The 144,179-nt window shown below is 38.7% G+C and overlaps 1 protein-coding gene and 1 pseudogene across 4 annotated transcripts; both read left to right on the top strand.

Moving 5' to 3' along the window:
• Positions 1-20,434: 20,434 nt before the first annotated feature.
• On the top strand, positions 20,435-21,057 carry LOC308612594 (thioredoxin-like; annotated as a pseudogene). Its single transcript has 2 exons — positions 20,435-20,464; positions 20,710-21,057. The product of its transcript is annotated as a thioredoxin-like (transcript).
• A 45,995-nt stretch (positions 21,058-67,052) lies between these two features.
• RAP1A (RAP1A, member of RAS oncogene family) lies at positions 67,053-143,609 on the top strand. 3 transcript variants are annotated; one of them, XM_081225944.1, is made up of 8 exons: positions 67,053-67,160; positions 121,407-121,490; positions 124,727-124,795; positions 126,852-126,908; positions 129,839-129,979; positions 131,444-131,587; positions 136,628-136,743; positions 142,763-143,609. In XM_081225944.1, the coding sequence occupies exons 2-7, from the start codon at positions 121,434-121,436 to the stop codon at positions 136,712-136,714; spliced, it is 555 nt and encodes a 184-aa protein (XP_081082070.1). In that variant the 5' UTR covers positions 67,053-67,160; positions 121,407-121,433; the 3' UTR covers positions 136,715-136,743; positions 142,763-143,609. The 3 variants fall into 3 exon arrangements, with proteins under 3 accessions (XP_081082070.1, XP_081082072.1, XP_081082071.1); XM_081225946.1 differs by lacking the exon at positions 67,053-67,160 and adding an exon at positions 75,293-75,382; XM_081225945.1 differs by lacking the exon at positions 67,053-67,160 and adding an exon at positions 75,293-75,386.
• The last annotated feature ends 570 nt before the right edge of the window (positions 143,610-144,179 follow it).

Genomic DNA, 144,179 nt, shown 5'->3' with positions numbered 1-144,179 from the left:
TAAATACTGTAGAGGATTTCATATCTGAAAAGACTTCTTGCTATGAATCTCTCAAAACCACCAGATAAAATATAACAAAAATCTTCTGTTTGGCAAGAAAATAAAGGAAATATTTAAAGGTCAAAGATGAAACCATTGCACAAATCTAGAGAAGAGGGTGAATGCTGAAGCTGGGGACTGTTCTAGAGCATTTGCTGATCCAAGATAATCTAGAGCATTTGTTTTAATGGCCACTTGGAGGCAGCACAATAAGTCTCAAGTCCACATACGTTCAAGAGTAACAGGAGAGACCCAGACATTTATCCAAGAGTTGCAAAGGACTATACACAAAGTAAATAATTAAAAGAGACACACACATACCCCTCAAAGGAATATAGTAAAAAAAAAAAACACACACAATTAATATATCAGTCATGGCATTTGGTACAGGGTCAAAGGCAGCTTTGTGAATTTTTAAGCACATGTGAGATCTCAAATAAGTTTGGGGCCTGAATTCAGATTTCCTTCATGTTCCAAAAAAGCCCAAATCAAAAATTTAGTTCAAAGTGGTCCTAGATTGGTAGTACCCTAGCCTCTGGTAAAAGCAAACACAAAATCTCTCCACTCAGGTCTCTAAAAGTTCCCACAAAGCTCCAAAGAATGTTAGCTCACAATCAAAAATCACAAAATACATGAGTACACAGAATTCCCTGCATAAGAGATAGCAGAAACATGCAGGGAAAAAGTCACCAGCCAAGATTTTAAATATAAGTGTTAATGGTTACAGAATATTAAATAAGTATGTAGAGTATGTTTATAAGGTATGAGTATTAATTGAAAATATGAGCAAAGAATAAGAGACTATCAAAAATGGCAAGACATATTTGGAAAAGAACTAAATAGAACTTCTAGAAAAAAATTTTTAAATGTAATAATTGAATTTAAAACTCAGTAGACAGGTTAAATAGTAGAGTAACGCAGAAGAAGAATTAGTAAGTTAAAAAACAAAGCCAAAGAAATTAAACAGAATTAATATTACAAAGATAAAAGAAACTAAGATTAAGAAATAAGAAACATGGAAGATGAAATGAGAAATCTGTCTGTTTAGCTTTCCAAAAGAGAGACTAAAAATGAAAAAAGGAGAGGCAATATTTAAAGAGACAATGGTCTTTTCAACAAATAGTGTTTGGAAAACTGGATATTCACATGCAAAAAAAAAAAATGAAGTTTTATACCATATACAAAAATTAATTTAAAATGGATAAAAACCTAAATGGAAGCACTAAAAGTATAAAAATCTTAGAAGAAAATATAAGGAAAAACTTTCATGCCATTGGATTGGGCAATGATTTCTTAGATATGACAGCAAAACCATAGGTAACAGGGAATTCCCTGGCAGTCCAGTGGTTAGGACTCCAGGGTTAGGCTTCCATTGCAGGGGGCAAGGGTTCGATCCCTGGTTGGGGAACTAAGATCCCACAGGCTGTAGCCAAAAACAAAATAAACAAAAAAAGACATAGGTAAAAAAAGAAAAAAAATTGGACTATATCAAAACTTAAAACTTTTTGTGCATCAAAGAATACTACTAACGGAGTAAAAAGGCAACTCATGGAATGGGAGAAAATATTTGCAAGTCATATATCTAATAAGGAATTAATATCTAGAATAGATAAGGAACCTACAACTCAACAACAACAAAAAACCCAATTAGAAAATGGACAAAGTGCTCAAATAGACATTTCTCCAAAGAAGATATACAAATGATCAAAAAGCACATGAGAAGATGCTCAATATCATTAATCATTAAGGAAATGCAAATCAAAACCACAATAAGAAACCATTTCACACCCACTAAGATGGCTATTATCAAAAAAAGAAAACCGAAACCAAACCAAACCAAGCAGAAAATAACAAGTGTTGCTGAGGATGTGGAGAAATTGGAACTTTTGTACACTGCTGGTAGGAATGTAATATGATACAGTCACTATGGAAAATAGTATGGTGGTTCCAAAAGATTAAGAATGGAATTATTGTATGATACTTCTGGTTATATAGCCAAAAAAATTGAGAGCAGGGACTCAGATATTGGTATACCCATGTTCATAGCAGCATTATTCACAATAGCCCAAAGATGGAAATACAAGCTAACCTGGATGAATGGATAAACAGAATGTGGTATATTCATACAATGAAATATTATTCAGTCTTAGAAAGGAAAGGCACGTACTATAATACCAATGAACCTTGAGGAAATTATGTTTAGTGAAATAACACAGTCATGAAAGGACAAATACTGTTTGATTCCGGTTACATAAGGTACCTGGAATACTGTAGTCAAATTCACAGAGACAGAAAGTAGAATGGTGATTGCCAGGGACTGGGGTAAGGGAGAGTTAGTGTTTAATGAGTACAGAATTAAAGTTTTAGAAGATAAAAAAATGTTCCGGAGCCAGATGGCAGTGATGGTGGTACAACAATATGAATGTACCTAATGCTGCTGAATTGTACACTTAAAAATGGTTAAGACGGTAAATTTTGTTATGTATATTTTACCACAATTTTTTAAAAACTTAAAAAAAGGTTAATGGCTGATAATTTTCCAGAAAGATAAAGGACAGAAGTGTTCAACTTAAGAAATCACAGTGAATCCCTAGTAAAATAAGCACATGTCCAGACCCATTGGAGTAAAAACACAGATTAACAAAGAGAACATGTTAAGACCTGTCAAAGAGAAAAGATATCACCTACGGAGGAATGATATTGAGACTGACAACTGATTTCTCAACACCACAATGGAAGCCAGAATAGAGAAGTATAATGTCTTCCAAAAACTGAGATGAAAAATAATTCTACATAAAAATGTATACCTTATTTTTTTAATTTACAGAAATAAGTGGAAAATATACCCCATGTAATTTTGTACAGCATTTTAATTCCATGGGTTATGTGTCTGTCTCCTGCATCAGGATATGAGGTTAAAATCTGTGCCTTGTCTTTGATTCCTAAAACCTAGTACAGAGCTCATTAGTTTAAAAACTCTTCATTGTGTGGATAAATTAAACAAATAGCCAAACAAACAAACACAGTGCTAATCATTTTTTGGTGATGTATAATAACACATCTACATTTGTGTCCACCAAAATTTCTGAACAAAAATCAAGATGCATGGTCTGGAAATGGGGCAGATGATTTGCAATTGGAAAATATCCTCGAAAATATGCTACCTCATACGTATATCCCACAACCATTCCATCAACATCTCAGTACTAATATTGCCAAAATCCCCTTCCTTGACCCAAACCCACTGTCATATTTCAAGTAAGATTTATCAGTTGTCAACCCAAGAAAATAAATTGCCTTAATATTACTGTTTAAGTCTCTGCCTGGGTCAGGAAGCCATAACCCTTTCAGTTTCTGTTGATAGGCTGGAAGATTAAAACCAAAACTGGTCTTGAATTATTGTTTGCTTTCTTTGCTTCACTTCCAGTTCTCAGTTAAGTATTCTGAGAAAACCCAGTACTAGTATGTGCCAAGTGTTGTGCTGGCAACTATTGTTCAGAATATTGATTAGGCTCTTACTAGGTACTAGGTATTGAGTTTAGAACTTTAGATGCATTGTCTCTTTCAATTCTCACAAAAACACTTTACAAATGATATTATTATAATGTCAATATTGTGACCGAGAATCTGTTAATGCTTTAACAGATTAAGTAACCCTACCCAAAGTCCTACACAGCAAGTAAGTAGCAAAGCCAAGATTTAAACCCAAGAGTAAATGACTCTGAAGTCTGTGTTCTCAGCACCAAGCAGCTTACAGTCTATCTGGGGATATAAGAAATTCACATATGAAATAAATGGAAAACAGTATTCGGTGAAATGCCAACGTATAGCTCCTTAAGTCACAAACTATGGTGGTTCTCCAAGCCAGACTGATATTTGTTTTTCTGAACCCTGAGGGACATTCAAGAGGAAAGGGCTGAATTTTATAACAAAATAAAAGTTTACAAGAGCCCTGAGTTATATACAATCAGGAAATTCAATGATTGAATGTGTAGTGTGGGCAGACAAGAAAACTCATGGGAAAATACCTACAGCACTAAAAACTTGTATTTCTCAGCTTTTAGAGCACCTTCGTATATATCATGTCATGTCACCTTCACAACAACCCTGTGAAATACAAATTATCTCTCTTTCACAAGTGAGGACAAAGCATTGATTGAGTGGCTTGCCCCACGTCACTGAGTCGTGTTCCAAAGTGTTCAGTATGCAGACTCAGACCGAGATCTTTGCCTCCGGCTCTTATTTCTGCTCTGATTCGCTGCCACTCAGGACTCCAGCAGCCCAGCATTGGTCTGACTGCTTTTCTCAGGATCTTTCCTACCTGGTCCCTTCTGTCCCAAGCAACCTGCTGGAGTCCCTGCATCAGTCCAACTGATGGTGTCCCTTACCAACTGCCGTGGAGGCTTCCAACAGCTACAATCCATCCCTCCAACCCCTCTGCCTTTAAAGGATCAGGGGTCCCCTTGTTCTGGGGACAGAGAACTGGACTTACTCATGAAGACTTTACCTCCTAAAACTCACAATTATCCTTTTTTCTCCTGCAGCAAGTTTTACACCATAAGTCAAAGAAAAGCTGAAATTTGAGTAACTTCTAGCCGTTTGGACATTTTAAAATTTGAAGTGGGAGTAGTACTGAAATTTCTGGAACTCTGCTTCTGAGTGCTTATTACCTTTTCCATTTCCCTAAGCTCCCCCATGATAGATGGTCTAACCTTCTTGCAGTCAATAAATATTTAATGAGCACCTATTAGGTGCCAGGGACAGTCCAAGGTTCTGGAAAAACAGCATTGGACATCACAGAAAAGTACCTACTCTCATGAAACTTGTGTTCTAGGAGTAATTAATAATCATAAGTAAATTATATAAGTAAATATAAAGTAAACAATTATAAGTAAATAATAATTAATTCTAGTATGGAGAGTCAGGTGGTGATGGGCACCATGATGAAAAATAAAGTTAAGTGGTAGAAAATGACTGGCAGAATGGGGCTTATTTTCAAAAGGTTGGCCAGGGAAGGCAGCTGTAAAGAGATACCTAAATGCAGTGAGGGAGCAAGCAAAGTCGACAGGCTCTCCAGGGGAGGGGCTTTCCAGGCACAGAGAACATTGTGCTGAGGGTCTGAGGTTAGCACATACACAGAGCGTTCAATGAATGGTAAGGAGCTGGTGTGGCTGCCACAGGGTGAACGAGGGGAGGGTGGTAGGAGACAAAGTCAAGCGCAAGTCAGGGACTAGATTTTGTAGTGCCTTGAAAGCCCAGAGAAGATTGCTGCTGTTCAGGTATTCAATCACCTTCAAACCTTAGCCAGGATTGTCCGATGCTGAAAATACAAAGATTTGTAAGACAAAGTCCTAACTGTCAAGACGGTTAGAGTCTAATGAAAAACAGAGACAAGTAAGCAGACAACTCTATCACAGTGTGATAAGCATTATGATCAGGTTAACCACAAAATACTGTAGTAGCATCTGGGAGGGCACCCAGTGCAGACTGGGCATGTCCAAGAAAGTGAAAACTAAACCTGTGATGTCCGTACAGTGGTCACCAGCCACAAGGGGTGATTAAGCACTTGAAATGTGACTAGTATGACTGAGGAACAGAACTTGTAATTTTCATGAGTTTAAAACTGAAGCAGTGTGAAATATTTTTCCATTAAACACAACTTTATGGTTTTGGTAGGATTACATTCCTTTGCCATGGCATCACATAAGATATTGTTGTGCTGTAGTGCTCATGTGCTTTTTACTTTTAAAAACATGGCTCCTAGAGATTTTATAATTAAATAAATAGGTGGCTCATGTAATATCTCGGTGGATAACACTAATCTAAACTGAAAGTGGAGGAGACGAGTCAGGGCAAAGTAGAAGGGAAGCGTCTAGGCAGAGCAGGAAAACCCAGATGGTGGAGCGAGCTCCGTACCTTCCAGGAATTACAAGTAACTCAGTGTGATGAGCCCTGAAATTCCAGCCAGGTATGGGGAGACAGGAGGGAAAAGTAAACAGCAGCCAGGTCCTGAGGGCTTTGTATATAACACCACGGAATCTGAGCTTTATCTTGAGTAGAATAGGGAGCCACCTAGGGATTCAAGCATCACAGCTATGATCAGCTTAGAATTGCTGAAAAGTTCTCTCCGGCTATCGGCTATCGTATGAAGGATGAATTAAAGAGGGCAAGAGCAGAAGGAGGAAGACCAGTTAGTGCAATAACCAGGCGAGAGAGTATGGCAGTGACACTGGAGGCAAAGAGAGAAGTGGGCTAACATGAGACAGTAATGAGAGGTCAGGTTGGCTAGACTTTCCACTGAGTGGGTGTGAGGACTCCTGCCCTCTGAAGCCAGGCAGACAACTAAGCTCCTAAATGAACTCAGGGTGCGAGGGCTGCACCACACGGCTGTGCTTCCCCTTTCTGTAAAGGCTCTGAGTAATAGTTGGTGGGAAGAAAACTCTCCTAGAATCATGCTTGGGCATATTATTTTGTCTTTAATTAATGATTTTTGGAAGTCAGTGTATTCCATGATGCCAGGCACACAGCTCCACTATTTTCATTTCCTTTGATCAAAAGATGGCTTAGTAGACACAGATATAGAGAACAAACTGGTGGTTACCCGTGGGGAGGGGGAGGGGAGGGGAACTATAGAGGTAGGGGAGTGGGAGGTACAAACTATTGGGTGTAAGGTAGGCTACAAGGATACAGTATGGGGAATATAGCCAATCTTTTGTAATAACCGTAAATGGAGTGTAACTTTTAAAAATTGCATAAAAATAAAAATTTAAATAATAATAATAAAAAGATGGCTTAGTGAAAAGATTATATCTCTCAAAAATAGCCTCAGGGGGGCTTCCCTGGTGGCGCAGTGGTTGAGAGTCCGCCTGCCGATGCAGGGGACACGGGTTCGTGCCCTGGTCCGGGAGGATCCCACATGCCGCGGAGCAGCTGGGCCCGTGAGCCATGGCCGCTGAGCCTGCGTGTCCGGAGCCTGTGCTGCGCAACGGGAGAGGCCACAACAGTGAGAGGCCCGCATACGCACAAAAAAAAAAAAAAAAAAAAAAAAGCCTCAGGAAAGAGAAATGTATTTGAGGTGTATCCCTCCCCTCCAGGGTCAAACAGGTTAGGGAAGAAATATTAAATATAGTAGAGAGCCACACCCTACCTCAGCAACCCAGGGCCATACCCAGGTTTTACGGAGCCAGAATTTATATAGTTTTCATTTTGTCTTGTTTTGTTTTGTTTTGTTTTTGGAGGGAGGGTGGGATTAACAATCTCTTTAAGGAAAAGAATACCAAATTGTGACTTTGAAATTGCTTAGATAGGTCCTCATGCAAATGAGGGGCCCTGATGCTTAAGCTTCATTAGCTTCACTGTATGTCTGCCTTAGTACCAACAGTTTTAGGAGACCATTTTGTTCATCCCTCAAACATTTATCAAATATCTAAAGGTTAAGGGCACCGAGCAGCGTGCTGGGGACAGACATATGAATGGGATGAGATGTAGGCTCTCCCCACAGGTGCTGTGGGTGCAGAGAAGAGGAGCCCCTGACTCACTGGAGGGCAAGCTGGCTGGGGTGGCTTCCTGACGGGGGGTGCATAATATTTTGTGTCCCATGAAGCTGAAAGATCTGTGCACTGAAAGTAGAAGTGACTGGAATGGCAAATCCAGTTCTTGCAAAAAGTCTCATCACGGCCAAGATGAATGGTTACTAATACCTTGAAATCCTCCCCAGGGTAAAAGGACAACACTGCTGGGGACTGAACTGTGTCCTCTCAAAATTTGTATGTTGAAGCCCTACCCCTCCTTTTGACTGTATTTGGAGACAGGGACTTTAAGGAGGTAATTAAGGTTAAATGAGGTCAAAAGGGTGGGGCCTTGAGCCAATAGGACTGTTATCCTTATAAGAAAAGGAAGAGATAGGTAGATCTCTCTCTCTCTTTCCCTCTCTCCCTTCCTTTTTCCCCTCCCTCTCTCCTTCTCTTCCTTTCTCCCTGCCTCTGTCCCTGGCAAACCAGGAAGACAGACCTCACTAGAAACCAAATTTTCTGACACCTTGTTCTTGGACTTGTAGTCTCCAGAACTTGAAAGAAAATATGTTTCTGTGGTTTAAGGCACTCAGCCTGTGGTACTTTGTTATGGCAGCTGCACAGACAAGACAAACCTCCAGCGCAATGCGGTCAGTTTCTCACTACACCTGCCCCTGGGCAGAAGAGCCAGGAGCAGTGGGGCAGTTCTTGGCCTCCCTCCATATTTCCAGGGGAGATGCAAGAACTGTGACTGGTGTCCCCTTATCTTCTTGGACCCTCCTTCTTCCTGATGCCTTAGTCGCACCAGGCTACTCTCCCTTGGAGTCATCCTCCCAAAGGTCACATTCATAGTTAACAAATGATTATCTGCTCGGGGATGAAGCAGCTAGCCTGATAATGGCTGAATGAGTCCTGGTAATACTTAGAAAGAGCCTGGCTTGGCCACTGTCCTGGGTACAAGGCCCCAGGAAAACCAAGTCCTGTCTCTGAACTATGAAATGAGGGGTATGGGCCAAATCATCCCTAAGCTCCCTTCTACCTCAGGGATTCTAGGATTCTAAACTTCTATCACTTTCAAGGGCCTCTGAGTACAGAAATCCTTCCAGGTCCCACAAGAAGGAATCTTTCTCTGAGATGGGGAGGTACTTCTGGCCAGGGAGCCTTCCCAGTGGTCTTCAAATCACCCTTGTGTGCACAGGCAACTGTACTACCTACTCAGAAGTCTTAGAGTCTCCTGCTTTTTAGCACTTTTGAAGCCACAAATGTATTGGAATTCAGAGGTTTCCCTGGAAGGTTCTGACTAGCAAGAAATATAAAAGGTCTTTTCCCAGTTACAGGAGGAGCCTCTGTGGTATTCCTTCCACTTGGAAAAAAATAAAAACAAAGCATAAAATGTCAGGGAAGGAACTGCTGAGTGCTGTGTCCTGAGCATGTGGTGCAGGGAAGCTTCTTAATTTCCCAAAGAACATGCAAAAGTTTGCCAACCTAAACTTCATTTTGGCTTGGGGACTCAAATGCTATATGAGCTAACCATGGCTGGCACCCAGTTCTCGCTGCCATGACAGCGTTTCATCTGGTCAAGGTGGCAGACCCTCCCAGAAGCAGGGTCTGAAACCCAGGGTCTTTGAGGCCATGTGGAGGTGGGAACCACCTCTTGCTTCTTATAAACTTACAGCTGTGCACCTTAGAATATTTATAAACTGAAATGATATTAAGGTTGAAAGAGACTTCAAGGTCAAATTAAGGAGATACAGCCATTCGCTTGTTGGGCACTTTCCAAAATGACTTTGAATTGTGCATTTTTTCACGTGCATCCAAACTCCCAACTGATAGTAAGCTCTGAATGACCATCTACTATTTTTGTGTCTCCTCCTTGGTACTCAGTATGTTCATTGCAAAGTATGTTTTCTGACATCAGAGGTGTGGGAGTTCTTCACATCAGTGCACCAATTCTCCAACACCAACAATTCGATTCAATTCTGACACTAACTCCTGAAGTTCATGTCCCGCACATCTGTCTCCACTTCAGACGCCAGACACAAATGAGGTGCTGGGGCTACCCACACCTCTGCTTGCCTAACTGCAAATTTGAGGGTTCCCACAACCACCCCCCTCAGGTTCCATAATTGGCTAGAATGACTCATACAATTCAGGAAAACACTCTGCTTACCAGCTTATTATAAGGGATACTCAGAAACAACCACATGGAAGAAATACATAAGGCAAAATATGAGGAAGGGGTGGGGGGGTGCATAGAGTTTTTTATGTCCTTTCTGGGTACAGCGCCCTCCCAGCTCATCAGTGTGTTCACCAACCTGGAAGCTCCCTGGGTCCCTTTGTTTTTGTAACCCATCGCCAGGCCCCTCCCCTCCCTGGGGGATCAGAGGGTGAGGCTGAAAGTTTGGTCTTTCTGGTGACCAATCTCCATCTTGAAGCCATCTAGGCATCCCACCCTGAGTCACTTCATTAGCAAAAACTCAGGTGTGATCAAAAGGGGCTCTTTATAAATAACAAAAGATGCTCCTATCAGGAAATTCCAAGGGTTTTAGGAACTCTGTGTCAGGTATCCGAGACAAAGACTAAACATATATTTTTTATTATACCACAATTGCACACATGTTCTTAGTGAAACATGTGTCAGTTAACTCCTTGACTAACTTGGAGTACAAGAAGCATAATTAAGAACTAAATATGGCTAAGGAATCCCCTTTCCCTGAAATCAGAAAGTTTCTGGAGGACCCTTGTTTTTGTGACAGGCCATTCTGCCAGAATGTATGGTGCCAGTTCCATACATCAACTTGAATTTGGTGAGAGAACAGATAAAACAGCATACATTTTGGTCACTTTTGTTGTTGTTAAAAAGCTAAAATTTTATTTAGGAGTTTCCAAAGATTTAACTAATTATGAGGCTCCCTGACTATTCCTTATTCCCTGACCCTTTCATTGAAGCCTTGAGCACTAACAGGATGACAAAAAGCAGAGGCTGGTGTACAGTGCACTTGGCATCTCTGCCGCTGAGAAGCCTGCCATTTCCACAGGCAGGAGCTTCTCAGAAGCTGCATCTCAGAGACAGTGGGCAGTAGAAATGCCTCAGCACCAGGTAAGTACAAGAGCAGGTCAGCAGGGCTCTGCTGAAGTCATCAATATGCAGTAGGATTTGGCTGCCTTGCTCCTTTCTCCACATTCCAATGGCTCTAGCATTACAGAGCACGGCAGGCTCCGTGCTCCCCAAGATGGCTGCTTGGTGCCCCCGCGGTTAGAGTCTCTCACCTGCTGTTACCTGAAACTGAGATTATCTAAGGGAGGACAGTTGGATATTTGGAACTCAGGAATCCCTGAATCCTCAGCTGAGGAACCTCAAGAGATATCTTGTTCACCCACAGCGTTCATGCTTACTTCAAGAATAGCCGATGCTGGAGATGGTCCATTAACCCCTGATTCAGTTCCCATCTAGGGGGGCAACAGACTGACCTACTATTTCTGCCTCAGCAGTAGAGAGAGGCCTGCGTGAAGCTGAAGTTTCATTGCCCCATTAGTCCATTTAGATTCTGCAATTGGGCTCGACTTATGTGATGTCTGCTCCTTCCTCATCCTCTGTCCTGTCAAAGCACAAGTCAGGAAACATTAGGGTGACCAACTATGATGGTTTGCTTGGGACTGAAGTTCCTGGAACACAGGACTTTCAGTGCTAAGACCAGGAGAGCCCAAGTTCTAGGCAAACTGCGATGATGAGTTTGTCACCCTAGGAAATGGCCAAGACTGACCTGAAACAAATATAGTCCCAGAGGCTAGATTCAGAGCCTGGTTTTGTTTGCAAGGTTTTTATACTATTTTCTTGAATGTGGCAATAGATAATGGTGTGGAGTTACACAAAAACTATTCTCTATAGCAGTTGAGAGGACAAGCATAGAGACTCCAGAATAAAAAATAATCCACATAAATATAAGGTTTATGAGAGCAAGAACCATGATTTCTGTATCCTTATCACTTACATAGGACATAGTAGGTATCCAATATATACTTGCTAAATAAATGAGTAAACTCATGAGTAAACAAAAAGGTCCAGTTCTGGCTCTATCACTACTAGGTGTGTGGCATTAACCAAGTTAATAGACTTTTTTAAGCCTCTGTCTCTTCATCTATAAAATGGGGATGATAATAATTAGCCACTTTATAGTTGTTATGAGCTCAATTGTATCCCTTCAAAATTCATATATTGAAGTCCTAACTCCCAGTACCTCAGAATGTAACATTGTTTGGAGATAAGGTCTTTAAAGAGGTAATCAAGTTAAAATGAAGTCATTAGGATAGGGCCTAATCCAATCTGATTTATAAGAAGAGGAAGTTTGAATACACGGAGAGAGACACCAGACATGCACACACAGAGGAAAGACCATGTGAGGACACAGTAAGAAGACAGCCAAGGAGAGAGGTCTCAGTAGAAACCAAACCTGCTGGCACCTTGATTTTGGACTTCTAGCCTCCAGTACTGTGGGAAAATTAATTTCTGTTGTTTAAGCCACCCAGTCTATGGTACTTTGTTATAACAACCCTAGCTACAATAATGATTAAAAGAATAATACACATAAATCACCTAGCACATGAATGCTCAGTAAAATTTCTTGTTCTTATTACTATTTACTATTAATAAAAATATCTGGGACTTCCCTCGTGGTGCAGTGGTTAAGAATCCACCTGCCAACGCAGGAGACGTGGGTTCTAGCCTTGGTCCAGGAAGATACCTCATGCCACAGAGCAACTAAGCCTGTGCGCCACACTACTACACCTTCACTCTAGAGCCCCTGAGCCACAACTACTGAAGCCCACAGGCCTAGAGCCCGTGCTCCACAACAAGAGAAGCCACCGCAATGAGAAGCCCGCACACCACAACAAAGAGTAGCTCCCGCTTGCCACAACTAGAGAGAAAGCCCGAAGATCCAATGCAGCCAAAAATAAATAAATTAAAAAAAAATTAGTTCCTTTAAAAAAAATCTTAAAAAAAATATCTGTGCAGGGCACTGAAAAAATATATAGTATGTAGAAAACCATACAAAAAGGATCAGTAGAATTGTTGTCCTCACTGGAGGATCTTGGGGGGGGCAGACATAGAAAACTGCCCCTGCCCTGCATAATCACCACTATGCTGGATCACAGAAGAGTTTGTGTGTCAGTAAACAACATCTAGCCCAGAGCTTCTCAGACTATAAGGTGAATGTGAACCACCTGAGGATCTTGTGGGTCTAGGGTGGGGCCTGCAAGTCTGCATTTCTAATAAGCTTGGAGTGATTCTCAGCCTGCCGGTTGAAGATCACACCAGGCAACACTGAAGAAACAGGTTGTTTGGTCCCAAGTGAGGCAAGAGATAGATGGGCCCCAGGCTGAGCAGCTGGAGTTTGTCTCCTGTAGGGGGCACAGGAGCAAGAGAGGAGCTGAGCCCTGCCTAGATAAGAGATAAAGAGACCACATATTTCTCATTCTCAAGGTCAAAGAGACCTTCCTGACTACACATGCACAGAAAGACTCCTCAGAGTTCAAAAGGGAGGGGGCGTCACCCCATAGTAAGTGATGTCAACGTACCCATAGACCTCTTTGCTAGAATCCATCTTGGCTAAGACATATGCACACACATGGGAGGACTCTGAGATATACCAAATATGGACTCAGAACCAGGCACAGCAAGATGATTGGCCAAAGGAAACCCAGGAGAAATGCCCAATATAAGTGGTTCAAACTACCATGAGGGCGCATCTCTCTCTCTGAGTCCACCCATGTGAGTCTATTCACATGTACGTTTTTTCCTCGTAATAAACACTTTACTTGTTTCACTACTTTCCATCTCTTTGTGGGAATTAATTTCTACAAAGCCAACAGGCCAGGGCCTTTTCACTGGCCACTGGTCTAGTGGCTAGGATTCAGTGTGCTCACTGCTGCGGCCTGACTTTAACCTCTGACCAGGGAACCGAAATCCTGCTTCAAGCCACTGCAGGCCGAGGCCACCCAAGATCACAAGGGGATATGAACTATTTGGATAGCCAAGACTAAAACAAAGATACATAAAGGGAGTAGAAAATACTTTCTAAACTGCATCCTATATCTACGTATAATGATTAGAGTTGTCAGTACCATTTAAGTGAATGTATAATCCAGGGCCAGAGAGTGAAGGTGCTCAGGCAGGTGAAGTTATTTGGAGAATCCTTGGGGGAAGGAAGGAAGGCACTTGATTCCAGGGGAAATGAAAACTTTCTCTGTAGGAGAACCTCTCTGGATTAAAGCCACCTTAAATAGTCCACCTGAGGTCGAATTCGGTTCTTTATTTCCCTATCCAAATAAGGCCAGAAGTGGCATTTTGCTGCTCCTTTGAAGGAGTGAGGGGAGGAAGGCGTGGTTGCATTTCTGGCTCTGTTTGCCACCAGCTAGCTAATGTTTGGTTTCCTTATCTTTGGAGAGTACAATGGGTGTTGGTGCCAGCTTGGAGGCTACCTGATCTCAATCAGACTCTAAAGTCATTAACAAAGCTATCAGGAGGTAGGTCTCCACATGAGCCTGCAGCCAGAGCTTTAGGAAGAGGGCCTGGGGAGGAGGACGAACAGACTCAACCTTGGGTTACTGGGTAACCTAAGATGAACATCTTTAGTAGAGCTCCCAAATCTGCATCATCAGGGCTTATTGCTCTAACGGTGCCCCAAGAAGCAATCCCTTCCAGGTACCTGACCACACACAGGTCAGATTTTCCTTGTCTTCTGAGTCCCCTGAGATCCAGGAGTAAGACCCTAGGGTAAGGAGATGTGGATCCAGCAACTTGAGGAAGCTTCTGTTTTTAACGTTTTTCTAGAGTTGGAGGTGGGAGGATGGATTGAGAAGGAGCAGCAGAGATCTCAGCCCCTGGAAACTTGGATTAATCAACTAACATCTGGGTATTCTTTTGCAGGAATCCAGGTTTCTTGTAGGGTAAGTGGTCAAAATGACCCCTGATGGCAATTTCCCCCTGAATAGATTTTTGAGGACTTCATTCAGATTGTAGAATCAAGTACATTATTGTGTTTAGACCTTGGATTTTGGAAGCTGACCAGCTAGTTGGTCAAGTTACTTAACTTCATTAAAGTCTCAATTCTTCATATTTACAAAATAATAGTACTTATTTCCAAGTAAATCATGGATTAAGTGAGAGATAAAGCACCTAAATTGTTAGCTTTTATTATAATTTCTTCTTTCTTCACCCCACTTAATCACATTCATTTCCATGATCCCATTGCAAGCCCCATAAATGCATAGGAGCTGTGGCTTACTTCCTTTCTCTCCTCCAATCCTAAAGTCTACTACAGTGCTTTTCAGTGAGATAAAATCTAAATAGGCATCTTCTACTGGCCAAACAAAAGACACAGTCCTTGCCCTTAAGCAGTAACACAGTCTCTTAGAGGGAAACAGAAGAGTCAACAAATAAATATAATCAAGTATCTTAGGCGCCCTGACAAATGTCTAAATGGGCAAAGAGCAACGAAGCAGAGCATGTTTACTTTCAGCTTGGAGACTTAAGAGATAAGAAAAGGGTTCAGAAGCTTCCGGGTTGGTGAATGCATGGAGATTTGGGGAGAGTAACACCCTTGGAGAGGGTATGGAAGCACCTTGCCCTTTCCCCACACCTTTCCATATGCATCTCTTCCATCTGGCTGTTAATAACTGGGCTCTCTCTCCTTTATAAGCACTTGATTGGCCCCAGAGTCTTGGTAGTTCATGTGCCTGGGCTCCGGCAGAAGCCACAGACAGTCCGAGTGAGCCAGGACAAACTAAGGACTTATGCTCACTGCACAAACCACCACCACCACAACTGTGTTTGTGGATCCATTACACTTTTTGTTATCAACCTGCAGTGATCAAGAATGAAATCAAGCTGGCCAGGACTTTCAGGGACAAGCTTATGCACCAGTGTCTGTTGCAGCCCTGTGGAAAGGAGGGTCTAAGTCCAATCTCCTCTCCTTAACAGAAATAAAGGAAGTTATTGGAGTGTCCAACCAGCCACATCAGAAGTCCTAGAGAGGTTGATTGAGTGGAACTCAACAGACATGTGAACAACTATCATAAGCAAGAAGGCACAGAACCACTATTGAAAATTAAGAAATGGAACCAATTTTGTCTAGCAGGCAAAATGACTCCAGTACCCAGATAAAATAAAGCTGAGGAGGATGCATGATAAAAAAAGAGAGAAAAAGAAAGAAAGAAAGAAAAAGAAAAAGCATTCAGCAAGGACGTGTTTGAACGGAGTTTTGAGAAAAGAGAATAGGTCGGGTGTCCAAGGATATGCTTCTAAGTGTCTAAGTGTGGACTTGTGTATGGATGTGGGATGGAAGGGGTGGATGGAAGGGAAGGGTTGGAGAGCATGGGTCAGCCACCAAGCAGAGGGAGAACCCTATGCAGAAACAGGTAACAGCCTGGCTTGTTCAGGGATCTGGAAGAGGTTTGGAGTTGCCAGAGTGTGTAATGGGGGAAAGGGAGGGTTGGTAGAGCATGAAATAAAGTTACATAACTTGGTCAAGGCCAAATCACAGCTCATCTTGTAAGTCATGCTTAGAGGTTTGGACTTGACCAAGGAGCAATGAACAGCCAATAAAAGCAAGTGGCATAATCAGTTGTCTGTATAAGAGTGTTTGTTTTAGCAAAACTTTTTTCTTTAGTTGCAAAAATAATTTCTTTAAAATGGGAAAAAACTTAGAGAAGATGAGAAAAAAATCACGTATAATCTGACTACCCATACACAACTCTTAATGTTCAAGAGTGTGTCTTCCAGAAGAAAATAACGGAAAGGGAGCTAACATGTGCTGAGTACCTACTGTGTGCCAGGTGCTTTCTGGAAGTTATCTCATTTAATGTAATACTAAGGTTCCCTACTCCATGCTGGCTAGAGATAGAGGGTTGTAAGAAGGGCCACTGAGGAACTGGCTCAGCCATGCATGACTAGGTTACCTAAGATGAACATCTTTACTGAAGTGCCCACCTAATATCTGCATCACCAGAGCCCAAAGTACATACTGTACTCCATTGGGCAGACGAGATGGGACATGAGAGGGTAGGAGGAGAAGCAACTTTGGGAAGAGGAGATGAGGAGAATAAGTTCTCTTTGAGATGTCTGTGAGACCCACAGGAGAGAAATCTGGGCTGGAACTAAGCCTTTTGGTAATCGATGCTTAAATGGGAATGAAAACCTTGAGAATAGATGAATATGTGCCAGGGAGAGAGAAGAGAGAAGACCAAGAACAGAGGCCTGGGGAATGGCAAAATTTAAGAGGCAGAGCAAATGAGACCCCACTAGGGTTTGTGAAAGAAGGTCAAAGAAGAACAGGAACGAAAAACATCCTGGAATTTATAGAGCATCTAAGGTCACAGAGGCCAAGAAAGGTGAGCAGTGGAAAGATGACACAGGCTTTAGCCATTTATCAGCAGGAACTTGGCCAGAGCATCTCATGAAGGGGGTGGGGGAGCCTGAGTGCAGCAGGTGGAAGAATGGGTGGAAAGGGACCATGAGTGCAGATTATGCTTTTGGAGAGCTTGACTGTGAAGAGAAAGGACTTTTTGTTGGATTGATTTGTTTTGTTTTGAAAGACTGGAGAATACAGCATATTTTTATGAGAGAAAAGTGCCAATAGAGGTTGAATACAGATCTTGGAGAGGAGGGTTAGCCAAGGGAGCAAAGTTCTAGAGCAGTTTTCCTCAACGAAGAGCAGTCAATGTCTGGAGACATTTGGGGTTGTCACATCCAGGTTGGGGAGCTGATACCAGCTTCTAGTTCATAGAGGCCAGGGATGCTGCTCAACATCCCACAATGTACAGGACAACCCCCCATAAAACAAAGAATTATCTGGCCCAAGTCTCAATAGTGTCAAAGTTGAGAAACCCTATTTTTTTTTTAATTTGTTTGTTTGTTTATTTATTTATTTATGGCTGCATTGGGTCTTTGTTGCTGCTCACGGGCTTTCTCTGGTTGTGGCCAGCGGGGACTACTCTTTGTTGTGGTGTGCGGGCTTCTCATTGCAGTGGCTTCTCTTGTTGCAGAGCATGGGCTCTAGGCGTGAGGGCTTCAGTAGTTGTGGCTCACAGGCTTAGTTGCTCTGTGGCATGGGGGATCTTCCAGGACCAGGGCTCGAACCCATGTCGCCTGAGCTGGCAGTCAGGTTCTTAACCACTGCGCCACCAGGGAAGTCCAAGAAACCCTATTCTAAAAGGAGAATAAACATATTAAGAACACAAGCAGGGGCTTCCCTGGTGGTGCAGGGGTTGAGAGTCCTCCTGCCGATGCAGGGAACACGGGTTCGTGCCCCGGTCCGGGAAGATCCCACATGCCACAGAGCAACTGGGCCCGTGAGCCATGGCCTATGAGCCTGCGCATCCAGAGCCTGTGCTCCACAACGGGAGAGGCCACAACAATGAGAGGCCCGCATACAGAAAAAAAAAAAAAAAAACACAAGCAGTAGGACAAGCTGCCATCTGATATCATCAAATAAATATTTATTGAATAAATAAATGAACTAAAAGTTCCATCTGGAAGCCCTATAACTTAAACAGGGCATGAAGAATTTGAATACTATATATCTCTGTGGACTCAGAGGTAAGATACAGGCTCATACTCCAAGTTTTGAGTAAAATGACGCTGCCTAGAGAACCAAGGAAGTCTTAGAAGATGGGCATGGCAGAAGGACATTGACATTTATTGTCTGCTGTATGCCAAGCACTGTATATAGTTTTATGACTTAATATTTACTACACTCCAGTGAGTGAGGTAATAACTCCATTAACTAAGGAAGAAACAGACTCACAAAGATCAAGTTAACTTGTCCAAGGTCACCACTCTAGTAAAAAAGGGTACCAAGATTTAAACCCAGTTCTGTCTCACTCTAAAGTCCCAGTTCTCTCCACCACGCTATGCTGTCTTCATGCTATAACCAAATCAAGTGACATCTTAGCCTTCAAGGATGAGCAGGACTTCAACAAAGAGAGGAGAAGAGAAGAATAGGGGCATTCCAGGTGTTGTGGAGCATGTGTAAAGGGCCTGTGGTGTGAAACAGCCTAGATGGTGAGGCCATGTGACTGAACTAAATGGAACACAACCAGGGCAAGGGTGAAAACTGGCACAAGGGGTAGATGAGTAGTGTGGCCACCACACAGCTAAGTCATTTCCAGAAGTAAGCGGTTCTTTTTTTTTTTTTTTTTTTTTTGCGGTACACGGGCCTCTCGCTGTTGTGGCCTCTCCTGTGCAGGAGCACAGGCTCCAGACGCGCAGGCTCAGCGGCCATGGCTCACGGGCCCAGCCGCTCCGCGGCACATGGGATCTTCCTGGACCGGGGCACGAACCTGCGTCCCCTGCATCGGCAGGAGGACTCTCAACCACTGCGCCACCAGGGAAGCCCAGCAGTTCTTAATTTTAGTCTTTCCTGATGCTATTCAACCAGCTAGAGACTCCTCATTCTCTGTTTTACATGGTTTTTCTTTTTCCCAGTACTAAATTTTCCTTATTCCAAGCACAGAGGTATCTATATATTGGTTTAGTGTTTAGTAAATCTTTTCATTTTCTATGACAGCAAAAATGAACTATGCAACTTACAAATCCCTTGACTAGACACTCATTTTACAAGGAAAAATGATCTATAGATTAACTGGGGGAATTTTAGCACCTGTTAAACAGCAGTAGGTACACAATTGCCCAGAACGTAAAACCAAGGCTGTCAGGGAGCACCTCCATCTTGTTAACTGTAATGACAGATAAATGTCATCCTCTGCTCAGGCTTTTTAATAGTTTCTTAAAAAATAAAAATAAGTACTCAGTTGTACTTCCTAAGGCATTTCCTGTTTACAGGGTGTGTGTTCTAGCAGCTGTGTTAGAAAGTGTGACCTAAGGGCTTTTGGATCAAATTATCCTTTGAAGCTACTAGATGCCAAGCTAGGGGATTACTCCCACCCAGGCCAGAGCCTGGTCTACTGGCCCCGATCCTGGAAGTGCTGGGTTCCTGGCTCCTACAGTCATATAGTCCTGTAATGATGGCAAGGGGATGAAGGGTGCATGGAGGTCTGGAGTTTACTCTGTCTTCATGGAATGTATCATTTAATTGGAAAGGCAGGAAAAAAAATGATATTCACAAAGTATTTTTCAGAGATTCCTGTGTTTCCCAGTCACAGAGAAGAGGTTTCGAGGCACAGGTCACTGCTGGTCCTCTAAACTCTCCCTCTCTCACTCACCCCCAATGTGTTTCCCTGCTCTGGAAAAGGGCAGAAGGGCAGTTTTTGTCCCAGGCTGCTGAACACATGCCCAATTATTCTCTGGGACAATGAGTCCACTGGTGATAGGTAAATGTACATGCTTACAAAAAGAAAAAACAATCCCTCTTTAAATAGTCGATTTAAACACATTTTTTACTTTTAGGCCACTAATTCACTAATTACCATTTCAGTAAAAATTACCTAGCCAGCCTGAAAGAAGTGAATCTCATTTCACACAAAAAGAGGTGAATTCATAAAGATGTTCATTGCAGCATTATTTACAATTGCAAAAACCTGAAAACACCCTAAATCTATAATCACAGAATAGGTTTAAATAAACGTATGATATATTCACAGTGAGATATTATACAACTATTAATAATTATACTTAAGAGTGTTCATGGGCTTCCCTGGTGGTGCAGTGGTTGAGAGTCCTCCTGCCGATGCAGGGGACACGGGTTCGTGCCCCGGTCCGGGAAGATCCCATGTGCCGCGGAGCGGCTGGGCCGGTGAGCCATGGCCGCTGAGCCTGCGCGTCCGGAGCCTGTGCTCCACAACGGGAGAGGCCACAACAGTGAAAGGCCCGCGTACCGCAAAAAAAAAAAAGAATGTTCATAACATAAGAAAATGTTTATATAATAATGTTGAATAAGCAATTGTTTACACAACTGGTATCTTAACTGAGAAAAACATGTATAGAGAAAGGATCAGGAAGCTTGGTCCAGTGCTTTGGATCCACTTCCATCCGTTCCTTTTTTCAAAAGTTTTTTTGATTTTTATTTATTTATTCATTGGCCTCACGGCATGCGGGATCTTAGTTCCCCAACCAGGGATCAAATCCATACCCCTGCATTAAAGCACGGAGTCTTAACTACTGGACCTCCAGGGACGTTCCCACTTCCATCAGTTCTTATAGTTGCTTGTTCAGACCCCAGCAGTCAAAGTGGTGAAGCAGATGGAGAGAAAGTATACTTTTCAGGAAGCCATCAACATGCAGGAGATAAACTCAGAGTAGTTGACTTCTTAGCCACGTGGTGTGGGCCTTGCAAACTGATCAAGCTTTCCTTTCATTCCCTCTGTAAAAAGTATTCCAATGTCATGTCCCTTGAACTTGACATAGATGTGGATGACTGTCAGATGTCGCTTCAGAGTGTGAAGTCAAATGCATGCCCACCTTCCAGTTGTTTAAAAGGGACAAAAGGTGGGTGAATTTTCTGGAGCTAATAAGGAAAAACTTGACGCCACCATTAATGAATTAATCTAATCCTGTTGTCTAAAAATATAACCAGCCATTGGCTGCTTACAACTTGTAAGGTTTTTATTTACAAAAAAGAAAGATCAGAAGGATGAATAACATGATACACTATGGATTGATTTTACTATGAAAAAAGGGTAAATCTTTCCAACACGGGAAACTCTTAAAGATAAAAGGAGCCTCAAAGAGGGGAGGAGAGAGGAATAGGGTCTCTCCTACTGTCTCTACATCCTCCTAATGCCTTTAGAGCGACTCATTTATAAATAGGGAATAATTTATAACTGACTAGTGTGACTGGTGACCAGAATGCCATTATTTAGTAAGAATAGAAACAGTAGCAGCTATTATAACCAAAACAAACAAACAAAAAATTTTTTTGAGAATCTTATTTGGTTAAAGTACTCCAACTGCTGGCCATAAAATTCTCACCATAAGAGTCTGCAGTTTTCCACTGCAAAACTAGAAATTTCAGTACCTTTCATCGTTATTTTCACACTCTGTACTATATTTTCTTGCCAATATTAGGAACTGTGGATGGTAAACAACGAGCTGGCTTCTCTGACAGCATGGAGCTGAAGGAAGGGGAAGGAAGTGATAACTCTCCAGTTACTCCACGGTGCTTTCATCAGTTGGACAGGATGGATACCACCACTGTCCTTGGTTTAATTGTGCCTTTCAAGTTTGGACACCTGCTTTCCTTAACTATCCCAGCTCCAGGGGAGGGCTAACAGTAAGCAACTTAGTTTTTTAGGTATTGAAAAAATATGTCACATCAAATAATAGATTGCTATCTAAATCTACTTTAAAACTGCCTTATATGTCTTGAAATTTTCTTGACAAAAAGAAAAAGGGAGGGCTTCCCTGGTGACACAGTGGTTGAGAGTCCACCTGCCGATGCAGGGGACACAGGTTCGTGCCCCGGTCTGGGAGGATCCCACGTGCCGCGGAGCGGCTGGGCCCGTGAGCCATGGCTGCTGAGCCTGCGTTCCACAATGGGAGAGGCCACAACAGTGAGAGGCCCACGTACAGCAGAAAAAAAAAAAAAAAAAAAGGGACACTGAGATTGTGTGCTCTATGAAATAGTTAAACCATAAAATCAGCAAGGCCAGTGATTAAGGGGATTAAATTGATACAGATGATGGGCATAAATCAGAAACGTGTTGTCAAAGATTTGTAGTTACTAAACCTGTTTATCCTCGTTCCAATAGGAAAAAAAAAAAGCAATCATAGGGTTTTTAATGGAGGTCTGGGCCATTAAGCCATTATGTAATTTTTATCTTTTCTTGCTCCCTTGCCAGAAGACTCAATAATATCCCCTGTAGTAAATAGATTTCCTCTGCCTCTAACAAGCTGTGTGGTGCAATCCTGGGCCAGCTACTTACCTCTTGAGACTCAGTTTCCTCATTTGGAAAGGAGGGAATTTGTTCTTATAGGTCTGACATTCTGTTTCTCTAAAACAAAATGTTTAGATAGTTCTAGGACATTCATTCTAAGACACATTTAAGACACATCATCATTTTGTGTTTCACTAAGAAAAAAAAAATCTTGCCAGCTAAACGCTGACACAATGTCTTAACCATAACCCTATGACCAGGAATCTGTCACACCAGGCTCTCATGACTTTGAAATATGGAACAATTCTCCCTGCCTTCAATTGTATTGCTTGGCTTATTCTAGGCAATTCTTTTGTGTATATACCAGTAACAAAACATAACACAATTTTATTTGCTTGTGGGTATTTTTTCTTTCATGGGTCCCATAAAACACTTGGTTCTTGTTTTTTGCAATAACATATGGAATTGTGGTAATTTCTCCAATGGTAAATATATGCTTCACTAATGTCAGATTCATGTCCCACTATTTTCATGCCTTCTGCAAATACAATCACTTTTCATTTCAATGTCAAATGAAAGTATAATTTTTTGTAATTTAAACGGCAACCAACTCAACATGTTATTACCAACAGTGTACTTAACTGAAGTACTGACAACATGAACAGCTATAAGTAAGTTTGAGCCTGGGCAGATCATGACAACTACATCATGGCTACAGCCTGGCTGACATCAGTGTAAGAAGTATCCCAACTGATTTCAGAGATATTAAAAAATTGGGAGGAGGGCGGGAAAAGTGTGTTTCAGAACTGATGAATTGAGATATGTCCTGTTCACCCTGGTGATGGGGATCTGGAACAGAGTAAATGTTTAATAAATATTGTTTGGTTGTTGAAAGATTGGAATGAAAGGAGGAATGAACAAACAAGTATCTAATTGGGAAAGCTGCAAAGGCACCTCACTTACTGCCTTCTTTCAGATTGTTTTTTATTTGGTGGCAAACTACCACCAATGTATTATTCTCTGTACTTAAAATATATTTGCTTGAAATACATCATTAAAAGAGTTATATACTGGGCTTCCCTGGTGGTGCAATGGTTGAGAATCTGCCTACCAAGTCAGGGGACATGGGTTTGAGCCCTGGTTCAGGAAGATCCCACATGCCACAGGGCAGCTAAGCCCATGTGCCACAACTACTGAGCCTGTGCTCTAGAGCCCGCGAGCCACAACTACTGAGCCTATGTGCTGCAACTACTGAAGCCCATGCACCTAGATCCCATGCTCCACAACAAAAGAAGCCACTGCAACGAGAAGCTTGCACACCGCGACAAAGAGTAGCCCCCGCTCGCCGCAACTAGAGAAAGCCCACATGCAGCAACGAAGACCCAACGCTGCCAAAAATAAATAAATAAAATAAATTTATTTTTTTTAAGTTATATACTATCCTTAAGGAGTTGAAACCTTGTTACCATGTTAGATAAACAAAAACTTCAATATCAAACCAAATATGATAATTTATAGTAATTTTTGCTCTGAATCACCAGAGCTGGCTGGTATTATGAATCTCCCAACCTTCACCTAGGACTTGGAATCTGGTTCACATTCTGTTTTTTTCCCCTACTACCTCTCACATCTCTATCAAACTGTGAAACTCTAATGTTCACGTGGAAGACTCGTGTCACGTGATCTTACATGCCCTTGACTCCTCAATACCAGTGACCTTGCCTTCCTATCCTCACCAGCAGCCACCTCCCAGCCCTCTTCTTCCTGATCCGTGTGTTTCAACCATTCTATAACATTCTACCTATTCTATTCAATCTGTCATTCCTCTCAACAGCTCTTTCACCCTTTGTTTTTCCCAAACCCTCAAGATCTTCACTTTCAGCAAATCATCTTACTTTCCATCCTATGAGAAAATTAAAAGCCATCAGGATGGAACTCCCTGAGCTCCCTCCCCAGAACCTAAAAACTAAAAACACTTATTCTACCCTTTCCTCCTTCTCTCCTGTTTCAGGGTGACTTCTTCTCCAGTTCAAGGCTAATCCCTCCATCTGGTCTCTGCCTCCGCCTCAGGAAACTCTTACTCTGTTAATCATCACTTTCATCTCATTTATTCTAAGCTTCCCCTTCACTTGATCTTTCCTGACAGCATATAAATATTTTCATCTCTTCTTTCTTAAAAAACAACTTTTACTCGTCCACACACTCCTCCTCTCTCTTAGCTCTAGCTTTTTCTCTTTCCTTCAAAGCCAAGTTTGTAAAGTCTACCTATTATTATTGTCTGCACTTTCATCTCCTAGTCACTTGAAAGTCTACTGCAATCTGCAATCTGGGAAACATCCTTCCTATACCAATAAAATTGTTCTCTAAGCTTACCAGTGACTGCCATGTGGTCAACGGTATCTCACCTTACCTCTCTGCAGACATTAATACTATGGAATCTCCTTCCTTGACATTTCTTCCCCTTTGGTTTTTATGACACCATTCTCTCCTCCTTTTTCATATTTTCTCTGTTTTATTCTTTGACCAGACAGAAGAAGTCTCTGTCTTCAGCCTTTTGCTCTTCCGATCTACTGACGAAATCTCTTCGGTGGTCTTCTATCAAATACACTGCTTCAGCTTCCACATATGACCCTCAGCCCCAAATCTGTCCCAAATGTGTTCAACTCAAACTTCTCTCCACATTGATGATAACAGGTCTCAATTAAGCTCATCATCTTCTCCCATAAACCCGTTTCTCCTCCTGCCTCAGTGATGAGCGTCACCATCCCCACAGTTGTCAAGCCAGGAGTGGGGCCATCCCCTTGGACTAGTCCCTCCATCATCTGCACGTCTGATCAGTTACTTAGGCTTCTAGAGTCTGCGTCCTAGCATCTGTTGATCCATTTCCAATGCATCTACTTTAATTAGGCCTTTGTCATCTGTCACTTGCATCATTATAGTGGTCTGCTAATTGCTTGCTCTCCAATCTACCTGCCACACGACTGCCAGAATAATCTTCCGAAAATGCAAATCAGATCACATTATTTCCCTGCTTAAATTACTTAGATGGCTCCCCAGGAGCTTTCAAGACAAAATTAAATCACCTTAACAACTAATCCTTCTAGATGTGCCCCTGCCTACATCTCTGGCCCTTACTCAGCTAAATACCCTAATACTTTCTTTTTTCTGAACACACTTAACTATACGCACAGGATGTTTCATGCCCCTGAGCCTCCTCCTCAGATGCTCTCCTATGCTCTCCTCTTTGGTCCAGCTAACTAACTGCTGAACATCCTTCTTGAATATCTCTTCTTCTACTAAGCCTTCCTTAACTCCCGGATTAGCTGCTGCTCCTCTGTTCTACAAGACATCCTGTGCACACCTCTATCGCCTCTATTGTCATTGCTGGTTTATATATAAGTCTTGTCCCAGAATTTATGCTCCAAGAAAGTAAGGACCATGTGTTACTTGGCTTAGGCTGTTATAAATATTAGTAGAATGAATGAATGAACAAATGAATCACTGAGCCTTCAAGTCTAAAAATAAGTGAATAAAAAGTTGTTTTACAGTATGGAGGTTCCTCAAAAAACTAAAAGTAGAGCTGCCATATGATCCAGCAATCCCACTCCTGGGCATATATCCAAACAAAACTATAATTCTAAAAGATACATGCACCCCTATGTTCATAGCAGCACTATTCACAATAACCAAAACATGGAAACAACTTAAATGTCCATTGACAGATGAATGGATAAAGAAGATGTGGTACATATAGACAGTAAAGTACTACTCAGCCATAAAAAAGAATGAAATAATGCCATTTGCAGCAACATGGATGGACCTAGAGATTACCATACTAAATGAAGTAAGTCAGAAAGGCAAAGACAAAGAGAAAGACAAAGACTTGTGGTTGCCAAAAGGGAGGTAGGTGGGAGAGGGATGGAGTGGGAGTTTGGGGTTAGCAGATGCAAACTATTATATGTGGAATGGATAAACAACAAGGTCCCACTATATAGCACAGAGAACTATATTCAATATTCTATGATAAACCATATGGAAAAGAATATTTTTAAAAAGAAAGTATATGTATGTATAACTGAATCACTTTGCTGTACAGCAGAAATTAACATGACATTGTAAATCAACTATATTTCAATTTTAAAAAGTTGTTTTATACTCAAGACAGAGAAGAAATTGTGGATAAACTAAGTAGTGATAACAGTGAAAGAAGTATGAAAAAAGCACTTCATGAAATTAGATATCTTTGTTTACTTGCATCTTTCTCTAAGTGGTATTATTCTCTTAAATAAGTATATTAATAGTTATTATTACTATTTTGGTGTCTTGCTGATATTCTAATTTTTTTTTTTTGCTTTTTATTTTTATTTTATTTATTTTTTTTAAATTTTTTAATTAGTTTCTGCTTTATAACAAAGTGAATCAGTCATACATATACATCTGTTCCCACATCCCTTCCCTCATGCATCTCCCTCCCTCCCACCCTCCCCATCCCACCCCTCCAGGCGGTCACAAAGCACCGAGCTGATCTCCCTGTGCTCTGTGGCTGCTTCCCACTATCTATCTACCTTACGTTTGGTAGTGTATATATGTCCATGCCTCTCTTTCGCTTTGTCACAGCTTACCCTTCCCCCTCCCCATATCCTCAAGTCCATTCTCAAGTAGGTCTGTGTCTTTATTCCCGTTTTGCCCCTAGGTCCTTCATAACTTTTTTTTTTTTTTAATTCCGTATATATGTGTTAGCATACGGTATTTGTCTTTCTCTTTCTGACTTACTTCACTCTGTATGACAGACTCTAGGTCTATCCACCTCATTACAAATAGCTCAGTTTCATTTCTTTTTATGGCTGAGTAATATTCCATTGTATATATGTGCCACATCTTCTTTATCCATTCATCCGATGATGGACACTTAGGTTGTTTCCAGCTCCGGGCTATTGTGAATAGAGCTGCAATGAACATTTTGGTACATGTCTCTTTTGGAATTATGGTTTTCTCAGGGTATATGCCTAGTAGTGGGATTGCTGGGTCATATGGTAGTTCTATTTTTAGTTTTTTAAGGAACCTCCATACTGTTCTCCATAGTGGCTGTACCAATTCACATTCCCACCAGCAGTGCAAGAGTGATCCCTTTTCTCCACACCCTCTCCAGCATTTATTGTTTCTAGATTTCTTGATGATGGCCATTCTGACTGGTGTGAGATGATATCTCATTGTAGTTTTGATTTGCATTTCTCTAATGATTAATGATGTTGAGCATTCTTTCATGTGTTTGTTGGCAGTCTGTATATCTTCTTTGGAGAAATGCCTATTTAAGTCTTCTGCCCATTTTTGGATTGGGTTGTTTGTTTTTTTGCTATTGAGCTGCATGAGCTGTTTATAAATTTTGGAGATTAATCCTTTGTCAGTTGCTTCATTTGCAAATATTTTCTCCCATTCTGAGGGTTGTCTTTTGGTCTTGTTTATGGTTTCCTTTGCTGTGCAAAAGCTTTGAAGTTTCATTAGGTCCCATTTGTTTATCTTTGTTTTTATTTCCATTTCTCTAGGAGGTGGGTCCAAAAGGATCTTGCTGTGATTTATGTCATAGAGTGTTCTACCTATGTTTTCCTCTAAGAGTTTGATAGTTTCTGGCCTTACATTTAAGTCTTTAATCCATTTTGAGCTTATTTTTGTGTATGGTGATAGGGAATGATCTAATCTCAAACTTTTACATGTCCCTGTCCAGTTTTCCCAGCACCACTTATTGAAGAGGCTGTCCTTTCTCCACTGTACATTCCTGCCTCCTTTATCAAAGATAAGTTGGCCATATGTGCGTGGGTTTATCTCTGGGCTTTCTATCCTGATCCACTGATCTATCTTTCTGTTTTTATGCCAGTACCACACTGTCTTGATTACTGTAGCTTTGTAGTATAGTCTGAAGTCAGGGAGCCTGATTCCTCCAGCTCCGTTTTTCGTTCTCAAGATTGCTTTGGCTATTCGGGGTCTTTTGTTTCTCCAAACAAATTTTGAAATTTTTTGTTCTAGTTCTGTGAAAAATGCCAGTGGTAGTTTGATAGGGATTGCATTGAATCTGTAGATTGCTTTGGGTAGTAGAGTCATTTTCACAATATTGATTCTTCCAATCCAGGAGCATGGTATATCTCTCCATCTATTTGTATCATCTTTAATTTCTTTCATCAGTGTCTTATAATTTTCTGCATACAGGTCTTTTGTCTCCTTAGGTAGGTTTATTCCTAGATATTTTATTCTTTTTGTTGCAATGGTAAATGGGAGTGTTTTCTTGATTTCATTTTCAGATTTTTCATCATTAGTGTACAGGAATGCCAGAGATTTCTGTACATTAATTTTGTATCCTGCTACTTTACCAAATTCATTGATTAGTTCTAGTAGTTTTTCGGTAGCATCTTTAGGATTCTCTATGTATAGTATCATGTCATCTGCAAACAGTGACAGCTTTACTTCTTCTTTTCCAATTTGGATTCCTTTTATTTCCTTTTCTTCTCTGATTGCTGTGGCTAAAACTTCCAAAACTAGGTTGAATAAGAGTGGTGAGAGTGGGCAGCCTTGTCTTGTTCCTGATCTTAGTGGAAATGGTTTCAGTTTTTCACCATTGAGGACGATGTTGGCTGTGGGTTTGTCATATATGGCCTTTATGATGTTGAGGAAAGATCCCTCTATGCCTACTTTCTGCAGGGTTTTTATCATAAATGGGTGTTGAATTTTGTCGAAAGCTTTCTCTGCATCTATTGAGATGATCATATGGTTTTTCTCCTTCAACTTGTTAATATGGTGTATCACATTGATTGATTTGCGTATATTGAAGAATCCTTGCATTCCTGGAATAAACCCCACTTGATCATGGTGTATGATCCTTTTAATGTGCTGTTGGATTCTGTTTGCTAGTATTTTGTTGAGGATTTTTGCATCTATGTTCATCAGTGATATTGGCCTGTAGTTTTCTTTCTTTGTGACATCCTTGCCTGGTTTTGGTATCAAGGTGATGGTGGCCTCGTAGAATGAGTTTGGGAGTGTTCCTTCCTCTGATATTGTTTGGAAGAGTTTGAGAAAGATGGGTGTTAGCTCTTCTCTAAATGTTTGATAGAATTCGCCTGTGAAGCCATCTGGTCCTGGGCTTTTGTTTGATGGAAGATTTTTAATCACAGTTTCAATTTCAGTGCTTGTGATTGGTCTATTCATATTTTCTATTTCTTCCTGAGTCAGTCTTGGCAGGTTGTGCATTTCTTAGAATTTGTCCATCTCTTCCAGGTTGTCCATTTTATGGGCATAGAGTTGCTTGTAGTAATCTCTCATGATCTTTTGTATTTCTGCAGTGTCAGTTGTTACTTCTCCTTTTCCATTTCTAATTCTATTGATTTGAGTCTTCTCCCTTCTTTTCTTGATGAGTCTGGCTAATGGTTTATCAATTTTGTTTATCTTCTCAAAGAACCAGCTTTTAGTTTTATTGATCTTTGCTATCGTTTCCTTCATTTCTTTTTCATTTATTTCTGATCTGATTTTTATGATTTCTTTCCTTCTGCTAACTTTGGGGTGTTTTTGTTCTTCTTTCTCTAATTGCTTTAGGTGCAAGGTTAGGTTGTTTATTCGAGATGTTTCCTGTTTCTTAAGGTGGGATTGTATTGCTATAAACTTCCCTCTTAGAACTGCTTTTGCTGCATCCCATAGGTTTTGGGTCGTCGTGTCTCCATTGTCATTTGTTTCTAGGTATTTTTTAATTTCCTCTTTGATTTCTTCAGTGATCACTTCGTTATTAAGTAGTGTATTGTTTAGCCTCCATGTGTTTGTATTTTTTACAGCTCTTTTCCTGTAATTGATATCTAGTCTCATAGCATTGTGGTCAGAAAAGACACTTGATACAATTTCAATTTTCTTAAATTTACCAAGGCTTGATTTGTGACCCAAGATATGATCTATCCTGGAGAATGTTCCATGAGCACTTGAGAAAAATGTGTATTCTGTTGTTTTTGGATGGAATGTCCTATAAATATCAATTAAGTCCATCTTGTTTAATGTATCATTTAAAGCTTGTGTTTCCTTATTTATTTTCATTTTGGAAGATCTGTCCATTGGTGAAAGTGGGGTGTTAAAGTCCCCTACTATGATTGTGTTACTGTCGATTTCTCCTTTTATGGCTGTTAGCATTTGCCTTATGTATTGAGGTGCTCCTATGTTTGGTGCATAAATATTTACAATTGTTATATCTTCTTCTTGGATCGATCCCTTGATCATTATGTAGTGTCCTTCTTTGTCTCTTCTAGTAGTCTTTATTTTAAAGTCTATTTTGTCTGATATGAGAATTGCTACTCCAGCTTTCTTTTGGTTTCCATTTGCATGGAATATCTTTTTCCATCCCCTTACTTTCAGTCTGTATGTGTCTCTAGGTCTGAAGTGGGTCTCTTGTAGACAGCATATATATGGGTCTTGTTTTTGTATCCATTCAGCCAATCTGTGTCTTTTGGTGGGAGCATTTAGTCCATTTACATTTAAGGTAATTATCGATATGTATGTTCCTATTCCCATTTTCTTAATTGTTTTGGGTTCGTTATTGTAGGTCATTTCCTTCTGTTGTGTTTCTTGCCTAGAGAAGTTCCTTTAGCATTTGTTGTAAAGGTGGTTTGGTGGTGCTGAACTCTCTCAGCTTTTGCTTGTCTGTAAACGTTTTAATTTCTCCATCAAATCTGAATGAGATCCTTGCTGGGTAGAGTAATCTTGGTTGCAGGTTTTTCTCCTTCATCACTTTAATTATGTCCTGCCACTCCCTTCTGGCTTGTAGAGTTTCTGCTGATAGATCAGCTGTTATCCTGATGGGGATTCCCTTGTGTGTTATTTGTTGTTTTTGCCTTGCTGCTTTTAATACGATTTCTTTGTGTTTAATTTTTGACAGTTTGATTAATATGTGTCTTGGCGTATTTCTCCTTGGATTTATTCTGTATGGGACTCTCTGTGCCTCCTGGACTTGATTAACTATTTCCTTTCCCATATTAGGGAAGTTTTCAACTATAATCTCTTCAAATATTTTCTCAGTCCCTTTCTCTTTCTCTTCTTCTTCTGGAACCCCTATAATTCGAATGTTGGTGCGTTTAATGTTGTCCCAGAGGTCTCTGAGACTGTCCTCTGTTCTTTTCATTCTTTTTTCTTTATTTTGTTCTGCAGCAGTTATTTCCACTATTTTATCTTCCACCTCACTTATCCGTTCTTCTGCCTCAGTTATTCTGCTATTGATCCCATCTAGAGTATTTTTTATTTCATGTATTGTGTTTTTAATCGATGCTTGATTCATCTTTAGTTCTTCTAGGTCCTTGTTAACTGTTTCTTGCATTTTGTCTATTCTATTTCCAAGATTTTGGATCTGGGAAATAGAATCTTGGATCATCTTTACCATCATTATTCTGAATTCTTTTTCAGGTAGACTGCCTATTACCTCTTCATTTGTTAGATCTGGTGGGTTTTTATCTTGCTCCTTCTCCTGCTGTGTGTTTTTCTGTCTTCTCATTTTGCTTATGTTACTGTGTTTGGGGTCTCCTTTTTGCAGGCTGCAGGTTCGTAGTTCCCGTTGTTTTTGGTGTCTGTCCCCAGTGGCTAAGGTTGGTTTAGTGCGTTGTGTAGGCTTCCTGGTGGAAGGTACTAGTGCCTGTGTTCTGGTGAATGAGGCTGGATCTTGTCTTTCTGGTGGGCAGGTCCACGTCTGGTGGTGTGTTTTGGGGTGTCTGTGGACTTTTTATGATTTTAGGCCACCTCTCTGCTAATGGGTGGCGTTGTGTTCCTGTCTTGCTAGTTGTTTGGCATAGGGTGTCCAGCACTGTAGCTTGCTGGTCGTTGAGTGAAGCTGGGTGCTGGTGTTGAGATGGAGATCTCTGGAAGATTTTCGCCGTTTGATATTATGTGGAGCTGGGAGGTCTCTTGTGGACCAGTGTCCTGAAGTTGGCTCTCCCACCTCAGAGGCACAGCACTGACTCCTGGCTCCTCAATTTGGGATGATTTGTTGTCTATTCATGTATTCCACAGATGCAGGGTACATCAAGTTGATTGTGGAGCTTTAATCCACTGCTTCTGAGGCTGCTGGGAGAGGTTTCCCTTTCTCTTCTTTGTTCTCACAGCTCCCGGGTCTCAGCTTTGGATTTGGCCCCGCCTCTGCGTGTAGGTCGCCGGAGGGCGTCTGTTCTTCGCTCAGACAGGACAGGGTTAAAGGAGCAGCCTCTTCGGGGACTCTGGCTCACTCAGGCCGGGCGGGAGGGAGGGGCACGGAGTGCGGGGCGAGCCTGCAGCGGCAGAGGTCGGCGTGACGTTGCACCAGCCCGAGGCGCGCCGTGCGTTCTCCCAGGGAAGCCGCCCCTGGATCCCGGAACCCCGGCAGTGGCGGGCTGCACAGGCTCCCGGAAGGGCGGTGTGGACAGTGACCTGCGCTCGCACACAGGCTTCTTGGCGGCGGCAGCAGCAGCCCCAGCGTCCCACGCCCGTCACTGGGCTCCGCGCTTTCAGTCGTGACTCGCGCCCGTCTGTGGAGCCCCTTTAAGCAGCGCTCTTAATCCCCTCTCCTCGCGCACCAGGAAACCAAGAGGGAAGAAAAAGTCTCTTGCCTCTTCGGCAGCTCCAGAGTTTTCCCGGACTCCCTGCCGGCTAGCTGTGGCACATTAGCCCCCTTCAGGCTGAGTTCTCGCCGCCAGCCCCAGTCCTTTCCCTGCGCTCTGACCGAAGCCCGAGCCTCAGCTTCCAGCGCCGCCCGCCCTGGCGGGCGAGCAGAGAAGCCTCTCGGGCGGGTGAGTGCCGCTCGGCACCGATCCTCTGTGCGGGAATCTCTCCGCTTTGCCCTACCCAGGTATGTGGGGAGTTTCTTGCCTTTTGGGAGGTCTGGGGTCTTCTGCCAGCGTTCAGTAGGTGTTCTGTAGGAGTTGTTCCACGTGTAGCTGTATTTCTGGTGTATCCGTGGGGAGGAAGGTGATCTCCGCGTCTTACTCTTCCGCCATCTTACCCGGAAGTTCCTAATTTTTAATTGAAAAAAAAAACCCAATTCATTAGGAATATATCTTAAGCTGAACTCCCAAGGGAAATTCAAGTGGAGCCTAAATATTTGAAACTCAGATCCAGGCACCACAGTATACCTTAGGCAGTTTGGGTTTTCTCAACCAACACTTTCACTTGGCATTTAAATTTCTCCAAGATTTTATACCAATCCATCTTTCACCATTCTTCTGTACTCATCTTATATTCCAGTCAAAGGGAACTTCCAAACATTCCCTGAAAATGCCCCACTTTTCTCCAGTGCTTTATTCCCTCTCTCTGTGCCTTTATTCCCTCCACCAAGAATCTCTGCTCCATTCCCAACTATTAAATATTAAGTGCAACTTCATACATAAACACTTCTCTGATTTTTTTCTGGAGAGATTAATTCTCCTCTTTTAGGCCTCTCATAACATTTTGTACCTCTTACCATATCCAGTCTTATTTTTTTAACTTTTGTGTAGCAATAATTACCATACAGTTTCATATTTCATTTTATATTGAAGTCTTTGTTTATCCAACATTTTTCAACCCCTTAAAGACAGAGTATAACTCTCTTAATGATATATTTCAAGCAAATATATTTTAAGTACAGAGAAAAATATAATGTTCTAACCACATTGATACACCTTAGTTCTAAATCACGCATTTTAACTGGTATATATTATTCTATTGCATAAATATTTCACTATCTATTTATCTATTCTCTTACTTCCAATTTGTTGCAATTTTGAAGTGATCAACGTTTGGACATGATCTCTTGTGCATGTGTAAAAGAGTTTTCGTAGGATACCTTCCTGTGAATCACATTCTTATGAATGGAGAATTAGTTTTTATGCATCTTCAACTTTACCCGTTCCTGCCCTCACCACCCTGCAGTGCAGGCATTCTTTTGGGCACTGGAGATTATGCCTGTGAACAAAAAGAAGTCCCTGTCCTCATGGAACTTACATTCTGGGTAGGGGCAGAAGGTACAAATAGTAAGCTGTATGCATACAAACTCCCACATCCTCACCAACACTCAGACAATTTTTCTTAATTTTACTAATCTGATAGGTATAAAGTGATGCCTGATTGTTTTAATAGATCTCCAATTACTAATACACTTGACCTTTTTTTTCTTATGTTTATTCACTAGTTTTAGTTTTCCTTTTTGTGAAGCATCTGTTCATATCTCTTGCCCTTTTTTCCCCTGTTGGTTGCCTTATTCTTAATAATTTATGGGGTATATTGTTCATAATGTTAATTTGGGGGGGTCTATGCATTTGGATTATGCTAGCTGCTGGCTTGACTTCTCACTTTGAGTCTTCTTGTTATAAAGAAGTTTCAGTTTTAATATAATGAAATGTATCAGTCTGTACCTTTATGATTTGTGCTTTTTGTATCTTATTTTAAAAACAATGTCCTTTCCCAAGGTCATAAAAATATTCTTCCACATTTTCTTCTTAAAATTTTAAAGTTTGACTTTGACATTTAGAATTCTAATCCACCTAGAATTAATTTTTGTTCATGGTCTGAGGTAACCGTGTAATTTTATTTTATTTTTCTATGTAGAAACCAATTATCTTAGCCCCAATGCCTTGACTGATTTGTAACACCACACATTGGCCATAGAGTAAGTTTCCATGTGTGTTTGGGACAGTTTCTGGGCTCTCCATTCTGTTTCATTGGTTATTTGCCTATTCCCTGGTCAACCTCACACTATCTTCATCGTTATTGATTTAAACTGACTTGATATATAGCAGCACAAATTCTCCCAATCTTGTTTTTCTTTGAAAATATGTTGTCTATATATGGTATTCTGAATGCTCTACCTTTTGAATTTAGGTTGAGCTTACCAACTGCCACTCAATAAATAAATAAATAAATAAATAAATAAATAAATAAATAAATAAATAAAGCAAAACAACAGAACACTTGGAGATTTTGATTGGAATTGCACTGAACTTAAATTACCTTGTGAAGAATTGACATCTTTATTGAGTCTTCCTTTCACAAAATACAGTACCTCTCAGTAGTTGTTTAGGTATTATTTTATGTGTTCTAATATGGTTATATAACTATTTCCACAACTGTGTTACACATCTTTGGTTATATTCTTTTTTTTTTCCTAATTTTTTGCTGCTAGGAAACATCATCATTGTTTTTATTATTACGGCTTCTAATTATTTGTTTCTCTTATATAAGAATACAACTGATTTTTGCATTTTGATTTTGTATCTATGGGTTTTGCTGAACTCTTTATTTTAATAGTTTGTAGATTGTCTTGAATTTTTTTATATAATCACATTAATTGTGAATAACAGTTTCTTCCTTTCAAATTCTTATACATTTAATTTCTTTTGATCTCATGGTTGCTTGCTGGGCCCTTCAGTACTCAATTTAATAGAAGTAGTGATGATAAGCATCATTGTCTTATTCTTGACTTTAAAAGAAATGCTTCTAGAAAATTAATCATTAAATATATTAAATGTGTTATTTGCTGTAAATTTTGGGTGGACACCCTTTATCAAGTTAAGGAAGGTCCTTCTATAATGCATTTCCTAAGAATTTTTACCATGAATTAAATTTTATCAGATATTTTCTCTGCAGACATTGGGATAATTATTTTTTCTCCTTTCAAATAGTAATGTAGTAATATATAAATATAATGAATTATATTGATAAATTTTCTAATGTTCTAATATTGAATTCTGGGATAAACCCTAACAGATCATGAATCTTAATTCTAATTCATTGCTGGATTTAATTTTTTACTATTTTGTTTAGTATTTTTACTTCTGTATTTATGAGGGATTGGTCTATAATTTCTTTTCCTATCTATCCTTGTCTGGTTTTGATATCAAAATTCTGTCAACTTCATAAAATGATTTGTAGTCATTCTTTCCTTTTGTTGTTGTTCTCTGAAATAGATTGTGCAAGATTATGGTTCTCTTTTTCTCAACTGATTGTCAGAATTTGCCTGCAAACTCCTCTGGCCCTTGTGTATTTTATTTTGTTTCTGTAGGTAGATTTTAAACTACCAGTTCAACTTTTTTTAAATTAATTTTTTTAATGAAGTGTAGTTGATGTACAATATTTTATAAGTTACAGGTGTACAACATAGCGATTCACAATTTTTAAAGGTTATACTCCACTTATAGTTGTTATAAAATATTGGCTATATTCCTTGTGTTGTACAATATATCCTTGTAGCTTATTTTATTTTATTTTATTTTATTTATTTAGTTGCTCTGGGTCTTAGTTGCAATAGACGGGCTCCTTTGTTGTGGCAGGAGGACTCTTTAGTTGCGGCTCGCTGGCTCCTTAGTTGTGGCATGCAAACTCTTAGTTGTGGCATGCATGTATGATCTAGCTCCCTGACGAGGGATTGAACCCGGCCCTCTACCTTAGGAGTGTGGAGTCTTAACCACTGCACCACCAGGGAAGCCCCGACACCGCATTTTCTTTATCCATGCATCTGTTGATGGACACTTAGATTGCTTTAATACCTTGGCAATTGTAAATAATGCTTCTATGAACATTGGGGTGCACGTAGCTTTTTGAATTAGTGTTTTTGTTTTTTCCAGATATATATACCCAGGAGTGGAGTTTCTGGGTCATATGGAAGTTCTATTTTTAGTTTTTCAGTTTTTTGAGAAAACTCCAAACCTCCTGTACCAATTTACATTCCGACCAATAGTATAAAAGGGTTCCCTTTTCTCCACTTCTTCACCAACATTTGTTATTTGTGTTTTTGTTTTGTTTTGTTTTGTTATTTTTGGCTACATTCGGTCTTCATTGCTGCACGCAGGCTTTCTCTAGTTTTGATGAGAGGGGGCTACTCTTGGTTGCAATGCATGGGCTTCTCATTGCGGGGGTTTCTCTTGTTGTGGAGCACGGGCTCTAGGCACATGGGCTTCAGTAGTTTTGGCACGCGGGCTCTAGAGTGCAGGCTCAGCAGTTGTGGCTCACGGGCCTAGTTGCTCCGCGGCATATGGGATCTTCCCGGACCAGGGCTCGAACCCCTGTCGCCTGCATTGGCAGGCAGGTTCTTAACCACTGCACCACCAGGGAAGCCCATATGTGTTCTTTATAATGAGAGCTCTTCTGATAGGTGTATGGTGATATCTCATCGTGATTCTGATTTGCATTTCCCTGAAGATTAGTGATGCTGAGCATCTTTTCATGTGCCTGTTGGGCATCTGCATTTCCTCTTTGGAAAAATGTCTATTCTGTTCTTCTGCCCATTTTTTAAATTAGGTAGTTTGTTTTTTTGATGTTGAGTTGTATGAGCTCTTTATATTTGTTGGATATTAATCCCTTATCATTCATATCATTTGCAAATATTTTCTCCCATTCAGTAGGTTGTCTTTTTGTCTTGTCAATGGTTTCCTTTGCTGTGCAAAAGCTTTTAAATTTAATTAGGTCCCATTTGTTTATTTTTGCTTTTATTTCCTTTGCTTTAGGAGACAGATCCAAAAAAAATATTGCTGCATTTATGCCAAAAAGTGTTCTGCCTGTGTTTTCCTCTAGAAGGTTTATGGTTTCTGGTTGTACATTTAGATCTTTAATCCATTTTGAGTTTATTTTCGTGTATGATGTTAGAGAATGTTCTAATTTCTTTCTTTTACATGTAGCTGTGCAGTTTTCCCAACACCACTTATTGAAGAGACTGTCTTTTCTCCACTGTATATTCTTGCCCCCTTTGTTATAGATTAATTGACTATAAGTTTATGGGTTTATATCTGGGCTCTCTGTTCTGTTGCATTGATCTATTTGTCCATTTTTGTGCTGGTACCATACTGTTTTGATTACTGTAGCTTTGTAGTATAGTCTGAAGTCAGGGAGCATGAGTCCTCCAGCTCTGTTCTTCTTTCTCAAGACTGTTTTGGCTCGTCAGAGTCTTTTGTGTTTCCATACAAATTTTAAAATTATTTGTTCTAGTTCTGTGAAAAATGGCATTGGGATTGCATTGAATCTGTAGATGGCCTTGGGTAGTATGGTCATTTTAACAATATTAATTCTTCCAATCCAAGAACAAGGTATATCTTTCCATCTCTTTGTGTCGTCTTCAATTTCCTTCATCACTGTCTCATAGTTTTCTGAATACAGGTCTTTTACCTCCTTAGGTAGGTTCATTTCTAGGTATTTTATTCTTTTTGATGTCATGGTAAATGGGATTGTTTCCTTAATTTCTCATTCTGATACTTCATTTTAGTGTATAGAAATGCAAGAGATTTCTATATATTAATTTTGTACCCTGCAGCTTTACTGAATTCATTGATGAGCTTTAGTAGTTTTCTGGTGGTGTCTTTAGGATTTTTCTGTGCGTAGTATCATGGCATCTGCAAACAGTTACAGATTTATTTCTTCCTTTCCAATTTGGATTCCTTTATTTCTTTTTCTTGCTGTGGCTAGGATTTCCAATACTATGTTGAGTAAAAGTGGCAAGAGTGGGTATCCTTGTCTTGTCCCTGATCTTAGAGGAAATGCTTTCAGCTTTTCACTGTTGAGTATGATGTTAGCTGTGTGTTTATCATATATGGCCTTTATGATGTTGAGGCATGTTCCCTTATACCTACTTTCTGGAGAGTTTTTATCAAAAATGAATGTTGAATTTTGTCAAAAGCTTTTCCTACATCTATTGAGATAATCATATGGTTTTTATTCTTCAGTTTGCTAATGTGGTGTATCACATTGACTGATTTGTGGATATTGAAAAATACTTGCATCACTGGGATAAATCCCGCTTGATCATGTTCTATGATCCTTTTAATGTATTGTTGGATTCAGTTTGCCAGTATTTTGTTGAGGATTTTTGCATCTATGTTCATCAGTGATATTGACCTATAATTTTCTTTTTTTGTGATATCTTTGTCTGATTTTGCTATCAGGGTGATAGTGGCCTCATAGAAGGAATTCAGAAGTGTTCCTTCCTCTGCAATTTTTCGGAATAGTTGCAGAAAGATAGGTGTTAACTCTTCTCTAAATGTTTGGTAGAATTCATCTGTGAATCTATATGGTCCTGAATTTTTGTTTGTTGGAAACTTTTAAATTATTGATCCAGTCTCATTACTGGTAATTGGTCTGTTCATATTTCTATTTCTTCCTGGTTCAGTATTGGGAGATTACACCTTTCTAAGAATCTGTCCATTTCTTCTAGGTTGTCCATTTTATTTAGTTGTAGTAGTCTCTTATGATCCTTTGTATTTCTGTGGTGTCGGTTGTAATTTTGCCTCCTTCATTTCTGATTTTATTGATTTGGGCCCTCTCTTTTTTTTCTTGATGAGTTTGGCTAAAGGTTTATCAATTTTGTTTATTTTTTCAAAGAACCAGCTTTTAGTTTCATTGATCTTTTCTATTGTTTTCTTCATCTCTATTTCATTTATTTCTGCTCTCATCTTTATGACTTATTTCCTTCTACTAACTTTTGGGTTTCTTTTTTCTTCTTTCTCTAGTTCCTTTAGGTGTAAGGTTAGGTTATTTATTTGAGATTTGTCTTGTTTCCTGAGGTAAGCTTATATCGCTATAAACTTCCATTTTAGAACTGCTTTTGTTGTGTCCCATGGGTTTTGCATAGTGTGTTTTCATTTTCATTTGTAAACTACCAATTCAACTTTAAAAAAATAGCTATAGCTGTCTAATTAGATTTTCTTTTTCTTCTTGAGTCAGTTTTTGTAAGTTCCTTTTTCTAGGGAGCTGGCCATTTCATATACGTTTTCAAATTTAGTTGCATGAAGTTTATAAAATTCTCTTATTTTTTAAAAATTCTATATATATGTAGTGATTTTCTCTATATATGTAGTGATTTTCTTTTTTAATCTGTGAATTTATTAGTCTTTTCAAACCACCGGCTTTTTGTTTCCTTGATCATTTCTACTGAAACTTTGTTTTCTGTTTAATTAATTTCTTCTCTACAGTAGTTCTTTTCATCTTTATTCTTTGTGTGTATTCTGTTGTCCCTTTTTCCAGTGTCCTGAGTTGGACACATGGCTCATTAATTTCTACTTTTTCTTCTTTTCTAAATAAACATTTTAAAGCTTTTGTGAATTTCTCTGCAGTTCTTACTGTATCACATAAGTTTTGAAATATATTTTATTATTTAGTTCTCTATACTATTTGATTTTAGTTATGATTTTTTCCTTTGGCCTATTCAGTTATCATTTATTCCCAATGTTTTTTAGAAGAATCTTTAGATTTCCTAATTCAAGGAAATAAGTAAATTTTTTTAAAAGTAAGTTTTAAAGTTAAGTTTTGTTTTATTTTATAGATCAGAGAATGTGGTCTATATGATTACTGATTTGTTGTTGTCTGGGCTAAGATGGTGGCATGGTGCCATCAGAGACCTAGATCCTTCTATCTTTCTGCTCCATCATCCCAATACATTGACTTCCATAATATACCTTTTTAAAATTTCTTACTGTTTCCAGGAAAATGGTTTTCATATAGCAGCTGTTAGGTACAGTGATCTCATTTAACATACCATGCTGCATTAGAAGGAATTAACAGCCCAAACTCAATAATCAGGTGATTTGTCATGAGTCAGTCCTCCTTCTATCCTCATCAGCTTCTTTCTCTCAGACAGAGTTCAGAATCCTGTTCTGGAATTGCTCCATCTCATTCCCCGGCTCTGGACCTGAAGAGCTGCCTCCAACGTTAGGCATTTAGAAATATTTGTCAAATTAAAGAATACATAATTAGAAAGGAATGAATATCTCCCAGCATGTTAATCTTGCAAGTCCCAAGCTAGGAATGGATGGCAAATGTCACAAACAGTAATTCGATACACTTACTAAAGAGATTGGAACTAGAACAAGGCAGGCTTACAGTACAAGAAGAAGCATCATGGACTGCACAGTCTTGGGGGAACAATTTCAGGAAAATTAATTTTGAAACAACAACTTTCTGGGAGCCTCTGCAATATATATATTCATGAATTTTCTGGCTGACCTATCACATATAATTTTCCCATTGCTCACAACATAAGCAGTGTCTCTCTATTGAAGACAGAAGCAACTCCACACCAAATATTGTCCACAAAGCCAGTCTAGATAGTTGAGCCAAAAGCACATGGTTATTGGGGAGTGGGAGACGAAGTTTAGGGCATTGTATTTTGTAGGTGGTGCTTGGCTGTCCTGTAACTGCACCCTTCCACCTTGCTTTGGCCAAGTCAACACAGCTTGGGTGTGGTTGCTCGTAAATATTCCCAAAGAGCAATGACGATTCTTTTGGATTCCTGAACACGCCATCTCCCTGTGGGAGAGCTCTGGGGTGTGTGTCCAGGACTCTCAATGAAGTTTTAATCAAAGCACTGCTTCCTCCCAGTTGTTGCTTTTGGAATGGCCTTGCTCTCTGAGTCCGAGTTTTGACAACAGCACCTCGCTGAATTTTTCCATAGCAGCTCTTGGATTTTTGCCCCATCTCCTCCCATCTGCACACCCCCGTTTCCTCTCTTCTCTGTTTTGGCTCTGTGTGGTTCTTCTCGGTAACGTGGCTGAAGAGTAACGAATCTAAAATACCTAAGCAACAAATGAGTCACCACACTCAACAGAAGAGTTCTGAAGATCAGCGGGTGTGTTGGGGGCTAAATAGCAGAAGAGGTGGCTGCCCAGAGAGAGAGGGAGAGGGAGAAAAACAGAAACAAAATGAACAAGTTGGCTGAGGTGGCTGACAGCAGCTGAGTGGGTGGAGGGGGTAGGGAACTTGGTTGGCTTGCAAAGGTGAGATCGGCACTGTGGCTTGTCACACCCTGGCTGACTCAAGCTAAGTGCAGCCCCCTCTGGACCTGCTAACACTGGACTGTCTAGTAAAACCTGGCTGGACATGTCATCTGACTGCTGTCCTCTCTGGTTTACAAGTTCTGAGTCCTAGGGCTTGGTACTCTTTGTCCAGGTTGCTGCAAGTCTGCTTAATCAGGGACCCAGTGATATTGCTCCAGGGCCATTCCCTTTCTGGTCATAAGTTATCTGGGTGACAAGAGTCATGACATAATTTAAATTGCTTCTTTGTACTTTTCTGTTTGTTGGGGTTTTTTAGAATGCACCATTTTCCCGAAATCTTATCTTGAAGCATAATAGTAGAGCTGGATGGCCAGTTCAAGGCTAAGGCTCCAGGTTGCACTGGGCATGAACACTATGGGCAGCTAAGGCTGTGACTCTGCTGAGAGATCCGGGGACATTGCCCCATCAGGATCAGCTTGGCTTAGAATCCACAGGGCATGTGTCCTGGAAGCTTAGAACATGACTCCTACTTTTTCTACTTTTCTAAGTAAAAACGGGAATGGAGTAGGCTGAGCCCTCGGAACATGTCTAATGGTCTGACTTCATGGGGATCTGCCTGGCCAGCCCACAGCCCTTCCCGAAGACTTTTAAACTGTCACAAGGAGCCAGAAGGAAAAGCCATATGTGCAAGGGATAAGGGCTAGGATACAACTAGGACTGTTAATGTGTCATGGCTGCCAGGAGAATCCTTTGAAGAAAAAAAATATAACCCTGACCATGAGGATGACAGGGTTTGCTCACAAGATGTTTGGAAGTTTGGGGATTACCTTAGAAAGAGAGGAAAACAACGTAAGTTGCTTTGGGTTTTTAAGTCTGCAGCCACTTTCCGCTCCACTTGACCCTGCACTGGGGGCTGGACTCAGCCTTTGGTTTCATCTCCCGCAGACCCCGCCCCCACCCCACCCTGCAGAAGAGCACAAGCAGATGCCATGACTTGGGAAAAACAAAGATTGATCTTGAGAGGAAGTGGAGGATTTAACGCTAACAAGGCTGGACAGCTAGAAAGAGAACAATTACAGCCCCTGTGAAGAAAGACTAGAACCCAAGACCTGATCAAGGCAAACTTTCTGATCCCTATTAAGTTCCTGAAAAGGGCTGCCTCTGCTCAGTTCAACTCATCCTCAGCTGCACCAACAGGTGAATTACTGAAAATCTTCTTTGGAAATGATTTGTGAAAATCATCTCAGGGAAGTCCATATTCTTGGCCTCAGAAGTCTTCATTTCAAAATGAACAATATCATTTTCCTAAGATGACATAAGCAATTAAGCTTGTTATAAAAATAAAAGTAGAAACAAAAAAGCCAGCCATAGTTCCCACTCTCAGAATGTTAACTTTTTAGTGTGTTTCCTTCCAGTCCTTTTATAGGTATTGGTCTATTCTTTCACACAGTTGTTCTCATTCTGTATATAGAATTTTGTACACTACTTTTTGCTAAACATATCTTTTTCTGGTATCACATGGAAAATATGTAACCATAATTATTAATGGTTGACATATAATCCATAGATTCTGTTTTGGACATTATATGTGCTTCCAGTTTTTTAAAACTATGCCTGTATTTAATTAATGTACAAACTTTGGAGATTTTCACATTAGCCCCATCACCTAGCCATGTGGTAAATCATAATAATATCCCAGTTGGTAACCCGAGGGCTTTGGGAGGAATCTATAGGACAGCTAATCAGAGGGAGCTGCCAGTCAGTTCTTCTTCAGGGATCTAGTCCCTCTTCAGCTGTAAGACTCATAGATTTCTGGTACAGGAGTCCTGAAGGACATAGAAATTGCTTAAGTCAATGTCACCGGCATCTAGCTGTGTATTTCCTGCCAAATGTGGCCGACAGTTCCATCTCCAGCCCCACATTTTCAAGCATCCTGAAGATAACAGATAATATTTTCAGTGAGTGAAAAGAACAGTAAAATGAAGGACAGGGGCTACACTCAGTGTGACAAGGCTGAGGCTCTCCTTTTAAATCATTTATAAAGCATCTTCTTCGTCCTCTGACTTCCTAGTGGAGCATTTGGATTTCTTGTGGGCTTCCCTGGTTGAGTCGCTTGCTGGAGAGATATGTTTTGAGCTGCAGAACTAGGGCAGCAGAAGCAGAAAGAGCTGGCACCAGTCAGGAGAGGCAGAGTCAGCTATGGGTATAATTTATCATTCACCAAATAGCTCATAGTTGTATGGTTGTCTTTAAACATTTCATGAAAATGCTCTTTTCTTTCAAAGGCAAGTCCTGCATCATATACAACACAGTTCCTGAGCATAATGGAGGAGAATGTGCTTCATGCCAGGTACTTTTTAGTGATTATTTCATTTAAGAAACTCAACAATCCAGAGTCAAGTGCTCTTTTCCTTATTTCATATATGAGGTCATTAGACCACAGAAAAGAAAAATAAGTCACCTAAGGGGGCATGGCTAATAAATGTTTGAGTCAGAATTAGAACCCAAGGCTGATTTCAAAGCCTGTGGTCTTTGCCCTACATCATGCTGCCTCCCTTGTTTAGCCTGGTTTATCTATTTTTTAAAAAATATTTATTTATTTATTTATTTTTCGCTGCATTGGGTCTTCGTTGCTGTGTGCAGGCTTTCTCCAGTTGCGGCGAGCGGGGGCCTCTCTTCGTTGCGTGGGTTTCTCATTGCGGTGGCTTCTCTTGTTGCGGAACACGGGCTCTAGACACACGGGCTTCAGTAGTTGTGGCTCGCAGGCTCAGCAGTTGTGGCATATGGGCTGTAGAGCACAGGCTCAGCAGTTGTGGCACATGGGCGTAGTTGCTCCACGGCATGTGGGATCCTCCCAGACCAAGGCTCAAACCCATGTCCCCTGCCTTGGCAGGCGGGTTCTTAACCACTGCGCCACCAGGGAAGCCCAGCCTTGCTTATCTATTGATAAACATGCTTGTAATTAAAAATGAACTAATACTTATTGATTAAAGGTGGGGCTTTCTCTGAGATCCAGAAGTCATTCACAGAATTCTCTTGAGAGACCCTAAGACTAGGGGTCCAACAGTGTATAAGGAGCTCTTTCATGGGGTGGTCTTAGAGACCCCATGGAGGTTCTGACAACAGAAGGCCACAGGGAGCTTCCACCTCCCATTTTCTCCAAGGCCAGTCCTTGGGACATATTACGGAATAGAAACTATTGATTTACTGTGCTCTTTAATACCTGTGTAGTAGAATGACTTTATCATAAGAAAAGTGTCTGTTTTCCCACTAGACTTGAATTTTGTGAAGTAGGGGACTATACTTATTTTTTCATTGCTATATTCCCACCCTTAATGCAGTGCTTAGTCAATAATAGATGCTCAATAAAATTTGTTGAATGAATGAATGAAAATAATATCTAATCAAGTGTGGGCCAAAGGTGTAGGCTGGAGTTAAGGATGGCTCATGACCAACTCCCCGGATATAGATGTGTTTCTCAGGATGTGTAGTCTAAACTGAGGTGGCCCAAATCAGGATTGGTCAGGAAGCCTGTGCAATCTGTTTCCATTTTTTAATATCCGTAATAAACTCTTGGTCACAAGCATGAGGCCATTTGACATGGGAAATGAAGTGTTTCCTTTTTTCCCTTGCCCTTCCATCGTGGACTGAAGATAAACTTTTTTTCCTTGTCTCCTTGATTCCTCAATCAAGTTGGATTTATGCTAGGCTTACAAAGAGAATCCCTTTTACAGAGAGTGCTTACAGCATCCGGCTTGTTCCCCAAAGGGAAAAGTCAGGGTGAAAGTGTACATTAAGCCCACTTAATTAAGTGTGCATTAATATTAAGCAATTAGTATTGTGCTCAAGAAACAAAAAGCAAGAGCATTACAAGTGGTTTTTGTCATAATCCTGTATCTCCCAAATGTGTAAACTTCAGGAAAGTCCAGATCCCCAGTTGGAACCCATCTGCTATATTTCTAGTCTGATACTCTTCTGTTTATATTTGCTCATTTCTCTCACAGAGTGCTAGGAGAGAAAAAGTGATATTTAAAAAATTCATCTGCTAGTATTTATGCAAACACAATCCTCTCCAAGTGTGGGTTGAGCAATATGAGGAAAGCAGATGCAAATGCCTCCAACGGACCTTGATGAAACTGTAATAAAGAGAAGGGAGAAATACATGTATCTACCTTATAAGATCTGAAAAGCAGAAGACAGAAACTGTCCTCTGACCAGCTGCATTTGACAGGGAGAAGTTCTGGGTCTGAGCTCCAGATTTGGAGGCTTATTTTCATCTGTCAGTGAATCTGTTGGGCTTCTCCTGTGTACTAGTCAGTTAGGGAATTATAAAAGCTTAAGATTCCTGGTTAAGGATATAACAGTAAACAATTATAAAAGAACATGTTACTGACCTAAGGAGAAAGGGGAAGAAACATTGGTTGAGCCTCAGTTATCTGCTTAACTTTTTGCTGAGTGTTTCACACACAGTATTTCAGTATTTAATTCTGACAGCTATCCTATGATACTGCCATCCTCGTCCTTCAGACCCAGCCTCACGGTGGCTGTATAACTTGTTCAACATCATATAACTTAGGCTGTCTATTTTGAAAATCCATGCTTTTCCCCCTACATCATACATAAGGAGCTTCTAAGGCTTAAAATCCAATGTATATGTGTTCAGAATCTAAATAGCTAACATCAGGGAGTTCCCTGGCAGTCTAGTGGTTAGGACTCGGCGCTTTCACTGCTGGACCTGGGTTCAATCCCTGGTCGGGGAACTAAGATCCCACAAATTGAGTGGCATGGCAAAATAATAAAAAAAATAAGATAAACAAATAGCTAACATTGGTTGAGTGTTTATGAGACAGGCAAAAGTTTAAGGTTTTTTTTATATGTTAACAGATTTAAACTTTGTAATCACTCTAGGAGGTGGATACTACCCTTATCCCATTTTAAGGATGGAGAACTTGAGTTTACGTATAAATAAAGTTGTCCAAATCACAAGGAAATAGCAGAGCCCAGTCTGGATCCCGAAGCCATGCTTCTAAGCACTGCACCACACTGCCTCTCCTCTGAGGAGCGCTTTTAAACACATTCCAGAATCCCGCCTCCCCTTCAGCCACCCCAAGCCTACATTGATTTAACGGGGACAATTTTCAGTAAACACAGTACAGTAAGTCCTCCATATCCGCAGGTTCCACATTCAGGGATACAACCAACCATGGATGGAAAATATTCAGGAAGAAACCAAACAAACAGAAAGTTCCAAAAAGTAAAAATGAGTTTGCAGCCCTGGCAACTGTTTACATAACATTTACATTGTACTAGGTATTAAGAAATCTAGAGATGATTTAAAGTATACAAGAGGAGGTGCATAGGTTTTACGCAAATAGGACACCATTTTATATACGGGACTTGAGCATCCCTAGAGTTTGGTATCCATAGGGGGTCCTGGAACCAATCCCCTGTTGTTATTGAGGAAAGACTGTATTTCAATTCCTCTCAAAATCTCTCTTCTTGCAGCCCACATCCCAGGGTCTTTGCCTGGAGGTGTAATGCCTCAGGCAGGTCAGGACAGTCACTTGCAACAAGCTTGGAAAAACCGAATTGGATATATACTCTTTAGAAGCTCAAGAACCAAGCAGTTTAGAGTTTCCCCCTTAGTATAAAGAGAATACTCTTCTGCTTGCGATAAAGGTTAGCAGGCCTCCCCGTGCAGCCTGATGCTAGAAGGAGACGGAGTGGATGGCCGCACGCCAGGCCTGGGTCCCCCTGTCCCCTCCTCACCCTCCTCTTCAGGTCTCTGCCTGAAGAGAATGAAATAAATTAAAAGAACATCCAGGGCAGGAGAGCTGTTTCCCTTTCCTGTAAATGCCTTTGTTAAGGCACCATGTTTAAGAAGGCATAGCAATGTGGGAAGGGAGCCAGGGGCCTGGTCTCAGAAGCATGAGTACTACCATTTACAGAGAAGCAAGCAGAAGAGAAGAATCTGAAAGACAGAGCCTTAACCCAAAGACACAGAGTTAAGCCTAAAGGAAGTGTTTCAATAATTGAATGACGAAATTTTAAAACTTATGGAACTAAAATTAGTTTTTTCCCTCTTGCTACCCATCAAGTGGAGGCTCACAGGGATAGCAGGGTGACTTAGAGAAAAAAAAGCTGTGTTTTCTTTACACATCTGAGTGGAGTGAGTAATTTTACCATCCTGGTTTACACGGGAAAGGGGAGGCGGGTATGAGTTTCAGTAGTCAGAATCAGAGCTGAGGCCGCTGCAGTCCCCCTCACTCCCTCTCCACAGCAGCAGGGGTGGGATCCCCAAGACCTTTCTTTGAAGACCTGTTCTCTCCCCAGTGAGGTCCACGTGTTTATATTTAGACAACATGAGGACACGTTCATGAACCTCACCCACAATGTTCAGTGTGGGTGAACTGCCAACCTCTCTCTGCTGAGGCCCATGATGATGGTGGGATTCTTCATGTCCAAGGAGTGGGATGTTGGCCACTTTTTACTGCCTGTGGGTGTCCAGGACAATGACCACACCAGAGGGTGGTAACCACAGCTGAGAAAGAAGATCCTCGTCTGCAGTCGCCCCTCACTCCCATCACATCAGGAAGATGCTGAAGACCAGCTAAGGAGATGAAAAATAGGAGCCAAGCTCTTCAATGAAAGATGAGGAGCTGAACTCAGCAGGCTTCTCCAGCAGGTTAACATGAATGTGGGTAGAGGGACCAAGCGCTTCATGTGGCAGAAGGGTCCTTTTCCTCTAGAAACAGAAAATGAGAAAAGACTCTTTTTCAAGTACAGGACCGACCCTTATCTGTGTACAATCTTCCCTGATGACAAGCAGCAAAAAGTGCAGTTGATAGGTGCCCAGATTTGGAAGTTCAAATCCCAGCTGTGCCACTTCTTTCCTGTGTAACCTTGGGCACGTTACTTAACCTCTCTGTGCCTTTCATCTGTCAAATGGAGAAAATAATAATACCTTCCTCAAAGGATTGTTGGAGGATTAAATAACATATATAAAGCCTAAAGAACAGCTCCTGGTACATAATAAGCCCTCAATAAATTTGGCTATAATTACTTTTATGTCAAGGGTAAGAGCAGTATGATTTTGAAGGTCTTTCTAGTTTAAGGTATCCTTAAATTTACTGACAAGTGATTAAGGGTAAACTCTAATTGAATTTTTCAACAAAGTCATAGAGTCTCTCCCTCCATAGGCCAATCACCTTTTGCAAGGAACCGTATCCCACACCCTGGAAAGAAAGAAATTCATTCAATGAATCAGCCTTCAGCCAAATAAGATTTTGAAACAAGACTGACATCCTGACACTTCCTATCATTAAGGATGTTCTGATAACCATGTTATATAAGAAGACAGTAGTACCCAACTACTGTCCTTTTCCTCCTATAGGCTGAGTTCAGGATCAAGTCAGCCTTCATTCAAAATGGGCACTTCAGCATGAAAACAATACTCATGGAAAGACTGTGGAGTTAGGAAGTCCTGGGTTTTCCATTTTGGCCTCCTTGCTTCCTAACTGTGAGAGCCTAAGACAGTCGTTTCTAAAAATGAAGATAATACCTACAGAGCAGGGTCTTGTGAGGGAGGATTAAATTAAATTAAAGTGACCAGTATGAAGAAGGCACTCAAATTTCAGTTCCTGCTTCCTCTTTCCCCCTTTCTTCTGAGATACAGAGTTGGACTAGTCTGTGGGAAGGGGGCATTCATCAGATGATGTGCCAGTTTATTTTTCTCCCACTTTTTTGAGGCACGGGGTCATGAAGGTAGGAAGAAGCAATCACCCATCGAGAAAAGATTGGTCTAATCTTTTCTACCCAGTGGAAATTGTCCATTTTTCTCCTCTAGCACTTTAGAACAATGATCAAAGTCCAGCTGATACTGAACGATCTAGCTACTCTAAGACTGCTTCGGTCAACCAAGGAGTAAGTGTCCTGTTGATTGCTATTGAAGGTGGAAACAAATAAGGCCTCAAGCAAATCCATCCCAATATGGCCCCTTTCCAGAGTTTACAGGATGTATGTAACACCCAAGGGGGCAGGACAAGTGGCCACAGCACTGAGATGCTTCATTATCAATAGAGGAGGTAGTGCAAGTCCTGCCAGCTTCTTATCAGAGTTCTAAGAACAAAGCTGAGTGTCCAGTCCAATCCCCTCCAGTTATACCAATTCATAGTCACGGAGCCCTTCTCTTCCCTGCTAACATCCATTCAAGCACTCAAACTCACCAAGGCCTCGCCATAATTCCCCACCCACTCGGTTTTCTTCAACTGCCAGAGAACTTTTCTAAGATGAAGCAGAGGCCAAGAATCTGGGGCCCCTTGGACAGGAGTCATCTTAGCTGCTGACACACACAAGTGCTGACATTGGAAAGTACCACTGCTGAATCAAAAAGCCACTTCCTAGAGATGGCGGAAGTCCTCAAGGCTTGGTTCCTGGAACACCACTGATGTGGCCCAGAAACTTGAAGCCTTCCATACCTCAGTTTTCCAGCATGTGGGAAGGGTAATGACAACAAAGGAAAATTGCTACCTACTGCCCAAGTTGTCATCACTGTAAGTTTGAATGACTCAACCGACTTCAGAATGTTGTGAAAAGTAATTAGTGTTTACTGTGTTTTCTGAGATGAAAGGTGCCAGAATTAGGCAGAGCTGAGTCAAGCAGTAGCGTGTCAGCTGGGGTGCAGTGAAGACTTGACAGCATGTTCCCTTGGCTTGTAGACTGAACTTTAAGTTTTGCCGTGGTAGAAATTTTTCGGTAACAATTATTTTATTTTTCCCTTTGTAAAATACTTTTACATTTCTCCTTCCAAGTCTGAGGCATGAAGAGTTGTGTTGGAATACAAAACCACTCCTCCCAGTTGAACTGCTCAGGACTGCAATGTAAAAAATAGTTGAACATCTTTTAGATTCTTCTTCATACCATGCCATGCAAAGGGGCTAGTATCTAGTTTTTTGGGGTTTTTTTTTCCTCTTTCCAACAAAACAAGTAAAATTTCTAAGATTGAGCGTCTATGAGATCCTGTTCAGCTTCTGCCCTGACAGCTGTCTTTGCCTCCCCCTACATTTTCAGATGAGATTCATTTCAGACTCATTTTGGAAATGTAGACATTTATTTGCTCCTAGGCCACTTACTCTTTGCCTCTCTGTTCAAATGTCAAGAGCACAAAAGGAAAAGATTGCAATGATCATGTGCAACTTGCCATCCCAAACCTCTGATGTAAGAGATGCAAAGCAGGCTAGAATGGGCCTTGGCTTCTCTGACAGAAGAGCAGCCAGAAGAGGAGGAAGTGGGAAGAGGCCCCGGGGCTGCGGTGGAGACTCTATCAGCAAAGTCAGCACCTACAGGCTGACAGAGGTAGCAAACAGGTCTGTGCCTGGTGCCCCACCATGCAACTGCCCTATCAGGCCACATCAGGGGCTGTCGAGCCGAGTTACTGCACACTGTCTGCACTCCTACATGCTGTCGGTAACACAGGCACCCTGTGAAGTCGACAGTTTCTTGTGGAGCTGAACCCTCTGCGTCATTCTCATCTCCTACATGTGCCCCCTTCACCACCACACTTTGATCCAAAGTCTTCTCAGAGTCCCTATTACATGCTGGTTCTACTTGAAATCAATCCCTGGTGGCCAGGATGTCCACAGTTTAGCTTATAGCCTTCAAAACAAAAGTGAAAAAAATAATCATCACTAAAATAAATAAAAATGTCTCCACTTTCTGACAATTTTGATTTTTTGATTTGTTTACCATGTGACAGTTTCTACCTACTTCCCATCTTGCATCGTCATTTGCCTTCTTTGATGCCCTTTTCCTTCTTCCTCCCTTTGGGCCAACCCACTGACAACCATCCCACAAAATGGCTGGACGGTGAACTGCCTGTCTTACAAATTCATCCTCAAAACAATTGTTCAGTTAAAATACTCTTGGGCCCTCCATCAGAAAAGATCAGCAATGTTCTTTGAAACATCTAAGCCTGTCACATGTCTGAACATACCTAGGGCCATGTTTCTCTCCATTTCTATGACTCATCAACCTCTCTGACTCTCCGGTTTCCATACTATTAGATTGCTTTGGGGTTAGTTGTGAGGTGAAGACCTACTGCAAAATTCAAGTTGGCAGTCATAATACTACACTGAACCTCAGACAGAAGATTGACATGGTTTCTTACCTGCCAGGAATAAGCAACCCCAGGACTGAAGTGATTTTCAAGATTCAGGATTTGCTGAGTTGTCCTAATTGCTAACAGCCAACAGAGGAAGGGGATGTCCAAACCCAGCCAGCCTACCCTGTGAACTGTTGGGCACAGTCATTCCACTAAGGCTGGTGGTTTGCCCATTTTTGTGTTTTGCTGTTATTTTGGCAGGATGAAAACCCCCAAGGGCTAATTTACCCCACTGACCGCCACTTAACAATTAAAAAACAAACAAACAAAACAAACAAACAAAAAAACCCAAAACTTAGGTTTGTTTATTGAGAAGAAAACCAAAGCTTTGGAGAGAAGACAGGGATAATGTCTTTGGATCCCCAGGGCCTAATGGTCTCAAAAGTTATTTACTGAGGTCATTTGATTCCTGTGAGCGTTAATCATACATAATTTTCCAATCATTCCAGTCTTGAAACTACCCTTGGAAGGTAAATCTTTGTCTTAGAGTACAATCAGGTAATGGATTATGGCCAGACTAATTTCTTAATTTTTATAAAACGTGGTAAAGAGGAGAGGAGCAGCAGCAGCCTGAGCCTCCCAAATGCTTAGAATTAATTGATTGGTCATTGATGATCTGTTAAAGATGTTTCTCTCTAAAACTCGGTCGGCGGAAGAAGGAGGGTCCAACGTGGTCACCAAGGTGGCTAGAAATCCAAATGCTATGACAGGCAAAATTCTTGGCATAAGAGAAAAGAAAATTGGGCAATAGGATTAGACTGTGTGTTTCTGAGGTCACGTCAGCAGTCTCCTGGGCCACAGCTTTTGCTTGCTCACAAGGCAGTTTGCTCAAGCAGTGCAGCTGCAGGCAGCAGGGCTTTGGATACAAAGCCCTGGTGAGAGAAAATCAAAATAATCCCCATTAAGTTCCTATTATCTTAATACTTAAAAACCCTAATGAGAGGCTTCCAGAGTGAGCAGCGCAGCAGGAGGGCACGTCTGATGCATGCTGTCTTCTGTGAAGATGTCACTGTCGCCGTGGGCAAGCTGAGTGCCCAAGTGCACCAGAGCAGTTTCCCTGGAAGCAGCCAAGACTAATGGGGCACCCCAGGACTCAGAAGCCACGAGGAAGAGACAGAGAATCAGCCTGGAAATGACACTGGCGTCCTGAAGGAGACCCTGGGCCTGAGGGGTGACTATCTTTAACCCTGCATTTTGTTAGTTGCTCCTCAGAAACTCTGAGCAGATTTCACTTTGAAGGTCCCAGACTCTTTTAAGTGTGGTGCTACCTAAAGGCAGGTCAACTGCCCTGTGCAGAACTCCCTCACCTCTACGATTCTCAAACTGTGTTCTCATTACAATTCAGGTAGAGGAATCTCTTACGGGAAGAAGGAGAATGCTTATTCCCCCAGCAATGAGCGATTGTGGAAGCACTTCTCTCTAGACCCAGCAGATGGATTTCAGTGTTTTCTGTCCAAACACTGTGTCCCCTCACCAGCCCTGCATTACATCTTGGCACTGCGTGGCCCACTATTACCACATCATCTCTTGGCACTGAGCCAAGAGTGTGCCCGACAGCACTTAGCACCATACAGGGAGTCTATGGGGGCCCTCCAAGCTCCCTCCACCGCACTCCTGCTGGAGCAGGAGAGGGGATTATCAGGCAGCAAGTCACAGTGTTGTTAGGTATTGTTATTATTACCCTGATGTGTAATAAATCTGCATGGTGCAATAAATTAAGGCAAGGATCTGTTCTCACTTTACACGCTGCCAGTAGTTTTATTGTAGCAGCTTGTAGATGTGCGTTTTCCTTTTTAGGCAGAGCAGAGGAAGCTGTGAAATTTGAAGAGAGAACAAAAGGATACTTGAATGTAGCTTGCAAGACAGGTATTGGACAAAAGGCAGCTCATCAGGACAGCGAGCATCTAACATTTCTGTGTTTAATGGTGTTGGGGAACTTTGATGCCTTACAACGCCCCAAGAATTCATTTGAATTCATTTTCGTATCAGTAGATCTGCGTTCTGCAAAGCTGATCTCTCTACCAAGACTTACAGTGCTTTCTTTCGGTGATAAACCTGAGCTGATTGTAAGATCACACAAATTGGTTCTGGAACTCATTAAAGTCAGCAAATGAGCATTAGTGAGATAGTTGCATAGGCTGAAATTGTGATAATCTGTCCATTTTGGCAATTATGGCTCAAAGGGTGAAGAGAGGGGAGGTGAGAAACCCTACGGCTCCCAGCAGGAAGATTATGATGCATTTCAGGTGCCTGTCCAGTGATGCACATGCCCTGGCTTTTCTTCCTTTACACCATGCACCTCGGTTCTGCAAGAGACAAGGGAAGGGCTTGAGAAATGCTTCCTCTCTATCCTTTGCCAAGTTCAAAGCCCAGGCCGAGGCCTTTAATCACGTCCCCAGCATACCTTACCCTTAATGAATTTTTTTTGTCAAGAGTGCTCCTCTTTGGTAGGAAATCTATTTCTATTCTTTGTTTTAGAATTTAGCCTTTCCTTTTGAAATTCAAATTGTTAGTCATTCAAGATTTCTTAGCCCTCTGGTTCCAGGGCCTTCCATTTATCTTTTTCTTCTGTTTCACTAGGCTCATAGGCTACTTTCCCCTAAACTAGGCATACTGGGTGCTGATGCTCTGCTTTATGTGCCATTGGATCCCCTGAATGTTTATTAAGCTCTTGAGTACATAGTTGATACTCAATATATAAATGGTAATTAACTGATTTTCAAAAGAGTCATATATGGCTCATTCTACAACTACCAGCTCTGTTTCCCTAGTTTACCATTATCTCTGTATTACCCTGCAAAACTATGCATTCCCCATGACCTTCCAGCCCAAAACAACTGACGCCCTTGGTAATCCCCTTGGCAAAACCCTAATACTCACCCCTTCAGTCCTCCTTAGAAAATACTACACTCCTTCGCTTGAATCTCATTTATTAGCAGCAAGCACTAAGACAGGAAATTTCACTCTCTGAGTTTGAGTAATCTCATGAATTCTATTTTTTTCTCCTATGTTTTCCCCCTAATACAGTCTACCTCTGGTTAATCTGTAACAAGCCTAATCAGTATAAACTCTGGAAAAGCTGAGGTCATAATTTCTGAATCAGGTTTGGATTTGGGATTTGCTCCCTCAACTCCAAATTAATATTTTAAATGTACTAAAAGTGTGTTTTCCACTTTCTGGCCTCAAAGTTATGTTTTTTACACACACAGTTTAGGATCTGGCTCAACTAATTATGAAAATGGAAAGGAAATTTCCAACTCCTTTTCTGGCCTCTCTTCTATCTCACCACTGCCTGCCACCAACACACACACACACACACACACACACACACATACACACACACACAGAGACATACAAGTCACTGGAGATGGGAAAGATGGAGTCCTTTCTTGAATTCCCCTTAGGTTGTATCACTGTTTGGAAATGATTGGTTCTCATCCAGAAGCAGACAGGGACAGAGGAAGGAGTTACTGTTTTAGCTTAGCCATATAAGGTAGCACATACCCCAGGCTTTAATCTTTCTGTGAGGCTGCTCCGGGATATGGTCTTCTTTCTAGTGAATAAGCAGATTCATGTTAACAAATATTTACCAAGTACTTATTTTGTTCCCAGTACTGTATTGTTCATTATATTAGCTCATTTAACTTAATTCTTGCCCTTTAAAGATATTTTCATGTCATAAATGAGGAAGCAAATGTTTAAAAAGATTAGGTGGCTTTTGCTGAATGGTAGAGCCAGAATTTTGGATTCCAGGTCTACTGTTCTTCACATTTCACCATGTTTTCTCTTGTCTGATTTTTTAACTTTGTGCTAATAAAATCCTATGTGTAAGAAGTGGAACTTTCTGTATAAGGTAGTTGCTCTTAAGTAACATACAGAGCATAGACATCTGTATGTTACTTAAGAGTATGTACCATTCTGATGAAACCCCATTCTAGAGCTGGCATTGGCTTCTGGGTAAATACCCATCTAGTAAATACTCAAGTAATACTTTATAAAGATTTACACAAATTTCTCACTAGAAATTTGGAGCTTAGGACATCTCCAAGATTGGGTCCAAGCGTTATGCATCAAGGGAAGGAACAGAAAGCCTGATGATACTGTAAGACGCTGGTTTTATGTTCCTTTATGCCATTGATAATGGGTCTAAAAGTTGTATTCATTTGTTGTAAACAAAATTGAAAGTAGGAAGAAAATAGGGGGAAAACATCTCTGCCTAAATTTTTTTTAAAAAAGGTACTTGAGGACTTCCCTGGTGGAGCAGTGGTTAGGAATCCGCCTGCCAATGCAGGGGACGTAGGTTCGAGCCCTGGTCTGGGAAAATCCCACATGCCGCGGAGCAACAAAGCCCATGCGCCACAACTACTGAGCCTGCAAGCCACAACTACCGAGCTCACACGCCACAACTACTGAAGCCTGCGCACCTAGAGCCTGTGCTCCACAACAAGAGACGCTACCACAATGAGACGCCCGCGCACCACAACGAAGAGTAGCTCCACTAGCCGCAACTAGAGAAAGCCCGCGCGTAGCAACAAAGACCCAGCACAGCTATAAATAAATAAATAAATATTTAAAAAGGTACTTGAAATCATAATGTCAGGTTTTTGAAGATGTTTGGTTAGCAAATAACCATCTAGCTTTCCTATACAGACAACTAGTATTTTTTCAGCATTCCCTATATGTTAGTTACCATTATAAATTTTATGTATTATTCAATCTTCACAACAAATCTATGAGGTAAATGTTATCCTCATTTTACATATACAGAAACTGAGGCTCCAACAGGTTAACTAATATGTCTAAGGTCACACAGTGGCAGGGTCAGAATTTGAAGTCACACTGTGTGACTCCAGAGTCTACATGTTTAATCACACTTAGGGTTGCCAGATAAAATACAGGATGCCAAGTTAAATCTGAATTTCAGATAAACAAACCCCAAGTATTGTGTGGAACATATTTATACTAAAAATATATTCATTGTTTATCTGAAATTCAGATTTAACTGGACATCTTGTATTTTTATTTGCTAAACCTAGCAACCCTAACCACACTATTCCTTCTTCTAAAAATGCATACATATGTCTGTATCTATGCGGGTTGCTTAATTTGTGGTTTACATATGCTTGAGTTTTGTTACAGAATAGGAAATGATGTTAACTCATATCCACAAAGCTAGAGCAAGCCCTCTTGGATTCCTTTACCCTCCATTTATTGAAGGCTGGGTTGGTCTGGGGCCAGTCTTATCCTTGATATGGCAGTTAAGTGCAAGCTTTTCTCTTTTGATAAGAGAAGACTTTGCTTACTGTTGGCACATTCTGGCCTCCTGCCTATATTGAGCTCTCTCTTCAGTGGCCAGAAGTTTTCTGCCTGGTGCTCATCCTAATCCAACTTCCTTGCTGCAGAAATCTTTGATTCTTTCTTGGAGTTTCAGAGCTGCATGGTTGAGTAGCTGCTTCCCCCCAAATGACAATGTTCACAGAAAGAAATGGAAAAGAATGAGCTGGCTTAGCAGAAAGGGACCTTGCATATAAAGTCTGCTGTATAAAACATATAAATAGGCAATCTACACACCACCAAACAAACACACATGTTTATCAGTGTGTGTACTCTCCACTCTAATGTACATCATGCAGGGACTTCCCTGGCGGTCCAGTGGTTAAGACTCCAGGCTTCCACTGCAGGGGACACAGGTTTGATCCCTGGTCAGGGAACTAAGATCTGCATGCTGTGCAGCCAAAAAAAAAAAAAAAAAAAGTTCTCCTTGGAAATAGAAACTGTTTTTAATGGCCACTTAGAAGACAAATATATTGTCCCTAGATCACACAATGCATTAAAAAAAAATAAAGGACTTTTGAATTAGCTTATCTTTATTATCTTTCAATAATGTGGATAATTGAAAAGTGACCATCCATTTACAGGCTTGGATGGTTACAGAATTACCTCTATAGTCAAGATTTTTTTAATCTTTTAAACAGCATGAATTTTTATGAACTTAGAATAAAATAATAATGATAGATAATATTTATGATAACATAAAACCAACATTTTGCCATTATGTGCCAGGTTCTAAAAGCAGTATTTTTGTGTGTGTGTGTGTGGTATGCAGGCCTCTCACTGTTGTGGCCTCTCCCGTTGCGGAGCACAGGCTCCAGACGCGCAGGCTCAGCGGCCATGGCTCACGGGCTGGCCCAGCCACTCCGCGGCATGTGGGATCTTCCCGGACCGGGGCACGAACCCGCGTCCCCTGCATCGGCAGGCGGACTGTCAACCACTGCGCCACCAGGGAAGCCCTAAAAACAGTATTTTATATGCCTGATTGCTAAAAATTTTACCAAAACCCTATGATATTTTGTACTTTTATTAGTACGATATCACAAAAAAGAACACTGAGGCTGAAAGGGGTTAAGTAGTTTGCCCAAGGTGGCACAGTTGGTAAGTGGCTAAACATGCATTTAAACCTATATAGGACTTCCCTGGTGACGCACTGGTTAAGAATCCGCCTGCCAGTGCAGGAGACATGGGTTCGAACCCTGGTCCGGGAAGATCCCACATGCCGCGGAGCAACTAAGCCCGTGCGCCACAACGACTGAGCGTGTGCTCTAGGTCCCGCGAGCCACAACTACTGAGCCCACGTGCCACAACTACTGAAGCCCACATGCCTAGAGCCCGTGCTCCGCAACAAGAGAAGCCACCACAATGAGAAGACCGTGCACTGCAACAAAGAGTAGCCCCCACTCGCCGCAACTAGAGAATGCCCGCGTACAGCAACAGACCCAGCGCAGCCAAAAAAAATAAAAAAGTAAGTTAGGCATTAAAAAATAATAATAATAATAAATTAAAAAATAAACCTATATAGTCTCACTCCAAAGACCATATGCTTAATTACTGAGCAATAATGCCTCCACAGCATAAGATCGGTAGATACAGCTTCTGTGGTGAAAAAGAAGTTTTTTAAAAATTTCCAATCTGTTGCTGACCCTTTCACTCCAAAGGCATGAAGTGCTTTCTTTCTGAAAAAGTAAAGAGTATCCAGGCGGAAAAGAAGGTGGGTGGCAAATAGCCAAAATGGTTAGTATTAATTTAGATAATTAAATTCCTAGAAACGCAACCTACCGAGACTGAATCATGAAGAAACAGAAAATCTGAACAGGCCAATTACCAGTAATGAAATCAAATCAGTAATCAAAAGCCTCCAACAAACAAAAGTCCAGGACCAGATGGCTTCACTGGTGAATTCTACCAAACATTCGAAGAAGAACCAATTCTTCAACAAAATAAAAAGGGAACCCATTGAAGGGAAGAAAATATTTGCAAATTATATATCTGGTAAGGGGTTAGTATCTAAAATATATAAAGAACTCAAACAACTTAATAGCAAAAAACCAACAACCTGAATAAAAAAATGGGCGAAAGATCTGAATAGACATTTCCCCAAAGATATACAGATGGCCAACACAGACATGAAAAGGTGTTCAACATCAGTAATTAAGCAAATCAAAACTACAATGAGCTATCACCTCACACCTGTTAGAATAGCTATTAAAGACAACAAATGACAGGTCTTGTGGAGAAAAGGGAACCCTCATGCACAGTTGGTAGGGTTATACACTGGTGAAGCCACTACGGAAAACGGTATGGAGGTTCCTCAAAAAATTAAAAATAGAACTACCATATGATCCAGCAATTCCACTTCTTGATATTTATCTGAATAAAACGAAAAACTAACTTGAAAAGATTTATGCACCCCCATGTTTATTGCAGCATTATTACAATAGCCAAGATATGGGAGCATCCTAAGTGTCCACTGATGGATGAATCGATAAAGAAAATCTGGTGTATATATATAAAATGCAACATTATTCAGCTATAAAAAGGAAATCTTGCCATTTGTGACACGTGGATGGACCTTGAGGGCATTATGCTATATGAAATATGTGAGAGAAAGGCAAATACTGTATGATCTCTCTTATACTTGGAATCTAAAAAAACAAAAAAAACAAACAAGCTCATAGATATCTAGAACAGATTGGTGATTGCCAGATGTGGGAGGTGGAGGGGGTGAGAGAAATGGGTGAAGGGGGTCAAAAGGTTAAAAAAAATTAGATGTTGTCTGACTACTATACAGCTTATACCTCATGTGACTCACTATACAAGCTGGGCAACACCTGCACTGGTCTATGCCCTCAAGTAGACAGGTCTACTGACCACTCACTTGTATGTCACAGCAATATAATTAGCCACAAAAGATTCTAAATTCTTACTCTCATTTTCTGTACTTATCTTAAGGTCAACTGGGGCTATAGTCTGAATGTTTGTGTCCACCCCCACATTCATATGTTGAAATCCTAACTCCTGAAGATGATGGTGTTAGGAGGTGGACACCTGGGAGGTACTTATGTCATGTGGATAGAGCCCTCATGAATGGGATTAGTGCCCTTATAAAACACATGCCAGAGAGATCCCTAGCCCCTCTCACCAGGTGAGAACACAGCAAGAAGGTGCTGCTACAAATCAGAAAGAAGGCCCTAACCAGAACATGAGCATACTGGCATTGTGATCTCAGTTTCAGCCTCCAGAGCTGTGAGAAATACATTTTTGTTGTTTATAAGCTACCCAGTCTGTGATATTTTGTTATAGCAGCCCCAACGAACTACAACAATTGGTATTAAACAATTCTATGGAGCAGAACCAGTCTGTGGACCACACTTTGAACAGCACTAATATAGAAAAGATCAGCTTAGCACATAACTAAAATATACAAATATGCTAATGATTTAGATGGTTGGCTATACTCTCTCTCCCTCCCTCACCCACTGCCCCCCTCACTCTCTCTCAACAACACGCACGCACACACACACACACACACACACACACACACTCCTGAAATATTTATTGAGAACCTATTATATGCCTGGTACTTTTCTAGGCTCTGGGAATATAGCAGTGGACCAAACAGATCAAGTGCCTGTCCTCAGGGAACTTACGTTCTAATTCAACCAATGTTTTGACACCAAAAGATCCAGCTCAAGATCTTGCCAGTTAACAGCTCTGTGCTTCTGTACAATTCATGTAATCTCCCTGAACAAGTTTTCCCTAGTGCAAAATAAGCCTGATACCTACCTTAATGACATTGTTGGTAGGATTAAATTAGGTACTGTGGAAACATTTTGAAAACTTTAAAGTTATGTACCAACGTCAGGTCAGTTTTACCATGTGTCCTTCTTGAAGCCAGGGACCCTATCTTTCCTGTCTTTGTATCCCAGGCAACAAGCATAACAGCTTGGCAAGTAACAAGCACTCGGTTAAGGTTTGCTGAATAAGTAGATGTTAAGGTCCTATACATCTGAGTTATGTTTTTTGTGTAAAATGTTATAACTGCTCTTCAAATCCTTAAAACCACTGCACCAACAGGAAAAGTATATTTGGCACTGCAGAGCATGGCACATGTAATTCTATTCTCGGGTTACAGGTTTCTAAGAGTCTGAGGCCTAAAAATATATATTCTGAACATTTATTAGATGAAAACCTCTTTTTATGGATTTGTATCACCATCTGAACGCTTCTTAAAGGTCTTTTCCATAAATTGACCCTAGGAGTAGCTATGCTGGTCCTGCCAGTTCTAAGCATGCCCTTGCTCTCTAGGGTTATGAGCTAGAACTGAGTTGTAAAAGTACCCTGTAAAAGTTGGGAAGCATTTGGAAGAAACTCTCAGCAAATGGTAACATGAAAAGAAATATAGTCAGGTTGCTTCTTTTCAAAAATTGGAATCTCATATTAGTTTTGTTTTTGTTTTTAATTTTAAGGTCAGTTTATTAAGTTCAATGATGAAAGCTATCAGAAGAATATTTTCCTGAAAATGATTTTTTTTTCTTAGGAAAAGAGAAATGAAAATTACCACCCTCTCAGCATAGCCACAGATGCTGTGGCAGTCAGACCTCTCTGTGGATGGGGGCAGCCCATCAGTTGGTCAAGTCACTCTCAGGGTCAGCAGGATTGTAGTCTGGATCCTCCTCACCCTCCTCCAGATCCTGGAACAAAGAATCATCTACCTCCACATTGTTTCTACCATCCTCCAAGAACTGGATATCAGATGTGTCAAAATTACGCTTTGTTTCAAATGGCTGTTTCCCACTTTACTTTTTCCTGCTTGTTCTTCCTCTTTCATTCATTTCCTTTTAATTTCCAAGAAGTCTGCATCAAACTTGGCGTTCCAACTTAAGAAATTCTCAACTGGAGTACTTTTTGGCTTCTTCTGCTTCTTTTTCTTTTTGTTTCTCCCAGGGTTTACAGACATTCTATTTCAGGGTTAGAGATATTACTCTTGGAGGCAGAGAGAGGCACAAATGCTCTTGTAGAACTCAATGCAGTGGCTAGTTGAGGAGTACTTCAGATGTATAAGGTGCAAGACTGACACTGAAGGGGCACTAACACAGTTAGAACAGAGTGACCTGCAAGGAGGAGTATTTCGTAACGGAAATGCCATGAATACATAAAATACATGACAAGGCAACATATAAGTGCCACAGGTGAGGTAAAAACAGAAACTGTAGGGAATTCCCTGGCAGTCCAGTGGTTAGGACTCGGTGCTTTCACTGCTGGGGTCTAGGTTCAATCCCTGGTCAGGGAACTAGGATCTCCACAAGCTGTGCAGCGCAGCCAAAAAAAAAACCCAAAACAAAACAAACAAAAACCCCCACAGAAACTGTATTTCAGAGGAGATGAAAAATCAGAAAAGTTTCCAGGGGGGATTCCCTGTCGGCCCAGTGGTTAAGACTCCATGCTTCCACTGCAGGGGACGCGGGTGTGACCCCTGGTCCGGGAACCAAGATCCCACGTGCCACATGAGGCACCCACCCCCATCCTGCCAAAAAAGAAAAGTTTCCAGATATAAACTGCTATGCGAGACAGGCCTTCGAGAATTTCAACAAATTTGGGGCCTAGAGGCAATTGTCTCTGTTCCAAGCAAAGACAATTTAGGCAAACGCGTTGACTGCTTTGTAAACCGTTCGTAGAAATTATAGCAAGCCATTCAATTTTGCTTGAGAACCAACTCTATATTATGTAAAGTTGCAGTGCAGGGTAAGTCTGGAAAAGGGGAATGGAGACATATAACTGGACAAATGCCAGATTAGGCAGTTTTACCTAATTTGACAGGGTAAATAATTTTTTAAAATAGGGTGGAGTTGTGATCTGGCCACTGTTTTAGGGAGATGGTTCTGGAAAGAACACAAAATGTATTGAAGGGAAAGCAACTAAGCAGGAGACCAAATAGGAAACTACAACAAAAGTCTAGAGAAGAGGTAATTAGTACCTGACCTATGGTAAGGTAATGGTGATAGAGAGGAGGGGGCAGATGGAAGAGACATTGGGTAGGAAAGGTCTATATGTGTCTATCCAATATGGTAGCCCCCAGCCACATGTGGCTATTTAAATCTAATTTAAATACCCTAAAGTTAAATGAAATTTAAAATCTAGTTCCTCAATCAATGCTTGATAGCCACATGTGACTGTTGTATTAAATATACAGCTAAAGAACATTACCGTCACAGCAGAATGTTCTGTTGGACGGTGCTGATCGATACACTTTGAGGACCAATTGGGTACAGGAATGGGGAAGATGGATTAAAGGTGGCTGAGCTTTGGTGGATGAGTAACTGAGAAAGACAGTGCCAAGAGCAGGAAAGGGGAAGTAAGGAGGAAAGATGTCGTTTAGTTTCTGTCAAACACCAGGCAGGACAAAGCATCTACACAAATGCTCAGGTGGGTAAAGCAGGGCATGAGTGGGCTCTCCCAAGCCTTGTCAAGCCACATGATTCCCCGTCCTCCAACTTCCCCTTTCCTGCAGTACTGAGTTGGCTTATCCCCTACTGGGCTCAGTTTCTCCCCAGCTAGGGCGGCTCCCGCAACCTCCCCCAGATCAGCGGCTCACAAGAACTGTGACAAGGCAGGAGCCTGAGAGCCTACTGTTTCCTCAGCTCCGAGGCGCCTGCCTGGATCCTCGTTTCTCACAGATACCTTCGCTTTCTCTCTCCCAACTGCCTCACTCACCCTTCCCTATGCTCCATCCTTGGAAAGTGCCCTTGATCCCACTTATTTGACTGCTTCCTCTTGAACTCTTCTCTCCTACAAGAACCATGAAACCATTGACCCCACCGCTTTTTTACTTGCCCTCTCTTCTCTCTCAGCTTAGATTCTAATGTTTATCACTATAGCCACTCCCTGGCTGGTACCCCTCCCTCCTCTAATGACTTTCATCAGCAAAACCCAGCCCTGGCCAAATCCACCTCTCCTTCAACCCCGCAAGCAAAGGAATGTGGCTGGATAAAAATTACACAACCTTGCTGAGTGGTCTCACTTTAGATACAGGACCACTGACTCAAGAGGGCCCTCAGCCTTGTCCATACTACACTTCTCCAGTAACTCTTCCACTCTGAGGGAATTCCTTCTCACCTTCTTCTATCTCCTTAAATAGCCAACAGCCCCTCTCCACTCACAGCTTTCTATTGCTTAGAATAAAAGAAAGCTCACAGCCCTAATCTACCTCATCAAACCCACTGAGGCAACCGCACAACAAAGAATATTCGGTGCAAACTGGGAAAAGGCGCACACAGACTGTGTGCGCGTGCGTGCGTGCGTGCGTGTGTGTGTGTGTGTGTGTGTGTGTGATGTGGAGGATTTGCTAAAAGGCACCACCTCTGCAGTTGGAGCAATTAGAAAAGGCGCCCCTTCCTGCAGGTTGATTTGGCCTCAAACTTGGTTGGCAGAACAGGGGCTGGATTTCAGCTCCCACCTGCCTCCTGCATGTCAGTGGCCTGAACAGGCTACCAAATGTACTACCTGACCTATCTGCATTTGCACCCACGGACTTTGCCTCCTCTCCAAAAAGAGTGTGTGAACATACTGTCCTTGCTCCTATCCAAGGCCAACTCCTCCACTTCTATGCTAGGTCTCATTGTTTCTCACCTACTGGAGGACAAGCTTTGTCCAGCTGTCTCCTCTTATCTTCTGCGTCATCACCTTTACCTCTCTAAAGGATCATTCCAGCATACCAACATAAGGAAACATCCCCCATCTTTAAAATACCTTCCCTCAATCCCAAGTACTCCTCTCTCTCCCTCGTTCTTTACAGCAAAGCTCCTCAAGAGCTGTTTAGACTTGCTATAAACACTTTCTCTTCCTCACCTCCCATCTCTTGTTCACACTAATCAGACTTTCTGCCCAATGACTCTGTTGAAACTGCTTTCGTCAAGGACATCAGCAACCTTCATCAGGTCAAATGCAGTGTTCAAACTCTCAGTCCTCATCTTACTTATTTCAACGGTATTTGATAAGACTGATCACTCGCACCTTCCTGAAGCAATTCTCTTATCTTCCAACACTCCACCCTCTCCTGGTGTTCCTCCTACCTGGTAGCTCCTTCTCCTCTTCTACAGAATTTCCAAAGGTTGAAGTTCATCTTCCTCCTCCCCTCTAGCTACTCTCCCTCCTAAGTGATTTTACATAGACCTAAGGCTTTAAAAAGCATCTATGTGCCGATGACTCCCAAATTCATATCTTCAGACTCATATATCCATCCAACTGTTTTGCATCTCTACTTGGATGTAGAACAAGCACCTTATGTAACATGTTCAAAACAGAATTTCTGATTTCCCCCACCTCAGATTTTTTCCTTTTTAAATCTTCCCCATCTCATTAAATAGTATCACCATTAACCTATCCTTTACGCCCTGAACCTAAGAATCATTCATGATTTTTTGTTCCTTCACACACTCTCTGCCAAATCCATTCCAAATCTAAATGTATCTGAATACATCCCGATACACCCCTTCTCTGCTGCCATCCTAGTCCAAGCTACCATAAACAGCTTCCTTACTGGTCTCCCTGAGGACATCTGTGCTTCCCTGCTGTGTATTTTACACACATTAGCAAGAGTAACGTTTTCAAATGTGAATCAGATGTGGTCATTCCTCTGCTCACCCTCCCATGGCTTTCTGTTGCTCTTATTAACAGCCCATAAGGCTCCATAGGATCTGACCTCTTCCCCACCTCTCTCAGCCTAACTACTACTGCTCTCTGGCTAACTGACTACACTCAGCCATACTGGCCTTTTGTAGGTCCTGCAACATGCCAGGCTATTCCCACTTCTGAGTTTATGGCCGATGTTCTTTCAGCTTGGAAAGATCCCCTTACCCCTCCCCTCCCGAGGTATTTGCTAGGCTCATCCCTTCATATCATACATGTATGTGCTCAAAGGTCTCCTCTGAGGGGCAATACCTGGCCATCTATAAAGTCACTCCATTCCTGGCTTTATATTTCTTCACACCACATCACTTCCCGAAATTTTTGTTTACTTGTTTGTTGTGTCTCCTCTCTCCCACTAGAATGCAAGCTCCACGGGGCCTTTGCTTGCCAACGGCATTATTCCCTGCACCTAGGACAGTGCCTAGCACCTACTAGATACTCAATTAGTACTTGTCAAATGGTTGCATTCCCTCCAAAATTCTATTCTCCTGAATCTTCAGACCCTTCCTCATTTCCTTTCCAGCCTCCCACACCACCACCCCGCGCAAGGCAAAGCTGCGACTCCCGGATCCTTCCTCTGCGTTCTTAGTTCTTCCACCGCCTTCCAGCGCGGCCCCTTTAAGCGGACTCCGGAAAGCCGCGGGGAAGGCGGGGCCGAAACCTCGCCGACGCTGACTCGGAGGGGCGGGGCGGAACTAGGGGGGCGTGGCCTGCGTGCTGCGTGCGTGCGCGTTCTGGAGGCGCTGCCGCCGCCGCCGCTCTCGAGGCCGCCGCTGCCGCCGCCGCCGCCGCCGTCGTCGCCGCGCAGAGCCGGAGCAGGAGCCACGGCCGAGAGGAGGGAGGAGGAGGAGGTGGAGGTGGAGGAGGCGCCGGACCGTGGGGGTGAGTGAGGGGCGGGGAGCCGGAGCCGGCCCCAGAGGGAGCAGGGGGCGCGGGTCGGCCGAGCCCGGGCTGAGGCGGCTCCTGTCGCCGGTCAGTCCCCTGGCTCCCCCTTCTCTGCGTTCCCTCGGTGTCCGGGGCGGCGGCCCGGGGGCCTGGCCGGCGGGAGGGGCCAGGGCTCGGGGAGGCCCGGCCGCTGCCGCCCGGGGCCAGAGCCAACCACGCCCGCGGACCGAGCCGGTCGACTGTGGTTGGGCCTGCGGGAGAGGGACGGGAGGGGCCCGGGCCGGGTGTGGGAGAGAAAGAGGACATTGTGTCCCCCACCCTCCAACTCCCTGAGGTGTCATGGCACAAGCCCATTTCCCTCGCCATCTCCCCGGACACAGTGCCCTCGCCCCTCGCTGCCTGAGAGAGGTAGATTAGACATCGCTGCATTTTTTTTCTTCTTGCTTGTCCCCAGACTAGGGTCAGATCTTCTTTCAAACGCAGCTCACCCTTTGGGGGGCACGCGTAGAAGGGGGTTGCAGGGTTGGGTGAATTTTCTGTCCTCCCTCGGCTACTTGGAGAGGTGCGGGTAGACGGGAGCGGTGTCCTTTCTGTGTTCCCTTGTTAGGGTTCGGGGTCTCCCGTTCCTTCCTTCATTCCCCCAGTGCACAGGGCTGACATCTCTACACCCCACTCCACCTCTCAGCTCCTTTCCCGCCCTCTCTCCCCCACGTCTTCCGTAGCATGCCATGTGTTCGCCTTTTCAGCGTTGCCTTTCTTGGATCTCCGCTTTTTCCCTGAATTTTGTTAGGGAAGAGGTCACCGTGTGATTCTTCTTGTCTTCCTTAAAACTGGGACTGGTAGGAGTGTCTTTTGCCCCCTCGTTCAGGAAGTTAAGGACAGTGTCTTCGGATAAATTGTGTAATTTACTGCTATGGGGCAAAGATGAGGGGAAGACATCAACTCACAGGGCTAAGAACCAGTTTAGGGGACCTTTTGACCTCTTGGAAAAAGAACTAGCGTTGAGGAGTTAATGTATTCCGTTTTGGGAGGGAAGATCGTTTTGTCACTGCTTTGAAGGGAAGTGGCTATAAGAAGGAAGGGAATAACAGGGCAGGAGGTTATTGGGTCACAGTCGTACAGGTGGCCACAGTTTTCTGCTTCCTGGGTGTGAGATGATGATTTTTCCTGTTTTTATCACAGTAAAAATGAAGGATCAGCTCTTAGTTTTAACGTGGGGCTCCTACCTTCAAAAGCATGCTGAAAGGGCAGTCTCAGAAGGGATGCTGCTGGAAACAGGATTTGGAAACTTTATTTTGGTTTCCTGTCAGAGTGTGTGGGGGTGGGCACACGTGTGTGTAGTTTTTCTTTTCTTTTAATGTAACTGATATCTGTGATATTTTGCCATAATAAGCACTAAATCAGGCCCTGAGCCCCAGTCTGTCTTTATTATGATTTCCTATAACACTTTCTGTTTGAAATTATATTTGTGTTGGTTGAAATTCTTTTTAGTCTGATGTTTCAATGAATCTTGTTTACTCCGCATTTTGAATTATGTACTACAAAATATACTTAGGTGTAAGGTACTGAGGATCATACCGTGCCCGCCGGCACATGGTAGGCACTTGGTATTTCTTGAATGAATTGTTTGATTACAGAGATGTGTCTAGGTTTTACATATCATCTATCTTTTTGAGAGGTAGCTCAAATTAGAAGATTGCATTTCACTTCCAATATACAAAATAGTAATTATTAACCTTTTCTGGGCCACTGACACCTTTGAGAAGATAGTGAAATATACGTATAGACTCTCTCAGGAAAGAAGTAATAGACATTTATGCACAAAATTTCACATTCAGTTTCAGGGACCCTCTGAAATCAACCATGGGTGCTTGTCTTAAATGTAAACTGGAATCCTGAGTATTATTCAGTTCCATATTAAAACTGTTCAAAAACCTTTGTTCACCTCTGTGTGACCTCAGGGATGACCGTGTCTGCCCTTACAGACTAAACTTTGGGTCTTTGGGAACAAGATTTAAGAGTGATTGTTATTACAATTTTATGTGGAAAAGTTCTCATTAATAACTTTTACCAATAATTTTGAACTAGTAATTTTAAACAAACAGCTTTGAAGGAAATAAGATTGTTATAGTCACTTTTGACAGCTTAAAATCATAATCACGACTGACTTACGACTTTTATTGTGCAAACTCCTTAGCAATATGATCAGCACTTGAAAATGTTCATAGATCATTTTTCCTGTCCTCTTCCAAGCTTGTTTATATGGTTTTCATGTAGTTAATAATTATTGTACAACAGTTATCAACATTCAGTATTAATCTAACAAGTGCTTTTTAAATGCCTATTATGTGAATAAAACAAAGTCCTTGCTGTCATAGAGCTTATATACTAATCAGGAGAGATGGGCCATAACCAGATAAATATAGAATAAGTCAGATGATAAGAGGTATGCAGAAGAGTAAAGTAGGGTAAGAGGATAAAGAGAAACAGTAGCAAGGAAGGGTAGTCAGGGAAGACATGAGTGAGGCATATATGCTCTCTTGGGGAAGAAGGTTACAGGCAGAGAGGACTGTTAAGTGCAAAGACTGCTCAGTCTTTGCCTTGGCCTTTTGGAGAAGGCCAGTAAGCAAGAGGGAAAGTGAGAGAGCTTGAGGTTAGAGAAGTAGCCGAGGCCACTATAAAGCCTTTTAGGCAATGGTCAGAACTTTGGATTTTACTTTGAATGAGATGGGAAACCACTGGAGGGTTTCGAGTAGAAGAGAGACCTGTTCTGACTTAGGTTTGTGGGAAATGTTGTGGCTGCTGTGTGGAAATCAACTTGGAGAGGGGGGTGGGAGTGGAAGCAGGAAGACCTTAGGAGGTTAATCTTCATTTTAAACCTTTTCCGTGGTTGCAAAATAGTCCATCTACCTGCTCTTGGGTGTATAGGTAGTTTCCTTTTCCCCCTATTGAAAATAGCAATGAAATGAACACTTTTGTGTATGCAACATTTTCTTTCTTTTTGAATATTTCCTTGGAATTGATTTCCAGAAGTACTGCTGAATCAAAGTATATAAATATACTTGTCTTCTTGGTGTGTCTATTAATTCCTTCAGAGAGTAGATTGTACTAGTTAAAAGTGACAGTTGTTGATCTTAAGTTTCATGCAGTGTCACTTGCATTGAATATTATTATTTGATACTTAAAAAATAATTTGAGTTATAAAAAAGAGACCTTTTAGATTGTTAGGTTGAATTTTCCAGTAGCTCACATTAGTTCATTAGTTAGCTCACCTCTCTCTAACATTTAACAGCAGCGTGCTAACTGTTGGGGGTACATAGTTGAATTAGAAAGGGTCTCTGCCCTCAGGGAGTTTTATATTCTGTCGTTATTTGTAATGTGATAGTTAAATAACTTCAGATCTTGCCAGTGTTTACTGTTACTCAAGAACTTTGTTAGTGTATGGTTGATGATCTTTTATATAGAATGGACATTCCAATCAAGCACCTAATTTTTCATACTGATAATTCTTTTTTTTTTTGCAAAGGGATTTTTAAATGGCATCTGCAATTTGTTTAATTTGTTTTGTATGTCTTTAGAATCTTACATCTCTGATAGCCCCATGTTTTATTCTTTGCAGTAAATTACGCAGCTAGTACTTAGTTGAGGACTTTCACAGTTGAATTTTTAAATTGTTGTAATTCTTTATAAGTTATTCAAAACACAGAGACTTGTTTCTGTTAAATAAGGTCAGTACTGCATCTTTGAAATTTTATTTAGATTATAAAGGAGGATGATACCAGTCTGTTTTGATAGAATCATACCACTGGGCATCTACATGGCTTGATTTGGCATGAGTGGAAACTCCAATATCTATGAAGTGAGTGGGTTGAACTAATAGAGTTACCTGCAAGCATCTAGCACTGTGTCTGACACAAGCTAGGGACTCAGCAAATGTTCATTGAACCTCGGATAACCTCTAAGCTCCCAGTTCTAAAATTCTCTTATTTTAGAAGGGCAATAAAAATATCTTGTATAAAGCATTTATATCTTAATGTTGTGGTGAGTTTAAAATTGTGAACATAAACTTACTTCCTCCTAATGTTCCTTTCAAATTGAACTCATCAGTTTTAAAAAGAGTTATGGCATATTGCCAAGTATTTTCTGCTTGTTCCGATGTCATGTACTGCTGCATGACTTAATGCCAAATTCATATCTTATGGAAATGATTAATGTTAAAAATAAAGATATTTAAGCTTTCTTATGTTACTGAGACAGATGAAACATCCATTTTTTCTCCTTTTTTTTTTTTTTTTTGCCGTACGCGGGCCTCTCACTGTTGCGGCCTCTCCCGCTGCGGAGCACAGGCTCCGGACGCGCAGGCTCAGCGGCCATGGCTCACGGGCCCAGTCCCTCCGCGGCATGTGGGATCTTCCCGGACCGGGGCACGAACCCGTATCCCCTGCATCCGCAGGCGGACTCTCAACCACTGCGCCACCAGGGAAGCCCCGTTTTTTCTCCTTTTTTCTGTGTGTGAAATTTGAACCTATAAACTTACCATGATGTTCTGATCAGTTAAGCAGTTCAACAGAGAACTATGCCATTCTGTCATTTTTGCTTGAAAATAGGCCTTTTAGAGGTAGAAGGTACAAGTATGCACCAATAAAAAAAGGAAATTGTGTATGATGATTAAGGTGGAGTTGAAATAAGTAATAGTATACTTTTATAAGTGGAATATATCAAGATTAAATATGTTCTATGAAATTAATTTCAATCATTAGACTAATGGCTTTTTTTTAAAGTTCTGATGACTTACTTAGGCTATATAAATTTAGGTTAGATAAATCTGGAAAAGATTTCTTTGCATATCCAGTTTTCCCAGAGATAGAGGTAAGTTTCCTATCTTCAGCGTATTTATTTAGTTCACATTGATAGAGAGTGGTTCAAAGTGTGGAATGGTAAAAGTAACCAAATTTGGAATTAAATATGTAATTCTGTGTTTGGTTTCAAAATATATTTATATTAGTCCATATCTCATAAGGATAGGAATGTACTAAACACATAACTGATAAAAGACACTGTTGGATTAATTAAAACTTAAGTTGATTTACTTTAAATTCACAAGTATACATGTATACCTATAACACGCATGGTTGTTTGCAATGCTGTGTTATACTCACTCATTGTGGTTGTAAAAAATAACTTTGCTTAGGCTAGAACTGTGGCTTAGTTATCAATGACAAAAGTGTAAAGTTGGAGAGACACAAAGAACTGGGTGCAACTGTTTCTTTGGACAAAGCCCAAATGCCGCTTGTAAGATTCTAAGTTAGTAGTAGTAAGAATTCTCTCTTATTGCAGACTGAACATTTCAGATCTGTCAGATGTGTGATCCGGAGAGTAAATTCATTCACTCTGTTTTCAGTGATATTTTTAAATTCATTTATAAATAGGATCATTCTGTTCTAGACAAGTTGGCTGTTTTATAGGACATTAAGCAAGCAGCCATAACTTAATTATTTTAGCAGCTGACATTTAACACTAATCTTTGGGTTTTATGTAGTTTTCAGTATCTATTCCAAATCATTGATGTCTTTTGAACTACCTTATTTATTTATTTATTTGGCTGAACCGGGTCTTAGTTGCGGCATGCGGGCTCTTCTAGTTGCAGCATGCAGGCTCTTAGTTGCGTCATGCGAGATCTAGTCCCCTGACCAGGGATTGAACCCGGACCCCCTGCATTGGGAGCTCACAGTCTTAACTACTGGACCACCAGTGAAGTCCCTGCACTACCTTTTTTAAAATTTATTTTTCAAATTTATTTATTTTTGGCTGCAGTGGGTTTTTGTTGCTGTGTGCAGGCTTTCTCTAGTTGTGGCGAGCAGGGACTGCTCTTCGTTGCGGTGCACGGGCTTCTCTTGTTGCGGATCACAGGCTCTAGGCGCAGGGGCTTCAGTAGCTGTGGCACGCTGGCTAAGTAGTTGTGGCTCGTGGGCTCTAGATCGCAGGCTCAGTAGTTGTGGTGCACGGGCTTAGTTGCTCCGTGGCATGTGGGATCTTCCCAGACCAGGGCTCGAACCTGTGTCCCCTGCATTGGCAAGCGGATTCTTAACCACTGAGCCATCAGGGAAGTCCCTGAACTACCTTTTATTTATTTATTTATAATGCATTTATTTATTTTATTTATTTATTTTTGGCTGTGTCAGGTCTTCGTTGCTATGGGCGAGATTCTTCTAGTTGGGGCGAGTGGGGGCTACTCTGCATTGCGGTGTGAGGTCCTCTCATTGCAGTGGCTTCTCTTGTTGTGGAGCACAGGCTCTACGTGCCCGGGCTTCAGTACTTGTGGCATGCGGGCTCAGCAGTTGTGGCTCACAGCCTCTAGAACGCAGGCTCAGTAGTTGTGGCGCATGGGCTTAGTTGCTCCGCGGCATGTGGGATCTTCCTGGACAAGGGCTCGAACCTGTGTCTCCTGCACTGGCAGGCGGATTCTTAACCACTGTGCCACCAGGGAAGCCCCCTGAACTAACTTTTAAATTCTAGCTGTGAAAATATTGCATAACTTGATTATTAGATTTCAGATTCAGTCATTGAACAGAAGCCTGGGTGACCCAGTATTTGGCAGTTTGACAGAAACTGAGATGTGAGTCTGTAGTTTCTACTCTAAGTATATAGTCTCTATATATAGTCTAGTAATTTATTTTGTTTCCCAGAACCTGACATATGTCTTTTAAATAAATGTTGTATTTTCATGGTTGAGTAAAAATAGAATGATACTCATTTTCCAAGTAAAATCTATGTGATATTTTAATTCTCTCTTAGTTGCTGAACAACTATTTCTGTGGTCTTATTTTTCTAATAGCTTTTTAGTAGAAATTATCTCTGGGTGATAAGTTTATGGGTAATCTTCAATTTCTTCTTTACATTTATGTTCTTTTCAAAATTTGCCTCAATGGAACATGAATTAGTTTAAACAAGAAAAAAATGTTTTAAACAAGAAAAAAATTAGAGCAAACCAGTTTCCCATTGGTTAAAGTGTAGTAAAATAAGAATTGCTTGCTCAACCGCCTATTTTACTTCCGGCAAAGGTCTTTTCTTTCCTTTTTTTTTTTTTTTTTTCCAAATTGCTTTTCTGCATATATGCCACATTGTAGGGAAGTTTTTTCCTGGTTCAGCTAACAGTTTTAATTCTGTGTTTAATGTGAGAAGTTTTGGATTTTTTTTTCTTTTGAAGAACAGCTTAATATTTTTTCTACACTGATGAAAATCAACCTGTGCCAGTAAAATTAACTGTCCAATAGAACAGAAACGTGCATATAGAGAAAATGCATTTGTGTGGGTTTTTAGTGAATGTTGTTGGTAGCTTGCCAGCTTTATTTTCAAGTTCCTCTCGGACCTGTGATGTGCTTATAAGGCAACAACGGTATATTTAGTTAATTTGCAAAACGAGAATACTTTTTCTGGTTTTTCCATTTTTCATGTTTTGAGTTAGGATTAATTGGACATTTATTATTCTCAACAGGCATACGGTAAAACAGTTCATTTAACTGTGGTGCTTTCTGTTGGAGCATTGGCTGACTTTTAGATAGTGAGCCTTGTGCGGTTTCATGAGTACTACTGAGTTTTGGATGACATTCTTTACACAATCTGAAAGTACCCCTGAGCCTAATAGAAGCTGGAAACAAAACAAATTTGATGTTTTCTTTGCAGTAGGAAGTGTAGTTTCTAGTACAAGAAGTACGCCCTTGTTAGGTTCAGGACCATTTTCAGGGGTTATAACTGCTTGAACATTTTTTTCTTGTTTAAACTAATTCATGTTCCACTGTGGCAAATTTTGAAAAGAACATAAATGTAAAGAAGAAATTGAAGATTACCCATAAACCTATCACCCAGAGATAATTTCTACTAACATTTTAATGTACATTTTTCTAGTTCTTTCCTCACGTGTACAGATTCTTTTAATTTTTTAAAAAATTAGAATTATATTTCTATACATACAGTTTCGCTCCAACTTTTTTCTCTGAACAGGGTATTGTTCTCCTAGTGTGGGACTCTTAGGTTGATCTTTATAATACTACTATTTTAAATAACACTGGGGCAAACATTTTTGTACATTTATCTTTGATTGCATCTCTGTTTTTTTTTTCTTCCTTTAGGGTAGATTCCCAGAAGTGGGATAACTGGATCAGAGGGTGGTTACCCTGTGTTTAAGAGTGTGTGTCTCACTGCACCTTCAATGGCATTGAGTAGGTCAGTTTTTACAATCTTTGCCAATTTGATAGATATCTGTTACAATTCTTGGGTGGTAATCACAAAATCCTCATATTATTAATAATCTGTAAAACCAGAGTGTATGATTATTAATTTGCAGTCGTCTTTGAAAAAGTTGGTTGGAATGATTTTCTTTGAAAATATTTTAGGTAAAAGTAATCTTTGTAACAAAAAAGATATTCCTTGTCATTGCAATTTGAGTATTGTTCTTATATTGGAAAGAAATAGCATTTTAATCTTCTCTCTTTACTAAAATAACAAACATGAGAAAGCTTATTTTATAGTATGTAGTAAGTAGCACTATAATGTAAAACTAAATTATTTCAGATAGATGAGAGGGATAGTCACATGATTCAGACTTTAAAAAAAAAAACACCACACAACTTAGTGTTTAGAGCAATGGCTGTAGAGTTAAGCAGCCTGTGTTCAAATCCTTGCTTTGCCACTTACTAAGTATATCATTTGAGGCAACTTACTGAGTGTACAATTTAAGGTAACCTACTAAATATATAATTTGATGTTTCTGAGCTTTGGGTTTCTCATCTTTAAAAGGAGAATAACTAATAATACCTACTTTATAGGATTGTTGAGAGGATTAGAAATACTGTTTAAGACTGCTGAGCACATAGTAGGCATTTAATAAAAGCTGGCAGTTGTTGGGTTTGGAAGTTTGGGGCCAGTTTTGTAGGGTGGGGCAGGACATATCTTTCGTGTGTCCTTATTTACATAAATAAGTGCAGAGATGCAAAGGGGCCTTGAGCAGTGGCAGCTGGAAGGGAGTGGTAGACATTCTTTGTGGTAGGAATGGCATGAGCCAAGATAGAAAGTTCAGGACAAGTTGGAGGACAGGAGATTGATTTGACTGAAGCCTAGGCTTGTATAATTATAAAATAATGGCAATAAGGGCATAGAGATTGATTGGGACTAGACTTTGGAAGTCATTGAATGCTAGGTTGAGAAGTATAGGCTTTATGTAGGAGCACAAGAAGTTTTGATATGAGGAAAATGATCCGATCAGAGCATTCATCTTTTGGAAGATGAATCTAGCTACAGAGTACAGAATGAATTGAGGAAGAAAGAGACTGAAGACAGGAAGACTGGTTTAAACACATAGGTAAGGCAAGATCTGAGGGTTTAACGGAAAACAAGAGGGAAGGTTTTGGGGGGAGTTGCTAGGAGTCACTGTTGTGAAGATCTCTGGATCTTCAAGTATACCCAGTTTGGAGATGAAGTTCAAAAGAAAGAGTCTGAGTCTATTGAATAGGTTACATGGAATTAGGTAACCTCTGAGAGAAGATAAGACTCAGTGTGTACACTTTGGTTGTTGCTACCTTTTTTAAAAAAATTGAAGGGTAAAATATTCCTGTTTTTCATCAATAAAAATCATATGTTTATGCTATTTCTTTGACAAAGTATAGTCTCCTGTAGAAATTTACTTATCTAACATTTTGAGTTCTTAGCTAACAGGCAATCTCACTTTTAGACATTGTATTTCTGAAGGTATTAATCTTAAAATACTTCACTGTAAGGTGAAATTCTTCTCTGTGTGGTTTTTCCAACTTTTGTGAATGCAACTGGACTTTAGAAACATCAGTTTTGTGAGCAGAAGTGATGAAAAGTGATATAGACTTCTTGTTAAGTAGCTTAGAATGTTGAAGGCAGTGAAATATGGAGCAATAAAAAATAGGAAACTGAGGATGTGCTCTTTAGAAAAAATATCACTTTCAGTACTTCTCTCTTAATTTCTTAAGTAAAAAAAAAAATTAGTTAGCAAATGCCATTCTTAGTCATTCTGGTACCTGGTTGTAGCTCTACGCTAATTGTACTTTCCACTTGGCTGAATAATATGTAAGCAAGTTAGCCTAAAGATTTATATTAATATTTCTTTTTGACTGATAAGTAAACTCACATGAGCTGTGGATTATCTGCTTGCTGTCTTCCTTTTATGTTACCAGTTGAAAAAAGAAGCAACCCCCAATTTTTAAAAAGTAAATACAGTTTTGTGATACGTTCAAGGTGTTTGCATTTTTTAAACCATAGAGTTTTATACCTTTCTTAATGTTCCTTTTAGTTTTCAAATATTTTCTAAACTCAGAAATAAAGTCTTTATTATTTTTTTGTTCACATCTCTCCCCTTTAAGATTATCCTTGAAAATATTTTTAAATTAATAAGCAAATGTAGCACATAATATTGAGGATTGTATATGTGTTATTTTTTTACAAACACCGTTTTTTTAGTGTGAAACTGCAAAAGCCCAGATCTGGTCAACTGAGTGTTATTTCATTTACTAGAGACCTCAGATATTCAAAACAGGGATTTAATGTCTCAAACTATGAGATTCCAGTTGAGTCCATTTGAATTGATTTGAAGATATTCCTGTTTATCAACAGAAGTCAGAACTACAATTCATTCCCTAGGACTGAGCAGTCTTACCCTTCCCTCCTTCTCCCCAAGCATAGCTGAGAACAGAATCTTCCCCGATTTGGGTCATGCTGGCACTGTCACTATGATGTCAGATATAGCCTTCCCGGTCTGTACTTCTTACATTCTTCGAAGCCTACTTGCTTCTTGGCAGGAAAAATAAGTTATTAGATTGAGTGGCTAGCAGTTCATGGTATACTATTATAAGAAAATTCACAATTTTAAATGTCAGTTAGACCTCAATAAAGCTAAAATTAAAAAAAGAAAATTTATTCAATTTTTACATGAGGTGACATATGAGGTATGTGAAACATGAGTAGACTTTCATATTTTTCTCTCCCAAAAGATTGAAATAAAAGAAAATAAAGCCCACTGGTTGAATAGATTATTGTGTACATTTTTCTTACTCTTTTTTCATTGAAAGAACATTTTTTCTTACTCCTTTTGAATAAGCAGTTTTGAATGCTAAATGTAAGTTCTTGACTAAGAAATCAGAGTCCTTCCCCAAAATAATCTTAAGCAGTTTGGCTAGTTAGCCAACAAATATTTATTGAGTGATTATTGGGTACCTGGTGCTATTTTAGGAACTGAAGATAGGGCAGTGAATAGACTGCTCTCTGGAGTTCTTTATACCTGTGGGGTTTGGTGATTGTGGAGAGAAACAGTAAACAAACAAATAAGGGAACAGATAATTTCAGAGGTCACAAATGCTATGAAGAAGCTGTAACAGGAAGAAATGATAGTGATGGAAGGGTTTAGAATGAGTGTTGAGGAAAAATTCCCTGATGATATTTAATCTGACACCTGGATGATAAAAAGCCAGACATGTGACGATCTGCAAGAAGAGTGAACTAGACAAGAGGGCCAGTTGGTGCAACAGCCCTAAAGTGGGAAGCAGCTAGTCATGATTGAGAAGACCGTTGTGGTAAGCTGAGGGGAGACTGGTAGATGAAGTTGGCAAGGGACAGATCACAGAAGTCTATGGTGAAGGGTTTGGATTTTGTTCTTATAAATACAAAGGGAAGACGCAGGATATCACTACCTACCTTTATGGATAAATATGTGTAACTTTTGAATTTGAAGATGGTGTTACTAATGATACTGGCTTAAAACAAATCTGTAGGGTAACCAATAGTTTTTCCAGACATAGAAAATCACTCATTTATGGTACATAAATTATGTTTTTCCAGGAGTCGGCAGAAATAGGAGTGAATTCTTTTTAGTATTGCAAAGAGCCTAATGAAAATTGTGTGTTTGCTTTCAGTAGATTTATACAGGTGAAATATTATGTATATTTGCTTTGACCAATAATTATATTGACTCAGATCTTTGAGGCTAATTACCACATTATCATTATCATACATTGTGATGATTTGCAGGCTGTTAATGAAATAAAACATTGTGCTTACACCTCAGAAACCCAGCACTGAGTTTCATTAGTTTTTATGTCTGACAGTTTGAGAGTTCTAATTAGCCATTATAACTGATTAATAAAACATGAGTGCATTTGATAGACAAAAGTCTTTAAAGACATGGAATCTGTGGAGAATGAAGGATTTTTCATAGTTAGGTTGAGAACCACAGATAAATGTCCCAATCTCTAGAGGGACTTATAGGGAAAAGGGAACTAGTATTTTTTGGGGGGAAGGTAAAACCCTTATATCACATTTCATCTGCACAGCAAATCTGTGAAATAGGTATAGTTCATTTTTTGCAGATGATGAAACCCAAGGTAATTATATAATTTATGAAAATTCACAAACTTTTTTTTTTAGGTCTTTATTTTAAAATTTATTTTTGGCTGTGCTGGGTTTTCGTTGCTGTGCATGGGCTTTCTCTAGTTGCGGCGAGCGGGAGCTACTCTTCATTGCGGTGCGCGGGCTTCTCATTGCGGTGGCTTTTCTTGTTGTGGAGCATGGGCTCTAGGTGCGCGGGCTTCAGTAGTTGCAACACGCAGGCTCAGTAGTAGTGGCACGCAGGCCCTAGAGTGCACCGGCTTCAGTAATTGTGGCGCGTGGTTTCAGTAGTTGTGGCGCACGGGCTTAGTTGCTCTGCGGCATGTGGGATCTTCCAGACGAGGGCTTGAACCCGTGTCCCCCACGTTGGCAGACGGATTCTTAACCACTGCGCCACCAGGGAAGTCCATAGACTCTTAATTGTAGAGGTTAATGCTGACTGCAAACTTTTAGAGGAAAGGACTACTGCAGTACAAAGCACAAAATAAATGATCAGTTAATATTTGTGTTTTGCTTGCATGCAAACACGAATGAATGAATGAATGAATGAATTAGTAGGTGAATGACGGAAGACTGCCTCTATCCCTCTAATCTTTTCTTCAGTGCAGCACACCCTTTTTCTTCTATTAGATGAGTCTCAGAAACTCTTCAGAAATAATTGACTTCACCTATCTTTTTTCTCTGCAAAATTCCTCCCCCCATGCAGCTTAAATTACTTAAAATAAATAACACAGTAAAAATTCTAAGGAGGGAAATAAAGACCAGAAACTCAGAAAGTACAATTTTCACTAAGATTTTAACTACCTGAGTAGTCCCTAATGTTTTCAGCTTTAAAAGAAATCTGCTTTAGACCCTTGCATTCACATTCAAGATATCATCTTCTTTTGGTTCTGCTTCTGTCTCTTAAATTGTTTATAATTGTTTAAAAATTTACTGTAGTTTTTTGAAGTGAGGTGGCGGAACAACAGTAATCAAAATATTTATGCAGCCAACATTAATTGTCCACGTAATCTCTAATTGTTTCAGTGTGTGGGGGGGTGTTTATTTCTGTCTTCTATTAGTACACCATAGTGTGTGATTTATTGTTCAGAAATATGAACTGATAATTCCGGGGCATTTAATGGTTAGTAGGGTTAAAAACATACATAATGGGGATTTTTTTCCCTCAACTAATGTTAATACTCAGGCAGAATAGCAGTATGAGATCTCTCCAAACTTCATATTTATAAAGTTTCTAATCCTTCAAATGAATTAATATCTTTTTATAATATAAATTTTTTTTTTTATTGGCTGAGCTGGGTCTTCGTTGCTGCATGCGGGCTTTCTCTAGTTGAGGCGAGTGGGGGCTACTCTTCATTTCAGTGTGCAGGCTTCTCACTGCAGTGGCTTCTCTTGTTGCGGAGCACGGGCTCTAGGCACGCGGGCTTCAGTAGTTGTGGCACGAGGGCTTCAGTAGTTGTGGCTCACAGGCTCTAGAGCGCAGGCTCAGTAGTTGTGGCACACGGGCTTAGTTGCTCCGTGGCATGTGGGATCTTCCTGGACCAGGGCTCGAACCCGTGTTCCCTGCATTGGCAGGTGGATTCTTAACCACTGCACCACCAGGGAAGGCCCCAAATGAATTAATATCTTAATAAGTTAAGTTTAGAGTACTTTTAAATGAATACTTAATAGGAATGGATACCTAAGAGATGAAAATAGATGCAGATAATCGAGAGATTGAAAGAAACTATTTTAGTGGAAGGTTGCGAAAGGGAAGGGATTATAATACAGGATTTACCATGAGGAAATGGATGACACATGGAAGTTGCTATGCTAGACTGTGAAAAGAAATTTATCTTCACCAAAAGAGAAATGAAATTGATGAAATGAGGGCTAAAAGGAGGTAAATTAACATTGAAGGGTAGAAAGAACACTTTAGGTTAGATATGGTGGCCTACAGGGACCTTCTGACAGGATATGATGAATCTCATCATTTGTGGCAGTATCACTACTTCATGAAGGACGAGATCTGTCTTGTTGGTTTGTGTTCGAAGTACAATAAACCTAGACAGAATGAAGAGTGTTGTTTTTGTGAAGAAGGAACATATTTTTTAATTTGTCTCTAGTTGTCTGAGACTAAGGTTATAATATGACGGGTCTATAAAAGGTAACTTTAGGTGATATTTGGTTCTTGGTATCCTCAAAGTGCTTTTTTTTGGGGGGGGGGTTGGGGCTAGATTTCTGTATGACAGCTTTCAACTGCTCAACTGTTGTATGCTGCTGCTGTTTATTCTAATCATATAGTCAGTTTAGTAATGATGTACATAACTCCCTGGCGTGAGATTTTCATGCTTCAGAAAATTGTTTTGCATATAAAGTACAAGTATCAATTTGCCCTGTTGATGTGTATATCTAAAAGTTGATGTGACACTTTTATAAATTTAATTATTTAAGAATATTAGATTAATTTAAGAAAAACCATGGGCAAGTCTGTTGGAAGGTGAATCTTATGTCTTCAGACCCACCTTTATTTGTTTAGATCTTCAGATATTAGGTTATTCTGATGTTGTGTCTTTTACATCCAGATGATAAGTCTGGAACTTAAAAAAAAGTTCCTGTGCCTTTTGAATATTGAGTTTCACACTTGGGACAAACTCCATTGTAAGACATTCTTTTGAATTTTAAATAAATGTTTGGTAACTTCTCACTAGTAGTCAAATGTCATAATTTTTACTTTAAAATATGACAGCATTATAACTCAAGTACAGTTGAAACTGTGGGTAGGAGGGTTTTAGGTGATGTAGTCATTCTCTTATTTCCATTATGCTTTAGACTTGTACTACTGTCATCAATAGAACAAGCTTGACGTTGTGTCACCACTCAATGCCATCTGCTTGTGTGTGTATGTAAGCAGTAGGCCTTAACACTGGATATAAAGAATCATTGCTTTGTGGTGTTCCACACTGGCTCTGCTTAGGTTCAACTGTACTGGGTTGAGCTTGTGTCTATAGTGAATTGTCACATTTTTGATCTTTTGCAGCTATAACATTTCCATAACCATGTATTTAATGTCTCCTGTGTGTTGATGTGCTGAAGATGGACATGTGAAGTTTTTTAGTAGTACAAAGAGAATGCCTATTTAATCAGTAAAATTTTTCAATGATTTTTTTTTAAAGCATTCAAATACTTGCAAAAGAGAGATGGCTCTATATGAAGGACCAACCATCCTCTCTCCACCTTGTGGTTAGTTTCACAGTATAAGAAACTATTTTTTTTAGTTCTATAAGCCAAACTGTTTTGTAGAAAATCAATCATGTAATTGCTTTTGTCTGCACCATTTAAAGAAATGCTCTATTGTTAAGAGAGAAAAAGTTGATTAACAGTGTTTATATAGTATGATTTCAATTCTTATTTTTTACAAGTTTCTATTCATATGTAGAATATAGGCAAAAAGGAAACATCAGTAGGATCAAAGTTGTTATCGTGAAGTTGGGATTACAGGTGATTTTTATTTTCCTTTTTAAATTTAAACTTTTTTCTGAATTTTATACACTGTTCATATATATATTTTATAATTAGAAAATGAAGGTTCTAAGATGAGTTCATTATAGAATATGAAATTAAATTTAATAAAGCTTTTAAAGATGAAGATTCTTTGGGGATAAAATGAGTTAAAGGCTTTACAGATGAATTAAACAAATGCATTCCTGAGATGGAATTATATATAATGATAAAATCTGTACTTTAGAACAAAAACAAGCAAAATTAAGTTAGTTTTCTTGGTGTAGCAAGTGAGAGAAATGGGAAAAGTGTACTATTGATATGATGACTTGGAAAACTTTTGATTCTTCTAACTCAGGTTTGCCTCAGTTACATTCATTTGTATACTGTTTTATAGATAATTGTTTAATTACAAGATATAAATGTATTTATATAAATGATATGCCACATCTCACATTGAATATTTGGTTATTTGATACTGTATTTGTGGTCAGCAGGCAAAACACTATGAAAGTTTGTATATAGTATCTATGAGCTGTTACTTCACCTCTTTATTTCCCAGTTGTTTTCATCTGTAAAATGGAAAAAGACATGTTTGAAGATTGAATAAGTATGCCTGGCGTACAAAAAGCACTTAAATATCATTGCTGCCGTTATTATTACTACCACCAAAAGTTGGCATCGATGTCTATAAGAAATTGGAGAAGATCACTAGGGACTGAAGCAACGTCTTAATCCTTTGTATCCATTTTGACTAACCCAGTGTATTCTCTTTTAGTTAAGTGGGACTACTACCTGTACACTTAGGTAGATTCGTTATTTATGTACACAGTAAATCTTGGCATTTGCGGTTTAACGTTTTAAACCCAGAGTCTTTAACATGGGGGGTTTGTAATTTGGGGTAGGCAGAATTTTGAATCTTGGCATATTTCAAGGCTGACATGCTAAACACGTTTATTACCTAGCGAATTGAATGTAGCTGACAGCATCCCAGTTATTATTACCAACAGTGACTTTTGTTCCCTACTTGTTTAAGATTCATCCTGGGATTAAAAACTTGTGTTTCTTTGTGAATGATGCCCTGAGAAGGCCAGTAGTTAATACTGGATTTTGCAGATTTAACTGAAGTGAGTTTATTTTAGTGGCAAAATTTATGAATTTTGCTTATTTCTTTTATGTTCTTCACAGTGCCTTGTACCCAGTAGAGATAATGGATAATAGGGTGTGTTTGATAGTTTGTGAAGAAATTTGAATCTCCAGGTTCCTTAAAGGAAAGGGAGGAGGTTAGCAGGAATTCCTAGATTTACGGGCTTTTAGGTTATTTTTATTTTTATCACTTAACTACATAATTTAAAAAATTTCTTAGACCAGATTAAAATATATATCTGTCTGGATTTCATATCTCCATGGAGTGGTATGATGATATAAGTGTGCCTCATTTAATAAAAGCTACTAGTCCCATCCATAGATATGTTGATTTTATTATATCTGCAGTAGGGAGAAGGAATCTGTAGTTAACTCTGCCAGTGGATCCCAGATAATTCTGATGCAGTACTTTTTCAATTTCTTACTCTATATGTTTTCATTTTAGTAGTATTATTTTTTTAAAATCTGTATTGAATTTTTAAAGCCTTAGGACTATATGAATAAACTTTATATTTAATAATGAATATTAATTTTATGTCTTAACTTTAAGTAGTTCAATGTGCATATATTACTTATTCAGACCTAAGTAATACCAAGTTCATTGTAGAAAAAATTAGAGTACCAATGAGGCAGTGTTTCTCAGCCTTTTTATCATTATCACTTGCTCCCCCCACTCCAGTCTTTATATATATATTTTTCTAATCGTCCCCCTAATGAAATTTTAATACCACAAGTATTATACTGTATATTTGTTTATTTATTGTACATTAATTGTGCTTTGTACACTTAAAGAGTTAAGATTTTTTTACCCCCTTAGGAGCAATATTGCCCCTGTTGAGAATGAATACAATAAGCTAAAAGAAAAATCACTCTTAGCTTTACCTCCCAGTCTGTTAACATTTTGGTATACTTCTTGCCTAGTGGTTTTCAATGCATATCTATTTTCCTTCAGAAAATGAGATCGGATGCGTAATAGTTCATGCTCCCTTTAAAAAACATATTGTGAATTTTTTGTGAAAATGATATATTTTAATATTATATCTAATGGATAAATAATATCAATAGGTGTATTCTGTTATGTGAATTTGCAATCATTTTTAAAAATTATTCCCTATAGTTATCAAAGTTTTTTTTTTTTTTTTTGGTTGCGCTGGGTCTTAGTTGTGACAGGTGGGCTCCTTACTTAAGGCTAGAGGGCTCCTTAGCTGTGGCATGTGGGCTCCTTAGTTGTGGCATGTGGGATCTAGTTCCCTGACCAGGGATCGAACCTGGGCCCCCTGCATCTGGAGCACAGTCTTAACCACTGTGCCACCAGGGAAGTCCCTCAATTTTTTATTATAAAAGCTCTGCTATGAATATCATTGTAGTTGAATTTTTCCAGGCATTCTAAATTATTTCCTTAGGATGAATTCCAAGAATCAGAATTATTTTATTCTGTATATCTTAATATTTTTGATATGTATAACTTATCGAAAGTCCCTTTCCCCAAGGACAACCACTATTAATGTGAATATTTGTCCAGCTTTTTCCTGTGTATATTCTAACATAAGTAGTTTTATAAACCTGTATCTATCTTTTTTTTTAATTTATTTTATTTTTTAAAATTTATTTATTTTTGGCTGCACCACACCACGTTTGGGATCCTAGTTCCCCCACCAGGGATTGAACCCGCGCCCCCTGCATTGGAAGCACAGAGTCCCAACCACTAGACCACCAGGGAAGTCCCTATCTATCTTTTAAAAAAGAGTAATAGAATGAACTTTAACTATGGCAAATTGCTTTTTTGCCCAAGGCATTTTGGTCGTCTTTTCATATCACTATATGTAATTTATCCCATTTCTTTTTAGCAATGTTCTACTGAACTGATGTACATTTATCCATTCTTTTATTGGAGGGCCTTTTGTTTCCTGGGGTTTTTTTGTTTTTGGCATACATCTTTGTTTGCTTGTGTTCTTCTGTATCATAAATTCCCATTTATGGTGGAATTGCCGGGTTATTTAAGAATTAGAATTGCATTATATGCTTGAGTCTCTTTTTAGGCTTTCACTTCTTTTTCATTCCTTTACATGCCTACTCTGATGTTGGTACTAGATTTTCATTACTGTACTTTATAGTGTTGTACCTTTATATCTGGAAATATAAAAAGTTCTGTTAAGTAGGCAGATGTGCTTTTGTATATTTTTCAGATTACAAGTTACAGTTTAAGTTTGGCTAGGTTTTGTTTCTTTGTTTTTTAAAACACAAGTATTGATATATGTATTTAAACTAGATTAGAATAATACAAATTTTTGAGGATTGACATTTTTAGGGCTGAGAACTTTTAGTGCCTGGCAGTAATTCAGAACTCTAAAAGTACCTCTAAGTTGCAAAGTAGACAAACAAAGTTGTTGGGCTGTGAGTTCTATGGAAATACTTGGAACCACAACATTTCTGTCCAGTGTGCCTTTTAATCTTTGGTTTTTTGATTGAAGTATCTTGGATATATACTCTCTCTGCTATCTAACTTTTATTCCTTTTAAAAGGAGATATATTCTCTCTCTCTTTGTACATCTTTGGTAATGTACTTATTTTAGATATCTCATAATATGCTGTTTCTGCTTGTTTTTACAGAGTTCCTTTATATTATTGTCTTCAGAGTTATTCATACATTTTTCTGAGGTTTAGAGTTCATAAAGTTCAAAATATATGAGAATAGATCTATTAAATGTTGCAGAAGAATTATGCTTTGGTTTTCTTTTTTTTAAATAAATTTATTTTATTTATTTATTTTTGGCTGCATTGGGTCTTTGTTGCTGCGCGCGGGCTTTCTTTAGTTGCGGCAAGTGGGGGCTACTCTTCCTCGCGGCGCGTGGGCTTCTCATTGCGGTGGCTTCTCTTGTTGCGGAGCATGGGCTCTAGGCATGCAGGCTTCAGTAGTTGTGGCATGCGGGCTCAGTAGTTGTGGCGCACGGGCTTATTTGCTCCGCGGCATGTGAGATCTTTCCGGACCAGGGCTTGAACCTGTGTCCGCTGCATTGGCAGGCAGATTCTTAACCACTGCGCCACCAGGGAAGCCCCTATGCTTTGGTTTTCAAAGTAGAAGTGTTTTTAGGCTTTTTTTTTTAAGGCACTAATTGTTCTCTGAGACAGTTTCTCCTTTAAATTTAAATTTAACTGTTCACACCATTACTAAAATCTTTAAATGTTGATTCTGACCCTACTTACTATGATTCTATCTATGACCTAACTTTTTTCTTAAGACACACTTTTGTTTTTTAATTTTATTTATGTATTTATTTATTTGTTTTGGCTGTACCGCATGGCTTGTGAGATCTTAATTCCTGGACCAGGGATTGAACCTGTGCCCTTGGCAGTGAAAGCATGGAGTCTAACCACTGGTTCGCCAGGGAACTCCCTAAGACACACTTTTGAGTGAGACTTTCAAATGCTCTTAGTGTTCTGGAAGACTTAGTTTACCTTTGTAATGAAAAATCTCTTCTGAGAGTACTATGTTCACCCAGTTTAAAAACTAATCATAATAAATAGAATAAATGATATTCAGTACCTAGGCAATTAGGACAGGACTGTTTTCTAAGAGTAGTCTCTCTTGGAGTTGAGTTATTACCACAGCTAGCTTAGGCTCATTACAGAGGCTCACATTGCTTTGGGTCATGGTTCTTCATCTAGCCAAGTGAAAAACCAACCATTTTCCCTTGTGGTATGGTCTTTCTTGCGAGTTATGTTTAAAAAATTGACATCTCAAATGTGATTTTTGTCTCTTGAGGCTTACCCTTTAACCAGGTTTGAGATTTTATTCTTTGGTGCAAACTTTAACTTAAACACTTTGTTAATGTACACGAAGCTGAATCTTTTACTCAGACTCACAGTAGCAAGCAAATGACAAGCCATGCTTGAGCATTAACTCACTATGACTTTAGATGTTTGGCCGAGCCTGTGTGATTGCTTGGATACTGTCTTAACCACCCCCATTGCCTACTTTCTTTTCTGAAGCCTGAAGCCATATTAAAAACTTCAGATTCATTTAAATGAATTGTCCATATAAGGAGAATATTTGATTTTAGCTAAACATAATGTGAGATCATTATAAATGATTATAAAAATTAGAATGTATAATAGACATTTGTGTTTGTAAAACTTTGAAATATTTCCATTTTGTTTTTTATTATTTAAAATATTCCCCCTCATGTTTAAGTATTTTAATAGATTAGTACCAGTAAAACTTCAGTTAGTAATAGTCATCTGGTGGAAAAGATTCTTTAATAGATTTGTTAGAATATACATCTCTGCTGCACATAAAGGTTGGGGAGATTTTATGTCTTGTGCTCTGACAGAAAGTAAACTGCTTTCTAGGAAGGTATCAAGTAATTTTTACTAGCTCTTTACGTAATTATTTTGCTATTCAAAGTATAATTAAAGTAATCCTTGAACATCCTTTTAGCCATACTGTTTTTAAAAGATTAATTATTTTTAATTAAACAAGTAATACATTATAAAAAGAAATACATGTGACAAAAATACAGATTGAGTAAAAAATACAGATAAGGCAAAAATAATAGTTATCAGTTCGCTATGTATCTTACAGAAATTTCTTGTGTAAACATATATACATGTATATGTAAAAATATTTAGTTTTGTTCTTATACCTGCTTTTTTTTTTTTTTAAGTTTTTAGATGTAGAGTTGAGACATGAAGACTAGAAATGCACTTTACTAGCATGCTATGGTACTAAATGAAAATTCCATTCTTGGAAGATAAGTTTGTCAAGTTTCCTCATCTCTACCTTTGCCCCTCCTCTCACCTGTATTCTTTTCTTTTGATCACCACTCTCCTTGAAAGGAGAGAAATATACTGTGGTAGGTCTCAACCCAGGATTGGCTGTATATTAGAATTAACTGAGGAGTTTTAAGAAATATCCACATCACAGCTCCACCATCCAGATTCTTATTTAATTGATCATGATGAGGCAAGACATGTGGAAGGAGAACTTTATCTTAGCCTTCATAGAGAAGCTTGCCTGAGCTTCCGAGTTCAAGTATGGTTTGGGGGAGGCACTGATTGAATCCAGTGGGGCATCTTCCTGAGTTTTCTGTCTTCAAGCAGAAAGATAGGCATAGGTCTTTGTCATCCCTCAAGTTCTCTGAGGAATACACTGCCACAAACTTCTTCATTTATTCCATTGTTGGTTCATCTACAAAGGTTGTAATACTTTAAGGAAAACCAACATCATTAATGCTGTGCAGATTAGATATACAAGAAGATGAGTGATAAAGCAGTATGATGTTGTGGTTAACCACACAGATGCTAGAGGCACACAGCCGAGGCAAACAACCTGGATTGTAATCCTGGTTCTGTAATTTATGTCTGTTGCGCTTGGGCAGGTTTGTTTTAGCCTCTGTGCCTCATCTATAAAATCAAGATAATGGTCTCCACCTCATAAGAATGTTGTAAGGATTAAAAATATTAATATATGTAAAGTGCTCCAAACAGTGTTTTGTACATACATGGTGAGGATTCAAAGAATAATAGCTACAATTAATAATTTATTCCTTTTCTTGTATCCTCCTTTCTAACATTTCCTCCCTTTTGTTACCCATTCCTTCTGAAGATAGGTTAATGCTCTTCTTTGATAAACTAGATTGGGTTCAGCAAACTTTTTTCTAAAGAGACAGATGATAAATATTTTAGGTTTTTAGGGTCATGTTGTCTGTGTTGCAATATTCAGTTCTACTGTTGTAGGGCAAAAGCAGCCATAGACTATATGTAAACAGATGTGCATGGCTGTGTCCACTTTATTTATGAACACTGAAATTTGAATTTCATATAACTTTCACATATCACAAAGTACTGTTTTTCTTTTGATTAAAAAAAATTATTTAAGAATGTGAAAACCATTCTTAGTTTATAGGCCACACAAAAACAGGCAGTGGACTGGATTTGGCCTGTGGGTCATAGTTTACTGATCCCTGAACTAGAGTAAAGGAACTTGAACATTCTGACAGCTGTTTTAGACACCCTTTCTTTCTTAAGGATGCCATCATTCTTTAATTTCCCTGTACTTTGGAGGAATCTAGAAAATTAGTTTTATTGCCAATAGGTTTAGAATTTAAAAATTCTACTCACAGCTTTGATCTTAAACTATTAGCACATGTGTCAAACAGTGAAATCTTTGTGGACTCTCTTTCTCAAACAGTGACATATATAACTGTACTGGGGCTTTCTTTGGTTGCAAGCAACAGAAACAGACTTTGTCTTGTTCTCAGCACCAGTATACAGCAGATGTTTGTATTAGTCAGGGTTCTCCAGAGAAACAGACCAGTAGGATTACAACGTGTGAGTGGGCACACACGCATTATACATATACACATATACATTTTGTGTGTGTGTGTAAAAATAAAGAAGTTTGTTTCAAGGAATTGGCTTCTATGGTTGTGGGGGCTGGCAAGTCCAAATCTATAGGGCAGACCAGCTGGAAGCTTTGGCAGAAATTCTCACAACGGAATTTCTTCTTTAGTGAAACCTCATTTTGCCCTTACGGGCTTTTAGTTGGTTAAAGGAGGCCTCCTCACATTATTAGTAATCTCCTTTACTTGATGTTAACAACAGTTACATAATACCTTCACAGCAGCGCCTAGATTAGTGTTTGTTTGAATAACTGGCTACTATAGCCTAACCAGGTTGACACATCACATAGTTCAATAAATATTTTTCCAATAAAAGGATGAACAAATGGCTGAAATGGTTAGTTTAAGCAGAAGAAAAGATATTTATATGATGGATATTGAATAACAGAATTTACATAAGAAAAAAGTAGGCAGGCCTCAGGAAACCCCAGGAAGAACCAGGACAGTTTGCAGGGATCAGGACCTAGGTAGCAGCAATGAACAGTGTCTTCAGTAGTGTACCACAGTCAGAATGAATCAACTCTAACCATTTTCCATCTTCACATCATTCTGCTCAAGATTCAGCATCATAAGAAATTCAGTCTAATTGGCATCCCTCGACATCCCTTGGTGCGATATCTCCCTTGCCTAGTGGTGGGTGGAACACTTTGATTGACGTTCCCACCAAAACTGCTGTGCGGGAAACAGGTTATTTCCCCACAGAGTGTCAGGATAACCAAAAAGAGGAGGAAGGGATACTAGACATGCAAAAATAACCTTAAATGTGAGGAGGGACAACTTTATCCACTGAGTGGGACTTGAGGGGAAAAGATGATAGTGACCGGACTTGGTAAGTTTATCAGTGAGGGGAGGGAATGAGAGAGGAAGTAGAGCAGAGATTGGTAAAAGGATTGATGTGCGGTACTGAGGGCCCAGGTGAGATTTCACATCAGAAATTTGTAGTAGTGACATCACTTACATAATGGTATTTTCTCCAGCAATGAAGAGAGATTTTAAGATTCATTCATGCTTGATGTTACCGGCTGATTTGGGGGGAAAAGAGGAATACATGACACAGAGGGTGCTGGGCAAAGAATAACTCAGACAAAAATGGTGATGATGATAAAGAGCAAACACTTCTAGAGTCCTTACTCTGTGCTAGGCACAGTTATAAGTTTGCTTTAAAGATACCAACTCATTTACTCAGAATAACCCTGTGAAGTAGGCACTGTTTTCCCCGTGATGAAACTGAGGCACAGAGAGGTTAAGACATTGCCTGATATGACAGTGCAAGTGTCAGAGCTGGAGTTCAAACCCAGGAACTTAGGTTCAAAGTCTGTGCTTAGCTGCTATTAAGTTACACTGATGATCACTGTTGGAGTCCAGGTTTAGGAGCGAAGGAAAGGTGATAGTCTGTGAGATGAAGAAGGGATCACAGTGTCAGAAGTTTCAGTGAAGTGGAAAAAATGCTGTGGGGGTTTCCTCAAAACACACACATACACACACACACACACACGCACATGCACAAACATGCATACGCACACACACGTATGATTATACCAGGCCAGGTATTGAAAAAAAGAATATTTATTTAGACAGTTACCAATAATTCTTAATGATGAGTAGCTTTTTTCATGAGTCATATTTGGACTGCACAATAGTTTTTGCTCCATTTTTGTGTGCTAATAGTAAGATATTCTTGTAAAAGTCAGACTCTGTTTCCTTTTGTATGCTCCACCACCTAGTTTTGACAGAACCCTAGTAAATGACCAGATTTTTTCTACTCTTTCCCTTTCCTCTCATAACATTAACTTGGCAGACTTTTTCATGTTTGTCTGTTTGTATCCACTAGTATACTTCTGCCTACTTAGTAGGGGAGCTCTGCCAGTTAGAGCTAGAGATGTTTTTTTTCTAATTTGGAAAGACAGCATGTGTCTCTCTGTCTTTTTTTTTTTTTTTTTTTTTCTCAGTACACGGGCCTCTCACTGTTGTGGCCTCTCCGTTGCGGAGCACAGGCTCCGGATGCGCAGGCTTAGCGGCCATGGCTCACGGGCCCAGCCGCTCCGCGGCGTGTGGCATCTTCCCAGACCAGGGCACAAACCCGCGTCCCCTGCATCGGCAGGCGGACTCGCACCCGCTGTGCCACCAGGGAAGCCCGTCTCTCTGTCTTTTAAGTTCTCCATGATATTTCCTTTTCTTTTCGTTCTTTTTTTTTTTTTTTTCAACTTGGTGCCCAATTTGTAAATAAATTTCAGCAAATCTAGACTTAGGGAATTAAAAAATGAATGCATCCCTTAGAGTGGAGCATCTTCTCAACACAGAACCAGTTTGCTTTTTTGAAAAGTGTTTGGCTTTTTCCAACAGTTTTTGTTACCTACAGACTATATAATTGATAAGTTAATCAAACCAACACTTTGAGAAATGGGATTATAGTATTTTTTTCTTGTTAAATTTGGGTAACTGGCTTTATCTTCCTTTATCTTTCATTGTCTCATTTTTAGTAGATAAACATAATAGGTATTTGTGGCATTAGGGACCATCGTAGTATTGTTTTTTTCTGTATCAGTCTAGATAGTGAGGTAAGTTTGAGGTTTGCTCTGCTTGGTGTGCCTTACAGATTGATTCAGGCTAATATTTCAATTATTCGCTTCCAGCCAGTGAAAGGCATTGTTAGAAACAGGGCTCTAGATCTAAGATTGTAACTTCTAGACAATTTAATTATAGATATTTAATTGTAGTGTCTCCCTCTTTACCCTGCCCCTCAAGGCTTTAGTAATACTTAAGGTGTCTCCGTATTCAGGTAGTTTTTGATTTGACTGTAAATACTTTCTCCTAGATAACAAGCTTAGTCCAGAGATACGCCTCAAAGTTAGCCCTTTATATGCTTGTAGAGAGAATTTTAATACTTATTTCTTATTGATTGATATCTTTTAACTAATATGAAGTTATTTAAATTGTTTTTTTATTATACTATAACAACAAAAGATTGTAGTAATTCATTTTTGAAGACCCTTGAGAATCATGTGAGTCCAAAAGTATTAGAATCAAACACAGTGTTAGGAGTTGGCGATTTCGTCGTTTATTTGTATGTAGCATTTTTCAAATTTCACAACTTGTATATGTTCTGACACTTTCATACATGACAAAGGATTAAGATAGGTCTAGATACTGAGAAGTTTCTCCTTATCAATGTGAATGTGTATGGATGTTGTAGATAACATTATTAGTCTTTTAGTCTGTACTGTATTGAGAATTCTATTGATCAGTGAAAATTGCTGGTATACTAGGTGTCTAGAACTAATTCTACATAGAAAGTGCTGTATAATCATACATTTTCAGATATATATAGCAAAATCACTGTTCAGCTGTGATATAATTTCTCTTATGGTATTTTGTGTGTGTGGTTGCTTAGAAATTTTATCATATATAATGGGAATATTTCTTTTTTTTGACAATTTAAAGATTGTTCCCATACCCCTACATTTTGTTTTTGTAATTTTAGTTATTTTATTAAATGTTATTTCTTTGGCAACTCTTTTAATATCCTTAAATATTTCCATGTTTGTGACCCTTCATCATTGCCCTTCAACATACTGATGTCAGGTGTAAGATTTGGGTTTTTTTCCCCCCCATACTATGTTCTTTAGATAAAATAAAAATAAAATTCATTCAGATATGACTTTAAAAAATTGATCAGAATTAATAACTTAAAAAAATTTTGATCAGAATTGCATTTTCAAGGAGACTCTTATAATATATTGGTTTCTGCAAACATGCAGCCTCATTGTGTACCAGACCTTACATTCATGTACATAGAAGTAAAAATGAGCTTAGGGAAAGTGGAGGTAAAGTTAGTCCATTATGCTGACGGAAAGTGGGTGGGCCTGGGTTACAAATATTTCCTGGTGATCATTTCTGCCAACAGAATTTCAAATATTTAATGTACTCCTCTGTAGCAAGTAATCTAGCACATTTTCAACCACAGCGACTACAGATTTAAAGCCATTGGAATGGGCTTTCTTAAAAGAATTCAGCCATTGTGAGGGAAAAAAACCTACTGAAACCAGGCTTAATTTTGAACTTAAAAAAATTAGAAGCCAATGTTAGAATGAGTATGTGTAGGATATGTTATCCCAACCCTTCACCCATCACCTTATTTTGTTATGCGGTCTTTCGGTCATTAACTACTTTTTATCAATTTTGAGTACTTGGATATGGAAAGAAAATGAGTTCAAGCACACATTTGGAAGTTTTGCCTTTTTCTTGGATTTCGTTTTTGGTTTGCTTTTGCTATAGAAAATGAAGTCTGTTAAACACAGTTTATCTTACTTTAGGTTAAGAATGTGGGCGCTAGAGTCAGGTTGTCTGAATTCTAATCCCTGCTATGCAGATTACTGTGAGCTTTGGTAAAATATTTTTCTTAGTCTCACTTTCTTTAGCTATAATATGAATAATAATAGTAGCCCTACTTTATGGTCATAAAAATCAAATGGTATGGTCTGTATAAAGTACTTAGCATGGAATATTATATATTATCATTGCTTTATTATTCCTTCTTTCCTGCTGATCAAAACTTTACTGCTGATTCTGGCTTCATCTTTGAGGTTACTGTTTGGTTCCCATTGAATTTTTAGCAGGCAGCTTGGTATTTAAAGGAATATTTAGTATATTATTCCTTTTAGCCAGAATAAACTAAAGATGCAAAAGAATGAATGTTGTCTTAGATTCCTAAGACCTGGGGAACTGGTCTGAATGCTTTTACGCACTTGGTTAACCTTTGTGCCGCTCAGAATGTAAGACCAGTTTGTGCTGATTTCCATTCTTCTTTTAGAAAGACTTAAAAAGAAGAATCACCATAGTATTCATTGATGTCATTTGGACCGTTAGGAAAAGTACTTGTTATACCTCTAAAGACCCAGAGAACTCTTGTTTATACTGATTTTAGTAGTGAAAACTTGGTTTTGGCTTAGAATTCTTCTAACAATATATGAGTCATATTATTTGTAGGGTGCTTTTTATAAAATTTTATGAACTTTGTCTCATTTGATCGTCACAATTCTGTGGAAAAGGTAGGACAGATGGAATCACTCCTACTTTTAAAGATGAGAAATCTGGACTTGGAAGAAGTTCAGTGACTTCCAGAGATAAATAGCTAGTTGTCTGCTCTCTGATACATTAGTTTTCATTCTGTGTCCGAGAGTTTCTATGTAGAATCAATTCCTTCTTTGAGATCAACCTATAATTTCCAGAATGTAAAACTCAAATTGTTGAAATTACCGGCTTTTCACATTTGCCAGAAGTATATACCTTTTGTTTTGGTTTGGTTTGTTTGCTCGTTTGTTTTTTGGCCAGTAATCAAGTTAGAGGAACAGATATCAAGTTCTGCCATAGTATATTAGTATAATTTTAATGTTATTTGTAGCTTTAGGATTTAGAGGTAGTTGAGTCAGAAGTATGCCCTTAAAATACATTTGGTGGTAGAAAGTTAATTGCCTCTAAATATAATTTTGATTCAAAGGGCATTTATAAAATATTTTTTTCTCTGATTCTTAGGATATTCGTAGTCAAGCTGCCCAATTTCAAAAGAAAAATTATGTTTTACTTTTAGTACTCATTTTAAAAACAAGCATGCTTTATTTATATTGTGTAAATACCTATGGGAAGATATATATGTATTTTTTTAATTGGGGACATTCTTTGTGCAAGACGTTCAGTTCAAGTATTTTTAAAACCTCTGCTTTTGTATTTATGGGCTTTGTGCATAGGAATATAAAATAGTCCTTACCTTGCTTTCAACGAAGTTGACATTGATAGGGAAGGCCAGGCTAATTATGAAACAATCTGAGTAGAGGTTGCCAAACTATAGTCTGAGGCCCATTTTTGTTTGGCCCTCAAGCTAAGAATGGCTTTTGCTTTTGTTGTTTAAAAAACAAACAAATACCAGAGGAGAATATGTAACATAGACCATCTCTGACCCTCAAAGCATAAAACATTACTGTCTGGCCCTTTACAGAAAAAGCTTGGTGACAATGAATTAGAGGAATATGTCACATAAAATAAAATACAACCAGAGACATTAGGGGATGCAAATCAAAACCACAGTGAGATACCATTTCACACCCACTAGGATAGCTGTAATCAAAAAACGGCGATAGCAACTGTTGACAAGGATGTGGTGAGAATGTAAAATGGTACAGCCACTGTAGAAAACAGTTTGGCAGTTCCTCAGTAAGTTAAACATAGAGTTACCATATGACCCAAGCAATTCCCTTCGAGGTATACACCCAAGAGAATTGTAAACAGGTTCACAATTAAAACTTGTGCGGTATGTTCATAACATTATTGGTCATAATAGCCAAAAGGTGAAAACAACTCAAATATCCATTGAATGGATAAACAAAATGTGGTATAGCCATATAGTGTAATATTCAGCCTTAAAAAGAAATGGAGTACTGGTACATGCTACAACATGGATGAACCTTGAAAAACATTATAAGTGAAAGAAGCCAGACACAAAAGGTCACATATTCTGTTACTTCATTTATAGATATAACTAGAATAGTCAAATCCATAGAGACAGAAAGTAGATTAGTGGTTGCCCAAAGGGTAGGGGGAGGGGGAAATGGGAAAGTGACTGCTAATGGATATGGGGGTTTCTTTTTAGAGTGGTAAAAATGTTCTGGAATTAGATAGTGGTGATTGTTGTACAACCTTGTGAATGTAATTTAAACCACTGAATTATATACTTTAAAATGGTAAATTTTATGGTATGTGAATTATATCTCAACAAAAGAAAATGTAACCAGAGACTAAGTAGTTTTTATAAGAGAGGTAATAAGAGGTCAGGTAAAGAAGGCTACAGGCATGAGTTAATGGATATAACTTTGAAGTTGGAGCTTGAAATGCACCCTGAAGGGCTTGGAGGATTTGGATAGAAAAAGAGGAAGTGGGTATGGCATAACACCGTAAGGGGTATAAACCAAGGTATTTGTGTTACACAGAAGAGGAAGAAGTGGCTAGACTAAGAGGGAAAAAGACAAACTGAGTTTCTTGTTTTCATGGGGCTTCTAAACGTGCATATTTAATTGATATGGGATCATGCTTTGTGCTGTCATTTTCATGGAATAAATTGTATATTCTTCTAGCCTGAGACAGACTTTTTTTTTTCCAGCCAGAAAGCAAGAGCCTAAGGGCTGTCTCCATGGTACTTTTAACAGGTTACTATAAGGATTTTAGTTCCCAGTATATGTGTTGAAGAATTTGCCATTTGTTTTGTTTTATTAAGTCATACAAAGTATCTATCTGATTTTTTTGTTGATATTCAGAACAAAAATCTTTGATGATACTGTTCCTTATGCTTGCCACTTTACACTATAAAATTCATTCATGTGTATTGCCTCATTTAATCCTCTCACCACACCTATGAGATAAATGGTATCATTCCCATTTTAAAGATGAAAGAGGCCATATAATAGAGTGATTAGGAGCCAGGATGGAGGCACTAGAGTCAGAAAGCCTAGATTCAAATCCTGGTTCTGCCATTTACTAATTGTGTTTGAATTTTGATGAGTTATTTAACCTCTCTAGGTTATATGTTTTCTCTTGTGTAAAGCGGTAATTATAATATCATAGAGTTGTATTTAAATAAGTGACAAAAGTAAAATTCCTGGAGTCATGCTTGGCACATAGTAAGCCCTCAAAACTACTGTTATTTATAGATCATGAGAGTTGAATGAGGTTAAGAAGTCCAAAGTCTTCTAGCTGATAAGTAAGTGGTAGAGCCAGCACCTAATTACAGGTGTTCTAAATTCAAGTACCATTTTTCTAGTTGCTTTTACCAGATTTTATTATATACTTACTTATGTATTGCTCATACATTTATAAACCTTCATTTAAATGGAGACTAGATAATAAACCAGATATTAATAGCACAAGAAACTTTCTAACTTCCTTACAACAGAACTTTAATTCCTAAACCCAGTCTTTTGCTTCAATCCGCTGATAGCCACTCCTTAGTAGTTATAAACCAAATTATGAAAGGGGAAAATGACAAAGGAAAATACAGATTTAACATAATTAACAAAAATTAACTTGAATATGATAAAATAAACAATTAAAAGTAAATAACACCTGCAGGGAAAACTTGCAGTAATCAAAAAGGGTGACTGTCCTTAATTAATAAACATACTAGACTGATAGATAGGAAAAATAACTTTTTTCAAAACAAATGAGAAAAGAATAGGCAGTTCGCAAAAGAAAAAAGATGTGACTGATAAGTATTTGGAAAACAGTTTAACCTCATCAGTTAATCAAAGAAATTTAAACTAAAGCAGGGTAATACACCTTTGATAATACGATTAACAAAATAAGAACATTTAAATTGTAATAAGCAAATTTAAGTTGAAACTCTGTTATTGGGGATGTGGTAAAATGGGACCCACATATTCTTTTTTTTGACCACGTGGGATCTTAGTTCCCTGACCAGGGATTGAACCCATCCATACCCCCTGCAGTAGAAGCTCAGGGTCCTTCCTAATCACTGGACCACCAGGGAATTCCCGAGACCCACATATTCTTGATATGGGAATGTAAATTGATAAAACTATTAATCTCCATGAAGAGCCTTCAAAAAGTTCCTAACCTTAAATCTAGTAATGATCCATCTGAAAATGTAACCCAAAGAAAAAATAATAATTCTGGATAAAATGTATGCATAGATTCATTGCAGGGTTATCTATTATAACAGAATGTTTGGACACATCCAACAAAAAGATAGTTAAATTATTGTACACTTATTGCAATATTATTTGATAAAGAGTTTTATTAAAAATTTCAATGACCTTGGAAAAAGATGATGAGATAACGTGTGTTTGGGAGGTGGAGGGAAGAAGGATTCAAAACTGAAGCCCTGTACCCTCTAGTGTCAAGCAGTAAACCTAGTCTTGAGAATAGTTCATTGTGGACAAAGATTTACTAAGTAGCTCTTGAATGTTTGATGTACTGAACTTCTACCTACTGTGGAAATAGTATAAACAGAACCCCTTGTGAACCCAAATCCTCTTTCCCTTGTCTTAGTGACCACCCCATTTTTCTATTCTTTAAGTAAACTCCTCCTTTTAGAAAAAATCGTCTAATGCTATTTCCAGTTTGTCATCTCTCAGTCTTTCTTGAACCCGGTCAGTCTTTTGGACCTAGGTTATTCCACTGAAGTGAGTTCATCAAGTCTCCAGTGACCTCCAGTGGTCAGTTCTCAGTCTTCATCTTACTTGACTTGTCAGCAGCATTAACAGTTGATCACTTCCTTTTCTTTGAAATGTCTTCTTCTCTTTGTTCCAAGAAACCACATATTTGGTTTTACCCTTACCTTACTGGCTGCTGCGTCTGGTCTTCCTTTGCTGGCACCTCTACCTATGATTTACTTTAAGTTAGTATGGTTGAATTACATTATTTTTTAAATTGTGATAAAATACACATAACATAAAATTTACCATTGTAACCATTTTTAAGTGTACAGTTTAGTGGCATTAAGTACATTTTACATTTTTGTGAAACTGTTAACACCATCCATCTCCAGTATTTTTTTTCATCTTCCCAAACTGAAACTCCATACCTGTTAAACACTAACTCCCAATCTCCCCGCCCCTGGCAACCACCATTCTACTTTCTGTCTATGAATTTAATTATTAACTACTGTAGGTACTTCATGAATGTGGAATCATACAGTATTTGTCCTTTTGTGAGTGGCTTATTTCACTTATTATGTCCTCGAAGTTGATGCTTGTTGTAGCAGGTATCACAATTTCCATTTAAAGCTGAATAATATTCCATTGTATGTACATACTACACTTTGTTTATCCATTCATCTGTTGATGGACACTTGGGTTGCTTCCACTTTTGGCCTGTTGTGAATAATGCTGCTGTGAACATGGGTGTACTACAAATATGTGGTTGAATCCCTGCTTTCAGCTCTCTTGGGTATATACCCAGAAGTGGAATTGCTAGATTATATGGTAATCGTATTTTTAATTTTTTTGAGGAATTGCCATCGTTCTTCCACATTCCCACCAGCAGTGCACAAAGGTTCTAATTTTTCCGCAATCCTCACCAACACTTGTTATTTTCTGGTTTCTAAATTTGTTTTGTTTTCTTTTCTTTTGTTAATAGCCATCCTAATGGATGTAAAGTGGTATTTCATTGTGGTTTTGATTTACATTTCCCTAATGATTAGTGATGTCGAGTATCTTTTCATGTGCTTATTGGCCATTCGTGTATCTTCTTTGGAGAAGTGTCTATTCAAGTCCTTTGCTCATTTTGTTTGGGTTTTTTTTTTTTTTGTCCTTGAGGTTTAGCAGTTCTTTATTCTGAATATTAACCCCTTATCAGATATATGATTTACAAATATTTTCTCCCATTCCATCTGTTGCCATTTTATACCATTGGTTGTGTCCTTTGATGCACAGAAGTTTTAAATTTTGATGTAGTCCAGTTCATCTATTTTTGCTTTTGTTGCCTGTACTTTTTATGTAATATCCAAGAAATCATTGCCAAATCCAATGTCATGAAACTTTTCCCTATATTTTCTTCTAAGAGTTCTATGGTTTTGCTCTTATGTTTATATCTTTGATCTATTTTGAATTAATTTTTGTATATAGCGTAAGGTCAGGGTCCAACTTAATTCTTTTGCATGTGAATATCCAGTTTTCCCAATACCATATGTTGAAAAGACTGCCCTTTCCTCATTGAATGGTATTAATACCCTTGCCAGAAATCATTTTACCATTTATGAAAAGGTTTATTTCTGGGCTCTTATTCTACAGATTTTGATATGGTGTGTTTATTTTCATTCTGTTGAAAATACTAATTTCCCTTTTGATTTTTTTCCTTGAATCAAGGATTATTTAGATGTATATTATTATAGTTTCCAGATACTTCGGGATTTTCTTGATGTCTTTCTATTACTGATTCCAGTGTGATCAGAAAACATACTTGTATGATTTAAATTTCTTTAAATTTACTGAGACTTATTTATAGTCCAGATTATGATCTATCTTTTTAAGTGTTCCATATGCCCTTAAAAATAATATATATTTTGTTGTTATTCATGAAGTATTGTAAAAGTATCAGTTAGATCCAATTGATTGGTGGTATTGTTCAGTTCAGCTATGTCCTTTCTGATTTTCTGCCTGCTGTATCTATCAATTACTGATAAAGGGGTGCTGGAGTCTCTGGGTATAATGGTAGATTCATCAGTTTTTCCTTGTTGTTCATCTGTTTTCTTGTTGTTCTAGAGCCGGGCTCTAGAGCGCAGGCCCAGTAACTGTGGTGCATGGGCTTAGTTGCTCTGCGGCATGTGGGATCTTCCCGGACCAGGGATCGAACCCGTGTCCCCTGCATTGGCAGGCGGATTCTTAACCACTGCGCCACCAGGGAAGTCCCCAAAGTGCGTTTCTTGATCCACTCTGACAGTCTCTTTCTTTTAATTGGTGTATTTAGAGTTGATTTTTGACTAGCGGTTTTTAGTGTAGTTGGAATAATAGCTCCCATAGGTGTTACTGTTTTCTGTTCATTGCCCTTGTTTCCTTTTTGTCTTCTACTCTTTTTCTGCTACCTTCTGATTTTAACTGAGCATTTTATGTGATTTCATTTTTTCTTTTCTCTTACCATATCAATTAGACTTTTTTTTTAGTGGTTGCACTTGAATTTGAAATGTACATTTACCACTAATCCAAGCCCAGTGTCATATAGAACTATACCACTTCACAGATAATACAGGTACTTTATAACAGTTTCCAATTCCTAAAATCCTTTATAATGTGCTGTCATTCATTTTAAGTATCCATAAACTATAATCATCTAATACATTATTGCTATTATTTAAAATTGTTGTCTGTTAGATCAATTAAGAATAAGAAAAATAAAAGATTTTATTTTACCTTCTTATGTTCATATTTAGGTCCAAGTTTCTGGCTTAAATCATTTCCCTTCTTTTAAAGAACTTCTTTTAATATTTCTTGCAGAGCAGATCTATGGCAACAAATTCCACTGAATTTTTGTTTGAGAAAGTCTGTATTTCTCTGTTATTTGAAGGCTAACTTTGCTGGATTTGCAGAATTGTCACTTGATGGGGTTTTTTCTTTCAACAATTAAATATTTCACTTCATTCTCATATTTTTGTGTAATTTCTGAAGAGAAGTCTCAGGTAATTCTCATTCTTGCTCCTCTAGAAGTTGGGTGGTTTTTACCCTCTCCAGCTTCTTTCAATATTTGTCTTTGATTTTCTGCAGTTTGAATATATTCCTGGGTGTAGATTTTTTGGTATTTATCCTGCTCAGTGTTCTCTGTTTGGCGTCTGTCTTCTGTTTATTATTCAATAGCCTTTTTTCTCCCAACTCTTCACTCCTTTTGGCCCTATCTTTAAATATATCTGGAAGATAACTAATTCTTACCACTTCCACTGCTACTGCTTTGGTCCATATTGCCATCTTTTGGGTTTCATTTGCCTTCAAATAGTTCTTCTCCCTGCCTCTGCCCTTGACCTCCTCCTTCCTTTCACCACACAACAGCTAGAGAGATCTGTCTAAAAGTTCAGTGGGAACTTGTCATCCTTTGATCAGAACCGTCCAATGAGTTCCCATCTCATACCAAGTAAAAGCCAAAGTCCTTACTATGACTTAAAAGCCATCTTTAAGCTGTCTGTTTCATCACTTACCTTACCTCCTACTAATCATCTCATTACTTCCCTCCAATTAGGGTGCCATCCTTTCTCTTTATAGAAGTCACCAGACATCTCAAGGCTTTTCGATTTCCTTTAGAAAAGGAAAGTCTGCATGACTCTGTTCTCTTACTTACCATTGCCTTTAGGTCTTTACTTGAGTATCACTTTGTTTCAAACTACAAATCTTCCTGCCCTATGAACTCCCTACACCCCCTTTCCTGCTTTATTTTTCTCCAGAACACTTTGCCAACTGACCTGTGTCTGGCAGGAGAGAGCATGGCACATGGAGAAAATGGAATAAAGCCAGTTTGGCTGGAGCATTGAGAACGAGAGGGAGAACATTGTGAAATGAAGCTGGAGTGGGAATTAGGGACCAAACTGTGCAGACTCCTGTAGGCCATGTTAACATTTTTTGGCTTTATCCTTAAGGGTAGTGGCAAATCACTGAAGTATCTTAACTGGAGGGATTTGGGAAGAGGGTCACTATCATAATTAAATATGCATTTTTATAAAGATCATTCTAGCTTCACTATGGGAAAAAGATTGGGGGGGTGAGGGGAATTAGATGTGAAGGGACCCGATAAGGGGCTGTTGCATTGATCTAGGTATAAACTTATGATAGCTTAGTCTACTGGGGGTGTTGATGGCCATCCAAAAAAGAATGTTTGGAACTGATTCTTATCAAGAAATCCATTTATAAACATATGTGGTCAGCAGTTCATAAATCTTAATTGCTAAATTAAGATCTCCCATTTATAGAATCTCCATTTAGTTCCATTATGAGAAAATAAAAATCTCTCATCCAGTGTTATTCTTCTTGAAAATAAATCCTAGAAATTCTATAAATCAATAGTCACATTTTTTTGGTATATTTCTTAGCATTAGGCACAGAATCCAAGATCCCTGATTAAGTTTAATTCTCATTTAATGGCCACTTTTTAGACCTGATCAAATTGATTTGTCTCATGAAAGAAACTTTAAATAATTTTCTTATTACGTTTTTCTGACCTCCTCTCATCTCAAATATTAAGAACTTGATTAGAACTAAGATTGTCCTGAACAGGATATTTTAAAGACAAAGGTGTCGGGCTTCCCTGGTGGCGCAGTGGTTGAGAGTCCGCCTGCCGATGCAGGGGACGCGGGTTCGTGCCCCAGTCCGGGAAGATCCCACATGCCGCGGAGCGGCTGGGCCCGTGAGCCACGGCCGCTGAGCCTGTGCGTCCGGAGCCTGTGCTCCGCAACGGGAGAGGTCACAACAGTGAGAGGCCCGCGTACCGCAAAAAAAAAAAACAAAACAAACAAAATTTGCTTTCTCAGCTGTCTTGTTCAACAGTGCAGCCTCAGCACCGGGTACTCAATCAATATTGGCTTATGAATGAATGAATAAATTTATAAAAAAAAAAAAAAAAAAAAAGACAAAGGTGTCTATGCCTGTATTATTTCTTTTCACAAAGCCAGTAATCTCTGGCAACAGGAACCTTCAGAGTTTTTGAGAATCAGAAACTCATGACTATCTGGCCATCCTAAGATAGATTTGAAGTTCGTAAAGCAAACAGGTTAATAAACTAGGGTCCTAGCAGTAGTTTTCTAATGTGGCAGTGTTTTGTGTTTTTTTGTTTTTTTTTTGCGGTACGTGAGCCTCTCCCCGCTGTGGCCTCTCCCGCTGCGGAGCACAGGCTCCGGACGCGCAGGCTCAGCGGCCATGGCTCACCGGCCCAGCCGCTCCGCGGCACGTGGGATCCTCCCCGACCGGGGCACGAACCCGTGTCCCCTGCATCGGCAGGCGGACTCTCAACCACTGCGCCACCAGGGAAGCCCTGTGGCAGTGTTTTTATCAAACCAAAATGTTGATCCTCTGTTTTCACTTTAGGAGGGGAAAGCACTTAACTTCTCCTATGTTTTAAGCACTTTATAGGTACCTAAAATATGTTATATTGTTTAATTATCAGGAACCAGTGAGGTATCTTAATCCAGCTTTGTTTCGTTAATAAGGAAATTACATATTAACAAATAACTTGCCCAGGCTCACACAGGGATCCAGATATGCCAGGGGTTCCTTTCGATCAGGGGTTGTTAGTTTGGGTTCCTTGGTCTCCACTTCTCCCTGTGTGTTTACGGTTTTCAAAGAACTGATGACCCTTCAATTCAATAAGGTTCAGAATCAATAAATTTTATTATGCTGCCTCCTGATTTGGGGTTCCTAATCTGACAGTACTATCCACTCTTGTCTTACATTACCTTTCCACAATTCTTCTCAAAATACTGATACCAGTAACACTGTAGTTACAGTAGTAAAGCAGTGATAGTAGTAGTTGTTGTTTTTTAGCCATGCACTGTGCTAAGAGCTATGTATGCATTATCTCACTTGGTGTTCACAGCAAAGTTGCTGAACTATGTCCCTTATTTTAAGACTAACCCTCTCTATGTCTCAAGTCCCAGCCCCATTCCTTGCCCTCCTAACTGGACTCCCTGCTCCAGTTTCTCATTCCCTTTGTTCCTACATCCACAGTTCTCGTAAAAGTTTGTGGGGTTTTTTTCTTTTTTTTTTCCCTCAGATTATCTATTCAAAAACCTTAGGTGACTTTCCTCCTCTGATAGGAAAGTTTCAAGTTCTTCAGCTATCATACAGGGACTTTGGTAGCTTGCTGGCCTGCTTACTGTTTAAATCACATCTGTACTCATTCCTTTCCCCCTACCTTTCCCCAAGCTTTCACTGTAAATGCTCAAGCCACCTAGACTTTATTTTAACAGTTTTTTTTTAATTAGACTTTTCATTCTCTTGAATCTGTGTGTTTTTTACATGGAATTCCATGTCTGTAATACTCCTACCCCACTCCCCTTCCTCTGCCTGACCTTCAAGAAATATATGTAAGGCATACGGTGAAAAATCTCCCTTCTTTCCTTGTCCCCTCATTCCTCAGTTTCCTTCCAAAGTTATTCTATGTGTATTCAAGTTTCTATGCACATATATGAGTAGAGGCAAGTTAGCATGTTAGAGTGTGAACTCAGGAACCAGGCTGCCACAGTTTGAATTGTGGATTCTCTTCCTAGATGTGTGGTTTGGGCAAATTACTAGTACCTACCTCATAAGATTTTTGTGAGGATTTCTCACAGCAGTGCCTGGCATGTGGTAATAAGCTCTCAGTAAATGTATGCTATTAATATTGTTTGTTATTGTTATGTTACAAAGCATAATACATTGAAAGAGAATGGCATTTAATATCAGGATAGGTTTGAGTATAGCCACCTAGTTACTTTGCCCCTAAGTCATTTAACTCAAGTTAAACCTTGGATGGTTTCCTTATCTTTATAGTGGGGGAAATCATATACAGTTTTGATTTTGGTGAACTAAAAAATATAAAGGAAAGAGCTTTGTACATGATAAAATGCTATATAGAGGTTAGTTGCTATTGGTCACATCATTTTAGTTTTCCTTCCAGGAAGGATCTTAGCATTTCAGTTGGTTATAAGAAGTGAAGTAGTCTTTAAGAATAAAGATTTCAGAAATTTGTGACAGGTATGCTGTTTTGCTTTAGAAATTATTTTAAATTCATACTTTTTCATTAGCTATGGCTTGCTTTAGTGTTAGTCTTAAATTTAAAAATTATGATTATATAATTTATGTGGCAATGCCCTTAAGGGAATAAAGTTAAATACCTCTTTTTATGGAAATGTATCTATCAGGATTCTAGAATTGATATACTTAGCATAAATTAGTAAACTTATAAATTTAGTAAGCCTTATCTTTTAAGGAAAAATTTTTTTTGTCAACATAGAAAGTATTAGTCACAGCCTATAAAATTTTCTTCATGGTTTACAAATGTTTTATTTGCCTGCGATGATAAAGATTGCTAAAGAATATTCATCTTACTAAGTAGATTGTACTACATATAAAAAGCAGTCTGCTTTGATGTAGTTTTTGATGATTTACTCTGTTGCTAAAAAAGAATAGGTGCTCACTTTTTTTTTTTTTTTTTTTTTACAACTCATGGAGCACGCGTCCTGCTCAAAGGCACAGAGTAAGGAATACTTTTGGATAATGTGATAGTCTCCTGCCTTCTATTTAATAGGGGCATTCCCAATATTCAGGATTTAGGAGGAAAAGTTGTAGACAGAGGTTAGTAAGTGGTAGAGCAGGATTCTAGTCAGGTAGTATGGATCATAAGTTCAGGTTTTTAAACATTTCACTATAATGCTGTGAGAAACAGAATGAGACTATGAACAATTACCAATAGCTTTGACAAAAAAATAAAAGAACTTCTGGAAATGAAAAATGTAAATAAAAAATTTTAAATTCAATAGATAGGTTTAACAATAGATTAGAATTCATGAGCTGGAAGATGACCTGAAAAATAAATTAACCAAAATAAAGAGACACAGATGGACAACATGTAAGAGGAGAAATGAGAATTAGAAAATTGGGGCAGAAATTGCTAGATTTCCTTGATTTCTTTCTCCTTTTAAGCAATAACTGTATTAGTCGGATGCTTTGCTGTCCAGCTACAGCTTCCATTTCACTGCCTTTCTGATAGTGAGATTTGACTCTGTGTCAAAGTTTCAGCAGTTTGGATGCAAGTGGAAGTTATGTGTGCATAGGTTTTAGCCTTACGGTTTATGCGTATAAGAGGAATGAGATACTCCATTTCCCACCTCCTTCTTCCTTCCCATAGATTGGAATGTGGACACAGTGATGAACTATTTTTAGCTAGGTAGAAGAGGGCAATACTGTAAGGATGACAGAGCAGCAACAAGTTGTAAGAGCTTAGCTCTCTCAGACTGCTAAGCTGCCAAACCAGCCCTGGACTGTCCCTTTCTACTGTCATGTGTGAGAGAGAAAAAAAACTTGAATTTTGTTCAGGCCATTGTAGAGTCTCTTATTGCATCAGCCTAGTCTTGTATTAGTCTTAACTAATACAAGAAGAGCATGAGAAGATCTACCAGTTATCAAAGCAGAATATAGATGTGAAGAAAAGTCAAGTAGAAATAATATTTGAGGAGTTTATAATTGAGAATTTCTAAAATTGCAAATGGCACAAATTCAAGAAGTCAAATCCTAAACAGGAGAGAAAAAATTAAACCTAAACACTCTTCATAGTTAAATTTGCATATAGTCAGGGACCTTAAAAATAGCCAGAGGGATGGGCTTCTGGTGGCGCAGTGGTTAAGAATCCACCTGCCAATGCAGGGGACACGGGTTCGAGCCCTGGTCAGGGAAGATCCCACATGCTGCGGGGCAACCAAGCCCATGTGCCACAACTACTGAGCCTGCGCTCTAGAGCCCATGAACCACAACTACTGAAGCCCGCGTGCCTAGAGCCCGTGCTTCACGATAAGAGAAGCCACCGCAATGAGAAGCCCGTGCACTGCAACAAAGAGAAGCCCCCGCTCGCTGCAACTAGAGCAAGCCTGCGCACAGAAACAAAGACCCAACACAGCCAAAAATTAAATGAATAAAATAAATAAATAAATAGCCAGAGGGAGAAGACAGATTACCTTCAAAATATCTACTATTAGACTGGTTTATTGAAAGGAGAAATTGAAACTTGAAACCAGAAGAAAAGAGTAACTACAGTGTGCTGAAAAGAAATAACTATTAAAGCTAAAATACCTTTCATGAGTGTAGGTACATAATAAAGTTTTCAGAAAAATTAAAACAGAGATTTTTATCTCCAGTAGAATATCATTAAGACAAATTCAGAAAGATACACTTTAGGTAGAAGGAAAAAGATCCCTGATGGAGGGTCTGAGATATTTGTTGGAAAAGAAGAAAAGCTGAAAATTAACGAGCTAGGAATTCAATCTAAATTAGAAACAAGACAGAATAAAGAAAGGAATGAAATAATAGACATAAAAGTAGAAATGAACTATAAAACGAGTCAACAATGAAGGATCAACATAGCTGAAGTTGATTCTTAGAAAAAGACTAATAGAGTTAACAAATCTGGTAAGATTGATCAAAAGAGAGAGAAGCCATAATAATAAGTATGAAAAAGGAGATGTAACTACAGATGCTACAGAGATTATTATAAAAGAAAAATGTACTCACTAATACGTTTTTTAAGGAATAATTTCAAATGGTAGGTTATTGCATGAGTTATCATAATAGTATAATAAGCCTTTCAAGACCACTTGTCAAATTTGCCAAAAATTTTTACTCCTGAAAAAGTAAGATGGTTGGATTAAATATTTTAATCCTTTACCTGAATTCTTAGAGAATGTCAAGGGAACAATGAATGGGATAACTGCCTCAGTCATAGTTTACTAAAGGTTTTAGTAAAAATTTGTTTGAGGATAATTGATGGGTCAGTGTCTTCTAAAGCAGTAGAATTTGTGTTCCTTTTTTGATACATAAAGAAGAAGTAGGGAAGTGTCATTTAGTAAGGAAATGTAAGAACCTAAGAAATTGTGGAAACCTTGTGCTTTTAAAAGTTTTTTTTTTTTAAGTTTTAGATACTTGTACCAAAAAGTGACGGCACAATACTGAAAATGATCTATAATTTAGTGTTTTCTTTTCTTTCTTTGTCTTTTAAAAAAATATCATCACCAGCCCAATAGTTCATATTCACACTGTTCTATTGATTTAAACAGTGTGCTTAGAGAAAATGTTGACTTATGGGGACAAGTGCCTTATTTTCTGGAGGAGCAGTAGAAATAGTAGTGGTAACCTCTGTGGATAGGCACTCTGAAGCACACCAGTACATAAGAAAGTCCTAGGCTGACAGACATCTGTGGGCCTGGAGAGCAGCTGGTACAGATTACAGCAAGCTCCAGGAAGGATTTTTTTTGCGGGGTGGAGGGTGGGGAGAAGGAAATGAAATTCATAGATTATCCGGCAGGTTTGGGTGGAAAATATGTTGGTAGACAATTCCAGAATAAACACAAGTTATACGAAAAAGGAAATGTAATCTTAATATATTACTTTGCTATGTGTTATTTAAGAGAGCCAAAATTCTCATCTACCGTAAGAGCAATATGTAAAACTAAAAACCAAGAGATAGGAGTATAAATATCTTATTTAGAAGTATGGAGAACACTCAAAGAAAGAGCTAGAAGTTTCAAGTAGGTTAAGGGATATAGTTACTGCTCTTTTTTGTTATAAGCCTTTTCGTAATGCCTGCTAGTAGTACTAATTAGCATATATTACTTTTAGTTTAAGAGAGTGTAAGACCTAAAGCTTTTGAGTAGGAGACAGAATGATTACAGAATTTGAAACTATCATCTGAAAAATGAAATAGGACTGCTTATTGAAAAAGAAGATATGGCGGGTGGAATAACTGTCTTCAAATACTTGAAGGAGCGTAGACTGGAAGAGGAATTCTCTTTTTTCTGTTGGCATCAGAGACAGAGACCCAGTAAGTGGCCACTACAAAGAAACAGCAATGTAAAGAACGTTCTGACAATTAGGTTATCCAGAAATGGAATGGACTGTTTTGTGAGCATAGAATTCAAAGGGTTGGATGACCGTATCTGGAGATATTTTTAGAGTGAATTACCACAAAAGAAACACTTACTATGGTTCAGGCATTCTGTTGTTAAATACTGACTTCAGTATTTAAAACAAGAAAAGACAAAACCAGCTATTCATATAACATGTTATAAGATTTGCTACATGTAAATTAAATATATTATTTTCTAAGTTTGTCGTCATAGTCTTCATAGAATAAGCTTTTATCATTTGTGGTTTGCAAAATTAGGATTTAGGATGATTTCTTTTTATTGGGACTACTGATCTATTTTGTCTTCTTCCTATTATCTCTTCTTTACCTTTCTTTCCTGTTGTTTATTTTTCATATTCTGACTCTGGTTGAGTTGGTCAAGTTTTCTTTGCTCATTTTTCCTCTAGTGATTTTTAAGTTATATGATTTAGTTGTTGACATTGCATTTTTCACATGTTTAGATTTATATTTTTTTAATGTATAGAAAAAGAGAGATTCATTATCTTTATCCTTTTCCCAAGAAGAGAAAACCTTTAACATGCCTTTCTTCCTATCTCCTCCCAAACAAAAAGGTTGAGATAATCAGTTTTATTTCCAGATTTTTGTACATATTTTAGTGATAATTAGATACCTAACTATAATTTTTACTGATTTATTTGCTTGGCATATTTCTTGTTCTTACACCTTTCTGTTTCTTGAATCATTTTCCTTTTTTTGTGTTGGAGTACCAACTCCAGTAATTTTTTTTAACATCTTTATTGGAATATAATTGCTTTACAATGGTGTGTTAGTTTTTGCTGTATCACAAAGTGAATCAGCTATATGTATACATATATCCCCATACCCCCTCCCTCTTGTGTCTCCCTCCCACCCTCCCTAACCCACCCCTCTAGGTGGTCACAGAGCAGAGCTGATCTCCCTGTGCTATGGGGCTGCTTCCCACTAGCTATCTGTTTTACATTTGGTAGTGTATATATGTCCATGTCACTCTCTCACTTCATCCCAGCTTACCCTTCGCCCTCTCCATATCCTCAAGTCCATTCTCTACATCTGCATCTTTATTCCTGTCCTGCCCCTAGGTTCTTCAGAGCCATTTTTTTTTATTCCATATATATGTGTTAGCATATGGTATTTGTTTTTCTCTATCTAGTAATTTTTGTTATGTATTTTTATTATCATTTAGTTCTAATTGTTTACTTTCCATCTTGATTTCTTCTTTGACCCATGTATTATTTAGAATTATGTTGTTTAACTTACACTTTGAGATTATGTAGTTATATTTTTGTATTGGTTCCTAGTTTAACTACAGTATTGTAGTTAGAATGTACGCTTTTATGATTTCAGTCCTTTGAAGTTTGTTGAGACCTGATTTATGGCCCAGCATTGTCTGTTCTAGTAAATAATCTGTGTGCAATTTAGAAAAATGTGTAATTTGCAGTTGTTGGGTGTGGTGTTCTATATATGTCTACTAGAGTAAGTTGATTTGTTATTTGATCAAATCTTTTATATATCCTTACTGATTTTTATCTTCCTTTTCTATCAGATACTGAGTTGTGTTAAAATCTAATCATGATTGTGTATTTGACTAGTTTTTCCTTTAGTTCTGTCAACTTCTGCTGTATGTATTTTGTCTTGTATTTTAATTTTTGCTGTTGAACATTTACTCACGTAATTAGTGATATTTGGATTATCCATTGTTTTCAATTTGTCCATCTGTTCTTTGTTCCTTCCTTTTTTTCCTTTATTCCTTCTGTTTTTAGTTATCAAACCATTCAAAATGTAGTGGCTTAAAACAATAACCTTGTGTTATCGCCCGTAGCTTCTTGAGTATGGAATTAGGGAGTGGCTCAGCTAGGTAGATCTGGCCTAAGGTCTCTCCTCTGGGTGTTGCAGTCAAATGGTGGCTGTCTGGGATCATCTTCTTCATTCACAGGTCTGGGAGGACTCACAGCTGGGGTTCCTCCAGCAACTTTCTCGCATCTCTGTGGTCTCTCCAAAGCGGCAGCTTCAGGGCAGCCTTACAGCCTGGGCCCAAAGGCATGGCTGCAAAGATAAAGGTCCAGGAGGAAATTCTGGCACCCCTTCTAGCTTCAGAAGTCAGACAACACCACTTTTGCTATATTTTATTAAATCTGCCCATATTCAAGGGGAGAGGAATATGTTTTTCTCTAGAAGTTTTTTAGGATGAGATTTATCCTTCTTACCTCTTTCACACTTTCCATCTCCCCATCCTTTTGTTCTGCTCTGTTTGGGTGGGTTCAGTATATTGGTTCACTAACCTGCTTTTTTCAGCTATATCCATTTTTCTCTTCAGCCCATCTACTGAACTTTTTTTTTTTTTTTTTTGCGGTATGCGGGCCTCTCACTGTTGTGGCCTCTCCCGTTGCAGAGCACAAGCTCTGGACACGCAGGCTCAGCGGCCATGGCTCACGGGCCTAGCCAGTCCGCGGCATGTGGGATCTTCCCGGACCGGGGCACGAACCCGTGTCCCTTGCATCAGCAGGCAGACTCTTAACCACTGTGCCACCAGGGAAGCCCTGAACTTTTTTTTGATGCTCATATTTTTATTTTCTAGGTTTCCAAAGTGTCTTTTACGTAGATTTAATAACTTCACAGGTTTCTTTAAGGATATTATATTTATTTTATAGCGTTTTATAGTCCCTCTTAACTCTGTTTTCTTTGGTTTTTGTTCTTCTGTTTGTTGAATTTATTGCCTCTGTCAAGTTGTTTTTCTCAAATCTGTGATTAATTGTCTGCTCTTTTTGAGAATCCCTACTGGCCTCTTCTATTTACAGGAGCTTACCTTCTTTAATTTGGGAAGGGGTAGGAAGTGCTGTTGGGCTGAGTATACCTGGTTTTAGAGTGTGAAGACTAATTTATAAACTTCATTTATAAGTACATTATGTCTGATCACTTTATCCCTATGTATATCCTCTCCCCAAAATACTAATCTTGAGAAGAATAAGAGGAGAAGGTATCAAGGAAGATATTCTCTCAATGAGATAATGTGATTTTATGTTACAAAAACAGTTGATGTTGCATTATGATGTACTATGAGGAACGTTGTTCTTTATTTTAGAAACTTAAGTCTTACCATCATTTCCATATTTATTCACCACCATCCCCACCCATCCCCAACATGTTGTGGTCAGTTGTCACATTTAAAATATTCACAGCTTCAGTAAATATTTAAATATAACCAACAGTATAACTGCTTGTTAAGCTTCAGTGTTCCTTAATGTAAAAAATGTTTTCTCCAGAATTTCTTGTCACAACTAAATTTCCTTTAATGAATTTTGTTTCATAGGTTCAGTTGTGCAGGAGAAACTATTTCGTGTTTTAATTAGTTTAAATATTTAAAAACAGAAACAACAAAGTTGGGGTCTATTTGCATCACAAGGAAATCAAGTTGTTACTTTATGAAATTTAGAGGTAGTTTTGCTGAAGTTCGAAGAGTGAAAAAATGTTATAACTTGGACCATAGTGTTAGGGATTCAAGATTGACTTAAAATGTAAGCATAGTGTAATGTTTATTCTTGTCCTCCTTATTTGTCAGGGAATCTTAACCAGAGTGAGAAATTTTCTGGTGCTGTGTTGGGAGTGCACGGCACAAGAGATTTCCATAAAAAGTCATGGGATTTGCTTGGAAGAACATAGTAGTTTTCTAACTTGGCAGTAATGAGTTATAACTAACTCCCTTTAAAAAGAAAATATTAATCTACGTTATTCCTCATTGGGTATTTGTATGTGTTTTCTTATCTGAGCTATATTATTCTTGTATCTGCATTTGTGCATATGTATATACATTTATAATCCATGGTACTTGTTAGGTGTAAAGAAAATGATTTTCTATGCATACAGTATGTATGAAAAATGACTTTGGAAGTCGACTCTCTTACCCCTCGAGTTGAGGAACAGGGGGCAAATATTTTGTTCTTACAGATTACCCATAATAATTTGGCAATGTCTGAGTGCTTTTCCCCAAATTCTATTGCCCTAGGAGGCAATTTGGGGAGCATAAATAAGCCTTACTATATTAGGATTCCCTCTCGAAAGGTACACATTTTTGGATGAGAGAGGTGATGAATTCACATCTCGTTAAAATGACAGCAATCCCCAGAGTAAGAATCACTGGGAGCCTCGAAAGGGGGTTACGGATATGGGGATCTGTCTGGTTGAAATACATGCTCTTGTGTTTAACAACTTTTTTTTCCCCCATAGAAATGAAAGAATTATTTGATACAGATAGGATTACTAGTATCCAGCACAAACCTCTCCCACGTCACTTTTTCCTCAGGTTTCCTGTCCATCTATGTAGTAAAATGTGGTTGTTTTTCAGCGCTCAGTTCTTAGCTTTCTTCTGTTTTCACTGAATAAATAAATTCTCTTTGGTTGATCTCATCTGCTATGGTTTCAACTACTACCATCTTTTATAACATCAGCTCCTAAGTCGTACCAACCCATTGGTTTCTACTGAGCTTCCAGACTTGGATTTTTAAATATCTATCAGATGTATCTATCAGATATCTACCTGCTTTTGCCATAGGAATCTCACACTTAATTTTTGGCAGAAGGTATTAACTTTCTTTTTAAACCTTCTTTTTATATTTCCGGTCTTAATTGGAGGTATGCCACCAGCCACCTAATTTGCCCAAGGTAGATATCTAAGAGTTATCCTTGGCTGTTCTTCATTCCCCTTAATAATAACCTCTAGTCAGCTACGGAGTCTTGTCAGTTTTACCTTCAGTAAACCACTGCCCCCTCTTCAGCCCTAGTGCTACCATACAGGCCTGTGTCATTTTCCACCTGAGCTATTAGAGTAGCTTCCTAACTATTCTCCCTGCCCCTCTAGTCTCTCTTTCCTTCAGTCTATTTTATATACTGTTATCAGTTATCTTTCCAGAATATATATGTTTATAATTTTTTAAAAAATCATTGTTCCCAATTCATCACACCACCACACCCCCACTCCCCCTGCCACTTTCCCCACCTTGGTATCCATACGTTTGTTCTCTACATCTGTGATGATGAATTGGGAGATTGGGATTGACATATATACACTAATATGTATAAAATAGATAACTAATAAGAACCTGCTATTTAAAAAAATAAAATTCAAATATTAAAAAAAAAGAAAGTAATAAAACTTGACTTTTACAAAAAAAATCATTGTTTACTCCTCATTGCTTACTAGATAAAAAGTAAACTCCTTAATGTGGCAAATGCCTTTGCAAGCATAACCCAGTCTCCATACCTGGCTTCATTTTCCATACCTTATTTTTAAACCCTGTGTTTTACCCATGCTGAGCTATGTGGCATTCCCTAAATCTTCTGTATTTAATAGTTTGGAGTATTTGCTCAAGCTGTTCCTCTGCTTAGCATGCCCTTTCCTACACACCTATAACATTCCTCTTCAGTTTTTCACTTATCTTTTATGTAACTTCCATTGAAGAGCTATCCTGTATTTATTTATAAGTATTTATTTCTTATTGGATGCTATTGTAAATGGTATTTAAAAAATTTTATTGCCAGTTCTTTTCCAGTATATGGAAATACAATTGCTTTTTTTTGTATCAGTCTTTTATCCTGAAGCCACTTATTAGTCTGGTAGTTTTTTTGTATATTCCTTAGAATTTTCTACATACAGGATCATGTCATCTATGAAAAAAGTTTCACTTCTTCCTTTTGCATAGGCTAGAACCTACTATGCATAGCTTAGTACAGTGTTGAACAGAAGCAGTAAGAGTGGTCATATTGGTAGAAGAAAAAGAAAAACCATATAATATCAATAGATGCAGGAAAAGTATTTGAAAAAAATCTAACATCCATTCCTGAGAACCCATATAAACAAAAGCTCTTAAGAGTGTAAAGAAGACCTGAAACCAAAAAGTTTGAGAACAGTCTGACTAGAGTAACCTAAAATGCTAACTGCTTACAATAGGTAGGGATTCATAATTTAAGGTCCCCAGCACTTGTATGGGGGGGGGAAGATACATCTTTATTGATTGATTGATTGATTGATTGGGCTGGCCAAAAAGTTTGTTCAGTGTTTTCCATAAGATGGCTCTAGTAGCACTTAGTTGTCTTTAACTTCATTTGAAACAATTTTGTTAGATTGTATTGTGACAGCTGTCATATCAGCGTGCACTTGAAAAAAAGACATCAAAATTGGTGAATCTTTGTGTAGCCATTTTAATATTGAAGATGGAAGGAAAACAACATTTTTGGCATATTATGCTTTATTATTTGAAGAAAGGTAAAAACGCAACTGAAACGCAAAAAAAGATTTATGCAGTGTATGGAGAAGGTGCTGTTACTGATCAAACGTGTCGAAAGTGGTTTGCGAAGTTTTGTGCTGGAGATTTCTCGCTGGACGATTCTGCACTGTCAGGTAGACCAGTTGAAGTTGATAGCGGTCAAATCAAGACATTAATTGAGAACAATCAATGTTATAACACGTGGGAGATAGCCAACATACTCAAAATATGCAAATCAAGTGTTGAAAATCATTTGCACCAGCTTGGTTATGTTAATCGCTTTGATGTTTGTGTTCCACGTAAGTTGAGTGGAAAAAAACCTTCTTGACAGTATTTATTATCGCATGTGATTCTCTACTTAAACGTAACGAAAACGTTCCGTTATTTAAAACAAATTATGACGAGCCATGAAAAGTGGATACTGTACAATAATGTGGAACAGAAGAGATCATGGGGCAAGTGAAATGAACCACCACCAACCACACCAAGGGCTGGTCTTCATCCAAAGAAGGTGATTTTGTGTATATGGTGGGATTGGAAGGGAGTCCTCTATTATGAGCTCCTTCCGGAAAGCCAGAGGATTAATTCCCACAAGAACTGCTCCCAATTAGATCAAATGAAAGCAGCACTCAACAAAAAGCATCGGAATTAGTCAACAGAAAACGCATAATCTTCCATCAGGATAATGCAAGACCGCATGTTTCTTTGATGACCAGGCAAAAACTGTTACAGCTTAGCTGGGAAGTTATGATTCATCCGCTGTATTCACCAGACATTGCACCTTCAGATTTCCATTTATTTCAGTCTTTACAAAATTCTCTTAATGGAAAAAATTTCAATTCCCTGGAAGACTGTAAAAGGTACCTGGACAGTTCTTTGTTCAAAAAGATAAAAAGTTTTGGGAAGATGGAATTACGAAGTTGCCTGAAAAATGGCAAAAGGTAGTGAAACAAAACGGTGAATACATTCATTGTTCAATAAAGTTCTTGGTGAAAATGAAAAATGTATCTTTTATTTTTACCTAAAAACCGAAGGAACTTTTTGGCCAACCCTATATTTATTGGCCCGGCCACACAGCTTGTGGGATGTGCCCCCTGCATTGGAAGTGCTGAGTCCCAACCACAGGACCGCCAGGGAATTCCCAAGATGCATCTTTTTTACTAACCTCTAAATGAAATTGAGTATTTGTTTCTATTTTGAATGCAGGCAACATACCACAGTGGTAATGTAAGCACCAACTGTGACTTTGTCACCAATAAATGTTACTTCTAACTTTTCTTGTATTTGTTTGTTTCTTGAGGACAACATATAATTAAGTCTTGCTTTTTTATCTTACCTTTGAATTTGAATGTTGGATATTAGAATAGATGATTTACATTTAATGTAATGATGTGGTTGCCTTTTAATTCTATCCTATTTGTTTTGTATTTCTCCCATCTTTTCTTTGTTCTTTTCTGCTCGTTTGTATTTTTCCTGCTATTTTGTGGATGAGTTGATTTTTGTTTTTTTTTAGTATTCCATCTTATCTCAGCTACTGGCTTATTAGCTATGCCTCTTCTCCCCCATACCCCCCCACCCCCAGTTGCTTTAGGATATACACTATGCATCTTTAATGTATAATTATTTACCTTCAAATAACATACTACTCCAGATACAACGTAAGAACCTTGAACATTATACTTCCAGTTCCCTTCCCTTTCTTGTGCTATTATTGTAATATATTTTACTTCTACGTATGTTGTAAACCCTGTGGTACATTGTTATTTTTGCTTTAAGAGGCCAAAAAAGTCTTGTAGATTTACTCTCACCATTTCTGGTACTTTTTATTTCTTTAGTAATGTCATTTCTTTTTCTTTTTTTAAATTATTTATTTATTTATTTATTTTTGGCTGCATTGGGTGTTTGTTGCTGTGCACAGGCTTTCTCTAGTTGTGGCACATGGGGGCTACTCTTCGTTGTGTACTGACTTCTCATTGTGGTGGCTTCTCTTGTTGTGGAGCACGGGCTCTAGGCACATGGGCTTCAGTAGTTATGGCACGCAGGCTCAGTAGTTGTGGTGCATGGGCTTAGTTGCTCCGCGGCATGTGGGATCTTCCCGGACCAGGGCTCAAACCCATGTCCCCTGCATAGGCAGGTAGATTCTTAACCACTGTGCCACCAGGGAAGCCCCAATTGTCATTTCTTTATGTAGATCCACACTTCCATCTGTTATCATTTTCTTCCACCTGAAGAATTTTTTTTGCTTTTTTTAAGTGCAGGCTGGTGAACTTTTTTCTTCCCCCAGCTTTTCTTTCTTTTTTTGGATCTGAAAAAAAAAATTATTTCACTTTCATTTTTGAAGGATACATTAATTGTATTTAGCATTCTAGGTTGACCATATTTTTCTTTAAGCATTTGGAAGATGTATTTGCTTCTGTCTTGCATAGCTTCTCGAGAAAGTCTATATATTTTCTTAACTTTGTTTCTCTGTAGCTAAACTTTTTCCTTTGGCTTCTTGTAAGATTTTCTCTCTTTGACAGTTTTTCAGGAATTTGATTATTGTGCCTTGTGCTTTTCTTTCTATTTATACTAAGGAGAGGGCTCATTGAGTTTCTTGGATCTATGGATTTATAGTTTTTATCAAATTTTGAAAGTATTTTATTATTTATTTTATTATTCAACCCCCCCACCCCACTCCAGTTACACACATATACTTGATAGCTGTGGTTTTCCTCTTCTTTCTTCTTTTATTTTTCTTCTTTTCTTTTCTCTCTCCCTCTCCTTCCATCTCCCCACTCTTTACCCTCCTCACCAACTTTTTTCTATCTTCATCTCAGTTCCTCTGAAATTTCCTTCTGCAGTATTTAATATAATGTTAATCCCATCTGGTTATATTTCCATTTCAGATACTGTTTTTGAACACTAGAAGTTCATTTTGGTTCTTTTATGTCTATTGTTTCTCTCCTCATATTTTCCTTAAATCCTTGAGCATATTTATCAAAGCAGTTTTAGAGTCCTCATTGGCTAATTCCATTATCTCACTTCTGGGTCTGTTTCAGTTGACTCATTCCACCCTAGTTTCAGGTCATATTTTCTTTCTTTCTTATGTGTCTATTAATTTTTATTGGATGCTGTGGACATTGAAAATTTTATATTGTTGAATGGTGGAATTTTTTTTTCTTTAAAAAAATCTTGGACTTGTTCTGACAGGCAGTTGTTATCTATGGATTGACTCAATCCTTTTGAGGCTTATTTTTAAGCCTTTTTAGGAAGCATGTAGAGTATTTTTTATTCCAGGGCTTGTTTACTCCTGTACTAAGTATGAATATTCTGGGGTTTCAAGTGAATTGCCTATTTTTCAACAAGGAAGACTCTTCTGGTCAGAATGTCAGTATTTCCCAGCACTCTGGGAATTGCTCAGCTTACAGATTACTATTTATTCTTTGCCTTACCTCATGGAGTTTCATCCTGCATGCCTGGCTTAGTGTTTGGCCGCAGACTCAGGTGGACCCCTGTGCAGATTTCTGGAGTTTTCTGTGCATAACTCCCACTTCTCTGGTAACTTCTCTGCTTGAGTTTTTTCTCCCTGCATCACAATCTGAAAAGTACCTCTAGGCAGAAAGCCAGGGCAGGTGTAGATCTCACTTCATTTCCTTCCTATCTCTCAGAGATCACAGTGCTATACTGCTTATTGTCCAATGATGTCTTGCAAACAGTTGTTTCATATATTTTGTTTGGTGTTTTAGCTGTTTATTGTGGGATGGAAAGTTCATTCCTATTTACACCATCATGGTCATTGGAAATTCTTTTGTATCTTTTTAAGATAATCATGGAGATAAAAAATAAAGTTTTTATTTCTTCCCCACCCCGTCCCAGCAATTTCGGCCTTATGAAATAAGTCAGCAGTACCTACCTACAGAGTTTTAACAATTTCATCTACATTTTCCCATTTGTATCATAATAATATTTGAGGTAACAGTTTACGTGGTTCACCAATAATACAGTAATGAACAAAACAGTATAGAATTATATATGATATTTTAAGCAGATAAAATAGCATTTTCATTATATTCAAGCTTATGAGTGAACTTTTCAAAAAGTATGTAAGTTTAAGTGATAGCTTCGTAAAGAGTCGGGCTCGTGATTGTAGCTATAACTACTAGTTTTAATCATCTTATTTTCTGATCAAATACGAAGTAACATGTACAGGCTAATGATTGATGACTAGTCAAAGATAATCTGTAATGAATTAAAATGCCTGGCAGTGGTCCTATAAATTTATATTAAAATATTCATGGTTTTGTTGTATAGCCTCTGTCTTCCTCTTGATAGTTTTAAGGGAAAAAACAAACAAAAAACAAAATGTCATGTTATTTCAGGTAACAGTGGTACATTCTTAGGCTATTCTTAGCATGCTTATTAATCTTTGATTTTTTTTTCCCCCCCAGATTGTCAGTATTTAAAAAGACCACATCATGCGTGAGTACAAGCTAGTGGTCCTTGGTTCAGGAGGCGTGGGGAAGTCTGCTCTGGTAAGTTAGCCACCTAACTATAATTAATTAATATAATACAAGAAGAACGGTGATATTTTCTTGCTTTACAACTTCTAGTCAATCAAGAGAAAAGGTGGCAGTATGTTTTATATGCCTAATATCTGGCCTACCAGGGTGCAAGGACTCATTCAGTAACCATGGATGTGTAGTTTTATAATGGTGGCTCATTCATTCTTTCATTTATCAAATATTTATTGGCTACCTATTTTATGTTAAGCACTCGTGTTTGTGATTCAAAAAGGAATAAAATTGTTTTCATTGTTAAGGAGCTTACATTCTAGTATGGGAGACTGATTATTACAAGTACCAGTGGAGTAAGTCCTACCCTACCCCCATCCCAGACTTAAGTGGAATAAAGGTCATTTTTTTGTACACATGCTGTATTTATTTAGTAAGTGTTCATTGAGCTTCTATAACGTCAGACTCTAAAGTTACAACAGTCACAGTCTCCGTCACAGAGCTTACATTATAGTGGAGGAGATGTAATAGATACACAATTAATCAAAGAACTACTTGATTATAATTGTGAGAGAGATACTTTGAAAGAAACGTGTATATTGTTAAGAGACCCCTATGACAAGGGAACCTAAATTAGCATTTGAACAACTGAGAAGGGTCACAGTTGCTGGGATAAGAGTGAACCGGGAAGAAAGTAGAGGGAAATGAGGTGAGAGATAAGCAGGGGCCAGATCATGACTTGAAGACCATGTAAGAACTTGGAATTTATTCCTAATGACAATGAGAAGCTGTTGAAGGTAGGGTTTTTGGAGGGCGGTGGTGGTGACAGATTTGGATATATGTTTTAAAGAGAGCACTTTGTTCTATAAAGAGTAATTTAGAAGACAGGCAGAGAAGATGTGGGAAACAAGTTGGGAGTTAATGCAATACACCACATTATTGTTTGTGGAAGCTTATATTAGCAGTGAAGAAGAGAAAAGTAGATGTTTTGAGAGTTAAATAGGAGATAGAATTGACAATTAACTTAGTGCTAGATTGATATGGGGTCTAGGAGAGAAGGAGCTGTCGAGGGTGACTCCCAAATTTCACAGTCGAGCTACTGGTTTTATGAATGGACCGTTAAAGAAGTAGAAGGAAAGCACTGGAGAATGAGCAGATTTGAGAGTGAAAATCAAGAGTCATGTCAAATGTCATGTGCTTGTGAGATGTTTGAGTAAATACATCAAATAAACATCAGATCCTCAAGACAATAGCTTAAAAGAGAGACTTGTGTTATGATTTGGGTTGCCATGAATATATCTATGGTATTTATTTCATGGGAATTACATTACTGTTAGGAGTGTAATTTAGTACCTCTGTGGTGAATGTTTGCGAGTATCTGTTATTTTATTATTATTATTTTTTAATTTTTTAACATCTTTATTAAAGTATAATTGCTTTACAATGGTGTGTCAGTTTCTGCTTTATAACAAAGTGAATCAGTTATACATATACATATGTCCCCATATCTCTTCCCTCTTGGTATCCGTTATTTTAAATGCATGTAACTTTCAATTCAGCAAGTCCCTTTCTGGAAATGTATCCCACACATAAGTTCACATATACAAAATGACATGGTCAAGGATGTCTATTACAACATTCTTTACAGTGGCAAGAGTTTGGAAACAACCTAAATGTCTACCAGTAGGGGCTAAATAAGTTTTGAATACGTATTTTGAGTAGAATACTATAAACCATTAAAAAGAATGCAGCAGCTGTGTATATACTGATAATTAATGATATCTAAGCTGTATTACTTAGGAGGAAAAAGATACCAAGCAGTGTAGAGTACCATATGTGTTTTATAAGAAAGGAAGAATGAGGGGGGAGATATTATAAAAGAACAGAGGCTATTTTTGCAAGGTTCAATAAGCTACAGATAACATATCAATTACTTCCTTGGGAGTGGAATTGGAAAAGGTGGTAAATAGAATTAGTTACCATTACATATGTTTTTGTGTCTTTTGCATTTTGTCCTATGTCCATGAATTACCTTTTTAAAATAAATTAATTTAAAATCCATAGGAATTAACGAGAGACTAGGGAGAGACTAGAGAGAGAAGAGACCTCAGGACTGGGCTCTGAGTACCTCTCAACCTTTAAAGAGTAGGTAGGATTGGAGGATCCAGCATAGAAGAATGTATCTTGTACTTGAATGTAAATAATGTACCTTTACTTGACTGCTCAGAAGTCATAGCATAGTAGCTGGATGTGGTAAAAGCAGCTACAGTAAGGTGATGATGCCATAACCATCCTGGGGTGGGTTGAAGAGTAAATGAGAGCTGTGGAAATGGAACCACCATTATAGATAGTTGAAGAAGTTTACTATATTCAAATTAATCTATTTAATTCAAGCTAAAATAGTGTATAAAATATTCCTCTGGCTAATTGAAGTGTGAATGACCTCAGTCCACATTCTTACCCTTGCTTTTAGGCAGTGATGTACCAGACCCCGTTCTAAAGCTATCTAGGAAATATTTCACAACCATCTTCTGTACTTCCTTTCATTTACTGAATGGTAAAATACCTAGTTTCCCATCTTTGCTTGTAGAAATTTTAGAGATAAAAGTAGATTATGTGAAAAAGATGAGTAGGTAATGTTTTCCTATGCAAAGAGTAAGGCTTTGGAATCAGGAAGACATATGTTTGAATCTCAGCTGGCAAATCAGAAAAATAACTACTTCTGGGGTGAATATGAAATTTGAATGTCATTATAAATTTAATAAACTCAATAAATTTTAATTCCCTCTTCTGTTTTCCCCCACAATTAGAAAGACTGTTTCAAGACTTTTTAAAATTTACAACCATTTGTCTCTCTCCTTTGAGGGTATGAGATAAAACTTGCTATAGATACATAGAGGGGTAATAGGAGTTTAAATACTGATAAATTTTCACATTTTAGTAAATTAGAATCCATGTCCTTATTTGTATCTTCGTTGTATTTTAAAACTTAATACAGTCATTATTTTAACAGTGTAGTGTCAGCAGCAGCATTGCTGACAGTTTTTAACATGACCACCTCCTTTCATAAGTGTACTCTTAATTATGAATGTATCCTTATATTGAAAAATAATGACACTTCACATTTGCATGTTTACACAGAGTTTTCATATAATTACATTTAACCGTTACCACTTTGCGAAGTTAAGTAACATTTAAGAGGGGCTGATTTTTCTTTTAAGTCCTTAACTTTTGTCTGCTTTTTTTTAAATTTCTAGACAGTTCAATTTGTTCAGGGAATTTTTGTTGAAAAATATGACCCAACGATAGAAGATTCCTACAGAAAGGTAAAATATGAAACTTGCATACACATGCTTACAAGTAGTTTCTTATGACTTTAAAACTTGATCCATGGAATTGCTTTTTTGAAAATAGTTTTGAGAAATGATACAGATGTTCTGTATTTGTTTTTAAAAGTTTCACCAAGACAAAATACTTTTCGTAGAACACTGCTTATTAGCTATAGAAAGCTCCATGTTCTGTTACTGATTAGTAATCTGTTCTTTAATGTACACATTTTCCTTGTGGGAATTCTTTTAATGTAGAAGAATTGCATATAAATAGGTATATTTTTGATTACTCTTTTTGTGAACTAAAATTAAGAACACTTTATGCTTGAAGTTATATAGTAACTGAAAGTTATTTTTGTTTAGTTGCATAATAACTTAAAAATATTTCTCCTTTAAACTGTAAAAAGTTAAAGAGCTGGATTCTGTATAATACTCTAAGGGTGGATACATGACATTGTACATTTGTCCCAACCCATAGAAAGTGTAACATGAAGAGTAAAACTGCTAACTGTGGACTTTGCATGATAATGATGTGTTAATACAGGAAGGTTCATTGATTCTAACAAATGTACCGCTCTGATGCAGGATGCTGATAGTGGGGGGAGGCTAGCAGGGAGCAGGAAAAGGGTGTATGGGAACTCTGTACTTTCTGCTCAGTGTTGCTGTGAACCAAAAGCTGCTTTCCAAAAAGTAAAGCTTATTTAAAAGGAAAAAAAATTTAATAGTTGGTCTTGACAAAAAATACTCTTTTATTTAACTATAAGACTAGCTAGAATTGTGGAGAATTTTCATGATTTTATTTCCCAAGTATGTTATGGGGGGGAAGAGACAGTGTTGTAAGAAGGCCTAGTAACCAACGATATACCCCACTGCCCCCCAAAAAGATTGACCTGCTTTTCAACAAATAAGGAAGGATTGCTTTGGTAGATGTTTTAAAATTTACCTTTAAATAGTGCTATAACTTTTGCTGAATTAAGTTCATCAAGCCTACTGGCAGAGCAGTTTCGTTATCTGTAAATTGGAAACAAAACTGTGATATATATTGAGAAACTACAGACCTAATTCATTGTTCATTGAACATGCCCATTCACAGATTGTGCAGGTTATTATCACATTTGTCCCATAAGTGGTAGACAGTGAGTTTGTACATCCACCTGTAGTGCTCCTCATCAATTCCTGATCTGGCAGAGAAGCAGAGTTTAAAATAGTCCTTAGGTTAATATGTTTATTTTTAGAAGACCATGGTGCATTACTGAAATTTCCCCCAAATAAGCTGCTGGTTAAAGCTTTAACTACAAACGGAGATCTGTACTTTGAGTGTTGAAGCACTTTTCTTAATCCCTTCTTTATTAAAAATTTTCCTCACAGCTAATAGTTGATACTTTCTTTAGGACAACCTTCTCTTCTATAAAGCCCTGGGAAAGTAGAATTCAGTATATGAAATTTCACCTTATACACACAGCTTTTCCAAAGAAGTACCTTTTTTTAAAGTCTTGAGAACTATATAGGTTCAGTGTTATTGTGTTCCCTTTATCTCTTAAAAATTTCCTTTGTATTAAATTTGGGGCATATTTTAGTAAAACTTTGACAACTTGAATCTGGTAAATTGGCAAAGTTTTCTTTACCCCCAGATATTGGCTGTGTTTTGAGCTGCTTTTGTGCTTTGTTTTGAAGATAATATAAATATACATACTTCATACATTTTTCTTTCCCTGTTAGAACTATACCTGTTTGTTGCAGTTTTTCTTAAATTGCAGAATATGACCATTGGCTTCTAGTAATAACAAAAATCATTACTCAGAGTTCATAATGGTCAGAAAAATACCTAAACTCAGGATTAACAGTCCTAGCTTCTGTATTATTAATAGAATGTGTTTGAGACCTCCTGTTCTTTACTGTAGTACCAAGTTGGTCTCCACCAATACAGCAAACTGCTAGAGAAAGGTGTTATAGTTGTAAATAAGGACTTTGAGTGAAGAGGTGGGAGGAAAACAGACTGACATTTTGATGTTACTTTTTCATCCCCCTCCACCCCCCGCCCGGACCCTAACAGCAAGTTGAAGTAGACTGCCAACAGTGTATGCTCGAAATCCTGGATACAGCAGGAACAGTAAGGATGTTTTCTCTTTTTTTTGGCCGGGGGGGGGGGACAGATTTTCATTTGTGAACAGTATTTGGTCACCTGAATGATTTCTGTGAGTAAAAGCATTTGTTCTGATTAAGAACGCTAAGTCTCTAAATGTAGGGCTTCTTAAATTTTCTTATGTGCGTGAAACTATCTATGATGTACTTAATGCCCACATATCACTATTAAATTGTATGTTGCATTCACCTACAGAATCTGTGTGTTGAGTTTCTTTTCCCTGTATTGAGGTAAGGATTATGCTCTTAGTGCTTTAAACGAACAAACAAAAGGAAAGTATTTTAAATACAGAATTTTAGTTAAAATAGGTATTTCTCTGGGTTTACATAAGACTAACTCTTGACACCATGGTCATTCATTTATTAAAAAACTTTTTTGCTTTTTATTAGCATTTTAACATCTCAAGGGACTGGTGACAGATACGTGTATTCTGACAAAAATCTTTAGGATTATTTTGAGCCTCATTTTTCACATGCTCAAATGAGTATAATGACGTTTAGTACATTATAGAGTACTTATAATGATCAAATGAGATAGTGATTATAAATCACTTGGCACAAAATGTCTTTTATATAGTATGAGCTCTGTGTATTTGATTTTATTTTCATTGTCTTCATTTGTCATCACCTTTTTAATTGTTTAATTAATTAATGATGGTTTTATTCTGTCACAATGATACTACCACAAAAAATGCACACATTGAATGATTTTCTTTCTTTTTTTTCCTCCATATACATAGACTTTACCTATTAGACAATTCCTAGCTTTAAAATGGATGGTTTTTTTCTTTTTTTTTTTGCGGTACACGGGCCTCTCACTGTTGTGGCCTCTCCTGTTGCGGAGCACAGGCTCCGGACGTGCAGGCTCAGCGGCCATGGCTCACAGGCCCAGCCACTCCACGGCATGTGGGATCTCCCCGGACCCGGGCACGAACCCTCATCCCCTGCATCGGCAGGCGGACTCTCAATCACTGCATCACCAGGGAAGCCCTGGATGGTATTCTTAAATGTTTTAAGTTGTTTTAAAATTCAGCACAAATATTCCCACTATAATTTTATAAATGGTGAGAAAGCTTCAGATCAAAAAAACTTAAGCAGACTGGAGCAATTAGAGTACGAATTATACCATATTTTTCTACTCTTTTGTGGGAAAATGGATCTTGATTCCAATAGGAAACTTTGGATCATTGGAACTCCTTCTTTCTTATATCAGCTGAATTGAGATCTCCCTGTCTTGCCACTTCGCCCAACCCCCAAATTTCCTAGCTTCTGAATCAGCAATGATTCTCCTTTGTTCCCAAAGACCCCAACAGTTAGAAAAAGAAAGTACTTTCTATTTCTTCCTTTCACAACCTCCACAAGTGTAAGGGCATTGTTTCTTCCTCCTCTTGTCCAAATTAAGAAAAGTTTCCCCTTCTGCAGAGATCTTCCGCTTGTGCTCTCAAATATCTTGTATTTTTACCATCCTAGCACTCAGCATGCTGTGTTGTAATTTTCTGTTTACTTCTCTGTCCCCAGTGCCTTGCATAACGTTTGGAAAGTAGTCGATGCTTTTTGATCTTGTTCTAGATCACTCCTTACTCCTTGAGGATTTTTGCTTACTTTCTCCAACACTGCTTTAGTCCAAATTCTTGGTGATTTTAGTATCCAAATAGAATCTTTACGGGTAATATAGATGATCCAGTAGCTTGGCCTCTCAGTTCCTTGACCTCCACCCTGCTTCAGCCATTCATGCCCGTGGTCTTTACCCTAGACTATATGATTACCAGTAACATAATACCATCTTAAATCTCATTTTCAAGTGTCCTACTCTCTACTAACCATCTCTTGTTTCTCCATCTCACTTCCTTTCATACCCTTCAACCTGACTATAATCTGCAGTCTGTTAAATCTAACATCTTTGATTATCCATCATATCCTCAACCCCCTCTTTACACAGCTTCAAGTCCATGGTCATTCATAGTCAATCCCTTGGATATATCCTCAACTTCCTTGATTTTTCAGCAACTTTTGACTCAGTAGATCATTATCCTTATCTGTAAAAATTTTATTCATTTGACTTCTAGGAAACAACACTTGCTTGGTTTTCTCCCTGTATGATTCATTACTCCTAAGTCTCCTTTCCTGATTTGTCTTCATTTCCCCAACCTCTTAGTGTTGGAGGGCCTTAGGGTTCAGTACTTGAACTTCTCTTTTCCAAAAACACTACCTTGGACATCATCTTTTGTAGCACCAAAATAATTAAAATCTGTATATAAAAAGGAACTATATGCAGTTTTTCTAAATCACACAGAAACAATTAAAGTGGTTAAGATTTGCCTTCTAATTCTGTAGTTGTTTCTAGTCATGTACGTAGGGGACAGGAACATTCATCTCAAATTTTCCAGAAACCGTGTGTCACGTCTTATGTTTCCTGTCATGATAACATGTAATAAAGAATTCAGGGCTTCCCTGGTGGCGCAGTAGTTAAGAATCTGCCTGCCAATTCAGGGGACACAGGTTTGAGCCCTGGTCCGGGAAGATCCCACATGCCGTGGAGCAGCTAAGCCCGTGTGCTACAACTACTGAGCCTGCTCTATAGAGCCCGCGAGCCACAACTACTGAGCCTGCGTGCTGCAACTACTGAGGCCTGTGTGCCTAGAGCCCATGCTCTGCAACAAGAGAAGCCACCGCAATGAGAAGCCCGTGCACGGCAACGAAGAGCAGCCCCCACTTGCAACTAAAGAAAGCCCGCGTGCAGCAACGAAGACCCAATGCAGCCCAAAAAAAAAAATACATACATACATACATACATTAAAAAAGAAAAAATTCAGAAGCTCACTTGTGATTATTCTGATTTAAATTGTTTCAATATACATTTAAGAAGTCATATTTATAATTGTATATTTTTTATTATAGGAGCAATTTACAGCGATGAGGGATTTGTATATGAAGAATGGCCAAGGGTTTGCACTAGTATATTCTATTACAGCTCAGTCCACGTTTAATGACTTACAAGACCTGAGGGAACAGATTTTACGGGTTAAGGACACAGAAGATGTAAGTATTTCTCTCTATATATAGCATACTGCCATCTCTCTGTGGCCAAATAAAAAGTGTCCATTTTCTCTATCAGTAGAGGATTTAGAGGGTATTTACCATGTGCCTAAGAGCCCTGGTGACCAAAAACATTTTTAAGCTTTCTAAATTTACCTACAGATAATATGCTGAGATGGTTAGAAAAGAAGGACACATATGTAAAGTTCTTCTTTCTCTACTGCACTTATGACCTACATGGTGCTATGTGGGTCATAAGTGCAGTGGAGAAAGAAGAATCAAAGAGTACTTGGTAGAAGAAGGGGGACTCCAGTTGGGCTTGGAAAGTTGGTAGTTATGTCAGAAACTGTTCAGAGAACATTATTAAGAACCATAATGCTGTGTTCCTATTTCTAAAATTCTGTTGGTACAGTTTTTACTTAGTTTTTTCCTTTGAATTATGTTAAAGGTTTTAATTAACTTGCATTTTTATATTTTTTAATTTTGTTTTTGTTTTAGAATTCTTTTTTAACGTTAATTTTTTATTGTGGTAAAATATACTGTTTTAGAATTCTTGTCTTATTTGATGAATAGCATCATTGTTGTTGTGCCTTTTTGCAAAGATTAAATGTATATTTTACGTTTGTCTCAGTTTTGAGCTACAGAAAGTTCCTTTTCAAAAGTTGTATAAATCAGGATATAAAATTTCATTTGTACCTTCTTCTCTGTTTTTGTGTGTTCTCTCTCATTATTAATGGGAACATAGGCACCTGCTTAGGACCTCAACTTTGGGTAACACTGTAGGCGGGAGGAATTTGCACCATATGACTTATGACCAACCATAACCTAATGAATAGTTCTCTTTCTTCCCATGACTAATTCATCTAAGAGAGTTCTCTTTTCATAGGCAATTACATGCAAATCACTGAACTCTGGTAATGTTAATCTCTTTATCCCATGTAATAAACTAAAGATTGAGTTGTAGATGAAGACATAGCTACTCAGTGGCTGTATTTTTATTCTTACTTCTCTTTAATATCCCGCCTAAGCTAGCCTTCAGATTTAGATATCAGTTGTAGAAGTAAAACTTATTAACGTGTTGGTCTTGCCGCTACTATTGGCATTTTTTGGTCCTGTGAGATGAGGCACTTAAAACACACCAAGACAATGAGTATTGCAGGAGGTTCCTTTTCCTTCAGATTTTTCTACTTGGAATTCAGCCATTAGCATTAGTCCACCTGATAATTTTGGGATTATAGTCTTAAAATAAATTAGCAGATCAGTGTTGTAGAATCTCGTCCATATTTTTTCTGTCTCTTCCCCCTCCATTTTCCCCCCAACACACGTACATACACTTTTTTTTAAGCACTTGATGAAGATTATAGTCCCAAGTAACACATTTCAGTTAGTGGCTGGTAGTTGCTTACTTATAAAAGGCTGAGTAACAAGTATGTTAGGGCTTATTATATGATTTTTTCCTTCCCGCAGGTTCCAATGATTTTGGTTGGTAATAAATGTGACCTGGAGGATGAGCGAGTAGTTGGCAAAGAACAGGGTCAGAATTTAGCAAGACAGTGGTGTAACTGTGCCTTTTTAGAATCTTCTGCAAAGTCGAAGATCAACGTTAATGAGGTAAACTACAGCTGCTAGGCAGCACAAATAAGTGCCTTTTTAGTTTCCTTTCTTTCAAGTTAACAGCCAAAAACATTTTTTTAAAAAGAAAAAGTGGTGTTCTTTTAAGTAGCCTTTATCTATCAATTTATGGAAAACACTAAGTAATTCCTAGAAACCATATTCCTTCTCTTATATGAAATCACTCTGATGGCTGTGATGAGGACACTTACATTTACCTTGTTGGCAAAGAGGTAGTTTAAGTTAAAGAATATGTTTTTTAAAGTCCTGCTAAGCCTCTAAATGATAAGCCAGAAAGTGGTGTGTGAAAATTGTCACATCATCCTTGTATTGTAACAATTACCTATGCAGATGTGTGTAAAAAGGTTGTAAAGTCAAGTAGAAAAATAAAAAAATCAAAGTAGTTACTGTAATGAACTTATGCTGTACAGAAAGATATCATGGAATTTGGTGTTTTGAGTCCTGCTTCCCTTTGGTGCATGACTCAAAGGGAAGAATCTGTGAGTGTGGATGGATATAGAACTGTAATTCACTCAGTCTTTTAGGCCTGATACAGCAGGTGCATAAGGCTTTTTTTGTCTGTGACTTAACTACTCCACTATCCTGAGAACATAGCTGGGGACAGGAATGCTTAACAAGTAAGCTTGCCTGCCTGGATATAAAGGGCCAGTAGTTTACTGGATCCCTAAAAGATTAGTGCAATCCCCAACTGTGACCACTACATCAAGCAAAATCTTAAGAGGTTCCTTTCCTTTTGTTAATTTTAACATAAGGCTTTTTTGTTTCTTTAAAAAAAAAAAAAAGCAGAATAGGCTTCTTTCCTTTCCCAGTAGTACAAAAGTCTTCATTTGCCAGTGTGCTTGCCATTTGTAGCATCACAGGTAATCAGTCAGAGTTCAGCACACTTACAACATAGATGAGAGTTAAGACTGGTTTAGGTTATCAGAGTCCTCTGGTGTGTTTTTGCTTACAATTTCTCTCTGGCCTTTGGTTCTTTTGGTCACTTTTCCTTCACTGATATTATGGTTGTAGACTATTATTTGACTTTTTAAATGACCAAATTACTTTAAACATGTGGCACGAAAAAAATGTAAGGTTGTGGGACTTCACTGGTGGCGAGGTGGTTAAGAACCTGCCGGCCAATGCAGGGGACACGGGTTCAAGCCCCAGTCAGGGAAGATCCCATATGCCGCAGAGCAGCTGAGCCCATGCCCTAGAGCCCGTGCTCCACAGCAAAGAGAAGCCACCACAATGAGAAGCCCGCGCACCACAATGAAGACCCAATGCAGCCATAAATAAATAAATAAATTTTACAAATAATAAGTCAAAGCTTGCCTTTCAGGTAAAACCAGTTTTAATACATAAAAATAAGAAATTCATAAATTTTATTTATTCAGCAAATATTCATTGTGTTCCTATGTTCCACTGTGTTAGATACCAGGGTAACAGTCCTTTAGACAGACACTATTCTTGTCCTCAAGAAGCTTACATCCTAATGGGGAACAAGTCCTGCTGAGATCTTCAACAACAGTTATTTCTAATTCACTGCCAAGTAAATGAAAGGAAGTATGAAATGCTTCCAGTTTCAACTTTCTCTGTTGTGGAATTACAGTTTCATAGATGTTATCCTGAAAAACATGGCTGATCATAAAATGTTAATTTTTGGTTTAGTCTCCCCACCACCACCACCAAAAAAGAAAAGAGAGAAAACTTTGAGGTAAAACACATAAACACATGAGGTAAAACAATGAGCTTGGCTAGGGGAGTAGTAGTGCACGGTGACCATCTGCAGGATGATTGGCCTTAGAGATCTAGTTCCTGCTGTCCTGCGATCACCCTCACTGGTACCCGACCACCAAGTTCATAGCGCTTGGCCAAGGTTGAGTTGGGCCAGGGTCCAGTGAGCACAGTGGACCGGAGGTATTCCTTACCTTTCAAGCATTACCTGTTTGTGGGAACTTACATGCTACTAAATCTCCCTCCTCTGGTTTCAGTTTCCCATGCAGCAGAGGTACTTTTTCACAGTAGCCTCGTTAAAATCAACCGTTGACATGAAGGTTTATAAAACAAAAATAGAAAAAAAAAATACAACAAAATGAAATATATCAGCTACTTAAGGTTCTTTACTCTTTTGGAAAACATATAAACTTTATGCTAGAAATTCTTGAAAGTGTAATAATTTCTTTCTTTTAATATTTTTCTCTTGATAGCCTAATAATCCAACTACAGAGTTTTGGGGGTAGTTAATAGTTCCTCAGATAGCTAATGCCTTGAAAATATGTGTGTGATTTCTGAGTGCCTGAAGATAGAGAGATCATACTTTCACACAATTGAACTCTTGGACTCAAGTTTGAAATCATACAGGGACATCCTGCTTAACTAAATTGCCCTCTAATTCTCTACTATCTATATCAGAGAATATATAATATATAATTTTTTTAAAAAAACTCTTGGGACTTTCCTGGAGGTCCAGTGGGTAAGACTCCATTCTCCCAATGCAGGGGGCCCAGGTTTGATCCCTGGTCGGGGAACTAGATCCCGCATGCACTCCGCAAGTAAGAAGTCCGCATGCCTCAACTTTAAAAAAAAAAAAAAAAAAAAAAAAAATCCCACATGCTGCAATGAAGATCCTGCGTGCCACAGCTAAGACCCAGCACAGCCAAAATAAATAAATAAGTAATAATAAATATTTTTTAAAAAGTAAAAAAAACTCATCATTTTTGTTGTGTTTTGAAAGTAGTACATAGTTGTATCAGAATCACATCAGTCTTAATCAAGAGTTAATTGTTCTTTGCTGATGCTGGAATAATAATTGGAATCAAAACATCCCAATTAAGGAATGATAGAGGGATTGAGAAATTATTCTGTGTTCCCTCTAGATTTTTCTGTAGTTCAGAAGGATGAGGAAGAACCTAGACTGAGGGCTTTCAGCATATCTAACCAAATAACTATAGTTTGAACTTGCCCTCATCACTGCTGCTGTGAGGTAGGCACCGTTTGCCAAGGAAATCCTTAAGGGTAATACCACAAAACCAGTTACCATTTTGTTTAGTGCCAGAAACCCATGGCTACCATGAAGAAACATGCTGTTTTGATTAATTTACTATTTTAGTTTATCCTTTTGTTATTTTTCACTTCTAGATTATGCACTGAGGCTGGGGAACTAATGAGATTTTGTTTATGGCTTATGAATATTAAGTTCTTGAAGGGCTTTGGAGTTGTGAAACAGAAACTACCATTTTGTTCATAAACTCTTATGTTTTCAACTTCCTTAGAAATAAGATAATAGAATTAAATGGTTTAATGAAAATGGGAGAGTGGGTAGGATGGACCAGAAAGAAAAGAATATAAATGAGTCAATAGCTTTGGGATAAATCTATTTATCCCAAAGGGGGGTAAATGAAGGGGTCCCCCCTTCAACAATTAATTTAGGCTTGTAATCGTAGGACCATTATTTTTTAAATTGAAGTATAGTTTTGCTGTACAATAATATGTGTTATAGGTGTACAGTGTAGTGATTCATAATTTTTAAAGGTTTTACTCCATTTATAGTTATTATAAAATATTGGCTATATTCCCCATGTTGTACAGTATATCGTTGTAGCTTATTTTATACCTAATAGTTTGTACCTCTTAACCCCTACTCCTATATTGCCCCTCCCCCCTTCCTCTCCCCACTGGTAACCACTGGTTTGTTCTCTGTATCTGTGAGTCTGCTTCTTTTTTGTTATATTCACTAGTTTGTTGTATTTTTCAGATTGCACATATAAATGATATCACACAATATTTGTTTTTCTCTGTCTGACTTATTTCACTTAGCATAATGCCTTCTAAGTCCATCCATGTTGCTGCAAATGGCAAAATTTCGTTCTTTATAGCAGAGTAGTATTCCATTGTATATATACACCACATCTTTATCCATTCATCTGTTGATGGATACTTCCATATCTTGGCAGTTGCAAATAATGCTGCAATGAACATTGGGGTGCATGTATCTTTTATGTAATATTTATTTATTTATTTATTTATTTATTTATTTCTTTACTTACTTACTTTGGCTGCACCAGGTCTTAGTTGTGGCACTAGGGATCTTTTTTTTTAGTTGCGGCATGCGGACCTCTTAGTTGCAGCACGCATGTGGGATCTAGTTCCCTGACTAGGGATTGAAACCGGGCCCCCGAATTGGGAGCATGGAGTGTTACCCACTGGACCACTAGGAAAGTCCCAAGGGGTGCATGTATCTTTTCAAATTAGTGTTTTGGGGTTTTTTTGGATATATACCCAGGAGTGGGTCCTCCTGGGTCATTGCTGGGTCATATGGTAGCTCTGTTTTTCGTTTTCTTGAGAAACCTCCATACTGTTTTCCACAGTGGCTGCACCAATTTACATTCCCACCAACAGTGTAGGAGGGTTCCCTTTTCTTCACATCTTCATCAATATTTGTTATTTGTGTTCTTTTTGATAATTGCCATTCTAACAGGTGTGAGGTGATATCTCATTGTGGTTTTGATTTGCATTTCCCTGATGATGAGCGATGTTGAGCATCTTTTTATGTGCCTGTTGGCCATCTGCATTTCTTCTTTGGAAAAATGTACATTTGGCAAAATGTTACTAACTGGTGAATATGGGTGAAGAAAATACATAAGTTCTTGGTACCTGCAACTTTTCTGTAAGTTTGAACTTTTTAAAAAATAAAGCAAGTATAAAGATATAAGTGAAGCATTAACTATTCTCTTAATAATTAGGTTTTTGAAGCATCGAAGATTCTACTTCACTATCTTGTTTTTTTCACTACTAATTCTTTTTATTAATTTGTTATTGAATATCTCTAAGAGCAAGTGTATTTCCCTCATTGTAAGTAGGTAAGTTGTGCTTTACCCTGACTGAAAATCAGCTGCGGCTTCTTAGAAACCTGCTGTTAAAACAAAGCAGCAAAATACAGATCCAAGAGCAGAATAATATTTCACAGAATCAAGATTGTTTTCTGGAACAAGGTCTCAAATATTGGTTGAATAAGTACTTTTTCTTGCTTTTATTTAGATATTTTATGACCTGGTCAGACAGATAAATAGAAAAACACCAGTGGAAAAGAAGAAGCCTAAAAAGAAATCATGTCTGCTGCTTTAGACCCACAATAAGCAGCAGCTCTGAGCCAGGTAAGATGCTAAAAGCAGAGCAAATACCTTTCTCATCCTCTTATTTTGGGCTTTCCCCAACATGAACCACTTCCCATTTCACCTCTTCGGGTATTTCCAGGCTTCTGTAATTTCTAAATGTTTTACATAACTTATAGATATGTTCATCTACTGGATAATTTGCCTCTTTCTCCATGAGATTCTAAGCTGTCTGAGGGAGGGCAAGGATCATGTCTGTTTTGCTCACCAGTACGTCCCCAGTGCCTGGTACAGAATGGGTGTTCAAACAATAGTGGTTGAATGAATAGAAAGCCTTCCAAGGTCACACCGAAATTCAAGCTGAATTGAAGTGGAACAGTGGTTTATCTGAAAATAATTTTTTTTGATGAAATATTTCAAAGTGAGCACACTCATATATATCAGTAATAGTCATTCTTCCTCAGATGTAATCCCAGCCCTGATTCCTGACACAATGGATTAGTTTTGCCTCTCTTTGAACTTAACAGAAACAAAAATACTTAATGTGTTTATGTGTGGCTTCTTTCACTCAAAAATGTTTTTGAGAATAATTCTTGTTGCATACAGCAGTAGTTTATTTTTATTGTATGACTATACTAGCAATATATTTATATGTTCTGCTGTTGATGGACATTTGGGTTCTTTCCAGGAACAAGTATGGTGCCTGTTCACTTTGTATTTTTTCCTTTTTTTTTTTTTGAGATGATCATATGGTTTTTATTCTTCAATTTGTTAATATGGTGTATCACGTTGATTTGCATATATTGAAGAATCCTTGCATCCCTGGGATAAATCCCACTTGATCATGGTGTATGATCCTTTTAATGTGCTGTTGGATTCTGTTTGCTAGTATTTTGTTGAGGATTTTTGCATCTATATTCATCAGTGATATTGGTCTGTAATTTTCTCTTTTTGTAGTATCTTTGTCTGGTTTTGGTATCAGGGTGATGGTGGCCTCATAGAATGAGTTTGGGAGTGTGCCTTCCTCTGCAATTTTTTGGAAGAGTTTGAGAAGGATGGGTGTTAGCTCTTCTTTAAATGTTTGATACAATTCACCTGTGAAGCCATCTGGTCCTGAGCTTTTGTTTGTTGGAATATTTTAAATCACAGTTTCAATTTCATTACTTGTGATTGGTCTGTTCATATTTTCTATTTCTTCCTGGTTCAGTCTTGGAAGATTATAGCTTTCTAAGAATTTGTCCATTTCTTCCAGGTTGTCCATTTTATTGGCATAGAGTTGCTTGTAGTAGTCCCTTAGGATGCTTTGTATTTCTGTGGTGTCTGTTGTAACTTCTTTTTCACTTCTAATTTTATTGACTTGAGTCCTCTCCCTCTTTTTCTTGATGAGTCTGGCTAATGGTTTATCAATTTTGTTTATCTTCTCAGAGAACCAGATTTTAGTTTTATTGATCTTTGCTATTGTTTTCTTTGCTTCTATGTCATTTATTTCTGCTCTGAATCTTTATTATTTCTTTCCTTCTGCTAACTTTGGGTTCTGTTTGTTCTTCTTTCTCTAGTTCCTTTAGGTGTAAGGTTAGAAAGGTGTAAGGTAAGATTGTTTATTTGAGACTCTTCTTGTTTCTTGAGGTAGGCTTGTATAGCTATAAACTTCCCTCTTAGAACTGCTTTTGCTGCATCCCATAGGTTTTGGGTCGTCGTGTTTTCATTATCATATGTCTCTAGGTATTTTTTGATTTCCTCTTTGATTTCTTCATTGATCTCTTGGTTATTTAGTAACGTATTGTTTAGCCTCCATGTGTTTGTGTTTTTTACGTTTTTTTCCCTGTAATTGATTTCTAATCTCATAGTGTTGTGGTCAGAAAAGATGCTTGATATGATTTCAATTTTCTTAAATTTACTGAAGCTTGATTTTGTGACCCAAGATGTGATCTATCCTGGAGAATGTTCCATGCGCACTTGAGAAGAAAGTGTAATCTGCTGTTTTTGGATGGAATGTCCTATAAATATCAATTAAACCTACCTGGTCTATTGTGTCATTTAAAGCTTCTGTTTCCTTATTAATTTTCTGTTCGAATGATCTGTCCATTGGTGTAAGTGAGGTGTTAAAGTCCCCCGCTATTATTGTGTTACTGTCAATTTCCTCTTTTATAGCTGTTAGCAGTTGGCTTATGTATTGAGGTGCTCTATGTTGCGTGCATATATATTTATAATTGTTATAGATTCTTCTTGGATTGATCCCTTGATCATTATGTAGTGTCCTTCCTTGTCTCTTGTAACATTCTTTATTTTAAAGCCTATTTTATCTGATAATGAGTGTTGCTACTCCAGCTTTCTTTTGATTTCCACTTGCATGGAATATCTTTTTCCATCCCCTCACTTTCAGTCCCTAGGTCTGAAGTGGGTCTCTTGTAGACAGCATATATATGGGTCTTGTTTTTGTATCCATTCAGCAATCTTGTGTCTTTTGGCTGGAGCATTTAATCCATTCACGTTTAAGGTAATTATCGATATGTATGTTCCTATGACCATTTTCTTAATTGTTTTGGGTTTGTTTTTGTAGGTCCTTTTCTTCTCTTGTGTTTCTGACTTAGAGAAGTTCCTTTAGCATTTGTTGTAGAGCTGGTTTGGTGGTGCTGAATTCTCTTAGCTTTTGCTTGTCTGTAAAGCTTTTGATTTCTCCATCAAATCTGAATGAGATCCTTTCCTGGTAGAGTAATCTTGGTTGTAGGTTCTTCCCTTTCATCACTTTAAGTATATCATGCCACTCCCTTCTGGCTTGTAGAGTTTCTGCTGAGAAATTAGCTGTTAACCTTATGGGAGTTCCCTTGTATGTTATTTGTCATTTTTCCCTTGCTGCTTTCAATAATTCTTCTTTGTCTTTAATTTTTGCCAATTTGACTACTATGTGTCTCGGCATGTTTCTCCTTGGGTTTATCCTGTATGGGAGTCACTGTGCTTTCTGGACTTGGTTGGCTATTTCCTTTCCCATGTTAGGGAAGTTTTCGACTATAATCTCTTCAAATATTTTCTCTGGTCCTTTCTCTCTCTCTTCTCCTTCTGGGACCCCTATAAAGTTGTTGCATTTAATGTTGTCCCAGAGGCCTCTTAGGCTGTCTTCATTTCTTTTCATTCTTTTTTCTTTATTCTGTTCCACAGCAGTGAATTCCACCTTTCTGTCTTCCAGGCACTTATCCGTTCTTCTGCCTCAGTTATTCTGCTGTTGATTCCTTCTAGTGTAGTTTTCATTTCAGTTATTGTATTGTTCATCTCTGTTTGTTGTTCTTTAATTCTTCTAGGTCTTTGTTAAACATTTCTTGCATCTTCTCGATCTTTGCCTCCATTCTTTTTCCGAGGTCTTGGATCATCTTCACTATTATTATTCTGAATTCTTTTTCTGGAAGGTTGCCTATCTCCGCTTCATTTAGTTGTTTTTCTGGGGTTTTATCTTGTTCCTTCATCCGGTACATAGCCCTCTGCCTATTCATGTTGTCTGTCTTTCTGTGAGTGTGGCTTTTGTTCCACAGGCTGCAGGATTGTAGTTCTTCTTGCTTCTGCTGTATTCCCTGTGGTAGATGAAGCTATCCTGTGCACTTTCTTGTACAAGTCTTTATGTACATGTGCATGCATTTCTGTTTGGTGTGTGTGTGTGTGTATGAATGAAATGGCCAGACTATACACTATATATGTGGTAGCTTTGGTGGATACTGCTAAGAAATTTTTCCAAGTAGTTGTACCAGTTTACACACCTACTAGCAGTTTACAAGTTCCACATCCTCCCCAAATTTGGTATTGTCAGTCTTTGTAACTTGAGCCATTCTGCTGGATGTGTGTTGGTATGTCTGTAGTTTTAGAAGTCATTTCCCCTCAGGTGTGGGTTGACTTCTTTCAAATGTTTCTTCTGTACGTCTGTAGGTAGTAGTCGACTTTAAATACCACTTAAGTTTTCATTAAGTGAACTCATTGGAGAGAAATTAGTGGCCGCATTGAAGCTGCCTATCACGTAAGCAACCAGGCCGTGTGGGACCATTTGTTTTCCTTTAATTATATATTTAAATCCCCTGAACAGTTTCTACTTATGTTCATCAACTCTATAAACATTACCATAAAAGAATATTTTCATGGAGTGGATTTATGATGTAATTTGATGCTAATTATGGGACTGTTACTAAACTGGGTCTGCTTAGAGGAAAGTTGGTTGTGCTAAAACTCTTGTAAGTCTCTTGGGTCTGTTTAGTAGATTACATCTTCTAGAGCACCAAATTAACTAATATGTGCTTCCTTAGAGATATGAATGAATCTCTCTTAGGGGAAACAACTGAGTAATTGTACCCCTTTTTGAAATGAAGTAGAGGGAAAACAGACAGAAAGGAGTAAAGGTCACAGATTGCCCCTGGTAGTGAGATTTCGGAAAAACAGCTTCTGGCCAAATGCTTGCTTAGGCTTTTAGTGAAATCTTGAGTCAGTAACTATAAATCATCAGCTCCTTGAAGGTGATTATTGTTAAAGTTGATGGTATTTGTGTTTCTTTAGGTAAGGGTACAAAGGTAGAAAAAATGAGAACTCCAGTTCCTGTTCTGAAATGTATTTAACTCTTCTGTTGTCTGGCTTTTTTTTTTTTTTTTTTTTTTGGCTGCTTTGGTTCTTTGTTGCTGCGCACGGCTTTCTCTAGTTGCGGCAAACGGGGGCTACTCTTCGTTGCGGTATGCGGGCTTCTCATTGCGGTGGCTTATCTTGTTGCGGAGCATGGGCTCTAGGCACATGGGCTTCAGTAGTTGTGGCACATGGGCTCAGTAGTTGTGGCTTGCAGGCTCTAGAGTGCGGGCTCAGTAGTTGTGGTGCATGGGCTTTGTTGCTCCATGGCATGTGGGATCTTCCTGGACCAGGGCTCGAACCCGTGTCCCCTGCATTGGCAGGCGGATTCTTAACTGCTGCGCCACCAGGGAGGCCCCTGACTGGCTCATTTTTATCATTATCTTAGCTGACCCTCGTTTAATTTCCAGTTCTCAGAAAATGTCCTTTTAGCTTATGTCTAAAGGAAGAGGTGCCATCTCCTGGCCTATTGGAAAAATTCATTCGCACACACCCTACAGTGTACTACTATGAGTTTTACCTTAGAGGAGAGAAATCTTGACCTAAATCTAGAAATAAGACTTTCATCCTGGTTGCATAAATTCTTAGGCTCTAATAGGTAATTCAGCTTACAATCTATTTAATGTTACCTGACATCTCTGTGCATATTTTTTTTCTGTGCATATTTGATAATACCAAATAATAGGTCACTTAGTAATCAGAATACTTTGCAGAGCATTTTGCTGTGATTATAGACTTGAAGTGCCATGTTGATCCCATTTAAGAAGTACTGAGATATGGAATAAATTTAAATAGCCACTATAAATGTTTTTAGTAAGAGTATGTGAACCTTAAGGGCAGCTTACCTAGCCTTAGCTGTTAGGTAAAATCATACTGAAACATGTTAGTCTCTTTCTAATATGTCCTACTTTTGAAAACTGAGGAAAGAAATTCATCTTCAGGAAATTATTCCTTTAACCTAATTCTTTTCTGCTGAGCAGTAAACCTAACTTTGAGTCTTCTGCCCTTGAAAATGGGCATCAGCTCTTTCTGTATCATTTCTTCTTGTCCTAGCCTGAATTGGAATAGGTAACCCTAATATAAATAATCATAAAATGGTTGAATAAAGAATTTCCATTGGGAAGTTGATGCAGGCATGAGTTGTTTCCTTAGTGGAAAAGGAACCTTTAAAAATAAGATGACAGTGGGGTAGAAATGAAATAATCAGTGTTTTCCTCTTTACAGACAGGACTGCCAGATACATTGTGAAACACTAAGTATAATAAAACTATTTTTTAAACATTTTTAAAGGGAGTTTAAAATCTCTTGTTACTATATATGTTTAATATAATTTAGTTATCTAATAATGATCAGCCAAGATCATTATTTCTCTCTGTATTATTAGATATCTACTTATTTACTATCATCTTCTGACATCAAGGTTAACCATATATATCAGTATATATATATCTGTATCTATTCAATGTTCTAGATTACAGGAATGAAGAACTGTTGCCTAATTGGAAAGTGCCAGCATTCCAGACTTCAAAAAATAAATCTGAAGAGGCTTCTCCTGTTTTATATATTATGTGAAGAATTTAGATCTTATATTGGTTTGCACAAGTTCCCTGGAGAAAAGAATTGCTCTGTGTATATCTCTTGGAAAATAAGACAATAGTACTTCTCCTTTGCAATAGCAGTTATAACAGATGTGAAAATAAATATACTTGACTCTAATATGATTATACAAAAGAGCATGGATGCATTTCAAATGTTAGATATTGCTACTATAATCAAATGATTTCATATTGACCTTTTTATCATGTTTCCTCCCTGTCAAGCACTAAAAAGTTGAACCATTATACTTTATATCTGTAATGATATAGACTATGAAAATTTCCCCTCAGACTCATTGCAGCAGATAACTTTTTTGAGTCATTGACTTCATTTTATATTTAAAAAATTATGAAATATCATTCTGTCATTATATTCTAATTAAAATTGTTTGTGCATAATGCTTTGGAAAAATGGGTCTTTTATAGAGAAAAAAACTGGGATAACTGATTTCTATGGCTTTCAAAGCTAAAATATATAATATACTAAACCAACTCTAATATTGCTTCTTGTGTTTTACTGTCAGATTAAATTACAGCTTTTATGGATGATTAAATTTTAGTACATTTTCATTTGGTTTCTGTGTTTTTGTTATTGTTTATAGATTTAAGGCCTTTATTTTATAATGATCACATTGGTTTAAATGCAGCAGTAGCTCCTTCCTGGCTGGTACCTGCAGAACACTTGGCTTTAAACCCCTAAGTAAATGGTGATTTCTCTACAAACAGACCTCGCACTTTCTGTTCTATATATATTTATTCCTATTATACAGTAAAATACATCAGACTACATACAGTAGTTTTGTATATTCTCTCTTGATCTTAAAGATTGTATCTTATTGAATAAAATATCCCACTGTGTATTATTTTTATATGTAAAAAGATAAGTTTAATACTGTATCAGGGTTTAACTTTTACTACTTCAAATCTTCCACAGGTTGTAATTTCAAGGGAATCATTTTGCCATTGTTAATTTGTTGAGTATAAGTCCACCAATGAAATGTTATGTAAATATTTTCAAGTTTGCTTTATAATAGATCGAAGAATCTAAGAGAAGTGGGTAAAAGTGAAAAAGCATATAAAGGATGTGTCCGTTGCTTTTTCTTCAACTGTATATGGAGTAGTATAGTGGTAGTCATATGGAAAAGATGGCTAATTTAAATTTTTAGCTGGCTATATAGTGGTGCTTTTCCTTTCCTTCCCAGTTTTTTTTTTCTATTTTTTACAAAAAGTGGGGCTTAAGTAGGACATGGACCTAGGGTGATATGACTTATGTACACCATAGAGGTAGAGCAA

The sequence above is a fragment of the Mesoplodon bidens genome, assembly GCF_964165515.1.
Source record: "Mesoplodon bidens genome assembly, chromosome: 2".
In the NCBI taxonomy this organism is placed as follows: Eukaryota; Metazoa; Chordata; class Mammalia; order Artiodactyla; family Ziphiidae; genus Mesoplodon; species Mesoplodon bidens.
This window is presented reverse-complemented; position numbering and strand designations above follow the sequence as displayed.

Coding starts and splice junctions, on each gene's coding strand:
- RAP1A (XM_081225944.1), top strand. CDS start 121,434: ATGCGTGAGTACAAGCTAGTGGTCCTTGGTTCAGGAGGCGTGGGGAAG. Junction 126,909..129,838: donor TCCTGGATACAGCAGGAACA/GTAAGGATGTTT, acceptor TTTTTATTATAG/GAGCAATTTACAGCGATGAG. Junction 129,980..131,443: donor GGGTTAAGGACACAGAAGAT/GTAAGTATTTCT, acceptor TCCTTCCCGCAG/GTTCCAATGATTTTGGTTGG.